General features: G+C 37.6%; 2 protein-coding genes across 10 annotated transcripts; one reads left to right on the top strand and one right to left on the bottom strand.

Annotated features, from left to right (window-relative positions):
* The first annotated feature begins 1,106 nt into the window (after positions 1-1,106).
* Positions 1,107-25,716, top strand: NCAPG (non-SMC condensin I complex subunit G). The gene is made up of 21 exons (XM_054633244.2): positions 1,107-1,302; positions 1,922-2,131; positions 2,994-3,222; positions 4,497-4,642; positions 5,536-5,620; positions 8,868-9,060; positions 10,556-10,705; positions 12,677-12,817; positions 13,827-13,950; positions 14,655-14,744; positions 14,899-15,078; positions 15,529-15,639; positions 16,180-16,299; positions 17,805-18,041; positions 18,369-18,550; positions 21,214-21,388; positions 21,829-21,990; positions 22,731-22,902; positions 23,931-24,017; positions 24,459-24,534; positions 25,368-25,716. The coding sequence occupies exons 1-21, from the start codon at positions 1,192-1,194 to the stop codon at positions 25,492-25,494; spliced, it is 3,108 nt and encodes a 1,035-aa protein (XP_054489219.2). The 5' UTR covers positions 1,107-1,191; the 3' UTR covers positions 25,495-25,716.
* Positions 25,717-29,187: 3,471 nt separating this feature from the next.
* LCORL (ligand dependent nuclear receptor corepressor like) lies at positions 29,188-108,106 on the bottom strand. Of its 9 annotated transcripts, XR_013182146.1 has the most exons (9): positions 107,870-108,106; positions 84,104-84,169; positions 77,947-78,026; positions 77,585-77,714; positions 68,379-68,633; positions 59,665-59,755; positions 45,665-50,541; positions 30,147-30,286; positions 29,581-29,722 (listed from the first exon to the last, which is right to left on the bottom strand). XR_013182146.1 is itself a non-coding variant. In XM_077177670.1 (8 exons), exons 1-8 carry the CDS (start codon positions 108,015-108,017, stop codon positions 29,682-29,684), a joined length of 5,688 nt encoding a protein of 1,895 aa, XP_077033785.1. In that variant the 5' UTR covers positions 108,018-108,106; the 3' UTR covers positions 29,188-29,681. The 9 variants fall into 9 exon arrangements, 8 of the variants coding, with proteins under 8 accessions (XP_077033785.1, XP_077033790.1, XP_077033791.1 ...); XM_077177670.1 differs by lacking the exon at positions 30,147-30,286 and having other exon boundaries at positions 29,188-29,722; XM_077177675.1 differs by lacking the exon at positions 45,665-50,541 and having other exon boundaries at positions 29,188-29,722; positions 107,870-108,099.
* Between the last annotated feature and the right edge of the window lie 13,790 nt (positions 108,107-121,896).

The following is a 121,896-nucleotide window of genomic DNA, read 5'->3' as shown; positions in this document are numbered from 1 at the left end:
TTCCTGTTTTTAATGAGATACTGAGATAATGAGGCTTATTCCTATTCTCAAGTTAAAGGATTTCTGGGAAAGCATTAGGTTCACAACAAGCGCTTGGAAACTTGGGGGAAATTTCCGCTAAAAAGGGATTCGGTGTGGAAGGAGCACAAATGGGTGTTGCCTCCGTATGTCCGCCTTCTCGGGCCCCTGGCAGAGGGTGCAGAAGAGCGGGAGTTTCAATGAGCTTCTATTATTTACACAGCGGCTGAGCTTTCTCAGGTTGCTGCCGCACATGCTTCACTTTACAGAACCCGTCTGTATTTACTTTCCCTGGTGCTCACGTCCAGAGAGGACTCTGGAGAGCGGCTCCGGACGGGTTTGTTGGGCGCATTTAAATCTTTTAGCGAACGGAATTCTGGAGGCCCTCAGCCGCAGCCGGGCTGGTACCAGGAATGGGCTTTGGAACAGCCGCAGGGCCACCGCAGCCCCGCATAGCCCCAACTCATTCCTCTCCCTCCCAGCCCGCCCTGAAGGGTTCGGAGCACAAATCCCATGAGGAGCAGCTGCGGGATTTGGGGATGTAAAACCTGGAGGAGGTTCAGGGGGACCTTATCACTCAACTACCTGAAAGGAGGCTATAGCCAGATGGGGTCGGCATCTGCTCACAGGCAACCCGATACAGGACCAGGGGAACATAGTCTTAAAATGCGCCACCTTAAGCCTGACATTTGGACGAATTTCTTCACAGAAAGGGTGATTAGACAGGGTGAGTCTTCACAGAAAGGTGAGCGGGCTGTCTAGGGAGATGGTAAAATCACCATCCCTGGAAGTGTTCAAGAAATGACTGGACGTGGCACTCAGTGCCATGGTCCAGTTGACACGGCAATTTTCGCTCACAGCTTGGACTGAAAGACCTCAGAACTCTTCCCAAACCCTATCCGTTCTGTGATCGTGTAGAAATGGCGACGCTCCGCGGGCGTTCCCGGCCAACGGCCGCCATTGGCCGCCCGCCATCGCCCGCCCCGGCCCGGCCCCCGGCCCGGCCCCCGCCCCGCCTCCAGCGCGCGGGCACGAGCGCGCGCCCGCCCGGCCTTCTCGCGAGATCGGGAGCTGCTCCCGCGCCCGTTTTGAAGCTGCGCGCGCGGACGCCGCGGCCGTTGTTGGCGCGCGCGCGGGGCTGCGAGGGGTCGGTCCCGCAGCCGCTCCTCGGCCATGGGAGCCAGAAAGAAGCTGCTGCAGGTCCAGGAAGCCTTTCAGCTGGCCCAGAAGCCTCACCAGAACCACGCGAAGCTCGTGGTGGCTCTGAAGAGCACTTATGCTCAGGTACGGCTGCCCTCGGGCGGCCCGGCGCGGGGGGAGCTGAGGGCCCCAGCGGCTGCTCCTCTGGTCCCCCGGGGGGCGGGGGCCGCCTCCGCAGTGCTCCCCTAAAACGAACACCAGTGTGCCTAAGGAGAGCCCGCGACTTAAAAACAAGCAAGCAAACAAAAAGAACCCCAGCCCTCCCCAAAAAACCCCACGCAAATGCCGCAAAAGCAGGCTGCTGGACTCTTCTGCCCAGTTGTCTCCTGCGAGCGCGGCGGTGAGAGCTGCCCGCGGGTGCTGGTGATGCCGCGGGAAGGTGGGAAGGTGTTCGGGTGCCCGAGGTGTGGGTGTGACACAGGATATAATGGACGGGGTGTTGATTGTTGTCCTGGAATCTGTCGGCCTGGTGGAACCCCCGATTGCAATGTACCTGCTGTGTAATTAGTTTATAGCAAAATACTCACTGAGGGGAGCACGACAGCGGGTGTGTCCCGACCGCTGGCTGTAGCCCTTTAAAAATTTAAATTCAATTGGAAGCTGTCAATTGTAAGCCCACTTACTTTATTTTTCTGTGGTACAGCTTTGAAAGATGAACCGGATAGTTATCTTTTGTTGTGGTTTGATTTTTTTTTTTTCCCAGTTGGATGATAAAGAAAGCTTTAATGAAAAATTCATTCACTTCCTCAAGTATGCTATGATAATCTACAGGCGGGAACCAGCAGTGGAGCGAGTGATCAATTTTGCAGCTAGATTTGTTACTTCATTCTATGAGACGGAGAAAGAAGATGGTAGTGAGGAGGGAGAAGAAGATAATTTACTTCTAAATTATGTGTTTAAATTTCTGCTTGAGGTACAGTTAACATTTATTCTTGAATGTCTAACGTTTCTAACATAGCAAATGGAAACTTTTTGCAGTGGGGAAAACTTGCTGCTACCTGACAAAACCTACAAATTGGAACTTAAAAAGTGAAAGCAAAACAAAGCTAGTGCTTGACACGTAACACCATCCTCATTCCCCCAACACAAAAAGATCCACCACATCACATGCAATAATCCAACAACTGGATTTCAAAATTTGGGCTTTTGAGAAAAATGAAAGTTCTCCTATATGACTGTCAGGTATATTTATAAGCATGAAATTGTGGGAGTGTGGTGGAAATTAACTTATACTCTTCCTTTGATAACAAAAATATGAAAAGATCTGTACAACTGTGGTTGGCATATGTACTATTCCTTTGTGCTTACTGCAAGTGTTACATAGAAAGATAAACAGTTCCAACAGCATATAGACACAAATAGAATTACATTTTCCTAAGCTATTGATTTTCCATGGTAAGATTATGGATCAGGCCTAAGATAACTAATCATAATTGCTAATGTCTTTTTCTCCTTCTAATGTTTTGTGGAGGCAGAGCAGTAAGCTGGCTGATGCACTGCAGGCTGCATGCAGTGGTCAGCGTGCTGCTTCCTTTGTGAAGGCACTGCTGATTTTCCAGAGTCACTGGTCCAGGCAATGGGCTGTAATTGCTTTTCAGTTCTGTGACTTTTTTGAGATTAAAAGTAAAATTAAATTGGAAAAGCTCTTGAAATGTAGAAGTGCATATTTCATTTATTCTGTAGAATATTAGGCAGTTAGATGTGCATATTAATAGCTTTATGATGGAAATGAAAAAAATGTGATTATAAAAATACCTTTTTTTTCTTTCCCTAAGTCTCACAATGCCAACAGCCATGCAGTGAGGTTTCGAACCTGTCAGCTTGTTAATAAGATTTTGGGAAATATGCCAGAGAATGCTGAGATTGATGATGACTTATTTGATAAAATTAATGGAGCTATGCTGATTAGACTTAAAGATAAATTTCCAAGTGTGAGAATTCAAGCTGTCTTGGCCCTGTCAAGACTTCAAGATCCTAAGGATGAAGCCTGCCCTGTTGTTAATAGTAAGTAGTATTGGTCTTTCACTTTTGTCTAATTTACATTACTTTAAAGTAGTTCAAAGCTTTTTTTTTTTTTTTGAGCATTGAATAAGTGGATATTTGAGGGTAATCTTGTAATAATACATAAACTGTGAAACTTTGCTAGAGGAGTTGGAAGATGCAAGATGTGTGTTCAAGGGGAAAGGACAGCTGTTAGGAGAGATCTGCTAGACAGTCACACTGGGCTCAGGCTGCTCTGGACTGAATGTAGAAGTAGGCTTGTGAAAATGTGTTGTATGCTAGAGTGGAGGTATAATACATGTTCAGTTCTAGCCCTCTAAGGACCCTATAGTACTGTTAATTGAATCAGTACAAAACTCTTAGAAGTGTAGAGATGATAGAGAAAAACTATTGTTGTCTCAAATTATGATCACTTTTCTAGAAGGGATCAGCATCTCTGCAAGGCAGGGATCTTGATGATGTTTGAGGGTTTCTTTGTGTATTGTATCATTCTTGCCTAAGTTTCCATTTCCTTTGCCTCGAGGTTGACAAAGTATACTTTTGTACCAGCAGAGCTGGTATTTAAATTGTGCCCTGATTAATCTTTACATATTGCCTTTTGTGAAGAATTACTTAATTGGGGGTTTCTGTTGTTAAGGGAGCTTCTTTTAAATTTTATTTTCTATGTGATGTTTATAGGTTACTTATTTAGGAGCACATAAATTTCATAGTAAATCATTGTCTCACAGAGCAAGATGAATTTGTGTACACTGTGATTAAACTAAATTTATAATTGCTTTGAATTTTGAGTAAGGTTCAAGAATATAATAAAAGAGCATGAGCAATGTGAGGGATTTGCTGTAAGAGTTTTGGTAGGCTTAATGGAGATTGCAGTTTTCCATTTATAGGAAAATTTGAGGATCTAGTTCAAAAGATAATGAAAAGGTACAACTAGTGAAAAGAGGTCTTACAGAGCCAATATTTGGAAATGTTTTATTTTTCTGCTAGTAAATGACAAAGTGGTTATTTATGGGTGAGATCTAGAGCAGCAATTTTTGGAGTTATTACCTGAAGATCTTACTTATGATTGCAAACATTATTTCTTTTGACATCATAGCTCAGCATGTAGCTACCTTAAAATCTTGGGGTTGAGACCCTGATCTGTTTCCTAAATTATCAGCTCTGCAGGGCAGGAGAGGGGGTTTGTAACAGCTGCTGATTTTTTTTTTTAAAGTATTTTCTGTTTTTCTATGTTTCAAACTCGTATGAAAGCGTCATTATGACTATTTTATTTTCAGTTTACAGCACACTGCTTGAAAATGACTCCAACTCAGATGTGAGACGTGCTGTGCTGTCATGTATCGCTCCCTCAGAAAGGACTTTGCCAATCATTGTAGGCCGCACCATGGATGTAAAGGAGGCTGTCAGAAAGCTGGCATATGAGGTAAATTGGGTCACTTACCATTAATTTCAAAGGCTGACTTAGGAAAAAGGCTTTCAATCTTTGATTATATTTCACTTACCACTAAGAACAGTTAAATAATTTATTTTCATTTACCAAAATTTTGAGAGGGGCGGATTTAATCCAAGTTTTCTAGTTAAAACTGCTGAACTTGACTGTAGAACTTTCCTGATGGAAATTACTTGTGTGGTAGAATTTGTCTGTTGAAGATCAGGTAGTAACAGTATAAATTATGTATGCAGTCAGTTGTTTTTTCTCTATGCATTCTGTTACTGAAGCAAATTTGTTTCTCTGTTATTGCATAGTGGATGTTAGGACCACAGGGGTAGTAAAAAATGGCATGGTTTTGGTTTTGCAAATTTGGGAAGTATCAACTGTTATTCATGTTTACATGCAGAGGTAAGAAAGCGTGCTAACGTGTCTGTTCCTTATGCAGGCATCTTACGGGAGATCTTGAAACAAAATGTTCCATTTTTTCACACAGAACTGTCTTCTGCCATTTTTATCTTAGGTTAGATTGGTCTTTTCAACTGAATCTCTGTGTTAGTGGCTTTTTAAGGAAAGTACTAAGTTCTGCAATTTATTGTAGGTATTCATTACTTGGGCACTTTAAAGAGAGAGGATAGTTTTCATGTCCAGGTGTTACATTCAAGCAGAGCTGATGAGCTTCTAAACTATGTGTTAATTTTATTGTTTATTTTACTTTACATTTTCTTCCATGCACAAGGATTGATAGTTAATTGTTGGTGCAGTACTGTTGGTATAGGTATTAGAGATTTCTTGGTTAAAACTCTAAGTGTAAAACCATAGGTAGATAATGGGATCGTTTGTTATCATATGTGGAAATGTGTTTTAATGTCTTAATATTTTTTAAGGTTTTGGCTGAAAAAGTTCACATGAGAGGTCTGACAATAGCACAGAGGGTTAAATTGTTGCAACAAGGACTTAATGACAGATCTGGTAAGAGACCATAAGTTTCTTAACATCTTAATACTAATGTTAAAGAGAGAATACTTTCTGATTTTAAAATGTTGGGGTGCTGTATGCAGAAGCTGTGATGGCAATAATAAGGAGCTCAAAGGGAGTAATGAGGTACCAGGAAGTGTTTAGACACATGAAATCTGCTTGCTGCTTTATTTTTCCAGGCTCCTTATAGTGAACAAACCAGAAAAGAATTGCACTTTCAAAAAACGTGAAAGACAATGAGCTTTAAAATAGGACCAAATGCTATTAAAATTAAAAAAAAAGTAAGTAAACACAGAATTAGATAAATGTAATTAATTTGGTCTATTCAGAAATGCTACGTTACAGATATTTTTGTGATTAATAAATGTATTAAAGAATTTAAATGTGAACATTAATATCAGTTTGAAAATATTTCCTATGTGCCTTCAGAGAGAAATCTTTTCAGCTGGTTAATTTTTTGTTTAACTAGCTTGAATTTTTTTTAATGAATCTTTGAGCCTTATGCATTTCACCATGGGGCAGCTTTATTCTTTTTAATGTCTTTTGTGCTGTATCACTCTATAGAAAGAGCCATTCAGAATGTACCCATAATTGTGTGTCATGGTGTTGCCAAAAGATGAACACATCACCTGCATCTGAGCAAGACAATTTTGGCCTGCCTACATAGAACACCCTTTTGGTTTTTTTGTTTTGCCCAAGAGCAGCAATTGTATGCATGAATTTCACAATAGAAGCTAGCAGTTTTACTGAGTGCTGATGTGTAATCTCCCTGCTTTGATTGGAAAGCCTGCACTAAGGTGAATTTTACTCTGAGAATTTCCCTTGCTGAATGATGTGCTGCTTGGGAATTGTGAGAATTATGATCTATGTGGATATTCACTTACAAAATAGGAGTGAAGTACTGGGGACTAGAGCTCTTTAAGGTGTGTCATGCATGCATGTGTTTTTATTGATCTGCTATAATTTTTGGCTAATTTTGGGGATCATATTCTGTTCTTGACAGGAAAGGAAGAGACAATCATCTGACTCCTTTTTTATGCTGTGTAGAACTACACTTAGAAAGACCACCTCCTTCTGTATAGGAAGTTTTAGTCACTTTGCCCCACCTATGCTGAATTGGTCTGTAGTAGCCTACAGAAGTTTGCCATGTTCTCTTTCTGAAGTCCAGCATTGAAAAACCCATGTTCTGAATTACTGTTTCTTATTGATACACTAGTTTTCTGTTTTATCTAACTAGTTGCTTCTTGTCTGCTGGCTGCCACCACTCCCCCAGTAATCCTTGGTTTTGAGAGATACTTCTTAGGATGAATGCATTTTTCTTAGTAATCTTTCCAAACTGGGGAGGAAACTACTTTCCCTGACTTTTCATGTGATCCTTCACTTGTCAGGAACAAGTAATTGTTGTATTCCTTTAAAGAAAAAGTACAGCCTTTCTGCATGACCTATTTTTTGGTGATATTGGTGAGTTCAACATAAAGAAGTGTCTTCTTTTATGATTCAGGACAGATACTTTCTTAGTGTCTGTCTCCACCTTAGGATGGTTTTACATCCCAGCTGTTGAGGACTTTTTCTTGACATCTAGAATCACAGGGTATGGAACATCTGCCAGGGTATTTAGTTTGACTGATATCATATGTTCCTGGCCAGGTGGGATAGGTTGTATTCCAAATTGGCTATTCTGTATTGCAAATCCTGTAAGTCTGAAGGATACATCAATCTTTCTTGTGAAGGATATATATATCTTTATTGAATTTGCTTATCTGGGTAACTCTTGAGGTAACAAGTGAGGAGTCTGCTCATTCAAAGTACATACATTGAAACTTTGGATGTTTTTCCATGTTGACTTATAGGGCTTATAATTAGATAAGGTGTAGAGTACATAATCCACATTGTGCTTAGTTATGCTTTTCAGGATGAGTTCAGCTCTCATTGTACTGTATTCTACTAGTTTATGCTTTTCACCTTCTTGGAGAGGTTTCTTATCCTTAGGACCATAATGTAGCTTTTTCAAGGCCTTTTTACCATTCTTTTTGAACTCCAAACTATATTTAACTGCTGCATTTATTATCATGAGTTACATATAAGAGGAAAGATGAATGTTGTCAGTGTGTGTGGATTTTGTTTCTCTTATACTGGATATTGTCTTCTGAAAGAGCAAAATTGTTTTGCTCCTTAGTTATTATGTTTTTATCTCCACCAGACTCTTAGCCTTTCAACTTCCCTGCTTAAGTCTGGGTGAGTGCTTTAAAGATGTATACATTCCTAATGTTCCCATAAATATTTTTTCATTGATTAAGTAGTACTCTCTTGATCCAGGAATTGTTTCTTGTGGCAGTGCTGAGTAGGGAGTTAAAGTATCATATGTGAACTTCATAATCCATTCACATAATTGAAATAGCATGAGAATTCTGTATGTCAGTTCTCAGGTAGTATCCTGCCTCCAAGACTCCTGAAACAGAGCAAGTATGTAACAATGCTTATTACCCAGAATGTTTGGGACTGGAGCATCTCTGTTACAAGGACAGGCTGAGGGACCTGGGCCTGTTCAGCCTCGGGAAAACTGGGAGGGGTCCTCACCCATGTCTGTCAGTGTCTGAAGGGAGGGTGGCAGGAGGATGGAGCCAGGCTCTGCTCAGTGCTGCCAAGCAACAGGACAAGAGACAAGGAGCAGAGACTGATGCACACAATGTTCTGCCTGAACACAAGGAAGAATTTCTGCACTGTGCAGGTGACCTTGCACTGGAACAGGTTGCCCAGAGAGGTTCTGGAGTCTCCCACACTGGAAGTATTCATGAAGTGTCTGGATGCAGCCCTGTGCCATGTGCTCTGGGATGGCCCTGCTTGTGCAGGGAAGTTGGACCAGATGATCCACTGTGGTCCCTCCCAGTCTTTCCTATTCTGTGATTCTAATTTTGAATATTTCTTCTACAGGAGTTTGTGGTTTGTAGGTTTTCTGGGTTGAGATGCTGTCTTTAAATGTAAAAGTTTTTTGGATAGAGGTTTTGTTTTTTTTTTTTAAATTCCTTGTGAGGGGAAAAATTACATTGCCTCAAAAAAAGGGTGTACCCCAGGTAGTTCTTGCTCAACAGGGCTTTTCTTTATTTAAGGTAATGTTAAGTTTAATTGTACAATAGCTTCATATGCAAAAAGACTTCTATAGGAACATGTTTTATGAAAGTATGTTTAAAATGTGATATTTTTTAAACTTTGTTTTAAACTGTTTGAATTCCTGTATTATTAGATGCTGTTAAGGAGGTAATGAAGAAGAAGCTACTTCAAGCCTGGTTACAATTCACTGAAGGGGATGTTTTAGAATTGCTTCATAGACTGGATGTAGAAAATTGCCCAGAAGTGGCCATCCCAGTACTAAATGCTATGTTTTCATTATCTCCACTTCATGACATCATTCAGAACTGTAAAAACCTTGATAGCAGGTATGCAGAGCGTTCTTCATTTCCAAAAGATGAGTGTTTTCTATGAGAATATAAAACTAAATTCCTTTTAACCTGTTAAGATACTGGCACATTTCCACTGTAAGAAAGTTATTTCACTATTATTGATGCTTTTTAAAGCCAGACAGGCCCACATCTATAGCTTTGGAGTGCAGTGCATGTACCATCCACTGATTTCGAAACATCTGTAGTGCTACTAACCAGAATGCAAGGCACTTCATGTGATACTGTGCATTTTCTCCCATAATAACAGACTAAGATTTTGCTATTGCTTATTAATCAGTGACAATCAGTCACTTAATTTCATCATCTGAGATTAGACTCCTACCACACTTCAAAATCATTTCGTTCTGATTGATCTGACCTTTGTCCTGAGCAAAATGAAGCTTCCATTCTGAAAAACTGGGCTGAGATTTTTTTAAGTACCAGATCTCTTAGACTAATGACATTTTGAAAAGTAAGTCAAATTAGTCAGTTTATAATGAAGCTTACATTAATTTAATTTATGGAAACCACTAGGATTGTTTTTGTATGAAGTTTCTGAGTACAGCTTGAATGATGGAGTATCAGAATGGTAAATGGCTAGATTTTTTGTCTGTGGTTTCTGTTTGTTAAATTTACTTTTAAATAAAGACCTGTCAGATTAATGAGAATCTGTCAAAAGATCAGTTTTCATCTGCATGTTGCCTTGGGTGTTTTTGGCTGTGTTTTTGTTTGTTTTGTATGTGAGCAATCTAAAACAAAACAAAAATTGTTGATAGTTTACAAGTAAAATGGGATTCAAGGGAGTAAAAAGTACCACTGCAGAGTCTTTTCTGTTTTGAAGTAGAATGAATGCAGAACTTAATGTTCTGCTTCAAAAACAAAGACTAATTTCCATGCTTGGCATGAAAAATACTATGGATCTAAAAAGGAGTGGGGATCTCATGATGGATGATCTGTGTATGATGGCAGATGGATGATGGGCTTACAGAGTTGCTGAGAAAAAGTTGTATTAGATTTTGCATTTGACATACTGTGATTGCTACTCTACTGTTGTCTCAAGATCTTGTATTAAGAATGGAAGAAAGAATTCAGAGAAGCTGAAAAAATATTTTAATGCTGTTTTGCATTTCTGTGGTTTAATGGTGTTCAGTTTTCCAGACTAGTGCAGTGATAACAATGTTTCATAAAGTACCTGGCTGGTTGCTCTAGGTGGTCTGAAGGGTTGGGCAGAACGTTTCTGCAAACTGAGCAGCCTTGAGTTAAAATACTGAGAAGGGCAATATAGTGAATGGCTTCTGGAGTTCTGTGTCCTCAAGAGAGAGGAAGTGATTTTTCTCCATCTCTAACTATTTCTGTGGGGAGTACCTTTGATGGAGTTTTATTTGCATTTTAGGAAATAATATTTATTTCTTATTTTCTAATACTTCTGTGTATTTATTATTTTAGACTCTTTGATTCATCTCTTCATATTGCTTTTTTTATTTTTGTTTAGAAAGCTGATTCCAGTGGAGGATTTAACAGCTGAGAATGTGTTATATTGGAGATGTCTTTGTGAATATCTAAAATCAAAAGGTGAAGAAGGTGAAGTTTTATTGGAACAGGTGTTGCCAGAACCAGCTATATACGCAGATTATTTATTGAGGTACATTGCATTTAAAAATAAATCTCTTACCACTAAAGTATATTTTTATTTTTAAATAAGAGAATATTTATTTTATTCAAGTGTTCAGGTGTTCTTCAAATCCAAAACTGTGCTTGCCAGGGATTTTAGCTTTTCTTTGCTTTTTTGAAAAGATTTTTGGGAGATTTTTTCAAGCTTGCAGAAATTGACACTTCTTCCAGTGTTGTCATTTGTGAAAATAAAGTAAAATTTTGCTGCTGTCCCTAAGAGAAGCATTTTTGAATTGAAACTTCCCTTCTCTTTTGCCTGCTTAGGCAGACATGCTTTCTAAAACTTATGTTTGAAGGCAGTGACAGAGCTGCCAAATGAGCAGTTACAGAACAGTTATTTAACCCACTGCAGGAGGGTGGAAATGAATGTTCAGGAATTTTGAACAGAATTTGCTTCTGAGCATGGATAATGCTGGGAAATCTTAACTGAGGTGCTGTACCTGTAAAACAGTGAACCTTCCTGAAATGATAATAAATCAGATATGCTGAAAAATGCATTGTATTGATGGATGTTCCCAGTTAAAAATATGCATATTCTTTTCTCACTGTACTGGGTGTAGCATACTGGTAGTGATTACAGAAGTCATTGCTACTTTTCAGTGTGGAATGTGTTAACATGTTTCATAAACATTTAATAAAAGAAGCATCTGTGCTTCCTTAGTTTGGAAATGTATATCCAGTCTGGTGGGTATAAATTTATTCATTCATTATTCATTTTACAGTCCATGAAACATTTATTTTCCAAAAAATCTGTTCTTTCAGAGAACATTTGTTTTGTTTTCATCCAATCTTACTCAAAGTGCCTTCAGTTACATTACTCTTCAGGGTGAGCCTAAAATTAATCAGGTTTACTAGTAATTGTTTATGGTATGAACTGTTAAAGCCCTCATTGTTGTTTCAGGTAAGATTTTCAGTTCTCAGTTTTCAGGGGTACAGTTGTGCAGTGCACTGTGAGGGTGTTGGTTAGGAGGAGCAGGAACTTGTCGGTCACTGGGACTTCAGGAAAAAGCAGGATTGTGTGCTGCTTTCCCATATGCACTGTTACCTGCTGCAGGTTATTATTAAGTGATCAGAAACAACTTTCATTTCAGATTTTAAATAGTAGTTATGTGTGAAGTTTTTTATCCTAAATTTGAAGAAATTGTATAAATTTGCTAAAATTAACAAGCTGTTACTGAAAAGTATCTACAAAGCTGAGGTAGAAAAAAGCGTATTTTTCACAGCTCATGTCAATATTTGAATTGTATTTTATGATATTGAATTTTGTACTTGATGTTTCACTTCAGATTTTCTGAACATGCATAACTCTCACTGATAGATGAAACTTTGATAAAAAAACAATTGAGTCTAGAAAAATAAAGAAATGGAACAAACTGATTACACTTTCCATGCTATATGGCTGAATGTATCTGATAACAGATTATTATTCTGTGATGACATATTTAATCAGATTAAGACATCACTGTACACTTCCATGATTTTCTTGTATTTTGTCTTGTAGGCAATATTACAATTCTGAACTTGTAAAAGATACATTGTACCTAAATATGCAGAAAATAGTAAGAAAAATGGTGTATCTATACATTTGTTCCTAAGATGTTACCTTTATGCATTTTTACAGAACTGAAATCACATTTCCTATTGTATTACATTCACAAAAGGGATTTCTTGAAATGAAGTGCATTATTTTGAAACTGTACATTATTTGGTATACATAACTTAACAAAAAATAATCTATGAAAAGAACACAATCATTAATTTTTAAGGTTTGTACCTAACCTAACCACTTGTTTTTACAGGACACAGAAGTGGTGGGATTTTTTATTGGGGTGGAGCAGGAGTGGATATTTGGATTTGTTTGGAGTGTATTTATTTATTTACTTATTTATTACTGTCCAACAGTGAACCTGAATGTAATTATATCTGTTGTGTTTGGATTCAGTTATCTTCAAAATATGCCAATTCTCAGTGAAGAACAAAAAGAAGACTTCAATTGTTTTGAAAACCTGATGACAAAAGAATTCATAGGCCAGCAACTGATTCTAATCATAGGCTGCATGGATACCATGGAAGAGGGAGGAAGGTAAACTCAAATATCAAATTTGTGTTACTGAGCTTAAGACACTCTTGCCTGAGGACAGGTATAGAACCTCTGCTTGGAAAAGAACCTGATCAAACAGATAAAATACAGTTCTAATGCTAGCTGGGGTAGAAAGCAGTCTCCTTAGTGGAATTGGTCCCAACATTGTGCCAAATACTGTCTGCTTACTTTTATGGAAATGTAAGTTCTAATTCTGATTCAGCATTGTTAGGGGAAACAAATTCAGTTCTTTTTGTAATATATCATTGAGATTATGAAATTACAGAACTGCTTATTTGGAGTATAGTATGTAAAAAATAAAGGGAGAAAAATGTATTGCTTCACCACAGATGACTTGTAGCAAGTAGCCTGTTTGTTTCTTGTGTTTTTAAGCTATAACTGCTAAGGCCTAAAAGGCTACAAATATCTTAGATGCCAGGCTAAATTGTGTTAACTGAGTCATTCTTATAATTTTAACAGCCTTTTGGTATGAATTAAGAAGAGCAAACGAATTTGAAAATTCATACCATCACAGGCATTTTGTGAAAACTTACAGTTGTGATAGTATAAACACAGCAGTAATTTCAAACTCTCACTGGAATGTGTCAATGTGTGCCAGACTGGCAGGATAGTTTAAGTTGTATTTTTCTTTCTTTCTCTTTTTTTCTTTCTTTTTTTTTTTTTTTTTAATGTTTTCAGTCAGATAATTTCCATGAAAGCATTCTGCAGTATTGATACTGTTTTTGCTGGTATGGCTTTTCTTTGGATGGTAGGGATATATTATTAAAAAATTCAGCATTTTCTAATCAAAAGAAAACAGGTAAAATCAGTAAAAGACAAACATTGCTAAGTAAGAAGATACATTTGGCAGTTAATGTAGCTATGGACAAAAGTTTCATACTGTATTATGAAATCTTCATCACAGTATCTCCAAGTTGGTAGGATAGTAACTTTTATGTCTTCCATTTTCTTGAATAAGCAATCATTGTTTGTTTTTTTTCCTCTAATCCAGAAAGCATCTGCTAGTTATTTTACAAAAGATTCTCATTTTACCTTCAACTTCAGCAGCACTTATACCTCTGCTTGTTGAAAGATTGCTCAGTATTGTTAAGGATGAGGACAGAAGGATTCAAATTGTAAGTAAATGTAAAAGCTTGTTTCTAGTCTGTCTTCCCCATAAATCAAACAGCCTTTATGAAGCATTGTAAAAGAAATATCAGTATTTAAATATTGTCTCCTTCTCTCTTGGGTTTTTTGGCTTGTTGGGGTGTTTTTTTGTTTTTGTTTTTTTTTTTTTGTTTTTTTTTTTTTTTTTTTGTGGTTTTTTTTTTTGTTTGTTTTGTTGTTGTTGTTGTTTGTTGTCATTTTGGTTTTAGGCATAGCTGTATTTTGTGGTTTTCTAGAGAGCTTTATGTTTAAAGATGTGACTGGTGTTGTAAATGCAGTCCTCCCATGAGGAATGTGTTACACTTCAGTAGCCTGTTCCAGAATATTTTATTGTATTAGATGCAAAGTGTTTTGACAAAAACATTCAAAGTGAGGATGATGTAGATTTCCAGGTTTCATGTTTCTCTTCCTTCCTGTTAACTCACATAGGTGCTTAAGGTCTTCTTGTTCCTTGCTTACCCAGCTGGATGGGAAAAAATGGGATTGAAATGTGCTCATGGTAACATAGTGTTTTCAAATTGAGGATTATTTACAGGGAACCAGCTGATAAGAGAAACTGCATAGATGTGGAATACTTTTTCAGAAAGATAATATTTTAAATTTGGAAAAGTGAAATGCTTAGTATATATCTGGACTGCAATTAATGGCACTAATATACTGTTTGTAACAATAGATTGCAGAAATTATATCAGAAGTTCGTGAGCCAATTGTTGCAATTGACCAGCCTATTGATGCTGCTGAAATAAGAAAGCGGGAGCTTAAGGTGAGCAGATTTGAGTTAATAATAAAAATATTTTTTTAAACTTAATCACCCAGAGTTTTACATAGTAGGTTAATATTGGCTAGTGTCAATAGGGTATCACTGGCTAATACTGCAGAGGTTACTATGTTAATTTTCTTTTTACTTTGTATTTCAGCTGGCTGAAATAAAAGTGAAACTTGTCGAAGCAAAACAAGCTTTGGAAGAATGCATTACTCTTCAGGATTTTAATAGAGCATCAGTATTAAAAGAGAAAATAACTGAGTTGGAACACACAAAAAATGATCTGATAAAAACAGCAGAGCAACCTGAAATTAAAGAAATGCGTGTGGAGAAGGTCTCTTCCTTTCCTGTATTCCTAAGTGCTGGTTATGTTTTAAAATTTATTCTTAATTTTAAAAGAAAGTGTAGCTTGGCCTTGTCTCAAATACATTTTAAAAATTGAAATCAAATATTTATGGTATTAGTATTCTTCTTCTGCAATTATAGAAGCCAATAGTATGCTCTAGCAAAAGATAAATTGTATAGAAGCTGATGGTATGCTCTAGAAAAAAAAAATTGCAGTCTTGTTCTTACTCTTTTTACTCTTAACTAACTGAAAATATAAAAAGGAATTAATTTTGATCATAGCTTATAGACAGATGATGACTAATATTCTTGCACAACACATGTGCAGTGGACAGGAAAAGTTTATTTGGGTAGGGTCAAATTGATTAGTGGCCCCATTCTTATCATAGCCAGAATTTGTATTAATAATGTTTTTCTCTTTTCCCTGACCAACCTGAAGAATGATCCTGAAACACTGTTGAAGTGTCTGATGATGTGCTACGAGGTTCTGAAGATCATGTCTCTTTCTAAAGGCATCGGTCCAACCATCAATGAAATCATTCAGTCTCTGGTACGTAGGAATGCAAAATAACTCGAACTCCTTAGTAAATGCAAAAATATTAAATGATGCCATTGCATTGTTCATACTGTATCTAGTCTGGTTTTTTGTGTGGATTTTTACAATTGTCTCCTCAGAACTATTTCAAGTACATCAAAGTGGCATCTGTATTTCTTAACTTGGAACTGTGTATTGTTTCTCTGCAAGACTGTTAATGTCTTTTATGAAGAAATGTTTAGGCTTGTTGTTGTGTGTTGGTTTTTTTGTTTCCCAGAGTGATCAACTCAGTTTTGTTTGAAAACAAGTATTTATTAAAAACAAATACAAAGCAGAACACTCATGTGACTTTTGCCATTATTTTGTTGCTGATTTCAAACAACGTATTCAATCTGCTTCTGTTTATATCTAGATAAACAGAGTACTTGATAGTTGCCATTTTCTAATACTATATCAAAATAAATTATTTCTAATTTCAGGGTAACATTTTAGTAGGCAGAGTTTTGTTTTCAGTTTATGTATTTTGTCTATAAAGTTTAATATTATTGTTTTCAGATACTTCCAGGTATAACTAATGTCCACCCAGCTGTGAGAAATATGGCAGTTCTGTGTTTGGGTTGCTGTACTCTTCAGAACAAAGAATTTGCCCAACAACAGCTTCCATTGCTGTTACAGGTAAAATGTCTGATAAGAAGTGAAATTATAGTCTTTGTGACTTAGTAAATAAATCTAGTCTTGTATCTCTAACAAGCTATCATACATAGTAATGTTCTTTGAGAACCAGTAATTCCTGATTTTCTGAAGATCTGGAGAGTGTGGTTTCCTGTAGATTTTTCTGATGTCTGATAAGATTCAGTTTATCTTGATAGTAGCATATTTTACCTTTGTAAGGTCACTTGTTGTCTTAAAATTTTCTAGGAATTCCTTATCTTTAAAGTCTCACTTTCTCTTCCAAATCTGGGTGAAATCTGTCATGTATTTGTTACTCAATACAGAAAAGAGAAGCTGTAGGATTCTTTAAGCTTTCATTGGGAAACCAAACTAATAATGTGTCTGATGGTTTTCACACTTCTGTTGCATACTTCCTGTGATACTGGGTGTCTGATTTAAATTCTGAGTAATTAATATGTTTATATTAAGGATTAAGGAAGAGTTGTTAACTAGAGGATAAAGCAATATTCAAACCAACAATAGCATGGCCAAACATCTGTGGATATGGAGCTTGTTGGATGCTGTAATATCCACAGTTCCCAACCTTGTGGTGATTGTTGTGATAGCAAGCTAATGATATCAAATATGACACTTGTTAACCCTGGTTTTTGATCCTGGATTTGAGGGAAGTGTGGGTGGTAACTGTGCTTTTCTAAGAGTGTGTTCAGGCAGACATTGGAGAAATGACAACAGGAGTTGAACTGATGTGCTTGGCTCGGACAAGATAGTAGAGTTGTCAGTCATAGTAGGAGAGCTTTGGGTTCCTAAAAAAGTAACATTTACTGTTGTTTTTAATTTGGCTTTGAGTATGTCGCATTAAAAAAAAAAGTTTGTTTGGAGAGGATTTCAGTTACTTCAGTAACTTAAATTTTTGAGTTAAGCAATCTTTCTGCAGATTGTAAATCCCACAATCTCTATGTGGGCTGCAATCAGAAGCAGGGTGTTGGACTAAACAGATGTAGAATCTCTCGGCTAACCCTTGAGGCATGGTTTGACTTGCATGGAATTTGAACTATAATACCTATAGTAACCTATGTAACTTTGACTTTTGTCACTCATTTGGTCCCTGTTGTCTTTTTACATTCCATGATTTTAATTAAGCTGTTCTTTTGTTTAGCTATATTTCTGTAATGCCTAACACTCTGCAGCTACCACAGGCAAATAGACTTTGTTTGTCCAGTGTCTGTTTATGGGTTGAACAATAAAATTACATCTCATACATGGATGTTCACTCCATGAGTGAAATTAATTTGATTTTATGTAGTGCAAATTGCATAGATGACTTAATAAATTATTTCTCAGATTGTATTACAAATTTAGGTTAATAATACAAAGTTGGAAAATTGGTTCAAGTATTATAAAAAGTTTCCCAAAATAACCAATCTTATTAAAGAAAAAATCTTATTATGCCTAATTTCAAGATTGATGGTCTACTGGAACATGATGTTTATTTTCCTTATTAAACCTAGGTTTTGCAAATAGACAACATAAAGATAAAGCTCAGTGCTTTAAAGGCAATCTTTGATCTACTAATACTGTTTGGAATTGAGCCTTTTAAAACCAGAAGAGGCAATGACTCTCAAAGTGAAAGTGCACACATTAGAACTGAAAATGGTGAGGATGAAAGTGAAGCAATAGAGGAGGAAGAGGAGACTGCCACAGTTCACAGCCTTCTGAAGCTTCTGTCTGGCTTCTTAGACAGCAAGGTAAGGAATGTTATAAAATTTGCCTTAGTTTTGTTTTAAAATTATTTTTGCAGATGGCTTATCATCCCATTAGGTTGCCTGGGAATATTATGTGATGTGAATTGAAATTAATGGTCTAATATTAAAATACCTGTCCTAGAAAATGACTACAAGTTTGTCACTGGTACAGGCTAAGATTACCCTTGAGCAGCTTTGCATTCTATTTGCAGTGGAAATAAGTGAATGTAGAGAAGTGATTGGTAAGACAGGGTATAGGCTATTGCAGTAAAGTATTAGTGAAAAACATGAAGGTTGGTGTATGGTGTATGTGATGAGCCCTTTGTTCAGTTTTCAGAGCTGAGGACAGAAGCTGCAGAAGGCATTGCCAAGCTGATGTTCTCTAGGAGGCTGAGCAGTGCCAAGCTCCTTTCTCGTCTCGTTCTGCTGTGGTACAATCCCGTGACTGAAGAGGATACTCGGCTCCGACACTGCCTGGGAGTTTTCTTCCCTTTATTTGCTTATGCAGATAGGTAATGATCTTTGTAATTTGTTTTATGACAATATAAATTCATTTAGCAGCTTTAGGAACCTTTTTTGGTCTTGCACTAGTAGAAATGGCACAAATGCAAATTAGATTTAGACATCTAATTCACTCTCCTATGCCTATTGCTTTTGAAAGTACATAATCTCAACCTGTGACCATTCTGAAGACTTTCCATTAATGGCTTTCCATGTGGCTTCCTTTTCTTTTTTCCTTTCCTAAGCCTACGATCAAAACTCTTCTCAAAGAGATTGAATAAAATTAATTTAAAAATATGTGCTTTACTTATTTATGGTGTTGAGCACTACAGGTAGGCTTTGATGTGTCACTAAAAAGTAGCTAGCAGGAATGCTTCAAAAGAAAAGCAGTTATCAAAGCAGCAGGCTGCTGGGTTGTGGTTTGGGGTTTGTTTTTGGTTTGTTTTTGAACCAAGGAATACTCCAATTTAAATTCACAGCATATTCAAATCTCCTGTTTTGGTGGTGGACAAAGGAGGTAGGGAGTTTATGTAAGGGAATAAGACCTTAAATAGCAATTCTCATCTCCTTTTACCTGCTGCTGAAGGCTTACTTTTCAGTAGCTGCTGGTGGTTTTATTAAGTTAGAACAAACTAAGTATTTATCTGCTTTTTTATAGTTAGGTTTTAATTTAGGTGTATTATGACACCTAAATTAAGTTACCTTACCTATTTTTCAAAACAAATTAAATTAAATTTTTGTGGCCTGTACATTGCCACATTAAGAGGAGTAATACAAGGGGGAGTTGTCTTGAAGAGGCAAAAAACCCCTAAGCAATGTGGTATTTGCTGTTGTCAGAAAAAAAAATGAAGAAAAAGACCCAATTTCTCATAGAATGGACGTTTCCCTACTCAAAATGCTTATGAAAGTAACAGAAAAATTGATTTAATATGTTTCCACTATCTCTGATAATGAGTAATGAATTTAACCTTTTAACATTGATAATCTTTTATTTGTGAATGTCATCTGATGCTGTGAATTTCATTCTCTTTTTTTGAGAGTTCAAGTGATTGCCCACCTGAGTAGTCCCATGTATTTCCACATCATTTATAAATGAAGCAATTTCTTGTGGCATCTCATAGATGATTGTGTTCTTGAAAAAATAACATGGTGTATGTGTTAAGCAAAAATCAGAAAAATCTGTGGAGAAAAATATCCTATGTGTTAGTCTGGCTCATTGATTAGAATCTCTGTTTAGTTAGGAAATCTTATTTCTTTTCTGTCTCAAAACATTGTCTGCATCCTGGATCACAAATGGTCCATTTTAAGTTGAGTTATTTACTTTCTTCTAATAATACAGATACTGGATTATTAGAAGTGAATTATTAAATACCAGGTGTAATTCAGAACTTGTCTGCAAAGTTGCCATTCAGTAAAGGAGAATTTGGGTAATAAATGAGATTTGGTGGAGGCTCATACCTAAATTTGATACTGATCTCTCACAGAATTTTAAAGTACCATTTTTTTTTTTCTGGGTGCTGCTCTGTTAATCTTTCCACCTGGTCACAGATATAATCAAGAGGCTTACTTTTTGAAATGAAATATTTGAACTCTGAGGAAGAGATTTTGATCCTGTTTAAATTATCTGTCATGTTGGAAGTGTGATGTGAGATGCTAGAATAGAGACAATTCTTATTCATGGAATGTATTTATAGTGTATTAAACTTGCAGGCAGCATAAGAGGAGAAGCTTCTGCCTTGTGCCTGGGTGTTTTTAGAGATGTTGGGGTTTTTTTCCATTTACAGGGAATAATCTGAATGATCCTTCAGTAATGCTTGAGCCAATATAAAGCATTAAAGCTGCTGAAAGGGGGAGTTCTTGCTTTGGTTCTTTTGTAGCCAATTGTAGTGCTCAAAAGGATTTTTTTTGTCAGCTGATTTTGCTCCGTAATCCAGCAGCAAATAATCTGCTTTTTAAAAAGTTACTTGCTTTCTTGGTTTTCTCCTGTAGTTATTTGGGTTCAAATAGGAAGTTAATAGAAATATCAGCAAAAGTAAAGGCTTCACTTCAACTGTACCTTGTACTTTTTGACATCTTACTGTTAAATTGTTTTGACAAGTCTTGTGGAACCACACTTCTAGACAACTTGCTGCACGACCAAGTGAAACATGATTTTTAGGCTTGCTTGGCAGGAGTTAGGAACTCTTCTGAGAAAAAAATCACAAGTATTTCTTCCAAAAATCCTGTTAACCACTGCATACTTTTTTGCCAAGTTTCCTTGCTTTCCTACACAATGAGAAGTACCCCCAAAGAAATATGCTAGCAGAAAGGAGGAATGAGCAAAAAACAAGATTAATCTATGAAAATGAATTAGAGAAATGTATTTATGGAAATTTTTTCTCTTGTCCTTCAAGATAGAACATGCCTGTATGTATCAGTTTCAGTAGTCAGGATGAATATTCAAATTCTTCAGAGGAAGGAAGCGTTACTTAAAACTCCTTTGAAATACCATGTGCTAAAATTTCAAATGGTACTGTGAAGCAGTTTTGATATCTTGATCTTGCTGGCTGTTGCTTCCAGGATTGGCTGCTCCCACTTTGCTTTGATTGATGTACAAGTCAGTGAACTTTCATCATGGAAGAGAAAACTTAATTTTGTCTTATTATGCTACTAATATTTGACTTCATTGAAACAGGTCCAACCAGGAGTGCTTTGAAGAAGCTTATCTTCCCACTCTGCAAACACTGTTAAATGCTCCTGCAACATCACCTTTGGCTGAAATAGATGTCAGTAATGTTTCTGAACTGTTCGTGGATCTGACCAGACCAAGTGGACTGAAATGTCAGTCCAAGAAGTCTCAGGACTATCAGGTACAATGTATTAAAGTGTTGGAAAGTAGCACTTGTGGCAGATTAAAAACTACTCCCCCTTAGTTTACTGCTACCTGTCAGGGCCTCTGTGGGATTCCCAGTGTCAGCAGTTGGATTAAATGAGTGCCTGTTCAGGTAATGAAGTCTTTTAGCTTGAAACTTTCTTCCCCTTTTCCTTCCCTTTTCTTCCCCTCCATCCCAAATTTCCTGTCCCTCTTAAAATTAAAAAATGTAAGTAGGAACTTGCACATGGCTAATTGTTTATGTTGTGGAAGGTATTTATAAAAATCAGTTGGTGAATGTACTGAAAATAGTGCATTTTAGGAAGATGTTTGCTGTGTAAAATTAGCCAACTGTTTAAATCAGATTGTTCTCACTGTTGTCTCTTGTAAAAATAGTTCCCAGCAAAATTTCTGATACCTGATTTCTTTCCTTTGCAGGAGTTAACAGTGCATGATACTTTAGCCATGAAAATTTGCAATGAAATCCTGGCAGACCCAACTGCACCAGATGTCCGTATTTATGCAAGAGCTTTAAATTTTCTAGAACTCAGTAGTTCTTCTACAGAGAATCTGCTGGTGCTGCTCGATGAGATTCAAGAGGTAGTACATAAAAAGCATGGTTCTTACTTTTTTAATCATTAGTAGTCTAATATTCTGATACCCCTAAAAATAGGCCTTTTGTTTACTTTGACCATACGACTGGAATTTATCTTCTAAACAGTTTTGAAAATTGATTTTTGAATAATTTATAATAATCTGAGCTGATATCACTGCATAAACCACAGACAGTATAAGCATCTTGAAACAGTGTGCCTGACTTGATACATTGCAGTACAGTAAGTTCTTTTGTTAACTGTGGTGTAGTTATTATTTTTAAGTTAAAATAAATTTCAGTATTAAGTCTTGCAGTTTTGCAACTTATCTTTAGTTAATTATTAATGGCTGAAATTTTACACCTAAACTTATGGTATAATGGGAAGATCATTAGGCAACATGAAAAGGATGCTTGATTTAAGATGAAGTAGGAAAGGATTACAACAGTTTTACTTTGGTGCTTTTATTATTATGGAAAAAATTGAAATTTGGAAGTGTGGCACATGAACACAATGGTATATAGAAATGTTGGTAAGAATGCTGAACCCACGATGGGCATATGGTATTTTAGTGTTAGTATTGATGGAGAAAGTTTATCTTCTTTTAGCTTGACTGGTCACTTTCATATCACACAATGTATCCTTTATGCAGTAATTTCACCTAATCCTATTAGTAAGCAAATTTTATAGATAAAAGAAATAGTTGTAAATTCAAGTAGCGTTTAACATGAAATGTCTGCTCTCCAGAAAGTGGAAGATAAACCTTGTCAAAGAGCTATTGAGAAGCTCCATATGAAACTAACCAAGGATCCCAATGTGGGCAAAAACCACTCTGGAAGAACTGAGGAAACAGGTCTGTCTGAAAGGACACAGGAAAGAGACATCACACAGTCTGAAAATACTGTTCACAATGAAGAAGGTAATTAAGGAGCGTGCAATTCAATGAATTGTTTAGATATTACAAAAATAAGAAGTAACGGGACTTGGGAGGCAATTCCAGCTACTCCCCATATCACTTGTGCTCCAGCCCCTTCCCCAGCTCCACTGCCCTTCTCCAGACTCACTCCAGCAGCTCAATGTCTGTCTTGCAGTGAGAGGCCCAGAACTGACCATGGGGTTTGAGGCCTCATCAGTGCTGAGTGCAGGGGAATGGTCACTGCCCTGGACCTGCTGCCCACAAAGTCTCTGGTGCCAGCCAGGATGCCACTGCTGGCTCATGCTCAGCTTACAGACATTCAGCTCTTGGAGCTGCTCCCTTATCAGTGTCCTCAAATGGAAAATCACTGTTCCCATGCTCATGAGCCTCTGATTCAGGGGACTGGGCAGCCTGAGCTCCATCAGTAATATTAAAGAATCCAGCAAATGCAGCACTGAATGGCTCTGCTTTTTTCTCTAGTCCTGCTAGTCAGGTGACTAACCATCAAGTGTTCATCCAGTGTTTTGTTTGGATTTTCTCCTTCCTTTACTGTACTTTCAAAAGTCCTTCTTTATTATCTCACAAAACACTGACCACATTCAGCTGTAATTGAACTTTGGCCTTTGGTGCCTTCTCCCCACGTGTATGAACACAGCTCTGTCATCTTCCTGGAAAGCCTGACCTGCTAACTTGCAGAGATCCTGCAGTTCCTTTTTCCTCTTGAGCTTCACAAAGAGGTCCCTGTTCACACAAGCTGATCCTCTGTCCTGCTTGCTCAGCTTCCAACACAGTGGAAGGAGCTAAATAGTCATCAAGAATAGTTTATGTATTATTGACCTTTGCTGGGGTGGAGTTACAGCTGAGTGACATTTTAAACTTCCTGTTAGCTTTATTAGCTAGTTTCTGGTTTAAAGAAAAAGTGAGGTTCAGTTGTGTGGCTTTTTAACGTAGCAGCCAAAATTTAAAATCCTGGTATTTAAGATAATCAAGTTTTAATTTATGAGTTCTGCATTTGTTACTCTGTTTAACAGAAAATAATGAAGATGCTCTTCATACTCCAGTTAATGAAGTTAAAGAAACTGCAAAATTAAGATCCACAAGAAGCAAAACTGGCAGAGGTACACTGGCTACAATATTAGTTGTTTTTAATAAAATAATTTCATACTAACTTTTTGTGAATGTATAGATGGGAAAGCCATTCATACTCTGTTGTAGATTCACAGTTGTATTTGTTAAAAGATTAAAGTTGTTTGTTCTTTGGAAATTTTTGTGCTGTTAGCCTCTCCCAATAACAGAGATTTCAGGAAAGAAAAAAGGACTGGCTACAGGCTTGCAGATAACCCAGCCACAGCCACTGACAGTAACATACAGGTGTTCCTGTGAGAAGGAGAAAATTGTGGGGTTTGGGTTGTTGGCTTTTTGTGACCATATTCTATCAGTGCAGACTGAATATTTCTATGTTAGATGCAATTTCAAAGACTGAAGAAAAGTAGATACAAAACTAGTTCAAGAAAATAAATGATATCAAGATATGAAAAAAGACTTTTGCTTATACTTAGGACAGCGGAAAGCGTCAGAAGTGAGGTCTGTGAGCAGAAGAAAAACTGGTGCAAGTGTAAAACGCGGTCTTGAAAGGTAAATCCTTCTCTCCCCACCATCAAAACTATGATGTCTGTTCTAGCAAGGAAATTTAATTCAAATGTTTTTCTTTCCCAGACATATATGTTTTGATATTCTCTGTTCCAAAAACACTGATAATATTATAAGGAAAAAAATTTCTTTGAACTGGTACCTTTGAAACAGTGGCAGGTTCTGCCAAAGGAGCTTTTAATATTTTTTGAACATACCTTTTGTGTGTTAACAGATATTCTAGCTGAAAAAATTCACATTTTTGGTTTACATTATTGCTCTTCTTCCAGTTAAGTTTTTTCTGCCTTTTTAAATCTGTTCTGTGGAAGTATAAATGTTTTAAATTTAAATTCTTTTTCCCCCTCACAGTTTTGTTTGTTATCCAACATGTAGTTGACAAGCATCTAGAAATGACTGAGAAGTGAATATAGACAATGGATTTCTTCCCTTATGATTTTGCAGGATATAAGCATTAAAACAACATCATCTTTGTACTTTTCAGCTGTGTTCAAATCTTTCTTAAGCAAGTAATCCATTTACTGTGGACTTTATTGTGACCAGGGTCAGTCTCTCCCATTTGCCTATTTAATGTGTTTGCTTTGATTCCATCTAATTTTGGAGGAATTTGATTCCATCTGATTTTGCAACTCCTTATCACGTGGTTATCTTTACTGATACTGCTGTATCACTTGAAAATACCAATATATTCTCAAAAAATAAGAAGTGTTTAATTGGTAAGAAGGATTTTTGCTCTTTAAGACCATGTTTCAAGTTTGTTCCTATAAAAGCTCTTCAGTTTTAGTCTTTTTTACCTAACTCTTAAACAATCTGTGTTTCAGTTGTGATCAAATTCCAGAACCAGTCCCAGTGTCAAGTTCGAGGCCTCAGAGACGAGCAAAAACTTTGGCACTGGAGAAAACCCGAATGAATCTTTCCAGACTGTTAAATGAGGAAACAGATGAGTGAAGACAGGAGAAGAAAGTGCCTTTGTCAACACTGGTAGTTAACATCAGACTTGAAAATAAGATTTTTTTCTTGCTAGTCATATTTGTTCCTTTTATATGAATCATTTATAATTCTACATTTCTATATTATTTTTTTAAATAGATGCTTGTATTTCTTGTAATTCCTGATATAAAGTCCCTCATTCATGTAATAAAAATAGATTAAAATATTACCTGGACACAACTTGGATGTTTTTTCTTTTTCTTTATAGAGAAGAATGCATCTTACCTGAAAATAGAAATTGCTGCTGGTGCTAAATATTCCATAATTAAAGCTGTTTTGATAGTTAACAGTAGCAGTGGTTGCTTGTGATGGCAGCAATTTTGAATGTACCCACTTTTACAGCATCCACTTTCTTCATTTTTATAAGGTTTCATAACAGTAAAACCTGGTCAGCAGATACTTACTTACTATTCATGTTAATGTAAAAGAGTTGATCTTAATTGGGAATTCTGCTTTCTGCAGGTGTGTGTCCACTTAATTAAACAATTAAACAATGTCAAAGTGGTAGAACTGAGTAACTGATTTTACAAACCATACTGAAATCTACTGATGCTGACTTTGTTATATAGAATCAGGGACGTGCTTTTCTAAAAGCATAAAAATACTTTTGGTACAAAATAAGATCTGGTAAGGAAAGGAGTATTTAAATAGGGAAGGGGCAAAAAATGAAATCTTCTAAGGTCAGTGTTGTGTCTTTTTTTCAGCAGTATCCAGTTGTTAGCTCTTTGTAGCTCTGAAGTTCAGAAGGTGGGAATGGCCAGGAGCTGCAGAGGACAGCAGATGAGGCCGTGACCACTCCGCAGTCACCGTGGCTGAGCAGGGTCACTGGCAGCAGCAGCCGTGTCTGTGTCACAGTGGGGTCATTGCAGAGCAGTGGCAGCAGCTCACTCTACTGCTCCACATGCACGTCTCAGCTATTGATGCCAAATGCACACTTTAGGGAACTTGCATTTTAAACTGGTAAATATGATATAAATGATCTTTGGTAATTCTTAGGAACGACTTAGGGACACAAGTGAAATTTAGTATTCCTAAAGTGTAATGCCCAAACTATTCTGCTGTTTCCAAGCTTGCATATAGGAAACAGAGGGATTGGAAACTTGTCAAACTGCAAACTGCCATGACACACTTTTCTGCTGGTATTTGCTCTATTTAGAAGCTTCTGTAACTATGATGAATTAATTTTGTAATTTTAAACACAATCTTGACGTCTTGATCTCCGTCCTTTGGTAACTCTTTAAATCCCCAAATTGTGTTGTAGTATGAGTTTGTGTACGTGCAGCCACTTCAGATCAGAGATGCTTTCTGTCCCCTTGAATGCTGCCTGAACATAGTTGAAATGGGCAAAGTGTATAGTTGATTTTCTAAGTTACAAGAGCTTCCTTGGGGCTTTAGTTGTTGGGTTTTTTTTAAATTCAAGTTCTCTCTCATCCGTCCTCTCGAGTGGTTTGTTCTTTAAGCACTACTACACTGAGCAACTGGTGCTAGTCCACTCTTACTTTTTCTTAAAATGAATTTTGAGATAAAGCAGGAGCAAAGAAAAATCCATAAAAGCTTCTGGGCATACCTTCCTGAATAAGACTTTAGTTTTGCCTTCTTGCTGTTCTGTTGTGCCTTGCCACATATACAGGTTCTGTCTCTGGCATCTCTTGGGAATGCTGGACTGAAAAGATGAGGTTTCCCTCAAGTCACCTCCCAGTCTGTGGATGCCTCTGCTGTGGATGTGGCTTCACTGGGGTGTGTTAGTAGAAAATAGACTTTGTCTAACTAGAGGCCTGTGGGGCTGGAGTTCCCAGTGGGAGAGGCCAAGGAAGCTGGGCCTGTTGAACCTGTGAATGTTGGGAGGATCCCCAGTTGCCTGCAAGGAGTCCAGTAAAAAGATAAAATTGGGCTTTTTGTTGCATATGATGAGAGGATAAAAAAACTGGGCATAAACTGAAACTCAGACCAGAAGAGAAGGTGAAAAAGGCAGTGAAACAAGTTAAAAACTGCTGGAACAGGTTGCCTGTGCAGGTTCTGTCCTGGGAGTTATTAAGACAGGACGAGGTGTGAACTCCTCACAGCTGGCTGCCTTTGAGCAGGGTGTACAATTATGGACCTTCCTGATGTCCTTTTATGCCAGACTTACCCTGTGATCCTTTCAAGCCAGAACCTTGAGCAGTAACTGGCACTGCATTTCCAGCCCCTCTGGGTACATTGCCTGCCCAATTCCCTGTAAAGGGAAGGGTTTTCTGTGTAATACAAAATTTGATGTGTTCTTGAAAATTACCTATTAGGAGGGGTGGCTGCATCATTGCAGGATGGGACAATCAGATGTGTGCTGTCTCAAAGTTCACTATCACTGATGATCAAAGTTTCAGTGTATACAGCTGACTTCCTGAGAAAGGCCACATGGTAGCAAGAATACATCCAAAGGTGACAAGGAGCCAAGCTTGGAATTGTCATCCTTCCAATGAAAAACCTCTTTTCTTGGTATGCATTATTCCTTCTAGCTAAAATAATGCTGTTTTTTACTTTAATTCTATGTCATAAAAGTACCTAACTTCCCAGCTTCGTAACTAAGGAATAAAATTTTATTCCTTGAATTTTGTTCTTAAAATATTTTATTTAAAAACAGCCTCTTTTTTGCTCTGGACCAACTGTGTGTCCTTCCTCTTTGCTGGCTAAACACAGCAGTGTGTGCAGTGTCAAACATGAACTGGACCTAGACTTGACTGCCTATTAAATAACAGTAAAATAGCAGTGGTCACTCATCAAACTTAGATCCCATGTTATTCTCACACTAGTTTTTGTTTCTTTAATCCAATGTTGTGATTCTTGTTTGCTTGTATATTCAGTCTCGTCAGCCTATGCACTAAAGCAGCTTCTCTTGAGAACAGGCCTGTGGCCAGCTGCTCTCCAGGCTGAAGGACAGCAGGGGCTGGTGAGCTTGGGTTATGCCTGAAAACTCAAAGGAATAATAATAATTAATGATAATGATTTGTTAACAAAAACCAGGCTTCTGCTTGGAGCTGAGGGAGATATGATCACAGCAGCGAGGTGCTGGTATTGACTGGCTCTTTGGAATCAGAACATCCGTGTGCTGTCTCCTCGCCCGGGCACACGGACACAGGTCCAGCTGCTCCACTGCTTGTAAGACTCCTGTGTCCTGCCTGCCTCCTGACCGACCCTGGTGCTTTGGGGGGCTCCACTGCAGTCAACTTCAGTTCCTCTCCCCTGCAAAGTTGAATTCTCCTTTTGGCTTTGTTGCCCCACAGAGTCCACGTGCATGTAACAGTTGAGATACATAAAGACCTTCTAAACAGCTCGAAACATGATGAATGTTTATTTTTTTAAATCACATTCTTTTAATCATGTCCAATGTTTCAGTGACTCAATACCCTCTTGGGTCTTGTGCCACCAGAATTCATAACAATCTCTTTATTTCAGTTACTGGATTGCACCTGCAAACCAACAAACCCCTGTAAAGAGGAAATGCAGCTTCATTTTTGTAAGGTGAATCCTTAAAACCTTTGTTTTATAAAATACAGTGTCTTCCAAGGAAATTTCCTTCTGGAAAATTAGTTCTTGTCAAGTAAAGGACAGACAACTCATCATGAACTAAGAAACCTCTACTCTAGCTACTGAATGTATGACTCCAGAAAAGAGAAGTATATTATATGGTTTTATTCTAACACTTTTTTTATAGCTGTATCAATAATAAAGTTTTGATGAACAAAGTACATGAACCTTGCTAAGATCATTTAAGCATGGAATGTCTACAATGTAGTCAGCTACAACCATTTACTACTTCTTTGAGTAGAGATAAAATTTCGATTTTACATTGAATTTCCAAAGTACAAGGAAAAAATGAAATAGGAAGAGCATTTACATCCATTTTAATTGGTGGCAGGCATAAATTCATAAAAACAAATGGGGAAGAAAGACCATTTAGCAGAAACCTCAAAAAGTGCAGTTACAGATTTGTTGAATGACAATCTTTCACGAGATTCTCCAGCAGGCTTGGTCTTTCTTTTAGACATTAGGGTCATTGAACACTGTCACACAGAAGTTCTCAAGGTAAGTGAAGATGAAAGCATACTGCAGAAACAAACTGGTGCTTCCATACATTTCATCCGTTGGTGAAGGAGATCTCCTCAGGTCATTTACCTTTGTACTGCTTTGCTTCGAGGTAGTCGGTCTCCACCTGTTACAGATTTGTTTGAATTATTACCATAAACCTTCACATGGTGACCTATGCCACAAATTACATAATATATTAACTTTCGTGCACAAAAATAAAATTGGGAAACCATAGTTAAATTTAAAGAACATAGAAAAATCACAATACTGTTAAAGGGGAACATCCGATTCTGATATAAATTTGAACTGCAAGAATTTCATGATGGTCAGATGTAAAACTTCATATTTAGAAAAGAAAAGTACATCAAACTGAATAATGCTAATAGTATATAAAGCCAAATCACACAAGATCATTTCAAGATCAATGTAATAAATGCTTATTATTTAGCAGAAAAGAAAAATCAGGAACAATGTACAAAATAATAGTGCAAGAACAGCTGCAATCTATTTGTTCTCATCAGTTTTGAGATTTTGGTTAAAAACTTTACAGCTGGCGAGAGATGCTGCTGAAAAACTCAGATTCCACTCAGTGGGCTGATTAAGGCACATCTTTATGGACTTCAAATGTTCATTTTCTGTGTTCATGTCTATTGAATTCTGCGGCTCCGAGACTTTCACTTGTAGCGTGCTGTGAGAAAAGAAGTGGGGGTAGGAGAGGGAAAAAAAATGAGAAAAATTTTAGTACACTTTCCTCTTGCCCTGCAAACAAGCTGATAAGAGGCAAGATGAGGTGCTGGCAGATCCTGTATTCTGCTGGATTTTTGTTGTTGTTTTAGTGCAAGATGTTCCAGAAACACCGAGATTAGAACCTGACTGTGCTGTGCTGTGCAGCAGATTGGGCTGGGCTGTGTGGGGATGCCTGAGCCCTGTCCATTGGCAGTGTCAGTGCCAGGGCAGTCTCCTGCTCGTGCTGCTCCTTTGCAGGAGGTGCAGGAACAGCTGCTCTTGCTTCAATCAGCTCCAGCTGACTGCTGTAAAGCCACAGAGCAGGAACTGGGCAAGAGTTTGGGGCTTGTTTTTATTGCTGGCTGCTAATTTACTGCAGCCATGGAAGGACTCACATATAGATGGCATTTTGTTTTAAATTTAGGGGAAGAAGTAACACAGGAAGGGAAAGAAAGCCAGTCCTTTGGGGGGGTCACTAAGCAGACTAGGACAGATGTGTGGATTGAATTATCAAACAGTTTGGGTTGGAAGACACCTTTAAAAGTCATCTACTCCAACCCCCCTGCAATGACAGGGACATCTTCAACTAGATCAGGTTGCTCAGAGCCCCATCCAGCCTGATCCTGAATGTTTCCAGGGATAGACAGCCAACATCTGTTTGGACAACCTGTTTCAGTGTTTCAGCATCCTCATCATCAAAAAATATCTTCCTTAATATAAAAAGCACTCAGAAGTGATTTAAGATATAAAACACACTCAGAAAACAATTTCAGTCCTCATGTCAAACCTCTTCCTCCCTTTTATTTTAGTCTACCTCCTGCAGTGATTTGTCCCCCGTGTGTGATACAGGGTTCCTCAGCATCCTTTTCAAAGTTTTTGAGAACTTCTAGAATGACAAAGTTGAAAATATTTCCGAGGTACTAAAAATAATGTTCTAAGTACTGTAATTAAGGGTAGGAGGTAATCACCATGCTAAAACCTATCTGAACTATCTGAACCTATCTTGGATAGTTTCCTATCCAAGGGGTATTTAAGCAGCAGAAACAGCTGTTACTTGCATTTCAGGAAAAGAGGTTCATTACAGAACTCATTCTGAAGGATGGAATGTGCTGCAGTGTAGTGCTCACATGCACAGAGTAGCTGAGGCCAGTCAGTCAGTGTAGGACTACAGCCTAAAACACTGGCTTGTGTTACTGAAATACCAATGACTGACTTGGATTAAAACATTTCCTATGTCACAGCAAAAGGGAAAGACCTTAGGCAACAGCTAGAATGAGAATTCACTGTTGTTTGTCACAGGTATCAGAAAGAGTTTTAATTCTTTCACATTTTAATATCTGCACCCCTCAAGGCTGTGTGCCTTGCTGACATGGCAGTGAAACAGAAATTTCACATTTCCTAACACTCGTTCCCAACCCTCCAAACTGGTGCACTGCCCCCATGCTCTGCATGTCCTGGTGTCATTATTCAGCCTCTATCTTTTGTCTTGTTTTGCCTTGCACCCTTTTCCTCTGGTTGCTCTGATCTTTCCTTCCTGCAGGAAAAGGAGTGCAGGTGTAGATGATGGACAGGACTTCAGTCAGCAAGGTTACTTTCTTGAGTTTACAACCTCTTCAGACTTGGATCTTTGCCCTCAGGAAGTCATAGGCTTTTCTTATGACATGGGATTAAGTGCATGTGGAAGATGGTGTTAAGGCTTCAGTTAGCAGCTTTCTTTACCCCTACTGATTTTGTGCTTTTCAGGCAGGGCCATGTAGCAAAACACAACTTCCCAACAGCTAAATGAAGGATAGGGCAGGAATGTTTTGGTTTGGTTTTTTTAAGAGTTGGGGTGGTTTGGGTTTTGTTTTTTTTTTGGTGGTGCAGGTACCTGCAAAGTACTTTAAACCCCAGCATTTCTACTGTCTTTCAAGCAGTAGACACATAAACTGTGTTGAAAGCTGGGCAAGTGCCAGACAGAAAAAGCCAAAGGTTTTTTGTTGGTTTGACCTGGCACATTCCTTCAGCAGATCAACTGGGAATTGCACCAAGCTGCCAAGGGCCATTCTCCAAACTACACTGCTGGTGGTAACAGTGAATCCTAGATTTGGTGCAACTGTGGCCATTGTTCCTTCTCATCTGCTTGGACTACAAATGAAAATGCTGAGTGCTATTATAGTACCAAACAGCCCTTTCCAAGGACTCTGCTCTGTCAGAAACTGTCCTACTCTTCATATTTTAGGTTTGTACAGGTTTCTGTACAAAGTGCAAAACTTTGCTTTTTAAATAAATGCATAAAAACAGGAATAGAAAAATGTTAATTTTTTCCCCCCAGTTCCTCAGTGTGGGTAACATCAACACAAAAAGTGAAAGTATTTTAGAAAATTTTACCTTAATAAAAATTAAGTGGAAAATATTATGGTTAGAGATCTGCTTTAATATATTTGTTAACCAATAAGAACCTAATCTTTCATCTTGCTTTTCATTCCTTTACCTGTAGTGATTTCTTTTCCAGCTGTTGATGTAACAAGGTAAAAAATGGTGTATTTAAATATTTTTAAATCAGAGAATGTAATTAAAGGGATAAAGTCAAACAGAAGCAGTTGAATTTTTCCAGCCAAATCCATCAATAGATTCTACTCTACATTTTATTCCCCTCTACTTGCACAAGCTCCACAGTGCATAAAGCATTCCTAGTAAGATGTTACACACAGCCTGATGGTCCCAGAAGCCATGGAGCCTACTTCAGGAGAGCCTGGAAGAGTATCCCCACTTTACAGCCCCTGGAGCTCTGCACTACCAACACTCACACCAGCAAGAAGGTGGAGTTTCCTTTAATTCCCTAAACAACAGGCATATACTGACCTTACAGAATGGTCTCTAAAAAGGTTCAAATTCCCAATTAGTATGCCATGTGTTTACCATGCCTGCAATTATCATCTATTTTGGTTTTATTCACCTAGGACTGACTCAGTTAATCAGTTTCCGTGCATGTGATTTGTGGAAGTCAGCTACAGGTGTTTCTGTGACATGGAACATCATAAACTCCAGCCATGGCATAGCCAATAGCTCTGTTTTCACTGGGGAATTTGAAGACAGGACAACAGTGCTGAAATCCCAGTGAAAAAGGTGAAAACCAGCTTCATTTTTTTCACAATTTGTACAACAAATTAGTGAGATGTCTTGAAAACTCACAATTTTTTTCTTCATCTTAAATTATACTACCCTTTCCTAGCCCTTTTCTCTAAATAGTCTTGAAGTGCTGGTAACATATTTACTGCTTAATTGAAAAGATTTTATATTTCACCATGTATAATACCTGATCCATATAATTCTTGTCTCTTCTTAGAAAGTTAACAGAAAAAAAAAAGGCACATGGAAATGTGACTATACTTTTTGATCTGAAACAAGAGCAATCTGAAAAATGCCTTGGGGAGGCAAATTCAGCAGCCCCTCAGCAGGTGCTCTGCCATGGCTCAGTGCAAGGGACCTTCCCCAGAGCCATGTGAAGCCCAGGGGTGGCACTGAGGCCATGGCACAGCACACTGTGCACGGTGGCAGGACCAGGACACGCTGCTGGCTCCTGGGAACGGCCTCCCCTGCTCCAGGCTGCCTTTGGCAGCTGCCAAACCAATGGGGCTGGGACAGTCAGCGAGGGCTTCAGGATGGTTTTGTGTGTGCTGGCACTCCCAGCTCCCCCACCACCATCACTGAATTTACCATCCTTGAACAGTGCTGCAGAAAGGATGGATTGCCTGTGTTGTTCTAACAAATCACCCCTGTGTCACTCTGACTCAGATCAGATCAGAGTAACATCGATGGACTCTTAGGTGCCCTCTGGTCTCCTTGGCTAAGCAGAGAACCCTGTGTGTAGTTAAATTTCCAGGCCTGCTGGGGCCTAAAGGGATCATCTCTCCCCACAAAAATTTCCTCCTATCATTAAATAAAAAGGAATAAATAGAAAGGTTTGAATTCAACCTTCTACTAAAGTAAGCAGTGAGAGGCCTCCCCATGCTCCTAAGGGCTAAAGAAAAACTTGTTCTTTTCCACACTTCCTGTTAAAACTGCCTCAATACAACTTTTTTTTTTTTTTTTCATTCAAATTTCTTTCTTTAGTTTTACCCAAACCATCATTATACTGTTATAAATACTGATTTTTAATGGCAGGATGGGAGAGCAACACCAGAAAATTTGAGGCTGCCAAGTACAAAAGGAAAATAATATTCTTTCAACTGCTTATTTTCTCTGCAGTTTGGAGCCACATTCTTCTGGAAAAACAGGATATTTGACACCTGTTGTTGTTGTATGAAAATGATAAAAACATATCTGGCTAGCTCAACTCCATATATTTGCTGAGTTAATCTGTCACAACATGTTGAAAAAAAGTAGGAAAAAGAAAAAGTAGGAATGGGTAAAAATATCTCTTATCTGTTAGGTCAGTCCTCAGCATTTCCCATCAGAGATTGCCATCAATGCTGTGTGTTCGTGTGCTGTAAAACAGCTATGAAAGCATCACTGCAGGGCTGTGTTTCTCTAAGTCTTTTGCAACACCTACAGATAAAAACATCTCCTTCCCCACTATTTGGGAGCAAGGTCAAAGTGGCTCTTACCCTCCTGTCAGACAGAAATTCTGCAAAGTGCACTTGTTAAACACTGCCAGCAGAGATTGCAGACTGGCAGCTTGGAAAGCATAAGAGCATCTGTGACATACAGCACTGACTCGGGGCTTTTACAGAAAGGTTTCAAAAACACTGAGTAGAAACAGTAAAACTTCAGCAGAACTTAAAAAAAATGTTCTCTGTACAAACCCTGCTCAAACAATTTCTCAAAAAAGGAACCAGTGGAATACACTAGATTAAAATCTACACTGACTAGAGTAGCCTCAGTATGACTTCCAGCAGAGACTGATTTGGTAATATAATATATATTGAAAAGACAGTAAACCAAGCATGCACAGGCTGACTGACTGTGTCTAAAATTTAAACTCATTTTTTCCACAATGCCAAAACCCAGCAACAAAGCAATCTACAAAGAAAATTTTAATGTCTCATTTCCATTTACCAACTGGACTCTCATTGTAATATGAAATAACATATTTCAGATGAGAGGATGGAATCTCATTTGGGAATCAGAGAGAGAAAAAAATGCCCTGGAAATCAATCAAAGCAAGATGGGGAGATAAGCAATATTCAGGGAGTCTTAAAAGTCAGATATAAGGGCTGAGTGCTAAGACAAACAAAACAGCACAGAATGCCAAGACAGGAGTTGAATTGAATGAAGATAAGAAAACAGGGTGAGAAGTCAGAACCAGCCATAATCCCAGACTGAAATTATGGTGGAAAGTTTATTTTGCTCTTCAGACTAACTCAGAGTTGTTTTCTTGGTTTGAGAAAAAAAAAAAAAAAGGAAAATGAGTGAAACACATACAAAATATATGTGAAAGACAGCAAGAAGAGGCAATTTGAATTGGAGAGGAAGGAGGACTTTGAGAGGAAGTAGGAATTTGAGAGCATTCTTGGCCTGTCAGTGAAAGAGCATCACTAGCTTTTTTCTGAATCTCTATATTGAGATACCAACACACTGTTCAAGCTTCAACTTGCACAGAGACAAAATTGTACAGCAGCACTGATCATTGGTACTTCATCTTCAAAGACCACAGCATAACAGTAGCACTGAACAGCAGGTGGTTACATTTTCAGGTAAAAATTTGGAAAGTGGAATGGATGGCAACAGTTTGAGAGTGCAGGTTATAATGTGAGTGAGAGTGAGAAATAACACAACTTGCTCCCCAAAACCAGTCAGCCTCAGAAATCTACACCCAACAGATCAGTGATGATAGTACATAACCTGTGAAAGAGAAAAAAAATAATCCTACGATCTCAAATTGTTCATAGCATACTGTCTTAAAAGATCTTGGTAAAAAAAGCAGCTAAGATTCTAACAGTTGAAAGGCAGCATCATTAATGTGATGATGAACATAATGAATTCTTATGTTCTAGGCACCACCCCAAAACAAGCCTCTCTCTGATCATCAGTTCCCTGAAAGAAATCTAATTTCTAGTTATGACTAGAAGTTAGCAGCATACAAATAAATAAAACCCCTAAGCACCTGTTGTGCAGATGAGCACTGTTGTATTTGACTTACAAACATACTAGAACAGAAGAAAAGCTTTTGCTATTTTTTTCCAGCTAATCATAATTAAGAAAGGTTTGGAAGGAGGCTGTTCAGCGTGTGCTGCTGGTTCAGGCTGCTCTGAGGAAGCACAATGCCTCCATCTCAGTGCTGGGATGAATGCAGCTGTGCAAGTCCTGCCACTTGAGCTCAAATCTTTAATCCATAACAGTTTTTTTACATTATAAAGGCAGTTATGTTATAGAGAGAGATCATCTCAGAAATATGATGAGACAGTCCCTGGGTGGTTTAAAACTCACCAGACTTCTGAATTCAGGAAGGTCAAACAGTAATTTGCAAATAAGTAATTTCCTTTTCTGAGATTTCTACTACTTAAATGTAATTTAAAACCAGCTGTAAGTAGTAAACTGATAAATAGGAAATGTCAGCAACAAATATGATACACAAGAGAATTTATTCAAGCACACATCACAAGAACTTTAAACTAGAAAGACAGGTAACAACAACAACAACCAAATTTTAAGAATTGATAAAGTAAAGCTCTTAAATTTTTATTTGCATTGTAAATAAATTTCTTAAATTTTAAATTTCTTAAATTTCTTGAATTTTAAAAATAAAATTATTATCATTGAATGCTTTGAAAATTATGCTAAGTCCCCCAGTAAAACCACTGAAGCCTACCTTTAAGTAGCTTTTTCCCCCCTAAAATTTACCCTGCATTCAAAATGAAAGACTTTACACATAGGCAAAAGAGCACAATTCAACTGAGAATAAGAATTTATTTTTAAAGAAAAATATTTTAAGTCATTTTTACAGCTTCTAGACAAGATTTTTTCAGCTAGGTTTCCATTTCATGTGCAGGGAAAAAAATCCATTGTTTGGACCAAGATTTCAATAGTTTGAAACAATACAGCTCTGAGGGCAGGCCTGGGTCAGTAAAATATCGAGTATAATCTCTGAGTATATGTGAAATTCACACCTTAGGTAATAGGAACCTGTGACAAGATCCATCTGAAAAGACTGACTTCCCTGAACATCTTAATTTTCATGTATGCATGCAGTTTAATATGAAATGTGAAAGCCTCATTATTCTAATTCCTAGCAGAATCATAATTTAGAAATATTCTACGCTGAGCTACAAAATGAAAACAAAGAATAAGACCTGCTTGGAAAAATCTGCTTGTGGTCACATTACTCACTGATGGCTTGACAGCTGATATAAAACATCCCAAACCAAGCAGAAACTCAGACTTACGCTTTAAAAAGTATTTTAAGTCCTAAGTTAATTTTAAGGCCATTTCTACTGGTATACATGAAGTAAGAAAAGTAGGTCTAAAGTTGATCCTAACTGAAGAAAGAGCTGCAATCAAGTTAAGAGACCTGCCCCACTTACAGATAAACCATGATAAAAGACAGAAGCAGATTGCTCTTATGGATGCCCAGAAGTGACAGAAAGGAGCAAGTGGCAGTGAGTGGAGGATGGAGAGTAGGGGAGTGCACAGCCACTGAAAGAAAGTGTGAAACTCCTGCCTAAATTTAATTTCTAGTAATGAATCAATACAGCTGAAAGCAGATATAAGTCAGGTGAGTTTCTGCTATTGAAAAGACAAATCAAATAGTAAAACCTAGACAGACTGAAACCAAAGAATAGAATACAGAAAAGGGCACATTGCCTTCATAAATCATGAAGTTCTCACTAAAGGTTTACATCCTCTTGACACAGCAAGAGATACCATTATCTGTACTCCAAAGAAATTGAAGAATAATCTAAACAGCCTTTACTGATGTCTGGAACATGAGAGGAATCAGCATTAAAAAAATGGTCCCCTTTCAGTTATGAAAAAATGCAAAGAAACAAAAATTGCTTGGCCTGTCCCACAAGAACTGAATGTGCAATTTGCCATGAATATGGCAGTAGAAACTGTAATTTGTCTAGAGTTATAAAGCATCCAGAGCTGTTGGCCCAAAAGCATGGAGATAGGAAGATGAAGTCTGTTTAATTATCTTTATCTTGGAAAAGACGTATCTCTACACTGTAGGAAAAAAATTAATTACCTGGTCTTCAATATGAAAAAAAATGGATTAAAAATCTGGTATGGCTTTTTACAAAAGAATTTCTGTACCTGGGTTTGAAAAAATCTGTGACAAAAGCTGACTGACATTTTGCTCATGGTATTAAAAATCTCTTGGCAGGTGTATGGAGCAGACAGAATGGACCAGCCAAAGTACACAATGAGAAACATGCAGTAAAAAATCAAAACAGGAATAAAACTGGGCTGCACTCATCTTCTGCAGAATATCCTTTGGCACTCACAAACACACAGCTTGGCAAAAAAGGAAAGCTGATGCATGATCTGAGAATCAGTTTGGTACTAAAGGAGAGCATGAAGGCAGGATGCAGAGAAATGTGGAATAACCAGAGTGCAGTGGCCTGGCTGGTCTGAACTGTGGCTCAGACAGGGGTCTGAATGAACAAGAGGAGCAACAGCAAAGCTGTGAAATGAACAACAGCTCAGCAGGAGCCTGGTCTGCACCAGTGCAGGACAGGCACTGCTGGCACAAAGGCACAGGCAGCTGTCCTGGAGCACAGAGGAAGCACAAGCCAATGCTGTACAGCAACACCACAAGTAAGAGTCATGAGATACAGAAAGGAGCAGCTCAGCCAACACAGGAACAGACAGCCAATGGCAAAGGTGCAATTTTCTCTACAGGACCAGAGCTGATGTGCAATGATTTGACATCCCAATTGGGCTCATCACCCTCCTTGAAAAAGTGTGCACATCTTTCTACAAAAAAGTACAAAACTGCAGGGAAAACAAAGATAATCCCATTTATTAAGTGAGTAATTAACAAAAAAAGTTAATGAAAAATCACACACCAAGAATGAAATATAAAGGGAGCATTTAGATGAGAAAACAAGTCAGGCTGCTGAAAGCTGGCAATCCAACAATGGGAAAAAAGAAATAACAGATGAAGGAGATATGGTTTTCAAGATGATACCTCATGCATTGAAAGGAGACAATGGAGAAAGATGTGTCTCAAGAACAGCATTATTTTATAAAGTTCAGCATTATTTTTTAAAGTTACACTGCAACCAATCAAAACATTGAGTCCTAACCTGGTTAGGACTGTGGAGTATGTATTAATTATTACTCAGTTATAATAATTTCAATCTTTTATTTAACTAGCAGTGAAATAAGATTTACTTTGCTAGCTTTTTATAAAGCTCTATTAAAAAAAACCCTTGTGAGCAACAAAGGAAAAAATTCTAAAAAACTTCCCAATTGGCATCTCAATTGAGGTTCTACTTGCAGTTTTTCAAAGTGATTTTCTCTTAAAATCATACCTTAGAAAGGTTCACAGGTAGCACATATCCCTATAGAAATATATTCAGGTACTGGTCTATATATCCAGCATTTCTACATAATTGTATTTGGTAAAACCCATAATTCTGATTTACAAATGTTTTCCTCTGATTTCTTTCAAAATACCTAATAATAAAAATCTTTAAATAACTAGGAAGTAAACATGGCTAATGAGGACTCCATAAACTTTCTTTATCCAGATCACACACCCAGAAGCACCATCACATTTGAGATGACACTGAGCACAGGAAGCAGGACACTGCCCCGAGTGCCACCAAGGGCAAACCCACCAGGCTGAGATGCTGTAGTGGGGTGTGCATGGCAATACTGGCAAAATGCTGATCTTAAAATATTAGAATTCTTGTACACAGCAATTTCCTTTCAGATACATCCATCTAATTAGTTGTTGATCATTGTAAAAATATCTGTCTTAATTAGAACCTGAAGGTTGTCAACAGCTTTCAGAAACACACAGCATTCTCAGTGACACCCAAGATTCAAGGACATTTTACAGAGCCTTTGTTTACCATGTTGAGCACAGGAAACATTGGAGAGAAAAAGGCTTTTGATAAGAAAATACTGTCCTAAAAATATGGAAAAATTACTATTTCTATTAAATTAATATCCACTTACCAAATAACAAAAACATTTCTATTAGTCTCAACAATATCTTTAAGGCACAACTATACAATTATAGCAAAATTAAAGGACACCACAAGCAAAAGGATGAACAGTGAATAAATGTGGCATTATATTTGGCTTAAAAGTCTGAAAAAGATTTCAAACCATCAAGGGTCTGACTAAAACTATCCTTTGAGGAGTGAAAGATGAAATAGGAAAGGAAAATCTACCTGAGAATACATGCAAACAACAACCCAGTCATGTCACACAGTTTTAAATTTCCTCCCTCGACCAGAATCTGCACTTTTTGAATGCAATTAACTGAAGATTCCGTGTAAGACACTTTCCAAAGATGTGGTGAAAACAGAAAAGCAGCACTAGCTTTAGCATACCAACAATAGAGAAGTGCAAACTAAGGCACAGTACACAGGCCTCCTTGAACTATTTTCAACACCAAAATGTGGAATTGTCTCAGCAAAATTAATCTGCTCTGGTCATGGTCAGACTACATGAATACTTAATTTACAGGTTACCTCTTCACAGGCTCTGTTAATTGACTTCCCTCCTTTTCTATCTAACAGCAACAGAAGCTCTGCTTTAAGGCCATGAACTCTCAAAGGAAGAGAGGATTCAAAAAAGGATATGTACTTGTCAGTTTTTCAAAAGCACCGTGCAGGCCTTGGAAAACTGCTATTTTCTCTTCTAGTAGAAGGCTTTCAAAGGAAGACAGAAGATTGTCTATATTTATTTAGTATTACCAGTTCCCTAAAGAAAGCTGAAAAATCTAGACATTTCCTCAGGACCAAGGACAAATAGGAAAATATGACTATGAGTTTCTCAGTTTTTGAAGAGGTAAAATTAAAAAGACAGCTAAAAAAATACTGAATAAAATGATGAAAAAAAGCACTTCAGCTTAGGTATAAAACTGGGTATATAAATCCTACACAAAGGCTTAATGATCATGGCACTAAGCTACAGAAAACTACATATCCTAGCAGGTAAAGAAATTTGAAGACCCCAGAGCCAACTTCTTTAAAAAAGTCCATTATTCAAAGAAACAAGAGTAAAAATTCTTATCCCAGAACCCTCAAAAGAAGATGAGTAACAGCATACTCTAAGGCAATATGCAAATAACCACAGTTTAAAACTGAACAGCACCCAAAACCTACACACCCCACATTAGATAATTTGATGTGAGAAAAAGAAAAGGAAAGAAGAATATGTAATTTGGCAAGTAGAATCCCAGAGTGTAAAACAAAATGGAGCATTAGACTGTGGCATGGGAGCTGCTGCTGTTCCATCACGAGGAATGAGGCAGAGACCATTAAGTTCATTAAATGAGTAAGGATTTACTACACATGTATAGTCATCTATATATCAAATGTACCTTTCTGCTTTTACACTTCTGCATTAAAAATGGCCCACTTACTGTGAACAGTCATTCATTTAATCTTCTAATATTTCTGTTAATGCTCTTACTTTGGTTTATGCCTACAAGTGAAAAGGTAACTTCTTGTCTGACAACTACAGGTATGAAAATTTCTATCTGCTTACTCTGCATCACAGGTGGAATTTATTTTAGAGACAAGTAACCCTCTGATGAAAAGCCTTTGTGAAAAGAGCCTTCTTAAAATCAACAGATGTAATGACTGTTACTCTATATCTCCTCTGCACTTTTCCTAACCCAATATTTTATATTTGTCACTCATTATGGATGTGGTCTTTCATGAAAGCTGAACAACCTGCTGAAACAAATCTTGTCTGTCACTAGATCATTCACAGCAGAAGGAAAGTGATCCCCATTTGTAGCTTTATTATTATCCCCATTTGTAGCTTTATTATTATCCCCATTTGTACCTTTATTATTACTGGATTGCACTACCATGACACAAATAAGCAACAATACTGGAATATCAAAGCCATTCTAACACAGATGTGTAAAAAAGAATTTACAAAATTTTCCCTTCCATTTTTTTTTGCAAATTATAGTAATGGAAGTTAAGTTTAAGAAAATGTTTGTCTGTAATATTAATACAGATGTTATTTTATGTGCACAATGAAGACACCAATTAGACTTGCAACACCAAAGTTTTCATAGTTATGATTCTTCAGTCTTGCAGCAAACTTTGAAATGACCACAAAAATTAGCAAATTCTCTTTTCAAGAACTGCACAAACTTGATTTCATTAAGGTAGAATATAAAATCTACATTCAAACATAATAAAAAATTAAAATTGAAAAGTCATGTTCTCTGCTGACAAATCCAATAGATCTGTTCTAAAACTCCAGCCCACTTGAAGAAAAGTGAAAATATAAGGGGAAAATTAAAAAGTTCATGTCAGATGAAAATATCCTAACTTTAGGTGAAAGAAATCAATTTTTAAAATGCAAACTGCACCCTGATATGAAGGCCAAGAGCATAGGTCTGTGATGTCAGCTCTGCCTGCTACCATAGAAGATTCACAGTCTCTTTTCCATCTGTATGAAGTTCACACCCTTTGAAACAGATTTTTAAAATATTTAGTACATTCTAAGATTGCAAAATGGAGTATTTTACATATCCCAGTTTTATTGTTGGATTAATAGGGTTTTTTTGTATTTTAGCTTGGCTTTCTTGACACCTTTTGCCCAAGTCCAAGCATGTTAATGTGAGCTTCAATGTTACAAGTGAAGTACTCTTGTGAAAAGAAAACAAGTGCTTTCCTAAAAACGTGCTTATGTAATTTTCTTTGCACAATGGAGAATAATAGCATTTCAGTGTTGCTAAAGAAATTAAAATTGCCAGAAGATGGATTTAGAGTAAAAGGGAACTGCCCCTCAATACATCAAATGCATTGTGGAAGCAACAGTTCAGAAGTATAAACAAACATCAAATGGACCCATGCATCTACCAGCCACCTTATCTTGAATACAACAGGCAATGAGCAAAAGCAATTAACTCTTTTCTGTTGCTGCAATGGGTGCCTGGCTAGTTCTGGTTGTTGGACACTACCTTGAGCTATAAGAATTCAATTGTTTATTCCTGCTTGCACATGCTAATAAAAAAACCAAGAGTACATAAAAAGTTTGGTAACAACATTCTGCCCACCTGCCACAAAGGTTCACAATAAAACAGCATCACATCTCTCTCTTTAAGAACATTTGGTAAGACCCCAAGTTTAAGAAAAACTTCAAATACTGACCATAAATGTGTCTATAGCAACATTTCAAGCATGACAACAGAACAATGATATAGTTTATGATACCACATAAACAAAAATACAATCCAAAGAACACATGAACGAAGCATGATGTTTTCATGTGCATTTAACTCCCAGATGCAGGAATTATGTTTGAAGTCACATGCATGCACAGCTAGAAATCATGTTGCTTCTTTTTAGGGAGTAGCTATGTTAGACTAAAAATATTTGTATGATTTCCTTGGCTGGTGCAGAGAGTACACAATGTTGAGTCAACACAGCAAAACAAGACATCCTTCCAATATCAGACAATCCTCTGATAGTGCAATAGTACCCCTAAGAAAGGTCTGGGGTTACAAGTGTGGAGACAATTCTAGAATTATCATTCTTTGTCTTTTAACATTTCCTTTATCAATTAATTTCCTATCATAGTTTTTCTGAAGACAATGACTGATATGAGAAACCATGAGTAAAAGGGAAAACAACAAAAACTGTAAATGAAGTAATGTAAAATATCAAAATAGTTATCAGATTTCCTGAAAATCCAAAACTAAAGGAAGAAAGTTATCAGGTAGATAAAATTGAGTCCCAATTAAAACTAACATGAGACCGGATCACAGTAATAGGTCTTGCATTACCATAGAAACAAAACATTTACAGATAAATATAATTGGAATGTAACATTTTCTCAATGAGTTACAAGTATGAGAGAGCTCTTTCTTCATTTGCAATATAGAAATGGGTATATTCTATCCTTTCCTTTCCTAGTTTGTTATTTTTTCTTTTTTTAACAGCAATTTTGTGTCAAAGTTTGAACTTCTTAAAAACAAGTTATTTATGTTGAGCTTGGCTGCAGATCAATGCATCAAAATACAAAAGAGCAGTCCATAGATAAAAAAATGCTGTACTTTGGAAAAAGCAGGGTTATACTGAATGAGCTTAATATGAAGAATTCTATATATCACTTGAAGTACAAAAGAAATAAAGCATACACGAGCCATTATATTGTTTATATTACAACTTAAATTAACCTTTCCATTTATTATCAGAGATCCTTTTCTAAAAGACAGAATACAAAAGAGGACCTAAAGTTTTGACCTGATATTTTGAATAAGGTTTTTATAATTGGCCAATATCAGATTAGCTAATACAATATTGTTTCTACAAAGGCAGTAACTTAAATCACATTGCAGGAGTTGTGTTTTGCTTGGTGAGGATTTCACACCTTAGCAATTTTGTTGAAATTAGTTAAGACTTCTGTTTAAGGATATCTCTTCACCCAACAGAAGAAATAATTAGAAACAAATATGCCCTCTTTCTAAGTAATATAACGGCCTTTTTGAGATCACAGTTGTATTACAATGTATTTATAAATACCTATCTTGAAAAAAATGATTTAATTTCACACTAGCCTAAAAAATTCCAAGCCAAAGTATTTAGCAGAGTAACTGTGTATCATTCTTGTACATATAAAATGCAAAAATAATTTTGCATTTTAAATTGTTGTGTAAGGATTCAATGAGTCAGCAGATTAGAGTCTGCAGATTTCACTTGGCATGGAAAGGATACTAAAATGGGTCTCTGACAAAATAATTTTCAGAAGTACAAAATACTATCTTTTACTGTAAAATTACAAAACTATGATTGATTTGTAACAGTAATCATCCAATGAGATTTTTTTAAAAGCAGCTATATGCTAATGCACTGAATTTATGCTTTATTTTATAGCTTACTCCTCCTCACTATGAGAAACTACACAACGGAATGAAATTCTGTTCCTCTTGAAGTCAATAGCCAGCTGTGACTGACTACAGAATGTCAGAACTTCTTGTCTGTCTAAACTATATTGGTTAGCTTATCAGAGCTGAAAGAATGGTGCAAAACGTTATAAACATTTAAAATTGCACTTTCTGAATTATTCTGATGTTATGCAATGTTTGATTTCATGACTTGTCTGAAATTAAAATGAGTAAAATGCAATAAACAAAAAAGTGCTTAGTTGTTTGACTTCTCCAATTCTTTAGGATTTCAATTTTAAGATGAAGTGGGGAACAAGAACTTACCTACTTGGTACTTTGGGTAATAAGGTGCCATTTGTCCACTACTGCATGATTGTCTCTTATGCCTTTTTCTTAAATTTGTATCAGTGGTCTCCCATTGTGGACTTTTCCTTTTGTTTATTCTATCAAGACCTTCAGAACTACCAGCAGGACTATCGTCCTGGTTTACACCACTACTTAATTTTCTGCTGTGAAACTGGCCATCCAGCTTTTCAATCACTTTAGAAGAATTAGATCCTTTAGATGTTTCCATTTCATTTTCTTGTTTCTTTAATGCATTTTGTTTAGTAGAATGGGACCTTAAAAGAGGATGTCTTTTTTCTTCCATAAAGGCCTGAGTGCTTTTACTGTCGACAGCTTCAGGAGAATAAATGACATTATTTAACTTAAATGAATTGTGCTGCTCAATATGGTTGATTTTTCTCAGAAATATCCTACAGTCTTTAAAGGTTTTGGCTTTCCAAGTATTTTGAAACAGTTTATCTTGGCTTTGTTCTTTTCTAACATTTTGCTGGCAATGAATTGTTCCATTTGCCTCTGAATGTGACTTAAGGATATTTGCTAAACCAGGATGTGGGTTAAAGTCAGACGATCCCATCATCTGTTCAACAAATGCATCTCTGGTTTCATTTTCAGTTGGCAAGAGGCTATTCTGAGACTCTACCAAAGTCTGAGTGGACTGGATTTCTACTGTATTTTTCTCCTGCAGCTTGGGTGTTTCATCATTGGTTTCCCCACTCGTACTCTTAAACAATTGGCTTTGGCAAAATAACTGCAGATTTTTCTTTTTTGATTTCCAGCCTCCAGGAGCCTGATTATAGAGCTTTTTTGTTTGTCCCCACCTATCACGCTGCAACTTCTTAAATTCATTTCTTTTTAATCTGGCTAAAGTGAAATTACTTTTCATGCTTAAGACTGGAGACCTCACCATGTTATGTAACATTTGCAACTTCCCTGCTGGTTTTGAAGGGGAGGATAGTGCAAACTTTTTAAAGTGCTTTCTGAAAGGGCAAGTGCTAGGATCAGATTGTTTCGTTTCCATCTTTATCTCTTTAGTACTAACTACCTCTAAGGGATTGCGAGCATTTGCCTTTCTCACAAGAGAGAGAGACTGTGTTTCTGTAGTTTGCATAAACCAGGTGCAGAGTTCATTCATATTACACTTTTTCTGGAACAGCATTTTTATAGGTGATGTTTCAAGTCCTACAAGGCAGGAGTCTAAAGGGTCTGACATTTCAGTACTACAGTCTCGTTCAATGGGATCCCTTTTTTCACATACACATTTGTCAAACTCACTTCCCCCCACTCTCAACCAGGTATTAGTCATCTGTTCAAATCTATTGTTTAGTTCTTCCAACAAGGTGTCACTTGAAGTGGAAGTAGGCCACCACCTGAGAGAAGGATTTGACGAAAAAATGGGATCTGATGATACCTCATTAATGGGCCCGAATCCACCATCCTTAAGATCCTTTTTAGCATTTCCTGGATTTCTCTGTTCTGAGGTATCTCTGGATTCTGTGCACTGATTGGATTGTGTAAGTTTTTCCTTTCGCTCTTTAGCTTTTTTCAAATGGAGTTTGTAAGATTTATGTACTAAGGCACTTCTACAAGTAAATGGACTAGAAGATGCTAATGAATGCAAAAAATGCAGTGAAGGTTTTCTGTCTCTAGCAGAGTGTCTCGATGGAATTTCATGTTTTCTTGACACTGTTGCAGTAACATTGTGTGACCCATCCTCTCTAGAATCTTTCTGCATGTTCTTTACTTGACCCATATTATTGCACAGTTGATTTTTTCTTTCCTGTGGTATGTTTTTTTCTAACACATTCTGCTGTTGTAAAGGAGGCAAACCATTGCTGATGCTCACTTTTCTTTCCTGAGGTGAAAGTCTGCTGACAGTCACTGATATGCCGGAAATTTTCACTTTTGCTGGCCTGCCAGGTTTTCGAACAGTGGTTAATGGTTTCTTAATCTGCTGTATAACATTGCTGCAAGGATGTGCTGATGCCAGATTACCCTTGATAGGCCTGACATAGTCAAAACCAGAGACCTCCTTTTCAGCAGAAGGATTCTGGAAGGCTTTTACTGTTTCAGTCAAAGCATTTCCAGTTTCTGCATTGTGCCTTGCTTTGCTGGGATCATTGGCAAAATTAGAATCAATATGTTGTGTGGGCAGAATGCTGATAAGATTTAGATTACCTTCAGAAACGTGTCTCTTAGTTCTTCTTGACCTTCCAAAAACAACTGTCACAGTAATATTTTTGTTGCTGCTAACTTCTTCCATTGCTGCTGCATCAGACTTGATGTTTTTACCACCACAGCTAACTTCAGGTCTAGGTTTTGTGCTTCCACTCATGTCTACTTTTGGTTTAGGAGGCCGTCCAATGGGTCTCTTAACCTGCTTAACTACCTGAGGACCTATTTTCTTTGGTCTACCAGGTTTTCTTTTGAAAACTAATTCACTGCTACTGCTTGATTTCTCCACAACTTCATCATTTTTTTTTGAGTCATTTATGTTGATTTGACCAACTGGACAAGAGCTTGTAGCAGCTTCCACATAAATGCAGGTTGACCTCTCCTTAGTATCATTTTCACTGCAATCACAACCCTTGACACAGACTGCATGAGAAAGGTCACCGGTGGCCTGTTTATCTAACAAAGCGTTTGTGTGCCCCTGAAACAAACAAAGATCTGTGCTTTCCTTAGAAGATGCAGCTGCAGATGTTAACGTGTATTTGACTCCTTCATGACTGTTAACTTCTGAGACAAACATAAGCTTAATAGGACTAGAGTAGTTTAAGGGAGATGGGATCTCCCTGGCTTCAGAAGTGATATGCAAGTCCCCATTACTGGAAGCTGAACTGCTTGAATTAAAGGTCAGAGATTTCAAAAGGCTGTCATTAATTTCTTGATCTATAACAGTTTCTTGCGTGTTTGATGCAACACAAATTGCTTTGATTTTACTGCTGCTTGGCACATGTGAATGTGGAAGGAAGGTTTGTCCTGTGCATCCCATTTCGCTCAGAGTGAAAGGTAAGCCCCTTCTAGTAGCAGGGTTCATAACCTGTTCATAAGCATTATCTTTTAATTTTTGGCTTATTTTGTAACTATCCAACAATGAGTTACTAGTCTTTCTGGATAAGCTTATTGTATCTTCTAAACGCTCCACAACAACTTGCAGATTTGTGTCTCTCACAATTTTGCTTATATTTATGTCACTGCATCTTTCAGCATGAAGATTTTTACTTATTCTCATTTTTTCCAAACTTTTCAACGACTTTTTTGTACTGGATGACTTTCTAAACATGATATTGTTTGTTACATACACAGAGTACCACCCAGGAGGCACAATGTTACGTTTAGTTCTACCCAAGATTTCATTACTCTCATCCTTCAGAGGAATCGGACCAGTCTCTTTCAAGGTTGCACAATCTCCTTGTGTATTTGGGAGTTTTGCCTGGCTGGCTGCAATAGCACTGTTTTCCGAAAGAACTAAAAAGCTGGAGCTGGTCTGAAAATTAGTAAGAGGTAGATTGAAAGACTCTGTTTGGTGTACTGGAAAGCACATTGGTTTGGTTTGGCAGTTCACACATGGATTGCTTCCAAGATGTTGCAAAGTCTCATCTTCTATTACAGTAAAAGTATGTCTTTTATTTGGATGCATTTTATCAATTTTTTTTGTAGATTTCTTTGCATTTCTCTCAGAAATTGACTTTTTTCGTACAAGAGTTTCATCAAGGCTTGCAAGCTCCCTCTTGATTTGCAAGGTCTGTCGTCGAATGACTGGTGAGTCAGGAGAATTATACGTTGCAAATAAAGTTTCCTGACGCTTGCGAAATCTTGTCTGAATAATTTTATTTTCCACTTGTTTATCATGCTGGCGAAGTAATTCCATAAAGCTGTAATCACTTGCCTTAGCATTATGCAAAAGAGAAGTTATGAAGTCCCCTAATTTGACATCATTTTCTGGTGCCCTGTCACTGCTAGAGAGTTTTACAAGATTTGTGGCTAGATCTGTAGTGTCTATTGATTTCAACTTCTCATTAATGCGGTCCATTAAATCTTGAAAAATGGCAGAATGTTCACCTTTCTCAGAGTTCATACAACCATCACTGCTTTCCTGGTCTGCTGATCCCAGTGCTCCATCTGAATAATCAATCTCTCTTCCTTTGCATGTTTTACCCTCATACTCAAACTCTCCCTTGCTTCCTTCAGCTGGCAAGAGGGATGGAGGCTGGTTGATGGATATTTCAAGCTTGTTGTTGTCTAAAGTTGGAAAGTCCATAACCATTCCTTCTGACAATTCAAATTCTTTACTGTGTACAGGCGATAGTGGAGGTGGCGATGGACTGCGGGATCTGTTTGAAGTTTTAATGCTGCTTAAGAGGTCACAGTCCTTAGCTGAATATGTACATGCTGCTGCTTTCACAGAATGCCTGTTATAATTTTGCAACTGGTCAGCACAATACTTAGGAGAACTACATGTTTTGTTCACCATTGTCTTAATACATCCAATTGCTACAGCTTGGCAAGACAAAGAATGGAAATCTTTAATACAAACAGACAGAGGTGGTAAACAAGTGTTTGGCCTTTGATTTTGTAAACAGCACCTTTTTGTAAGCATGTGTCCATTGCAACTGCAAAATGGAACGTGAACATCCTCTTCAGTAAGGGAACTGGGAGTTTCAGAGTGGACCAAATGTGTTTGCTTGCAACTGCAAACTATAGGAACATTTTCATCCTGTAATAGGAATTTTAACATAGCCAAAGTCTGTTGCCAGTGATATGAACAAAAAGACTCCAAAACTTTGTTTAAAGTTGATTTTCCTTTTTCCAAATTAGCTGTTTCCTCTGAATTTGCATCAGCTGTTGAGCTTGAACTGAAAATGAAAACAAATCAAAACAAAATATAAATTACAGTAAAACACCACATCTAATGTTTGTTATAATGGTTAAACTCAAGCCTAAAAACCTGACGTTTACAAAACAGTTCTGGTCTATTTGCAGTATTCAATCATACCTGCAAGTGTCACTAGCAATGATGTGCATCTTATCAGTGACAGCACTAAACTACCATTAAGAAAAATAATCATGAAAAAATTAAAGGCAAAAAAAAAAATTTGCAATACAGCTTCTTGAACCTAACTACAATTACAACAATGTTAACTTTCTGGTATTTCAAACTATCTTAACTATTAATGAAAGAAAACCTCACCAAGAACTTGGCAAGCTTGGTATTACTCTCGTTTCACTAACTGGGGCACAGAGGAGGTAAATGAGTAAGGTTCAAGGTTGTGGCAAAGGAAAGAATGGATCCATCTCTCCTGAATCTCAGCCTTTGATATTTAAATACTCAAGTGTACTGAGTGCTCTTCAGGATATACTTCAAGGTATTTCTAAAGACATTTTAATTTCTATATTTAAAGAACACTTAACAAGCTAACAGAAAATGGAAAAAATAGCCTAGTGCTCTTTGCAGGTAAAATTTTCCCTTTCAGTTTTAAAAAAAATTGCAGTGGTGCATCACAAGCTCTTCATTACAATATATTAAACACACACGTGTGTGCACACACACAGATTCCTTAAACAGAAAAAGAGATTATCACCACTGGAATAAGTAATTTTCAAGATAAAAGCTAATATCCTTTAAATATCCTTAAAACAGGGTAGGCCTATATTGAAGGACTGCTGAGCAGTTCTTCTCAAATGCATTAACTAAAAAAAAAACTTAAAAAATACTACTTTAACTATTAATCAATTTCTTATAAATTATTAAAACTAATGTCACTACTTACCTAATCAATCATTTATACTGAAAAGCTGAAAATTTTCCATGGTAGAAATTAATACAGGTATTTCTTCAATTAAATACAAAATCCTTATGCTGGATAGCAACTATCAAGAGATAGTTAACACCTAATTCAAATGTTTTACTGAAACCAATTGCATGAGCAAAAAATGTTGGAAGAATTCTGTTTTAGAAAAGTATGTATAGTTTAAACATATCACCAAACTCTGAACATGACACTAACTTTTTTCCCTGTTATTATCCCTTGTAATTTTTTTGTATTTAAGCCTGTACTTCATAAAAATTTCATTCTGATTTTTTTACAACTGTACTGATCAATGAACAAACATGTTTAAAATTTAATGTGTTATATTTAAATATAGTTACCTATTCATTAATTAAGTCCTACCCAAAATTATAAGCATCAATAATAACTTCTAGCTTCAAGTTTCTTACTGGATGCAAACTTGTATTTTTATTGTTCTAGACATATTTTAAAGTTTAGAGCTTAAAACCAGCCAACTGTGCATAATAATTCTTCATGTTTTTTTCCTTCTCCTGTAATATTCAGTATGCAATGGTATACATTCAAAATCAGGCATCTAGATACTAACTCATAAAGGTGTAAGATAATTGTGATGGTATTAGTTGAAGTTGAGATAATATTTAATCTGAAATGATTAGGTCTTAAAAGGAAAAAAACCAAAACCTCTTTGCACTTGCAATCTAAAACAAAACCCACTCTTTTTGAAATGCCACTACACTGAGAAAAGTCTGTTACTCCAACAAATTCAGGAGTCACAAGGTATCAAACTCACTACACTTGTAAAAAAAAAACTCATTCTAATAGTACCATTAAGGATAAAAGGTAATTGCCCTCCCCACCACCATGATTTTAATTAATGTTTTGAAAGGCCAGATTAAAAAAAAAAACAAAAAACAACATGCCACTAGGCCTCCATCTTCCATATTCTGTTTGTAAACCAGAGTAAATTTGTTAAGTACTAATTTGCTAAAAAGACAGCTACAGCAGACTCTTTTTTAGACTGAATTTTTAAACTAGTACCTTTCTATCGGTCTAGACTTGCAAGGTGTGTCTACAGCTTCACTGGAGAGCTTGAACTATAGAGGACCTGTATCCATAACTGCTATTTAAAGTCTGTTCACTGGTGGAAGAAACTTCTGGAGCCTTACAATCTTCTCAAAGGGAGTGACCAAATCATCCACAGGCCTCAAAACTTTTGAATTTGCTATGTGAAGATCAATTTGTTGTATAAAGCAATATTCTGACTATCACAGACATTCTTCTAAAACAATTTCTTTCCTGATTACCCACCCTTGTGTGACATCTATAATCTGCTTTCCTTTAACGTGAGTTAGTTTCTAAAGCTGACAGATAACAGACAACTTTCATCTATTCTATTGTGATCGATCTTCTGAGTTCCTACAGACACATGGAGCCCTTACTCAGCCACCACTTGGGAGCAGAGCTTATTACACAAACAAATTCAAGCATTAAAGCAACACATTTTCCTTGAAGTATCTCCCTGTACAGATGTAAATATATTCAAACATACTGATTTTTAGTAGCTTTTCAATACAACTATTATAATTATTCTTCGTTTTTCTGTAATACCTTCCTATGTCTCTTTAAATTTGTGTTGTCACACTGTAGTTTAGCCTATCCTCAGGATAAAAGGCTTAAGCAATAATTTCATAGAAGGAAGACCTATCACTTTGACAAACTGCACACTTCCTCCAAACCACACACAGAAAGATGGCAGGAGAGAGTGGGCAGGAAACTGAGGGGTTGAGAGGTGAGAGGATCAATATGCTGCTACTCTGGCACCTTCAGGACCAAGGTTAAGCATGGAATGATGTTTCCCTTCTGGCAGATAGGGGCACTTAATAACATGGAGTGGGGATTGACTAGAGTCCAAAAATGGCACAAAGGCAACAATGTGATAAGGTTAATTCCCAGACTTTCAGTGTATTAATTTACATATAAAGAAGTAAAACTTGGCCTCCTCCACAACTAAAAACTATCAGGGAAGAGCTCTATGAGAGGACTCCCAAAAGAGAACCTTCCCTTGTTGTCTCAGCCAGAGAGAAGATAGAGCACTCTAGCAAGATCTGTACAGACCAGGAACAGCAACAAAACTGGAACAGAACATAGTTTCAAGTACTCATACAAACAGAATGGAACTACTATAGAAATACAAATCTGTCTTACAAAAATGGGTGTTTTCTAACTTTATTAAGTAAATAAGTATCTCAAAAAAACTATACTATTTGTAATTTTTAGCTGCTAACTAAGGGGGGTGTTAGAAAAATAATTTTCTGATTTTGTTCTCATTAGTAATTAATCAATTCAGAGAAAAGAAAACATCCTTCCTTAAAGCTACTTTCTGATAAAATTCTCATAGCAAATTAGTCATTATGAGCTTAATTTGTACAGTTCTTGGTCTTATGCCACTGCTAATCAACTTGTGCCTCAAGAATAAGTCAAATAAGTCAGTGTACAGGTTTTTGTTTCTTTCTTTTTTTTTTACTGAATGAGCAAATCAATCACACATCAGTGTTGTAAATTTATGTGCAAAAGCATTGAAGTGCTTTACTACAAATTACAACGTAGAAACACGTTAACTAAACAATTAAATTCATACAATCAGATTTAGGAATATAACAACACAAAGAAGAAACAGAATTACAGTACATTTACAACACAAGACAAATACATGGAATTCATTAGAAAATATTGTAATAAATAATTCATGAATTATAGTGCAATTGATTTATGCATAAATATAACTAATTGCCTAAAAATCAGTTGTTAACAAAAATCTGTCAAAAATCAAGGCAGCCACAGAGTTTTACTAAATTACTGCGACAATGGAAATACTGCAATTAAAAAACAAATACAAGTATTTGTACTGTAAACAACTAAAAAAATCAGTCTCACTAAAGTTAATATACAATTTAATATAAAATTGTCATTAGCTACCAGAAATGGTTTAAACAACTTTACTGAGCAGTAGTTCTAAAAACAGAGGCACTGTTTTTTAATATAAAATACTTGAGAAACATTCAAATAAGTAGAAAGCATGTAGGGCTTGCTTTCGCCTTCATTTAAAATTCTGCTGAAACAGGAATTTTCAGAAATTGTCAATTACTAAGTAGTGACTGGTAACTGAATTTATAAAACAGTTCAAAATGTATAATTTAAATGACATTAATGAAATACATAGGGGTTGGGGGAGGAGAATTTACACATTTCCCTGCCTTTCCTTAGTTGTGTAATTAAAATGTTAGCCTAATAATTAGAAACAAATAATTCTGTTCTTTAAACACTTACAGGTTGAGTATCATCTATAAACTATCAAAAAATATTTTAATTACTATTTCTGACCAAAAAATAAATACAAGTACTAAAATGTTGAAAATTAATTATAATATTACATACAAAACTACTGAGTACTGTTAAGTCAATAGTAAAATGATCCCTGATTTTATGAATCCTGTTAAATTTTTGGTCAGGTCATCTTTTAAATGATATAAAAAGAGTACTGTCACTTGCCTTCAATATAAAGTTCTGACTCAAATTTCTAACAATGTCTGAGGAGTAGAAAACATCAGTATGGTACAAATATTAGGCAATGCATTGAAGCCCCAGATTTTTGCAAGTAAAACTGTATAAAGACAGATGTTGAAACTTTTAATGCAGTTTTTTCAGCTGCATTTTTCACTGGGGATTTATTCACAAATTAATCCTTCTGGCCCTCACAAAATATGGCTTAATTCTTTTAAAATGAAAGATGACCCTGACATCTGCTGTTCTGCAAACTCCTTACCAGGTACAGTTCTGCTTAAAATCATAGAATCACAGATTAAGCTGAGTTGGAAGGGACCCACCAGGATCACTGAGTCCAACTCCTGACCCTGCACAGGACACCCCAAGAATCATCATGTGCCTGAGAGATTCATTCTGTAATATGCAAGTAAACCTTAATGACTGAAGAAGATTCAGTATAGATCTGAGAGACCAAGGAACTGAGATACTGGTTGTGCAGTTTCAAAGGATTATTCTGTTTTAAAGTGGATGTTGCCATTTTTTAGTAGTGTTAATAGATGTGGGCTGGATTTTGCTACCAGTATTGCAGTATGCTCTCCACTGAATTTAATGGCAAGTCTATCTATGAATGAAATTACCTGATGTGGCCCATATGTATCTAATGTCCCATTTTATTTCTACAATTAACCCATACACATGGAAATTTAAGTGGGGAAAAAAACATGTGCATGTGCACCATGTGTATAAAAGTTGGAGAGTCTTTTTTTATGCCAAATTAGATACATAGAGAAAAAAATTACATGTTGATAGGAAAAGGGCATTGATGTTCAGTAGTGAATGTATGAAGCAAGCCCCCACTCATACGTAGACATATAATTTTCATATTACATAAAAAAATTAAGTGTGATAAAAAGTCCAATGTGAATACTTTGAAATTCATGTAAAAACTGCAATATGAAGGTAATTGGTCTCCCTTAAATTCTATTAAAAGTTACGTATTTAAAAGGAACTGTCTAACTTCTAACTACCAAATTTATAAAGAATTTATATTATTGAAAGTTCAAAACAGCTTCACTGTTTCATATTTGTATTTCTATCAAGACCCTGAACTGCAAATTTGGTTATTAGCAAGATGATAATGTAACTTGGTATTCATTTTGATAAACTGAAAATGTTTTGAAATGTCACAGCAGCAAATACATTACAGTTACAGTGAGGTTTTTCAATAGGAGTGTGACACAATCCTTAAATAAATTTTAAGTAGTCATAACATCAACTAACCAGCACGTTTAAACAAAAAAACAAACAAACCCAAACCATTCTCAAGCTCATTCTGTGCACAGTATGAACATGCTCTAAGTTGCATTCCAACTTTCTTTTTAAACCTTACAAGTTACCTTAATTGTCAAACTAAAAATGAAAATTATGTTAAAGTTTAAATTATTTTATGCTCTTAGTATTCCATCTTATTTCATATTTAATAATTCTATAACTACAGTAATTTCTCAGATTTCATAAGTGTACACTTTGTAAACACCAATTTCTTTCTAAACCAACAACAAAATTTTCTTAAAATGATAAAAAAATGCAGTTTATGCCTGCTAAACACACATTTTTGTAATGAAATGTTTTTCTTACTTGTATTGGATATTTAAATAACGAACTTTTTTTCTTTCACAGAATGTACTATATCCTACTAATACTTCACAAATTCACTTCCTTGTGAGGAACTATCTTTTTTTTTTAAATCTCTTGCTGTGTATAATCTGAGTTACTTACAATTTATTGCAAGTATTCTGTGAACTATAAAAGTCTGCTAACCCTTGGTTGTGTATTTCCATAATAAGATGGATAATTGAATGGGTAAAGTGGTTCTCCACCAATTAAAAATTATGCTTCACATGACAAATACTTGTTTTCCCAAAACATCTTTATGCTAGTGACTACTAAATAAAACCTGAATCTTTTCACCTATTTATACATGGATTATATTAAATACACACTATCAGAATTAAGTGAGCAACTCTATAATTCTGTCCACAGTGAAAACCCTGAATAAAATTATTTTTCAAAAGGCATGTATGTGGTTTTTGAACTGTATAATTTCATGTCTTCTGTCAGAGTGAGCATATGTATTTCTCACATAGTGTGTGTATACAGACATACATACACACACACAAAACAATTTGCTAACAATTATTCTACACAGGCTTGCTACTATTTTTGCAGCTGCCAGTCCCTGAATCTGTCATATTAAATAAGCCAGTATCTGGTAAACGGAGTTTCTTCTTCGGTGGAGTCTTCAATGTTCCAGATCTTTCTTTTACTTTATATTCTAAAGTGCTGTGAGGTACCCCATAAATTCCTTGTGCTTTGGAAACACTCATTTTCCCACTCATTACCATTGCAATTGCTTCTTCCATTATTTCATGGTCATACTGCCGATAGCGGCCACGTTTTTTCCTTGGTTGCTTATTATCTTTACGATCCAAACTATCTTCTGTATTTTCTGAGGTTCCATCTACTGTCCCATTCTTAGCATTAAGACACAAAGGAGAGAGGTCCCCATGCAGAAAGTAGGAGTCAACACTTGAGTGAGTTACAGGTCCAGAACATTCAATTTTGTTCTGTTTAGGGAGGATATTTTTCAATTTTTGAAGAGCTGATCCTTCTAAGACTGAGGAAGTTTTAGAAACGTGGTACATAACATCCAGAAGACCAGCAGTATCAGACTGTGGTTTGGACACAGAACTTATTCTTAGCTGAGGAATTTTTAATTGTACAGTGGGACTTGAAGTTTCATATTGTAGATTTTCACTTTTTTCTTTAAACTGAGTGACCATTCTCTGTAGAGTTAACTGGTGGAGGTAACTGGAAGCTGTTGGGAATTTTAATTCTGAGGTTTCAAGTAGACTGAGTTTACTTTTTTCTGTGCGCTCTGCTTGAGCTCTTGCCCACAAGGCTACTTTTTGTAGGACTGCACAAGTTTCTTTACTGTCTTTAAATGAATAACTATCATTGAAATCTCGAGTTTTATTTTTAAAAGGTGCAGGCTTTCCTGCTGGTAAGGCTTCTAAGTGGAGAAGTAAAGTTTTTTGAGGTATGCCATAAAGTATGCCTGCTTTATTTATGTCCAGTGCTCCAGACTGAATGTCTTTCAAAGCTTTTGAGAGCAAACCATCTGCAAACTCAGCACTTCTTTCCACATAGTCCTCTCTGTTTCTGTGTAGTCTCCTGGATGGATGGAATGAAACGATGGTAAACTGATGTATGAGAGACTCTCACACAGCTATGGAAGGGAAGGGTCCACTCCTTTATTATACTCCTTGCTTCGGTAACATCACTGCTTCTGATACTTTTTAGCCTTTGAGATGTGGTAGTTAAATGATTATCCTAGCAAAATGTTACAGTTCTGGTAGGACAGTGTGTCAAAAATCATACCGTGGCTTCTACAGCAGCCCTTCCAAGAACTTTATATCCTAGCTCAGTATTTGGTAATAGTCTCATGTGCTTGCTATATCCCCTTGTTCACATGCTTGCAGAGCAACACTGTTATAATTTTAATTATACAATTAACGTTCTGTTAAATACCCAAATCCTAAAGGAGTTTTTGTTAGTAGAAACGTGACGTTACCGCTAAACAAGTAATAAAAGAGTCAACCCCCTTATAGAAAATTTGCAGCAATAAGTACATAACTACACACAAACATCCCAGACTTACACAAAACTAGGCTTTCTACAACAAGAGGATAAAGTGCTGTAGTTAACAATCAAGTCCATTTTTCGCAAAATAAGACAATTTTAGAAACTTCTACTCACTATTTACAGCTCACTAATTACAAAGCCATCCATTTTCAAACTTTTTCATATCAGCAAATTAATAAAATGCACTTTTACATCATTCAACAAATGCTGCTACTGTAGTCCTATTTGCAATAAGTTATTTTTAAGACGTACAGGTGACAAAAAGGGTCCTGCTATGGCTAGTGGATGGGAGGATGCCAAGATCATAAAATCCAACAAAACAAAGCAATTCACTACTTTTGTGGTAGCATTCAGCAGATGCAATAACGTTTTCCTTGCTGAATAAAGAAATTTAACCATTTGCCACCACACACCATAGTCAGAACCATGATGCAAATACAAGTATGATGATTAAGAGCTCTCTCTCACACGCTTGCTCTCTCTCTCTATTAAGGAATATTATAGGTAGTAGTCATTTAACTTGTTCATGTTAGTTGAAGAAGATTTTGCATCTAATTATTAACAAGGTCATTTTTGTCCAGAATTGAAATTCCCTAAATAAATTCTAAAATAATTATTTGCATTTTCTTCTACTAGTCTCTTACTTCTACTGTGTTATGTAATCAATTTTCATGTAATTTTTAGTAACATGAACTAAAGTTTGGTGATTGTTCTGATAACTTTTCTTTAAACAGAAAAAAAAGGAAAAAAGACAAATGAAACATATGATATATACATAGACACACACTTATGAGTGACAAAAATTCTTTTGAAAGCAAAATAGGAACCACATGTGTGTGCCAGTATATACAGGTATGTTATGAACATAAAACCTGGCCAAAGAAGAGAAACCTGGATTGTCTTTTTGATAAGCCAAAGAGAGTCCTAAATATTGCTTACCCAGACACTGAGTTTTCAGAACACAAGGGATCATATTTTGGTTCTTCCAACCTTGCGCTTTTCTTTGTAGAGAGATCTAGCACTCCATCCCCTGCAAAGAACGAGCAGTGATGATAACAGTGGCTTTAATGAAGATCTCAGAGATTTTGTCAGAAAATGTATTTTCACCTATGGCACAATTTTCAAGCAGCTACTTTATCTTGTAAATTTATGACATCTTATTCCATTAACAGTATCAGCCATCAGTAAATGATTTTGTGTATTTGATTTGTCACCAAGCTTTATAAATTTGAGAAAAAATAAAAAGTAAACCCGTTCAGAAATAATAAAATTTAAAAGAACCTGTATTAACCAAACATGACTGCTTTCCTGAAAATCACGTGTCTTTATTGCACATTTTACTTTCAAGGCAACCAAAACAATGCACTTGATATTACAAGTATTATTCATATTTACTCACTGTAAACAAACACACAATTCTGATGCTGAAGTTCAACTTAACGTAAATCCTAGGATTACAGGATTCAAGCTAATAAGGATCTCAGGAGGCCCCCAGACCAACCTCCTGCTCCAAGCAGTGTAAGCAATGACACCAGACCAGGTTACTGGATGAGCAGGTACCAGTAACTGGGTAACTTCCCAGTATCCAGTAACTTCCCCCTGACTGGGAAAAGAGCTTGAGCTCAATACAGAGTTCTAACACTTTAACCATACATACTCCTCCTGCTACCTCCACATATATGCAATAATATTAGAAATAAGAAAAACCTAAAGTGGGGTGGGAGTTTGCTCTGTCAAGTCACTGGTAAATGTTAAAATTCAAGATTTATACTTGGCTGTTAAAGTCTATGAAGTACTGAAATAGAAGAACTTACTTTTTAAAAATCAGTACTTAAAAACATTAACAGTTAAAATATTCCTTTTAATTAAAAAAAATCAATGACATTTAAATTATAGTTAAATCCCCTAAATATATATTTAATTTCATACCTTTCTTCCTTGGCTCTCTGTTTCAAACTTGGGCTGTTTTGTGTGCCTGAGCTCTGCGAATTCAATTTTGAGTTTCAACATGTAGCTCAACATTCAACTCTATAATCAGCTTTATACTACCCCTTATAGCATTTGCAGTGTCATTTCCATGTTTCAGTACCTATTATTTCAGTACTTATTTCTATTATTTCAGTATCTATTATTTCTAAAACATCAATCAACTACACTTACTTTCCCACAGCCTCAGATGCAGACAATGGTTGAAGCATCCAAATGCCAACAGTCAAAAAAGAAGTCAAGAAAATGGTTTGGGTAGCTCTCCTTTATACCAATAATGCAAAGAAATAAGAGTTCCGTATACTAATCAAATCCAGATTTTTGTTTTTGGACTGCTTTTTGACTGTTCTTCCACAGCTCTTTTGTACTATTTGAAGGAGGTCAAAGAGAGAAAAGGTAACATCATAACTCAGCAATAGGGCATGAATATATGTAAGTATGCCCCTTGTCAAGGGTGCTTCTTTTCACCTGAATACATTCCTTTCAAAATTTTAAAGTCAGAGAAAGGACTAATGCTAATCAACCTCCCTGATGCACTGATATTGCAGAAGAAAAAGCCAATTAAGAACACTACAAAAAAATTCTACATGGACATTTTGGCCTACCCAGGAATACCCAGGCTCAACCCAAAGTCCCTGAGTCCTGTGGAACAGATTTCATCTGTTGTGCTCTGTCAGTCACACAAAGTAAATCTCCCTTTCTTAAGTGCTTGTGTGCTCTCCCTTTCTCCATCTTCAGTTGACACTCATGGGCATCACAAAAAAATTTAGAAGACATCACTGGGAAAAAAACTACTCCAAAGTTGACAACCTATCAAGCAATAGAAAGCTAATTGTCTCTCCACCAATTTACCAAAAAACCCCCAAAAAACAAAAACCTAGGCAAAGTTAGCAGCTAGCAAGATTTTTAGTAAAAGAAAGAGCCTCAACAAATCAAAAAATCCAAAGGCTCTTGTAAGATTCCATAATAAAAATAACTTTTGTTCCCAATTTTTCAGAACTGGCTTTGACACCACCAGGCTAGCAATCAGTTGAAAAATTACTAAAAGAACACAGTAGTGAAAATTCAGCTTCCTGAATAAAAAAATTAGATATATTTTCAGCCTCTAAAGGATGTGCAGAACTGATGGAATTTAAGGTTCAAGACATTTGGTTCTTCCAACACAGCAAATTCAAATTCATTAAGTACATGACACCTCCCTGAAGACAATGCTTTATGGGAAGATGATACCCAGTAAAGAGAATCATAGAAGAAATTTGATACACATGCAAAATACCAGATAGAGTCACTGGACCACAGATTTTTTTTTTTTTAGTAATTTCATTTGAACTTTTTAAAAAAGCAAACCAACCAATCAAAAAAAAAAAAACCAAACCAAAAAACACTAAAAAACCCCCACCAAAACCAACAATAAACAACCCTCACAAAAGCCCACCTCAAACTGCTAGGAAAACGAGAGCATTTGCTGTAAAGCTCTAAGACACAGTGAAATCCTACCTAATGAAATGAATGCATATACACAGTCAAGATGTTCACTTTGGTACAAAAAGTTTGCAAAGAGGCATCCTACGGGTGGATTGTGAATCTTGGAAGCTTGTTACTTGCAAGATAGGGATAGTCGTCTCTAAACTGAGCCAGAACTTTCTATTATCTCTTACAAATCCATCAAAACAGGTATTACAGCAAGAATTCTGGACAGGAACTGAATTGTATCAGGTACAGAAAAACCACTCTGTAAGGTGGTTTTAATAAAAGCTATGAAATTACTTCCACTCTTTAGGTGAAGCCATGACTACTAAGAAGCGATTCTTCATTAAAAAAAGTATAAAACATTGGATAATATAGAAAAATGCATTAGATGTTTTTCAGGTTTGCTACTCATGGTCTTCTAATGCAGCTATTTCTATGCAAATTGAATAATTCTTATCCTCAAAGGAATGGCTCAACCTCCAGCCTTTGATTCTCAGCACAAGATCATCAGGTGCACCAATACCAAGATGAAACTAAGTGTAATCAAAGTTCATTTTCAAAATAATCAGGACCACAATCACTTGAAACTCCTCCACACTAGTGATATTAGGGAAGCAGGGAGGGGAAGGGGAAGCAACAGAAACCAGGTCAGCCTTGAGTTCCTACAACTGGTATTTGATTTCTCAACTGATTTTTTTTCTGGGTTTCAGGAAATCTTTAAGCAGCTATTATGAACTGTCTTATTAGATCAGATAATCCACACTACTCAGTCCTCAGCCTCCAAGGCAGGGGAGCACTCCACTCCTACTCTGGAAGAGCACATCAGCCTGGCTACTACCTGCAGCTCTTTGCTCTCCTAGCAGCTGCTGTCGTTGGCTTAGGGATCTCAGAGATTTATCCCTGCCTACTCTAGCTTTAGTTTCTAGCCTTGTTTCTGTTAACTGTGAAATCTAAGGCCCTTTGTGAACCCAGTGACCCATGACCTCCTGTCACAGCAGTTCCGATGTTTAAGAACAGTTGAGCAAAACCTGCCCATTACCTGTCTCTTCCTCTAAGAATTTTCAGAGAGTCCTACCTAGTTTTAATACAGTGAGTAAATAACTCTCCCTTTGCTTTATCCATCCACAGGACAAGTGGTTTTGTAGCAACAAGACAACAGTCTTGTTTTCAGTACTTTTCCTGATGGTGCCTTGCCTTTTGCTGGCTACTTTCTGTGCTTCTGAACACAGTTTTCAGCAAACTGTCAACAGGAACAACCAAAGCCTTTTATTAATTCTTAACTACCACTTTGAGTAGCCCTTTTTGACTTGAAGTGCTATTTAGTAACATAAAAGAATGCCAGATGAAAAGTATATGGCCATACCTAGGGTGATCAGGGCCCAGTCCTGGCAGTATCTGTGAGGACAAGCCAGGGGCTGCCCTGTGCTCGACACAGATGGCTGGGTCCCAGACCTGCTGCAGGACACAGCTGAGTCCAGCAGCCACTTGGGCAGAAACTCTGGAGAACTATATTTAGGAAAGGGGGAAAAGTGCCAGATGGACACAAAAAAATGGGAACAAAAAGAATGAGAAAATATCAGAGCTAAGTCCAGCGGCAGAGAAAAAACATTAGGTACAGACTGTGGACAGCCCACATCCAATCCCCTTGCACTACAGGGCTGGAGTGAAGCTGAGCCTGGGAAAGGAGGGAGAAAAGGCAGTGTTTCAATGACTTCTTGTTTCTACTGCCTGAATTAATAATGAAAAATTTATATTAATAAGCAATAATTTGAATTATTTTTCCTAAGCAAAGTCTGTTTAGCCCATGATGGCAAGTGGTAGAAAGCAATGACCATGTCCTTATCTCAACCCATAAGCTCTCCTTTCTGCCCTTCCCATTTTCTCCCCTGTGCCATTGTGAGAGAAGAACAAATACATATAGTAAAACCAGGGTATTAAGAAAAAGAAGTTTATTTTCAGTAAAGTTTTGAATTCTTACAATACACTGCCAACTATCTTTTGATGTCTTCCAGTCTATGATGGCTCAATGAAACAAGGGAATTATGAACATTTTCTTGCATGTTTTGGCTATGTTTACACATTATCAGCATGTGGTTTTGGATATCTTGGTTCCAGAAAATCCAGAAACAAGAATAAGCTTGTGCAGCTTAACCTGCAGATTATATATTAGTACTGCTTCTACTTCTGACTCTTAAAGTCACTTTGCTTAGAAGCTTGAGAACTATCAACCCTCCTGTATCCACCAAGTGAAAGAAGCCTCTGCATCAAACTTTGCTGCTGCTAGGAACATTCCTGAAAGAGCTCAGCCCCATGACTGCACAAGGAATTAAGTTGCTGCAGGATATTCCAACACTGTTTCTTACTCACTCATTTCATTCTGTAAGGCTGCTGCTTCTTCACTGGCTTAGTTTAGAGGAAAAGCAATATTGCAGAAGCACACAGCAACACCTCACTTTTGTTAGATGCAGTGCATGGAAAACAGATTTTGTTTCACTTCCCAGAGCACTCATTATCAAGGCCTGGACAGTTTTAAGAGTTACATGGACTAGAAAACGGAGCAAGATACAGGTATTTTTGGAGACAGCTGCTGCTAATTAATTGAATGAAATGATTGCCTCACTACCAGTAAGATACACAGGAATGAAAGCACCCTGCTTAATTACCACACTTCCACCGGCAGAGCAAAGTAGAGGATGCTCTGGGACTCCATTACCAGTCAGGGGTCAGCTGGACATACCTGGATGCCAGTGCTTAAACTCATACTCAGTACCAAATGCTGCAGTTCCAGAGGTGCAATGGGTTCACCTTGTCAGTAGTTAGACCCCAACTCAGCCCCTCTACCACTCCCCATCCTCAGTGGGGGGCAGGACGAAATAAGATGAAGATCATCAAGATAAATACAGGGAAAACACTTGGCAATTACCATTACAGGCAAAACAGACTTGGGGAAAATGAATTTATTGCAATTTAAAATAGATTTGGATAATGAGAAAAAGATAAAAATTAAAGCACTTCCCCACTCCTTCCTCTTCCCAGGCTCTCAACTTCATTCCCAATCTCTCTATTTTCCCCCATCCCCAGATGGCATAAGCAAGATTGAAAATGAGGGCTAAAGTCAGTGCAATTCTTCTTTACAGCTCCTTCTCAACAGGCCACAGACCCTTCAGGAAACACCCAGATGCTCCAATGTGGGGTCTTCCACAGGCTACAACATGATGAGTATTTGCTCCACAGGCTGCAATGGAGCACATGTTCCACCATGGTCCTTTCCATGTGCTCCATGGAAATATCTACTCTGGTGCCTGGAGCACCTCCCTTCCCCTTTCCCTCACCTCACTGCTCCCAGTGCTGTTTCTGACCCCTCCCTCTGCCTGTCCAGCATTTTTGCACTTTCTTAACCATGCTTTCCCAGCAGCACCATGAGCCCAGCTCCTGTGCCTCCCTTCAGCTTGGTGTGGGTCCGTGGCAGAGCTGCCTGAGCCTTGCACAGGGAATCCACAGAGGCTTCTCACAGATGCCACCCTACAGCCCTCCCCAGCTACAAAACTCCTGCCATGTAAGCCCAAAATATCAGGGCTATCAGGTCTGGAAGTGTCAGACCTAAGGATTTTTTGGCTTCAGAGATGGCCTCCAGAGGAAAGTAGGAAGCTTTCTTTAGTGGAGAACTTCAGTGGCAGAATCTGATTTCAGTTCTGAGCTAGCACTTAGCTTGGATCTGCTCACTGCTTCTAGTAATCTGGAAATTAAAGTTTACTTCTGCCTCTCAAGCCCAAGAATCACTCTCATAGTAAAGGAGTAAGATTGTCTATTTAGCTATTTAGATCATTCATTTCAAAGATAACTATTGTAAATACAAAGCACCTGCCTAGGCAGAAAGTGAACCTAAAGAATTTATACTTGGATTATTATCTGCTTAACAGGATTTGAATTAAAGATTTCAACTCTGAAGATCCATCAAAGCAATCTGAACTTCCTCCTGCTACTGCCACTTCATTTGGAAATTTTAACAGGAATTACAAATAGCAAATACTAAAGAGAGTTGCATGACATTTAAAAACATTACTAAGAATGGAACCATGGTACAGCTTTTAGAAGTCTCCAGACCAAAGAAGAATACTATGTTAGTGAATTTACATTTCAAAAAATAATTCAATTAAAAAACCTTCATAATTCCCTACCATAAGCACATGACACTTTATTATAACCAAGCTGTCTTCAGGAAAAGCGTAGAACTGAGAGATGGGTGCAATAATATACAGTCCTTGACAAAAGCTAATTGAAATAACTTTTTCATTAATCTTTGCACTTAGAACACAATGCAAATAAAAAGAGCAGGTTGACATTTTAAATCTTGAACTTATTTGCTTGTGTTGCCATCACTACAATAAAAAGCTAAAATAGCTCAAAATTAACATATTCATGGAAAACAGCACAATACAACTTCCCTGGTAGGTAATATGTCCAAGCCACCTTTCTCCAACTACAGTCTTATTCCACTATTATTTCTCATTTCAGCATCTCTGAATTTCATCTCTGAACAGCAAGATGTTACCTTTAACATCTAAAAAGCACTCCAGAAATCATGGCAGTCTAAGTCCTGAGACTCTGCAGTGTCTTACATAGTTCAATGTAACTTGTACACTGTGTGTACTGAGCAACTATTTTAGATTTAGATGTTTCACCCAAGGTGCACAATTCTAAACTTGCTATTTAGCCTTACTACAAGAAAAAATCCAATGACATAAAAAGATTATTTAAATAACTCCATTTCTCTGTATTTTAGATTTTTCTTACAGAAAAGATCAATGGATTTTAAGATAAGGGTGGCAGCATAATTTTTTTCCTGTCGCTGCCCTGCCCACCTCCTGCCTTCCCTTTCATTCCTCAAAGATTTATTTGGGCTCAGCAATGACCAGAACCTGCCTTTGGGGACTTTGCTCTTTCATGAACATTTAAGACTAGTTATAAATAATCAGCTGCTGAAGTAAGCAACATGCTATAGTCCTGATATCAGGAAAGTATTTTTTATTGCTCTTGCAAAAGAAATGCGCTTCAACTTGGCCAATGATAAACCTCTAAAATCTGTAATTCATCTGTAGAAAAATTACATCCAACCACAATAGGTATTTTCTCAGGATTTAAACCACTAAGTATTTACTAAACCCTGGCATGAACTGGTTTCCACTGACCATACAGAATAAAAGCAAGAATTCCAGTATTTCCTAATTTTTTTCTGTCAAAGAGAAAGGATGCTTGAAATTTAACCTAGACTAGGTATATTTATCATGAGGAATCCATCAGAGCTTCCTGCCCCCAAGGATCTCCAATTAAAGACTGAATCATTAGGTACATACATACCAAATCTGCTAATGTATATTAAAATAAACAAACAAACAAAAAACCCAAACAAACTTAGTTCTGGCTCCTTTCAACTTTGTTAGTATGGTACCATACTTTTTTAGTATGGTACATACAGGTCAACTTTTCCCTTTGGTCTGCAATATTACAGGATTAACACAGACCCTGATATCTGTAAAAGACAAAAGCTGCTTTTGCCACTGCTTTCAGTTGCACATGACAGTCACAACCCTTCCTGAAAACTGCTGCTAATCCAAATCTAGTTCAAAGTCCAAAACACTCTTGTGATTATCCTGTTATCAGTTTTGGATAGCAATATTCCTTGAGGCAAAGAAATTATTTCCTTTTTGTAAATGATAGTGAGACAGTCTATTTTTCTAGCTTTACTCTCAGTCAAGAAAGCTGCACTGTAATGATTAAGGTATGAAGTAAGGAAATTTTCTCCCAGATCAATCTTCTCTTCCCATCATTCTAACCAGCCTGTATTTAAAGAATCAAAGGTTCAAGAGCTGACAGAGACTGAATGACATTTGCCCCATGAAATCCCAGGATCTTTTTCTCTTTTCTCAGGCTTCTTGACAGCTATTTCTTCAACAAAATTTTGAACCACTGTTACCTGTGACAGCACAGGAGAGAGGACTTAGATTCAGTATTCCAAAGCTGAAAAATTCCAATGCCACTTCTTTAACACAGGCACCCAGAAATCAGAACACTTATCTGCTAACGCACAATATGAAAAATGTTCCTGTTTGACATGGACATTTATTTTTCAAGGGAATAAAACACCATAAAATAAATAAATGACAGCAAAACACAGATTATCAGATATAGAAATTTACCTTGCTGAGTATTCTGTTCTTGAGTTCGATTCACAGTGAGGTCTAGAGGGCTATCCTGTTCTTCCTGAAGGGAGTTTTCCGTTTGGTTCATTTGGATACTTTTACACATCAGACTTGGTTCAAATGATGAACCATTCCTGTTCTCTTGAATTTTGCTACTTTTTGAAATGTACTCAATCGCAAACTGACGGATCATTTTTTTCATTAATTCCTGAGCAACTAGGGGAATGTTAGGATCACAGTTCTGAGGAAGATCTAGAAATAAAAAACACAGGCATCAGATATATTAGGAACCAAAATTATCTACCTTTCTTATAATAAATACTTCATATAAGCACACAAATGTGTTAAATGAGTACATGTGTAACGAACATATTAATTCAGATCTCTATCAAGTTTTTTTAATGAGCATTCCTAACTGGAAGTCACTTGAAAGAACATTTAGCATAGATCATTAATTTTTACCTTGCTCCTCTGTCATAGCATGCAAGTAAGAAGAGCATGTGGGGTTGCATTATTTAGGGGACTCAGAATCTGTACTGTTGGCAAATAAGTTGAATTTTCATTTACAGACTGTTCATCTTCAGTTTTGAAAATAAAGTATTTTGAATACAAACCATGGAAGTAAAATAAAATATGGATTAATACAGAAAGAAGTTACTTTCAAAGAACAACAATAACAAAAATCATTTTCAAGCGTAGTTGTAAAGATTAGTCCTCTTCATAACATAGAACAGTTGGACTTTTGAGGAACTGGTCTTAAAAAGAAAAAAAGCAAAAAGATTGTGTTCCACTCTTGAGATTATAATCCCCATTGTAGGTTCAGGATTGAAATGTCAGAACTGATATGATGCTACTTGAAATGTCCCAAACAACTTGTAGTAATACAAGCAATTGAATACAAACATAAAGTTTTAAGCTTTTATTGTAAAATCTTATAGGATTTTCAGGACATTTTCCAAGTGCTAGCAGTAAAACACTAGGAAGAAAAGCTTTATTTCCCATTCTAAACTAACTATATCCTACTTTTGCTTGTGTATGCAACATTTCAATGGAAAAAAGTATCTCATTTTAGAAACAAAACAAAAAAAAGGATCAAATGTGATATATATTACTTTATTTTAATGCTACCTATCAGCTAGAAAAAAGTTAAACCTCTTACTAAAAAGCACAGCTGAAACCATAACTATGAATCACCAAAAGAATCCTAATAGAAGCAACAGAAAAATGTAAGTGTAACTTAGCATAAATAATGTAATTAAGAAAATTAAAGTAAGCTGTGCTACTGCACTGATGACTGCAAGACACCATTTCACAGGACAACTGACCATACTCAGAGATCTGTGTTTTCCCTTAAACTGGCAGCAGCAGTACTTACTTTACTACCTCACTCTTCCTTCTTCCCTTCAACTCTACACGTCTCTCCACACAAATATCCTTTTCAATATATTAACCACTGCCCATCCTTGAGTTCATAGGTAATGAGTGAAACAGTTTTCAACCAAGAAGGGAGAAGGATTTAAAGCAAGTGTGAAAGCAATGAACAAGAATTAGCTTTTAGGTGAGCCCTGACTGCCTGGAGGAAATACCAAAGGACATGGTTCCGTAGTTACTGGGATAATAAAGTTAATCTGAAACAAATAAAATAGATGATAAACTGAAGGGTTTTTTCATGGAAGTGAAGAAACTGAAAGGGCTGGGTTGTGTAGATGTTTGCATGCAAAGGGTACATGGGGTACATGTCCTAATAGGAAGTTTGGAGGATCACACAGTATATTTGCTCAAGTATTTTATGCCAATGAAGCTTTATCCATCAACTATCAAGAGAGTGACTGCCAGCACTGATCAAGGAATGCTGCTCAGGTTTAGGATGAATGCATGGAAGACTTTTTGCTTGTTTGTTTCAGGTTTATTTAAAACATATTTCATTTTGAGAATTCATTTTCACCAACAGAGCATTGCAAGGAATTACAAACCTGCACCTATGAGATCTGCTGTCTATAGCACACAAGAGGGCAGCTGACTCACTGCTCAGATGCTTCCTGTCAAGATCTTTTGGCCACCCTCTCCATAGTGCTTGATGAGGTACAGTGAAGCTCCAGCATTTTTAAGACATCTTGGCTTCAAGAGAACTTACCCAAGGCATGACAAACCAAATCTGCTTATGGTTAAAGCTCTAGCTTCCAACAATCTTTCAACCAGATCTCTACCAAAATACCTAAAATTGACAGGTGCTTCTTGAAGAGAGATATGAGGTAAAATTCTAAATGATGGAGGATACCTACAAAGATCTTTCCCCACCATGTAACCTCCAGGCAAAGCAATATAAACAGAGCATACCTATTCCTGATTCCTAAATAATGAACTCAATAAATGTTCAACTGGAGTTTACCATCCTAGAGACACACTTAGAAGTAAAGAAAAAAAATTCAACAACAGACACTGGAACAGTAAGACAATAGATGTACAGTACTGATGCACATGCAAAATACAAGAAAAGAATACAGAAAGTTAAGAGATGAAATTAAATAACTGAATTATCTAGGAACAAAATTGTTTGCATGACAGGGAAACGGTAGTTCCAGACAATGAAATCTACTGATCAACAGCTTAAGCTTGAAAACACAAAAATTTGACTGCCTATAATCAGAAACTCACAGAAAATGAATTATACAAAATATTATCAAGACTGAGTAGGGTCTGGAATGACCCTACTTATACAGAGCAATTAGTTTGTTGCATGCACACAAGAAAAACTTCTTTGATAACTTCTGGGTAACAGGTGATCATCAGTGCAAATGGGAGAATTATTTTACATCCTGGTGTAATCTGTACCTTTAAGGAACAAAAGACCAGAGAGTACAGGGGACTACCATCAGCAGGAAAACACAACAGCCTGGAACAGATTTCTCCTTATTAATCATCATCCTCTGCATCAATTATTACAAAACTGCAAGTCAAAACTAATTCAGAGCTGTCAAGTTTTTACTGCCTTTCTATTCCACTTTAGACTCTTTGCACCAGTAACAGTCAAGCATGTATTGCTTTCAGACGCTTGCAGGAGGAGTCAGCTTTTCCCTTAGAAGCAAAGTCATCTTTCACCTAGTCAGAATAATAATGGATTTATTTTTTTGTTCTTATAATATTTTCTTTAGAATTAGTTTAATTTTTTTAATGATTTCCAAAAACTCCCTATGAAGAATAAATACAGCAGAATTTCTTATATATTCAACTGCTGCAGCTATTGGTAGTTCACAGATTTTAATTTATTTTACTCTAAAAAAGTAACATGATGAGGGGGTGGTGTGTGTCTAAGAGCATATACTCTGAAAGGTGTGCTCCTGGGTTGGGGTTGCATTTGAAGTCCTCTTGCTGCTAAATGCATATTCAATCAAAAGGGTTTGAAAAGACTCAGGTAGACTAATCAGCCAAAAATGCAAACAGTGCTGCTATCACATTGACTGTTCTGTAATGCAAATCATGAACTTGTAAATCTTGGTGGAAATATCTTGGGAAGTCTCTAGAAAAACTGCTAATTCAAAGTAGTCATCTTTGAGGTCAAAGTGAGTACCTCTGGATTTTACCTAGTTAGGTGAGGAATACTTCCATGGATGGGAGACTCTACAACCTCTGGGTGGCATGTTCTACTGCTTGCCTGTCCTCATTTTTCCTTACATTAAAAGGAACCTTTTATTTCAACTTGTTTACAGTCTGTCATTATCCTGCTATGCACCATTGTAAAGACTTTGACCCTGTCTTAAAATTAGAATATCCTGAGTTGAAAGGGACCCACAAGGATCATCAAAGTCCAGCTCCTGGCCCTACACAGGACACCTCCAAGAGTCATACCATGTGCCTGAGATTATTGTCCAAATGCTTCTTGAACTCTGTCAGGCTTGGTGCTGTGACCATTTCCCTGGGGAGCCTGTTCCAGCGCCCAACCACCCTCTGGTAAAGAATGTTTTCCTAATATCCAGCTGAACTTTCTCTGGCACAGCTTTGGGACTGAGGTTGACCTCAGGTCTTGTCACTGGTCACCAGGGAGAAGAGATCAGTTCCTGCCCTTCCACTTCCCCTCAAGAGAAAGTTGCAACTGCAATGAGGTCTCCCCTCAGTCTCCTCCGGGCTGAAAAAGGCAAGTGACTTTCAGCCACTCCCTGCATGGCTTCCCCTTAAAACCCTTCACCATCTCTGTTGCCCTCCTTTGGACACTCTCTAATGTTTGATGTCTTTCTTACACTGTGGCACCCAAAACTGTCCCCAGCACTCGAGGTGAGGCTACCCCAGCTCAGAGCAGAGCAGGACAATCCCCTCCCTTGCCCAGCTGGCCATGCTGTGCCTGATGCCCCCAGGACAGGGCTGCCCCTCCTGGCTGCCAGGGCACTGCTGGCTCATGTTCAACTTTCCATCAACCAGAACTCCCAAGTCCCTTTCTGCAGTACTGCTCTCCAGCATCTCATTGGCCAGTCTGTTCCACCCAACATGGGAAAGTACTTCACCCATCCTGTGATTCATACCGGTAATTTTCCATTACACATGAGAAATTTGTAATTAGACATATAAAATTTTAAAACACAATGAAACATATTTTGGGCAAGAAAGGTGTTCAAACTCTGAACTTATTATCACTACCAAATATTTCTTAATTGTTATCAGCAGATGGCACCAGATATATACTTGGTATGACCTGAACAGGTTTTTTTTTGAAGATGTTTTATTAGGAGTGGTGACTATAGAAAAAACTTGCAAAGTTTTAAATTTGCACGCCTACATCTTTTTAAATCCCTGTTTTTCACAGTCGTTATAAAATACAAGGCAGCTGTATTTAGTCCATGTATAATGTATAACTTGAACCCAGTAGAACAGTCTCTAAAGGTCTGCAGACCTGATGCTATTAGGATAAAAGAAGACTGAATTTGTGTGATGTAATCTGATATTTTCTGCTTTTGATTGTCAAGGTAACAGTCTGAAAACAAGAGAAAAGAGTAATAATGTAATTATGACTAATTGCAATGATTTATTTTAATTCAAAGGTGACATTTAGGATTAATAATTCCTCAGTTTATGTGCTGCACGAGCTTGTAACTATTCAAACCTGTACTGTTAACTATTCTGCACATTAACATTATGTGTGATCACTAGACTGCAATGTCTATGGTGACAGACTTGACTGTCAGGACAATGAACAAAGAGTTAAAGGTTCCCAAAATAGTGTTCCATTTATCAAAAACCAGTATTTTTTCACTAAAAACTCAACCTTCTAACTTAATTTGTCTTCTGACACAATGCCAAAAGGCAGTCAAAAGCAGCAGGGAATTACAACCCCCCTTGTACCTGCAATCCCGTTGTGTGAGGAGAAGGACTAAGAACCCATGATTGCTTCTCTGTGTGCCTCATAAATTCACTCCATAAATTCACTCTTTTCACAAAAAGGCCACATTTTATTTTAACAACCCCACCTCAACAGCCACCAAACTGTCCCAGTGACATTCTTAGTTCTGCTTGCAAAATTGTTCAGGTTACAACAGGAATACAATTACTTATTTTGAGGCATGTATCATGATTAGTTCAGCTAACTTGACCAACGAACAAACAGAAGGAGTAAGTTAACTCTTCTGTTCTCATAAACATTCCACCTTTTTTCTTCCTCTACTCAGGTTGCAATGTTCACTATTCTATATCCAGTCATATTTCTATTAATCCTTGTAAATGTAGTAGAAATGATCAAGAAATTAGTGAAGAGAATAACACTGGCAGGCAGGTTAACACAAAAAGTATCCCCTTAAGAAAGAGTGAAAACCCCATGAAACATTCTTTCCTGATGAAGTTTAAGAGGGACAGCAAAGCTGTCACAGAAGTTTATTGCACAAACTGTGTCAGTGTCAGTCATTACAGAAAACCATCCAGATTTTGAAAGGACAAATTAGATTTTTCAAGATTAATAATCAAAAGAAACTGCAGGTTTTGGATGAAGTAGTGTGTGCAACTCAAAGCTACACCTCAGAAAGTAACACTTTTTTTTTTAGTCTGAAATAATGTGTGCATGATTACATTGTCATAGGTTTGCTAAATGAAATGTACTATGTCCAAGATGCATAATCAGCTTGTGACAGCTGCACAACCGATAGAAAACTACTAAAAGAACAGAAGAACTCAAATTCAGGTATATGGTATAACAAAGACATATTTGTGAAAGGAAATATTTTAGTATATAACAAGGATATCAAGAAATAGTAAAGAGCTTTGAAAAGCTTACAGGAAAATTACTTTGGGATGGGAAACGTGGCATTGAAGATACTTGACACAGCAGCCCACAGAATCTGAAAAGATTCAAGTAATCTCGAACATTCTCTCTATAATTTTGTGCCTAAATTCCTGAACTTCTACATGGGCTTCTCATGTCTCAGTCACCTCTTGGTGGATCATCTATGCTGAAGATAGAACCTGATTCACAACTCTTTTTCTTTGGTTTTGTTTAAAGAGGTCACATTAATATTGCATAGAAAAATGTGCTTCTAAGAACACACAATGTGTATTACTAGAAATACAGAAAATTAATAGTCCATGAACAAAATGTCTGATCAAGCTTTTAAACAACTGTGATTCTGTGATATAACAATGATCATATGTCACACTCTATAATACTCATAGAAAAAAAAGACCTATATGTATTTTTAAAGCATTCTATGTTTTTCCCTTAACAAAAACAGAACAGCTGAACTTCAGCATTATGGAAGTGGAAAAGCACCAATCTAAGTCTACTCTGCTTACGCTACCAAAAGGGTAAAGAGAGATGTCATACGTGGGAAGAAAGCATTTGGGTTTCAGACACATTGTTTAATGGCAACTATCAGCATTTGATAACAAAGAGGACTTTGGATTTGTGAACATGTCTGCTGAGCACAGGACTTTCCTACAGACAACTGAGTACAAAACTGGTCTCTCACTAATGCATAGTGAAGTTGGGTTCCTAATGGGAAGACCTTAGTTGTTTACAGCATTTCAAGAGTTTACCCATTTTGGCAGGAGTTCATCATCTTTTGTCCTAGATTCTATAGACAAATAGGCATGTTTTGAGATCTTCTGAACAAGCTTCCTGATACAAAAAACCCCAGAACAACAAACCCAAACCCACAACCAAATCCCCTCAAACTAGTCAGCAAATTAAAAAAGCCATATATAAATTTCTTCAAAATAAAAGATTAATGGGACCAAGAAATGAACTCTCTAATTTGCTCAATGGTCTTAGAAGTTGTTCATAGAGGGCTAAAATAGCTACAATAGCAAGAGAGTAGATCATCTTGAGGAGTTTGCAATCCAAACAAGTGTTACTCCATTCTAAAGACAGCCAGCCAAGAATTCTACAATTTTCTAACAACAAAAGAACATCTGGTTTGGGACCAGGTATAAGAACTATTCCTTAGCTAACCATTCCTTAGCTAAACACGTACTGGAATTTTTTTTTATTCCTTTCTTCATAAGTTGATACTTGAACTCAAAAACCTACAAAAATTCAGAAAGCAGACTTGGTTGGGATTTTCTTAGTAAAACTCTTCATCTTCCTCCTAAAATCCAAACCAGTTACTTGAATACCTCATAAATTGGTTTCACATGCCCTTTACTAATTTTTTCCTTTTCACTTCCTGTAATTTGAACAACTTTAAAGACTTTGCTAAAACCTGAACTGAAGCAATATTCTTAGTAAATTCTTACCCAAGAATACAGAAGTACTTCAGAGAATCACAAAAACAACTGGAAGTTTCATTTTTCAATAGACAAAACCTCTTTAACCTAGCATTACTGATCTGACAGATCAAACCGAAAGAAAATGCTAAAAGCCAAATGCTCTTTGTGAGAAACTTCACTTAGAAGTCATTCACTCCACTAAGGTGAGGTCATGCCAAGTTTCACTTCTCCCATGATAGAAGTTCCTCTCAAGGAGTATCAAAAGAGATCATCTGCAGCAGGAGCATAAAGCAGGCAAACACTGAATAACATTGTACACATCAAGACCAAGAAGAGATCTGACAACATAGAAATTTGAAGGAATTAAAATATCTGCCTAGGGAGATGCCACACAATTGGGCCTGTGATGAAAATATAATAAGACTTTAAGAAGTAATGAGGTGCCAACTTCATTGGACATTTTATTTCAAATGGAAAATAGCTGGTTTGAAAGAAAGCCAAGAGTCCAAAGGATGCACTCAAAATGCTGTTGCACTCCATTTCAGTTCTTTAAAATGCAAAGAAGCAAAACATAGACTGAGTAGACAAGTCTGTACAGAAAAAGATTCTACATACCCCAGGTTCAAGGGCATAATAATCTCTTCTGCTACAGCAAATTAAAAGGGAGAAAACTAACTTTGCTTTTTTCTCCCACTTACGAAGAAGAGACAGTGTCTGACTCTAACTCTGTCAAAAGCAAGAGAGAGCTGTCACCCTAGCCATACTCAGCTATTCTGACACACACATACTAAACCCAAGAAAAATCTATGAATATTGTAGTTACTGCATTCACAGTAACTTCATTTACATTTCTTCATTCACAAGAACTTAAGGAAGAAAATGAGTACTTCTGCTTCTGTGGACAGTGAGTAAACCAACTAACATTCATGAAGTAAGCTGATCTGTCATTCGCTCATGTATTGCTCTAACTTGATAGAGCAAAGAATAAGAACAGTCACAGAATTAATGACCTACAAAATACTGCATTTTAAGAAGAAGTTTTAACCTCCAATTTGGATGTATTTGAAGCTTTCATGCAAGAATATCCCAAATTCCATTTTGCAATCTGCAAAGCACTTTCTCTTGCCTAAAATCTGTTTCCCACTGAAAACCAGAAGGAACAGAAAATGTTTAAATGCTTCGAATTCCAGAGAATGACACCTGAGGTTGGCATAAAAACAAAGTAGCAGCTCATGGTAAAAAGAAAAATCCAATACAATTTATGAACAGGGATTCAAAAGAATGACACGTAATGCAAGAGGATGAAGAGGAACAGTAAGTAGGAAGGGTAGTACTTCATTTGGTGATTCACATAAGAAAAAGATTGCGGGAAACCAAAGGAATAAAAAAGAGAAACAGCAGAAACATCTATTTCAGTAGATAAATAAAAAATTACTTAGGAAACAAAATTAACCCTGAATAATTTAATTCTTCTAGATTTTTTGTCCTATTTCATAATACAAAAGACATGCTTTTATTACCTTTCTTTCGAAAGAGTGCATTTAGATAGTTTTCTGCTTGGCATTCAATCTTATCAGTGTTGGACTGGCCCTGAGATGACAGTTCCTCTGTAGGCGTTGACTGTGAAGAACCGAAAACTGATGCACGATCCTAGAAAACATATCAAGGTCATAACATCTTTCAGAAGTTAGTCTGCTGGTAGTAAAAAATACTATGAAATTACTGAGTTATTGAATGGAATAGAACCACTAAAATCAAACTACCTTGAGTCAAAATGCGGGATTAACTTATTTGCAAAATTCAATTCTCTCACTCTTACTATCATACCAAAAAAATTAGTGTTGGGGAGTAGAGTAATGTTTAATATAATGCTCATACTTACACTGGCTGTTTCTTTATGTAAATTACAAAAGGAACATTTCTCATCCATAGACCAGTCAGTTAGCTCTTCTGGCTCACAGTCTTAAAGGAAGAAAAGAAAGCTAGATGTTTTAAACAAGCAAAAATGGATTTTGAGAACAACACACACTTCCTAAAATTCTCTTAAATAAATTCCATTACTAATATTACTAATAAATTCCATTACTATACTAAATTGGTACAGTGCATTCAGTCATATTCAATACTTCAGATATTTTCAAATTCTTGTCTGGTTTTTACAGCTCAACTTAAAAATAGCAGAGAGTGCTTTCCTTAGAAGAAAAGGTAAACTTGTGTCATTCAGTTTTATATCTGTCATAATTACTGGAGGCATCTGAATACTGCAAAGAAAGCTTTGAATTGTAGGCATCATTCTTTTTAACTGAAGTGTGCAAAAGTCTCACTTGAACACCTGTTTCCTGAACATGGGGAGCAAGATGTCAAGATGATGTCTTTTACCTTTACACCAGACTTCCTTACACTGCAGGCAGTACTTTTCATACAGTATCCTAGCTATGAGCAGCCTTTATTACAGCTGCAGTGTTTTGGAAAGTGAATCCAAATATGATTAACTACAACACCAAGGCCTTGTCCATCCTGTTCATGTGCTTACAACCCAAACAACTTTTTAACTCCCATTATTAGTTACCAGGTATGTTTCCTCCTTTTCTCCATACCACCAAATTACAGTCAGTTCTGTTTAGGGAGGTTCTTGAGATTATCTGCTTTCAATAGCACATGACAGTAGCCTGATCTTGGCTGGCTGCCAATCTCCCAATCCACTGATGCTCTCAATTCACTGCCCCTCTTCAATAGGGCAGGGATGAGGAAGTAACATGGTAGGGGACAAAATTGGGGGATAAACTTGAGGGTCAAGATGAAGACAGGGAGCTCACTTACCAATTACTGTAACAGGGAAGTCAGACTCAACTTGGAGAGAATCAATTTCATTTATAGCCAATAAAAACAGATTTGCATAATGAGAAAGGGAAAACACTAAACCACCTTACCACCCCTTCTTCCCAGGCTTCAGCTTCACTCCTTCATTCCTGATTCTTCTACCTCCTCCCCCACCCCAAAGAGTGCAAGGAGGATGGGAAACAGGCTGCTCTCAGTTCCTAACAGTTCCTCTCTGCCACTTCCTTCTCTTTTTTTTCCTGCTTCCAGCTTGGGGTGTCTCCCATGGGCTACAGGCCTTCACAAACTGCTCCAGTGTTCTTCCCACTACTGCAGCTCTTCTAGAACTGCTCTAGTGCATGTCTTTTCCACAGGGGACAGTCCTTCAGGAAAAGACCATTTCACAGACCCCCAGCTCCTGCCAGAAAACCTGCTCCTGCATGGGCTCCTCTCTAGAGCTGCAGTTCCTGCCAGAGGCCTGCTCCAACATGGCATCTCCACAGGCTGTAGCTTCCTTCAGGGCATCTCCACCTGCTCCAGTGGCTCCTTCAAGGGCTGCACTGTGGATATCTGTTCCAGCATGGTCCTCCATGGGCTGCAGGCTCTACATGCTTCACCCATGGTCTTCTCCAAGGGCTGCAGGGGAATCTCTGCTCCAGTGACTGGAGCACCTCTCCCCTCTCTTCCTTCTCTGACCTTGCTGTCTGCAGGGTTGTCTCCCACTGCCCACTGTCCTCCACCCTCTTCCCACAACTGCTGAGCTCTTACTTCTTCTCAAAGATATTATTAAAAAGGCAAAATAAGAATAAAATTACTTTGAAAAATAAAGGTTCTTCAGTTGAGCACAAACATAATGTAAGTAACTCATTATTACTTAAATCTAGTTTGCTCAGCTCTAAAATACTGATTTAGAACAGAATTCTGTATTATTGTATTATATGCTTTCAAGGATGCAAAAGAGCAATTTTTACAAGTTGGACTGATGTTTAAAAACAGACATGGTATTTTTCTTGGCTGGACAGTAACAAGAGATAATGAGTCATTTTTGCTGAATTAATCTACCTGTCCCAGCCCATTAGAGCTATTCCTTTAGGAGGTCCACAGCATAAAAACAACACTATTCCCTCACAACAAGTTCATTGTTTTTCTTGCAACCATGAAAACTTTATTTATGAACCTTGAGATTCTACACCTAACTCTAGGACAGGCTTATACTTTCAGAGAAGTTCTTCTGCCTTGGAATCCTGAATTTCCACTGGTAAAAGTCAAACCAGAGAGCAATCCTTGTGTATTGCCAAAAAAGCAAACCTTGAGAAACATCAGCTCTACATAACACTAAACCCTTTATTTAAAGCAGTGTAAATCATGTACAAGACTTATTAAGTCTGCCAGTGAGCGAAGCAAAAGTGATATCAGATATATACAAGATATATCAAATGCCAGACAGTCTCAGGTCACCCCCACAGGAAACATCCTGATATCAGTATTAAGTTTTTAACTACAGATAGGCAGACATACTCTCAGAAAAATCAGAGGCACAGACAGCACTTTAAGCTGAATAAACTTTCCTCCAGCTGCATTGAATTTAGGATGAGGATCATCTTCCCTCCCCATTTTATCTTGCTTGGGGTCAGATGATAAAAGACTTGCAGACAACCTATAATGCTTGCTAGCTCATGAGAAAAGTTGCTAAGACTGTGCAAACAGCCTTTTAATATTAATCACAGTATAGATCATTACTTGAAACCAAAACCCTTTAGCACAAAGGTGTAAAATTATTTTCATTTATTAAGAATAAATTGGTGAACTTTGACAAAAATTTTTTTTTTCATTTCTTAAGAGGCTCACATCTTTGTTTCCCCAAACCATTTTTCCCAAAACGGTAATGCCAAATTAAGTAAATTAATTCAGACATCTGTAGTACTGAACAGATTCCATGTTTATATTTTAAAATACAAAATAATTGTCTAGTAAATCTAAATACAAAATAAAATTTAAAAATTCATCAAAATAAAACTTAAAAATTCATCTCTTACTTACCAGTATTTTCTGATTATAATAATGACCCAAAAGATTTTCCAGCTATTTGAGACAATTTTGAACATATCATTGCCTTTCTTTTTATACAGCACTACTGCTTCCTAATAAGTACATTAAAACAGCTGAAGTATTTATCAAATCCTTCATATTTTTAATTTCATAAAATCTCCAATTCTATTAGATTTGTGTTTCTAATAAAATTTTTCACTACTAGAAATACTCCAAAAGATAAAATCTTTCATCCTGTATAAAGACGATTTTGTCCTGGCAGAGAAAGAGCATTGAGAGCTGCTTTTTTCCAACAAGACAAAGCTTTTCCTCAGTGGTTAAGAGAATAGAACCCCAGCACATAATCCCCCCAAAAGAAAGTACACACATACCACCTGATTAGAGGAGCAGCTTTTTAACAGTTTAGCTAGCTATGCATAAGTAGAATGTAAAGAATAACAATTTATAGGTGAATTTACTTAGCTGAAAATGGGTATGAGGAAAGGATTAGAAAGCCCTAGAGATTCAATGACATAAAGCCTCAGTTCAGAGCTTGACCCGAAGTCAGATGCCAAGATACAGAACTTGACCCCTCTGCAACCAGAAATTGCAGAATCCAAGGAGTCAGGAAGACAAACTGGTGCTGCATAATGGTGACAAGAACCACTTTAGCAGTTACAAAGTAAATCCTACATATAAAAGAATTTCAAGACACAAAAAAATGTTTAAACAGTATTTTCTTGGAAAAGTGTAATAGTCTAGTAAAACTGAAGTGTACCTTTTAGCATTTAGATTTGCCATTGCAATTTATTATTCACTCAAGTAACTTAAGATAATACAATATTTTAATCTATAAATCAAATACTATTTCAAGAAAGAATTAAGGAGGAAATAGATCAATCATCTTACATTTATGCACATTATACATCTTTTTCATGCCACAATAGATAAAACCAAAATATAAGAGAATAAAATGCTATTGTATCTAAGCAGCATACATTTCAGCCAATTCTCACATATTTCTGCACAAGAAAGCTACATAATTTCTTGAGGTATGTTTGAGGAAACACACTCTTGCTGCTAATGAGCCATAATATTGCATGTTGACAGTATTAGTTTAGTGGTTATGATGAGGAAAATAAACAGCCTAAAAGATGCAGTAATTCAGGCACACTGCTTAGCGTGTGAGAACCTGAGTTCTAATTCTACCAGCCATATTTTTTAACTAAGGCAAATTATTTACTTTGTATCTTGGTTTCATTACCTGTGAAATGAAATGCAACACTTAGGACAGTGGAAAAATTTGTACAAATTTTACTTGAGAGTTCTGTATTAATCTTTAAAACAAAATTCAGACTTCAAATCAGAAATATTATACTAAAGATAGAGCTGACCTCTACTGTACCAGTATAAACCATTTCACATGGCATTACTGAAGTTACACATACTATGTCTATAAAAATGAACCAAAAATAAGAGTAAGCTAAGATGGGCCTTCCAACCTACCAGCAGTTCTGGAGCACTTGGCTCCAGAACTAAAATCAATTTTACAGATGCCTCAGACATGGAAATAGGCTTTAATTGTTGAAGTACTCTTGCATATTACTGACAAAAATTTTCAGAAATTAAAAAAACAACTGAGATGTTGCATTTTAGATAAACACAAATTTAGTTTTCAAGACAAAGTCACAAGGGCATCAAATAGCAAAGATTTACAAGCAATGGAAATATCAGATTTTAAATAGTAAGAAATCTTCAACAGCATGAGGCAAATAAGTTCAAACTTTACCCCTAAGACAGCTCAAATACATGCACACATGAACTCTAAAGGAGCAATATAAACTTTACAGTGTATTGTATCATGCCCTGTAACTGTAGCTTAGACTTTGGCCACTACCAAAGTCTGCCTTCTTACCCCCAAAAAAAAGTAAAAAAAAAAAGCAAACCCTTTCATGCAAAAAACAAAGCATTAACTACTAATCAGTGTAAAGCCCAATACATACAAATATTGGAATTACAACTAAAAAAACAAAAACAAAAGAGATACTGCACACTTATAACAATATCCTGTTTCCTTTTCAAATGTGCTTATCACAGCAGTTGAAAATACTAGTCATGTAAACAAGCTTTAATCTAACTGTACATGTTTCTTAAGTGTTTTTATATCTTATTAGTGGCATGCCTAGCTTGAGAAAGGAAAAAATAATATTCTAAAAGCATCAGCAAAGTAGTATTCCAAGTTCCCCCCCTTCCCCACAAAAATACTGTGTTATGCATATGATACAGGCCAAGGAACTTGCACATTATGAAGGGGACAAAACCATAACCAAGTTAAAGCTCTAAGCAGTACATGCCAGTCTGCCTCAAGTGCTAGCACTAAGTGACATGCTTTACAAATTACACTATCAGACAATGAATTATGAAGAAATGAGATGGAACATTTTTACAGTTTCATAACAGAAGTAACATTTCTTTAAGTCATAAAATGAACTTGCCAGAACAATTCTTTCAATACTTTAAAGCAAATTTTTGCTCTATAGTCCCCATGTTGTGAAAGATAAATCATTCCATACTTAACTAAGGACTTATGTGTTATTGACAGCTATTCCAGCAAAACCAAACCCATTTTGACTAATGCTGGGTTGATTTTACAAGGCTGATGGAAAAGGTGTTTATATACATATATGCTTGAACATACTATGACTTTATATACATATGCATAAAGTACTATAAAAACTAAAAGTTTGGAGTACATATAATAAAGATGTAAAAAAATATGATTATATAAAAAGCATAAACTTTCTTGGCCACTACAAGACCAAACTAGCATCCATTAGTTTCCTTTTACCAATTAATGTCAATGGGAAGCTGAGCAGCTTGTCTGCCCTTTCTAATGGATATTCAGAAACAAAGAAGAAGATGCAATATTCCAGAAGAGTAAGTCTTTTTCATGAGAGCTTTGCAGAAAAGCTTAGCTAATGCAAATTCCCCTGTATGGGAACAAAACCTATGTATCACTCTCCCTAGTGTTTTGCTTAGGCACAGTATTGACAAGAAAATTAATAAATGAACATTGGAAAGAAAAGCACTGGAAGATTTCCTTTTTCAAATTCAAGATATATGCTTGAAACTACTTTTAGCTAGAAGAAAAAACAGTAAGTTAAAGTCATTGCACTAAAAGCTGGCTCATTTACCTTCAAATAAACTGAGGTCTCTTCGTAGCCTTGGTCCATAAAGCCCTTCTAAAATACTTTCAAAACCTGGAGATAAAAGAAACATTTAAAACAGTAAATCAAAAGTTTCTTAAAGAAAGCAAATTCTAGAAAACTGGCAACAAGTATCCTCAAATTATAAGAGCAATTCCAAAAATTGTTACATTTATCAAACAAATATTTACTCCTTCCACTATAGTACTACTCAATAGCATTAGAAGATAAAAATAAGACAAGGCAACTGCCATCTGCCCACAATCAGCCTATTAAGCCATGCCCCAACAACCTCATTAGACTTAAAATAACTACCATAGAATCCTAAAGGTGGTAGGATTAGCCTCATAGCTCTAAGCAACTGAAGGAGTTTCTCTCTTAGCCTGAGAATCAGAGTCATGTACAGAGAGAGGAAAAAATGAAAAGAAAAAAAATTGAAAACTTTACAGATCAGAAACTTCTCATGATCTTCTGAAACTACATAATCTGAGCAGGCTAATATTACAACAAATAGAAAAAAAGCAAGCTTCTTTTGCTTCTGATATCATGACATTGTTCTCTAGTCCTCTGTATCTGCACAAAAATGTTTTAAAATGGAGGATTAGAAAAATCCAATTATTTTACAGATTTACCAGCTAGGATGTTTAGGTATTTGGTAAAAATTAAATACTGCAGTAAGGGTGATGAGACACAGAGCAAATCAGATGATTGATAAATAAATAATGTTTAAAACCCCAAACCCACAAAAAAGTGCATGACAACTGATGAAATATGGTGACAATTTAGAGCATCAATAAAAAAGAAGTTTTGTTCAATGCTGAAACAGTTTCCAAATGCCCCCCTTTCTCCTTCCAAATAATAAGCTTATTTGAAAATAAGAGGATAATTCAAAGCAGCATTTGAAGGTTCTCATTCTTTACACTAAAGGCCTGCCTGTAGCTATTTTGCTAGACCAGAACTTTGCAAGACTATTTTATCATCACACTACATAAAAGATACCAAAATCTTCAGGAAACAACTTCTATCAACAAAGAACATTCAGAATCGCAAAATTTGTTCATCATGTGATGTCTTTTAAGACAACACAACATCCTGTTCCCTCCCCAAAAGTTATATTTACTTTTTGGTTTGGATTGTATGTACACTAGTATAAAGAAGAATAAATATGTACCATATTTGAAGCAGACAAGGGAAGCTATCTTAACACTTAGGAGCTGTACAGTTTGACAAGTCAGATTTTGTTAAAATTTCCATTGCAAAGTAACTTTAATATATGGACTATACTGTGAATCAATTGTAACCTCTACAAATCTGATATTTGAGCTATAAATGGATTTATATATTGAACTATATGGATTTCATTTTCCACTTTTCTTTGTACTAAATATAGTACCACAAGACAACACAAATTAAATGACAAAACCACTGTCCTCTCACAAATACATATACACACATCTTTTAAACAGCCTACAAGAACTAGAAAGCAAAAAGCCCAAAGCCCAAGCACACACTAAAATTTACCTTAAAGCATCATCCAGCAACTCTTACATTCAATGTAATATAAATTCACATCATATCAGCACTGCATAAATTCCCTGTTCTTCTGGCTTCAAAGGGTTATGGACAAAAAAGGCAAGAGAGATGAAGCCTTAAGTTAAGATAGCAATCCTCCAAACACAAGAGAGTGGAAATACAAACCACACCATGTGTATTGCCATTCATGTTACACACTGTAAGCCATTTTAGGTCAGCAGCTAGTTACATTCTGCCAAGTTACTGTTCCTGGGTAAAGAAATGAATGAAGCAGCACTTGGAGACAACCCTGCCTATTTCAAAAGGGCAAACAGCAACTCCTATTTTTCAGGACTTCATCAGTCAAACAACAGGAAGCTTGTTTACCATCCCAGTCAGCACCCAAAACCTCTTGGTCTTTGGATACTACCACCCTTCCTACCCTATGCAGGGTGGTACTTGTTTCTGCTTTTACTTTTGTCCTTACCTGCCTGCCCTACTACCTGCTCCTGCCTATGGAAAACCACGAGCGCAGAAACCCAGCTCTGTAAACAGCAGTTTGTCAAAGAAAAATGCAACCTTCAAACAGGCTTCCATACAGCTTGTATTTAAGATGGCAATTAGCACACTGTGGGAGTTGTTGGGTTTTTTTATTTTCTTACTCTGAGGAAAAGATAAACCAGACTGCTTCTTTGCTAATTCACCCAACTTAACTCCATCCTACCCATCCAAAGGGCTCTTCTTTTCCTGAAATATTACAGAACTTCTCCAAGGAACCACAACAGACTTACCCTGCCCAATCATTTGTTTCTTCACCTCTGGACACTGGATGACTTCATTTAAAAGAACACTTACTTGTACAACCTAAGAAGATCAAGAGAATATTTTTCCAGACCTTAGGCTAAAATTTTCCCAGAAAGCACCTGTGTTACTTCCATGCTCCAGGAAGTACTATTGCCTTTCAGCAGAATTGATACAATTTTAGTTTAACCTAAACAAGAAGATGTATCTTTATCTCAATTTTAGTTTAACCTAAACAAGAAGATGTATCACCTTTTCCTAAAATGTAACCATCTGGACACAAGCAGTTCAATAAATCTTTGTTTTTCTTCTTGAGTCAGTATGCTTATGCAAACAGTAGTAGCAGCTTTGGAACCCTCCAGAACCTGAAGAGCCCACAGAAACTGGTCTGAAATACACTTTGCTTATATTTTTTATGATTCACTAATGGAAACAAATTGCTTCAAAAAAGTTTTACAGAATTTGCTGTCTCATGGTGTTTGATCGCCTATTTGATTCCAAACCTGGTCTTTCAAAACTGTTACTTGAGATCTGACACTTTCTAGCTCCAAACTGAAAAGCAACACTTGGCTCTAGTAACTTGCAATACCCCGAACCATCAAACTCCCTCTAATAAATTTACTGTATCTTCATGTAGAAAGAATCAGCTTTCTTTATTGTCTGACACCTTTTAAAATCCAAGATAGGTTCCTCCAACAGTCTTCATAAGCAGAAATTTGTGATAGAGTGAGTCTCTTAACCCAGTTACAAGCTTCCACAGTTTGTACTTCTGAATAAAGCTGTGAACAGGGGTTTTTCCCCTGTATTAACTCTCCTGCCCACCTTTCCCCCACCACGGATGCTGCTTTCCTCACTGGGGGCTGGGATGGGGCAGGGACTCCCATGAGGAGGGAGGCTGAAGCTGTGACCTCCAGCAACAGGAAGGGGGCTCTCTTTTTGCACCAGTACCTATTTGGGTACTGAAAAGGCAAACAGCCCAGGAACAAGCTCTATCAGGTCTGGCATATGGATCACAGCAAAGGCCACCAGAAGGAAGCAATAGGTGACAGTAACTGCAGGCTCCCATGAGGCTTCTGCCCAGCAGCTAGACTGGCTGTCACAGAATTCAGCTCTGGCCTCTGGTCCAAACCCAGAATGTTACAGAGAAACTCTTATGGCTTATCTGGCTGTTGAAAATATCATCTCTTACCCATCTACCTGGCCACCATGATACTGCCAGAAGTGATCTTCAGCAGACCAGAGCTAACCATGGGAGCACAGGGGCAATGCTGAACAACACCAGGTGTCAATGGAATAAATAACAGAGCCCAGGTGTTGATCCAAGGTGAAGGCTTTTCTAGGGTAAACAAACATCCTCTGGGATCAACAGGTGTCTACATGGCTGCAGGCAGGACTTCAGCTCTTATGACATTAGGATCCTTTAAGAAACAGAGTGCTGGAGAAAGACATGATCTATTTGATAATACAAATCAACACTGCCAACAGGCTTTGCCACAGCCTGCAGCTGTGGAAGCAATGGATAGTCTGTGCTGCACTAAGCCTAGAGCAAATCACGAGGTGAAGATTTACAGAAATTTTAAAGCAAAGTCGGTCTAAGTTAATTTTGGACAGATATAGTAATTGAACAGTTATACAATACAAATTGAGGTGGGACAGGTTAGCCATACATTGGCTATTGTTATTCCAAAAGCTATTTATCTCCATAATTTCTGAGAGAAAACTTTAGTTACTTTAGCCTTAGAGTTGAATTCAACAGCCATCTCCTCCTTTCCTCCCCACAGCTTCAAAGTGAATGGAGACTGCAAGCATGTTTTCAAAAAAATTGAATGACTCAGAGTATGTGTTAGAAAAATAGCCAAAAAAAGAATAAATATCATGTAATAAATGGAAGCTAACATTTGACTACCACTTTGAAATTAACCATTTGGTGGGTCTGAAGATAGGAGTAGTATTTACTCTACACTTGGGAAGGGGAACAGAATATATGCACACGTTCTATTAAAAAGTTTTTGATAGGTTTGGTGCACTCCACATCACACAAATTTCTTGATTCCCCTAACCTTGTATATGGCCATATTAACTCCTAAATTTGTATGTTCTTTTCAAATGAAAGTCCATTTCATAAAAGCAGATATATTTCCTTTCCCCTTTGTCTCTTTGTTTCTTTACTAGTTTTACTTCTTTACTTTCTTTTTTCTCTTCCCCTTTTCATGTTTCTGTTTAAGAAGTAAAATTAGGGTTTTAGCTACAAGGCTTTTTTTTAAGCCTGTATTTGGGACATCTTACTAAAATGTAACCATTTTTAGTTAAAATTTTAACAAAGCATTTTTATTTGTTCTTTTACTCAGGACTAGAACACAATAATACTAAATCTCAAGAGGTGCCAACCAAAACTTGTACAAACTATAATAGTGACACTAATGACCTCAGAGTAGGCTACCTAAAAAAACCTTTTGCTTGTACTTGCTCTCCCCTCCTCTGATCTGCTGCAGCTTTTCCAGTTTAGGAAAGTATAAGCCTTTTATCAGTTCATCTGCTTAAAGATAAAAGTGCAAATACTTCTAAACAAATTCACTTCTGGTTTGATATTTTTCTAAGTCATAAAGACTGTTTTATTCATATCTCTGGATGCATACAAGAAACAGTAGATTAATGCTCCTTACAGAGATAGAAAAAATTTACATGAAAGAGGGAGATGCTTATCAAGATTGCTCATCTGATTCATAGTTACTGCTGTACTTTTCATCTGATGTGAAAGGCTGCCCCTTAGATGAGATCCTATTGTCCTCTCTATGTTGCTCTATGTGTTAAGGAATTTGGAAGATTTTGGGTGCATGGAAAATTAAGTTCTGCTTCCTCCCTTCTTTTCCAGCATATCATCAGCTAGGCACAGGGTGAGCCTGCTGCACACTGCTTTGAAGGACAGGGCATGCATGGGTGTTTTTACTCCAATGAAATGAGACTTTCAGCTCTAAGCACTATGGCCTCTGGAGGCCCTGTAGGAAAAAAAAAACCTTGAGGCTCTGTAAAACACAATTTTGTTAACCCACTCAAGAAAGTCAGCAGCAGTGTATGTTGAAATCTTCACAACTTGTGTGCCTAAAAGTTTACTTGCATCACCCTTCACTTTGTGGCTTACTACACCAAGAATCACATCTGAATTATGGTAGCTCAAGTTGTTTTACTGAAGTCCAAAACACTTGTTAGTTAACTTCTCACATAAAATTAGGCCTCACCCCTGTTAAGTAAAAAACATCAGTGAGGAAGATTCATGTATCCTCCTTATTTACTGAATTTAATATTCTCAGCAGAGAAAACAAAAGTTGAAGAAAAAAAATTGCACATTTTAGGCAGTGTGGAGTTTAGCCCATTAATGCTGCTTTTAAAATCAAAACTCATGTGAAAGTAGGTTCAGAACTGCTGATTTCAATTCTTAAAAGGTTGCAGAATTTAATAAATGGTCTTTAAAATGTAATTAGGAAAATCCAAAGAATAAGATTACATTTAATGAGATTGAGCACTGTACTGCCACACACAGCATTACAATTAAACTACCTTTTATATTTTGGTGTGGGAACAGCTACTGTTACTTTACCCAGTTGTTAAAGGGACCTGATAACTCATGAGTTCAGTTTCTGTTTCTGCATTTGCCTCTAGACACTTATCTAGTTGACATATGAATTCTAATCCCATTCTGAAGTCATACAACCTATATTTTGAGCTGGTATTTCTTGATCTGTGAGGACTATTACATAATTTGTATGAGGAATCTCAGAATCTAAAATCACATTGGAAAGAAATTATGGACAAGTAAGGACTGAAAGACAGATCCTGCACACTGGTTTGTGTCCCAACCAACAAGCCAATCTCCTCTATTACCTGTCCCCCCACCCCACACACTTTAATTTCAGTAGCAGTAGCTTCATGCCAAGGTATAACACACAAACACAAAGTTCTGAGCAAAAACTCACCGACATGACTGACATTACCATGAGAAAAATAAATTTGATTTCCCCCTCTATCCTTGGAACTTTGCCCTGTTTCATGCACCTGAAAAGTGATTCCTTTTGAAAACAGTATGTAATTCAAAATACTACATCTACATAAAAAACTTCACTTGTTCTTCTCCCCATTCTGTATATTTTCATGACTGCATTATTTAGCTTGGCCCAGTACAGGAGTATATATGGGGGAAGTTTTGTGGTTTGCCTTACAAAGACAGCTACCTTGGATTAAAACAAATCATACCACAGACAGAATTCAGCTTGATTGGTTTTGTCAAATATTAGAACTGCCTCTAATTTTTTCTTTTTAAATGTACCCAAGGCAGACAAAGCACCAGTTGCAACTTCCCTGAAAGAAAATCTTTCACTTTTCGAATTCTCTCTCAATAGTGCTTCAATATTTCAATAAAATATTATTTATCATTAATATAGGTGCAAGAGTAGGAAGCAGTATTTTGTTTTGGCTTACTTAAAAAAGTCATCTGCCTTTCTTACAAGTTATCCCTTTCATTGGAAAGGGGTTTGGAGCTCATGTTCACTCATCTTTTAGCTTCTAATCATGTTACCTTACAGCCTCCTGAAGTACACATTATATTTTCCAGGTGCAGGTTGCACTCTGGTGCCCACCATTATTTGCCACTACAGAAGGGAATGGGTTTATCTGAAAAATGGTTATCTGCTCCAAACTCTTGCACCTTTTTTGTCTCCAACTGACAGGAAAATAAAATTAATTACCTCAGAAACTCAAATCCTTCAAGAGTATGTGTCTATTACTCAGCCATCACCAAGCTCCTTGGATATATCAGACCACTCTCAATTATGTAGAAAATACTTTATGAGCTTTCTGTAGCTCGAATTCAAAATTTTGAAAAAAACCCCAAAATAATTACATCAATTTTTAAATTATATCTAGTTATCTTCATCCCACCATTAGGATATAAGCAGAAATTCCCTTACAACTTGTTAAAGGAGAATACTCTGTAGAGAAGAGAGTTATTTTAATATTTTATAGATGTGGAGCAGTGTGTTTAACAGAGAAATTTAAATTAAGCATTAACATCTGTGTCTGCTTCTTTTGCCTCTCCCTTCCTTCCACAGATCAGCAGCTGTCATTTTTGCCCACTGTTCCCCCCTAATCACAGAAGGATTAATAATTTTAGTATTGCTTATATATTGACATAAATCTCAAAGTCACATGGTTTTTATTGTTGATTGTGGCTTGTTTTAGTTTGGTTCTACTTAATATATTAGTTTTTAAATCTACTACTATAACAATCTGGAAAGGATTGACTATTGTATGAAACAACTGAAGCACTGCAATAAAAAAAAGGAAAAAAACCCAAAAATACAAACACACAAACCGGTAATCAAACACTCAATCATCTTTTTGCCATTTATACAAATGGCAAGAAAAAACAAAAAAAAAATAACTTACTAGACAGAATATTCAAGACAGAAAGCATGACAACAAAAGCAAAAATTATTATACCTCTATTCAAACATTTTATTTTTCCTGTTTGTAATGTCACTACAGAATATCTAGTTTTAAAATACATTCTTTGATAAAGTGCTGGCCAGATTATCAGGTAAAATGCAACCCATTTTTCTTGCAGAAAAATTCTTGATACTTAATTTAGGACATATTTTGCATAGGAATGGAGCAGGACGGGGGCTTCTGTTGAATATGTTATCTAGCTTGAATCCATTTCTTGCTTACAGCACTAAAAAAGTTCTCCTATAATACAAAGTCCTAACATTTAACTTAAAACACTCATTTTCTTTACCATATTGATTCAGTTCCCTGAGCAAACAGGAACCAACATACCAGAGATTCCAAAATGAAAGGGAGGAAATCCTCTATTTAGACTCCAATACAAATTCCAAACCATAGCTAAAATGATGCTTTTCCTTCTCTGCAGATCTTGACTCTAAGAACTAATGCAGCTGAGGACACTGCTGCTGCCAGCAAGACAGGGTGACCAAAACTTGAAATGAGACTACAGAACCACATCAGTTCTAACTGCTTACTTTTCACTTAGGATAAAAATCCTTGCTTTCAACTCTCTATACTGTACTTTATTGTGGGGATGGAGACAGTGATGAAATATAATTTCAGAAAAATACTACATACATCAAAAGAACTTGCTGTAACATGAAGCAGTTACAAGCATTAAGTTGAATACAAAGAAGGAGACTGACATTGGCCATACCTCAGAAGCAGAACAAAAAGAGGAAATGTCCTGCCTCCCCCCAATTGTTCACAATTTTAAAGAAAAGGGTGGCAGCCAACAGGGGTGGGAGGGGGAAGTTTTTGTAGGTTAAATAAAGACTGCAATTAGCATCAACTTAGAGTTCAGATATTTATAAATCACAGCAAGAAAAATGAGGTTCAATAAAAAGAGAAGCAGTTTCATTCTCCCAAGTAATCTTCTATGCCAATGTGTCCTTGCAGACTTGTAAATAGGAGAGCCCAACATGACACCTTTTACTATACCTTCAGACATTGCCAAGGTTAAAAGTAGATTTAATTTCTAATGTAGCAGCCAGATATTCTGAGACACTTGTGTTATTTATAATTTAAAAGGCATAAGAAAGACACTTCAGAAGTGACTATGCTGCTCTGTGGATGGGGAGAGAGAAAAATGCCTCCAAATGACAGTTTCTAAAACTTCATTTCTATTCTCTCTAAAAACTCTTTGAACAGTAATCTAATTCCAGCTGCTGCACTGGGACATTTAAATATAGAATTGGTGTGAATATTGGTGTTCAGCCTGAAGCTTATCCTGCCTTTCTTTTTCCAAGACCCTACATCAGAGCTAGCTAGATACCAACTGTTACCCAGAACAGTGCTGGCAATAATTTGACCAGGTCATCACTTGTATCCTTAGAGAAGAAAATTCAGAGGGAGGAAGAGACTGTAAAAGATTACATCCAGCTTGGAAAAATGCTCACGACTTCCTCATTTGGTATCAATTTAAGTGTTTTACAACATGAGGAGAACAATGCCCAAGAGTAAGACATAGAACCAACTGTCACTTTCAGAAAACCATGCGCCTAAAGCATGTGTCTGTTTCTTAATAATCATTTTAAGATTTACAAGAGGACTATAAAGTTTGGCTATTTTACCTAACAAGTTTAGAACTGTTGGACAAACTCTCTTCTTTTCCTTGAAGGCCTAGTCAGATGTTCACTAAACCACAGAAAAAAGTCAAGTCCACAGTGAGTCTGTAACAATGAATAGGTCACAATGTTGTTTTACTACTATGCAGTACCACACATCCAACCAGCATCTGGGAGAAAGTCTAGGAGTCAACTAACAAATAAACAGGTCTTGCACACTTCCTGGATTGTAGGAATCAAAGAACATTGGGCTTTCCACTAAGAAAAGCTATTAGAAAAAAACAGTTATCAGAAAACCCCAGTACACTGAGCCAGAAAAAAAAAATCCAACCAACCCCCCACCCCCCAAAAACAAACAAACAAACAACAACAACAACAACAACCAAAAAAAAAAAAAAAATTAGAACATTCCTAGCCTGATAGGCCTTTGACAAACTGAAGCTTAGGATTCTGTGTTACACCATGTCTCTACTGCAAGCTAATGAAGTTACAAGCCTTCAGAGCATTCCAGGAAACTGCTGCCTGACACTAAGTTTTACAAGGAAGAGGAATTTCAGAAGAGATTCAGTTTCAAGGGAATTTTCAGGTTTCTTTTCAATTATAATTTCTGTGTCACTCAAACAACCTATTTCCCACAAATAGCTTTGAAATTATGAACTGGAAAAAAGTCATTCATCTCTCCCAACAAATTAATGTTCCCCCTATTCAGAAACTATTTGTTAGTGAGAAACTATTTCCCAGTTTCTATTATTTAGAAAGTTTGAAATTGACTGAAATCCTGCAATTAGATTGCACTGAAATCAATTGACACTTTTCTAACCTGCTGAAGCTCCAGAAGGAACAGCTCTTGTATCAAGCTACCAAACTATAACACCGTGAGTGAACTATCAACTCTGTAAATGTGTCAAATTCCTCAAAATATATATTTTCAAATATATCATTAACTCAAATGCTGAAACCAGATCATTAAAAAACATTCTAGTAATCCTAGAAGTACCACAATGTTAGCATGACATGAGTGAAACCTACCTTTTAAATAATGGTTAATTTCTTAAATTTGTCTTAAGTTCACTTTCCTTCATTTTATAATACTTAGGCCATGTAGTTTCACCTTTAATTTACAGCCTAGTTTTACAAATACCTTGTTTAAAAAAATAAACCAGCAATCCCCCCAAGCCCCTCTGATAGCCATCATTTTTAAATCCAGGCAGAATCTGGCTTTGCAAATTAAGACAAAATTTAGAGCCAGCAACATGTTAACAAGAAACTGACTTCTATCTATTGAAACACTTCACTTCAAATAAAAATTTTCAACTATGCTTACTTTCTCTAAAAATATGTTCTGGTGCTCAAGGCTTAAACTGCAAGTGCCTCAGATGCTCCTGTAAGATTGAAAGAACTTAACTAAAACTGTGATTTCAAACCAGTTCTTAAACATGCTCAGTGAATAGAAGATGTCATTGCTCAAGGCACGTAGGCCGTGTGTTCCAGCTTACAGTTCATGGACAGCCAACCTGGAATCTGCATCATTCAAGTCAATATCTGCTGAACTTGCAGAATACACTGAAATGAATAGACAAAAGTTTTCAGTTGTTTAACTTTTGATTAAGAAAGCTGAATCATTTTATTTCTCCATGGAGATCAGAAAAGCAGAAATACAGAAATAAAGACTTTAAACACAAATTCTAGCTTCACATTGGGCATTTTCATCACATAAAAGTTGTCACGTGTAAGAAGAGAACAGGAAAAAGTTTCTAGGATTTGCTTTTAGTATTCAACACAATTCAAAAGCTTAAACAGGTGTGATTGGGGTTTGGTTTTTTTTGGTTCTTATTTTTTGGTCTGGCTTTTTTTTTCTTTAAGTAATTAGGATGCATCTGTAAAAACTTTTTATAAACTTCCTCCCAATCACTAAATGGCACAAGATAAAGGAGAAAATGGTAAGCTTGAAAGTGTGGGACTTGAACCCATCTGCACTGGAACAGAATTCATACAGCACTGAAATTCAACCATATACTAGATATGAGAATTTACTGGGAGGTTTTTGAAATGGTTTTGTATTAAATTTCTGATTAGACTCTATAAAATTAACATTATTAACAACTTCCCAACCTGAGTTGGGGAGCAGGGAGAACATCACAAAGGAAAACCAGATACATTTTCAAGTACCTAGTGGCAAGATTCTGAATACTTGAATCAGGCTGGGAGCAGACAAGAGCTCTTACACAAGGCAGATGAGTTTAAACAGTAGCTATCCTGTCTTAGAAACACTCTGCTCCTTCTCTATTCCAGCACTGTCTTTTCCTTAGCAAAAGCAAATCTTCATTATTTCCACAGACAGTAATTCTTACTACTAAATTTGTTAGTCTGCTTTAAAAACAAAGAGATACCTCTTCACTGTGCACTATGGAAAAAAAGGAAAAAAGTGGATGTCCCTATTTTAGTCCTTAAAAAAACAACTCAGCACAAATTCTGCACTAAGATCAAGCAGCTGAAAAAAAAAAAAAGATTCAAAATCAGTTGCTTTGGGGTTCACTTCTTTTTCTCCATAAGAATCATAAATTATAAGGTAAATAGAAAAGGCAGAATCTTTAGCAGAGTCATTATTCCACTCACAGTTTAGTGAGTTGCTTTGACCCAAGACAGCCATAACCCATTGCTTCTTCCCACAAGTCACAAGCAAGACAAAACAAGAAACTTCAGTACTCTGAGCTGATCTGTAAGGAGAGCATTTTTCCCTCCTAATGAAACAATTTGGAAAGACAACTGCAACCAGTTAGGGAAGCCAAGTGAACTGCAAGGTCAAGAATACATTAATAGGATTTCTTAAATGAAAGGTGTGATCATAGTCTGCATTTCCAGCAAGAGGGAAACTTCTGCAGGAAACAGATCAATCTCAGTACCAGCATTCAGGAAAACTTAGTATAAAGTTACTTATCTGGTACCAAATTTCTTAAATCAGTCTCATAGGTCAAGATCACTCATAGCACTCACACAAGGAGCAAAAAAGCATTTATTACTTATCAGAAAGGTTGAGAATGAAAGAGGAGAAAATGCCTGATTGCCACTTGAGATGCTGAATGCATAAAGCTGTGGAGTATCCAGTTTGCAACTACCCTGAATGCCACTTAACCAGGTCAGTTAAAGGCAGGTGGAGAAGTGCAGCACAAGACAGAGCAAAGGAGAGTTAACAGCTCTTCAAACACACCATCCCAATCACTACCAAGTAACTGCTCTCACAAACAACAGTAGAAGAGGCTGTTTTGGCTCTTTGTGATGCTGGTGGCTGAATGAGGCAGACAAGGTGAATGACTCGATTCCTCAGTCTGAAAAGATGTCAGGATCTCCTCAGACAACAGGAAGGAGTGGGAAATTACTTCAAGTTACATCAAGTAGCACCTGTCAAACTACTACTGTACGTGACAGCCTGTTGTAAAGGCCTTATAAAGACAGGTGTGGCTCAGCAAAACTCCTTCCTGAACCACTGGACAAGTATTCTTTAAGTCACCAATTAAGAGACATATGCAGCAAGTAATATCACAGACTTCAATAACCTAAATTCATTGTGCAAGTTTCCTCAGGTCATACTAGAGTGTGTTTCCCTTACAGCTTTTTGTCCTGCAGTGTAACTGCAGAAAGCAGTGATCACTTAAATAAGAAATCCATGATACATTGAATTTTCAGTTCACTCTTTGAAGGTTTGTGGGACAAGGAGCTCTCGCCAGAGGTGACAACAGTAATTTAGACATGACTGATCTACAGACGAACACTTGCTCAAAAACACTTGCTATTTTAAGACTTCCTAAGCAGTTTAGCTCTAATATTAATTCCCCAGTGAAACTCTGATGTTTTGTGGAGAAGCTCTAGCTCTAAGAAAAAGCTCTGTTCTGTGCAAGTGACATAGTGAGGTACGAAGGACCCAGGGCCCATCTACCATTGCTTCTGAGGGCTGTGCACAAAGCTGATCTAGGGTCAGTACTGATGTGCAGCTTTTCACATCAGTGCTAAGCTCAGAGCCCTCTGGACAACTCCAATGTTTCTTATTAAGATAAGAACTGACACCACAAGTTCCAAAGGGACCATTTTCTTATTAAATCCTATTTCACTAGGGCAGAACCCATATTCTGGAGTCAGTAGACTTCAGAAAGGATGCAGATGAGAAATAAAGGTACTTTCCAATATATCCTAATCAGTCTGATGGTCTTGTTGAAGAAATTCTTTCTGAGAAGGTATAACATCTGGCATTTCAAAAGAGAGGCCAATATGAGTTTAAGGGAAAGTTTGTTGGTGGTGCTTAAAAAGCAGTAAGGAATTAATGCAAACTGCAGTAAGGCACCTAAGAAAAACAAGAAAGGCCAAAAATCAAGAGCCACCTCCCATTTCTGAGGTCCTTAGAGAGCTGTGAGGGCTTGGTGACATGGAACAGGAGTGCATGTTTCTGGACATCACTAGAGCAGACTGGTATTAAGTGCTTATGGCATATACATCAGTTAGAGTTAGGACAGATGTGTTGTCATGGTTTAACCAATTTCAACATCAACTGGCATCTCAACACAAAACTTTGTCACACCTGCAAGGCATTGTGCATGTAAAATAGCACAGAACTGACAAAAATGGGGAAGACAAAAACAAGTAATGCTGAAGGAGATGGTCTAGCCTCACGAAGACAATTTCCTTTAGAGTAAGTTTTACCTTGCTAAATACATTTAATCAACAATTAAAAGAAGCAAGTACATCAGAAGTTCTGACTCATTGCATCAGCAGAGAGTATGATGCAGGCCTCAAAGATAAACAAATGACATTTCATTTCACATCTAATTAAATGACATGCAGGAACGTACCTGCAATGAAGCAAAGAACCCAACAGGATCTGAACAGTTGAAATTTCTCTGACCAAAGGATCTCACTTCCTAATAGATCACAGGACAACTATAACTGAATAAGATTTAGGCATCAACAGAAAGAGGTGTGGCAGGTCCTCAATCAGGACAGCTTTGAAACTTTCTAAATATCACAGGAAGATCTCTGAGCTCAAAAGCCACAACAGAGAGGAACAGATAACAGGTGGCAAAATTCCCAAGTAAGTAGGGATCACAGAACAGGCTTGGAAGGGACCTTAAAGCTCCTCCAGTTCCAGCTCCCTGCTGCGGGGAGGGACAGAAGTGGGTTTCAAAATGGCAGAAGTGAGTATATAAAGCTCATTTCCCCAACAGCCATTGTACTGTATCACTTTCAAGTTTGTTTTAGTCAAGTACTATGCATGAAAGTTGAAGGATGGAAAGGACAGAAATGGTCCAGGAAGAATTAGAAAATTGAAGGAGCATGAACCAGAATCACAGGTAACTCCACAATCACTGCATTATTTAGCTGATAGCACAGTAAACTTTTGAAACAGCTTGTCACTGCTAGCACTCAAGCCCATACACAGAACAGTCTAAGGCACCAGTAAAACTCAGATTCTATTTTTCTTCCCCCCATCAATGGCTTACACCAGAATGACCTAGATCTGAACTAAGGTCATAAAACAGTAGCCATTTGATAATCCTCCCCCATTTTCAGATTAGGGGGCTTAATAGCCACCCTTAAGTGAAGTCAGATCTTGACATTTAGCTGGGCCTTGCTGTGGCACACTCTGTTCTGTGAGCCAGCTGTAATCATAAGGAGAGCTCCTTTAAAGCAGTCTTCTACACTCTACATTATATATGGCAGCAATACTATTTCATCATCAATCAAAAGATGTACAGCAGTTTTACAGCAGTAGCATTTTAACCTGGTGTAGTGCTTTTCAAATTGAAAATAAAACTTTTAAATAAGATACACAAAGCTTTTTGACAATAGTTATGAAAAGGAGGAGCACATTCAACCCTAGATCAATTACAATTCCCTCTGACCTATTACTGGACCATCAGACTAGAAATGCACTAAAGCTAGTTTATAAAGCTAAATATTCCATAAAATTCCATGAAAGTGGAATTATGACAGTGAGAACTATTACTCACATGTACAACTAACTAGCCTTTAATTAAGATGATTTGAAGAAGCTGGGAACCATGGAAGGAGGAAGATAAATACTTAAAATCTGAAAATTTAGCATTTTTAAAATAAATTAGCAACATTTTACAATAAAACACACTGAAAACCAGTAATTTTTCCTCCTGAACAGCGCTTTGAACATGAGTAATCAATCCCCAGGTGCCACAAAAGCTAGGATGTCTCATAATTGGATATCAGGACTCTAGTAAGTTATAGAGAAAGTGAAAGCAAGGGACAGACTTAATGAGGTCAAAAATTCAGTGAGCTTTCATTTACCAACAAACTTAAAAAAACCAATTAAAACAGGAAAAAAAAATTACATCTAGTGACATTTACCCAACTCACACTCCTGCAATACAACACTTGCTGCTATGGAGATACAAGCCTGGATGGATGTTGAGAACCAAACACAAGAGCAGTAACTGAGATGCTAGAAGAATTTTGCCAAGAATAAGATGTTTATCTAAGAAGGAGTTAATCCAGCTTCTCAAGATACTACACAGGAACCTGGACTGTGCCAGAAGTGGATAACAAAAAAAATGCCTGACAGTGGCTCTTTGATCTGCAGAGTGACATGCTGCTGACCACACCCCATAAAAAGGAATTCAGCCTCCACAGCTCAGTGCATTTCTGCAGATTCAGAGGTCTCTGCTCTTTGCAATGCATCTTCTGTGTCCTCACATGCTCAAACAGATGAGCCACTACCATCCATCTTCCCTGCTCTTCCCTCACACTTCTGCCTGGCTTCTTTATGCCTGTAGTAAATGGAAGGATGAAGTGGTAGATTAGCAGTGGAAAAAGAAGAGATGTATCACATAACTTTATATCCCCAAACAAGGTTGTGTTTGATTTTGTTTGGTTTTGTGCTCTGTGGATTTTTTTTCCTAATGCATGATAGCCAAATGTAGAATGTCATTTTACTTTTCAGAAGTTTGATACTATACATGTGAACCATAGTAATTCAGTTCTGTTCCAACCTCTATTAATGTTCCAACTTATCTTATCAAAGTTCCCACCAAGCACATTGAAGAGAGCAAAGTTCAAGAATAACATAAAAGACAGTAGTTCTAACTGGGACAAAGAATTAAGTTAGTAAAGTCTATAAAGCTCTGCCTGACCTCTACATAAACACACTGAACTCTAAAGGTTAGAACAACAACTTACTTTGAAGCCCTGATACTTGAGTCATAGTCAAGAAAAAGGGATCCATTGTAACCATCTACTCAAAACACCCATATAATGTAGCTGAAAAATAAAACAGGCAAGGGTGGAAAAGGGAAAGAGGCACTAATTTTTCCTGGTTTAGCTGTAGGCAGCACAAGCCCCAGCTATTTGAGAACAGCTGGAATACAGCTCCTCAACAGCATACCCCAATCTGGTAACTGATCAGCACAACACATGCCTGTTATTACTTTCCTCACATAGCAAGGCAGTTCAGGAGACCCAACTAACAGAAAACCAACCCAGAGCAACAGCAACAACAAAATTTACAGTAGGCCTCCCACGCTAACTTAAAACAGAAGGGCAGTTCACTGTTACACCAGACAAGTTCTACTACAAAGAGAGAACAAGTGGAAAGATCCTACTGTTAGTGGTACTGTATTCTCCCTCATCAACAGTCTTGTTGGTTGGGAACAGTCTCCAGCCAACTTACACTCTTCAAACAACCAAAAATATTGATAAAATAAGCAGTTGCTAAAAATCAGAAGCCTTGTTCTCCCCATTAAAGCTACTTACACTTAACTCAGGGGAAAAAAACAGGTACACTGTAAACCTGATTGGAAAACTGATCCAAGTTAAACTAGATCTGACCTTTTCTTTTCTCTTCTTCCTCCTGCCACGTTTCTCCTCCTGTTTTCTAGGTTAGTGTTAAGCTAGATTAGTTTTACAGTCTAGTTTGTTGAACTGTTTAATAAATGAATGGTCATACCAGTCAACATAAATCATGAAGGTAGGTACAGTGAGTTCAGAAAGAAAAACAACAATACTGTGTCATGCATCAACAAAAAAATCCCCTGAAAGTTACCAACCTCAAGCATTAGAGTGCACAGTTACTAAATGCCAAATCAAGGGAACAACTGAGAGGGAGCTGCAGTGACTTTATTTGCACTCCATGGTTTTGGTTTACACATGTTCCAGCTTAGGAAATTCTCAGTGCCTATAAAGTAGAAAATCAGAGTTTCAATTTCTCAGCTCCCTATCAGCACATATAAAGTAAACAGCTACCATATAAGAACATACAATAAGAAAGTTCAAGCTATGCCTAGAAACACTGACAAAGATTACAGTAGTTCCTGGAACACTTAAGAATTGAACTGCTTCCACATACCAGTATCTAGACATAGGGAGCACCAAAAACAATCACAGGTTTTATCAACACTACTGCAGATATGTGTATCTGCTTGCATGCCCAGCAACACATTTCTGTTCCATGTGCAAAGAATTCAAATCAAGCACTGCATGCATGCCATACAATCCATGGATTAGTCTATGTAGCAGGAACAGTTTCATCTTTCATAAAAATTATGCTCCACAGATCCTTCCAATGGCAGTTCTCAAGGGATCAGTGAACTAGTACTGCATCTACAGCTAAATACACAGAACTCCTTCCCAGTGTCTTTTCAACTAAATCTCTGGGTATCATTAATCTAACTTTTCTTGTACTGTTTTCACCACATAGACATTTCTCTCAAGAGTCAATCATAAGATAACCCTTCAAAAACATATGACAGCAATGGGCTATTACTTCTTTCTAAGAGAAAAGCTGATGAGTTGAAATGGATTGTGACAAGATCCAGAAAAGAAGCCGATTTAACACTGCATATTTGAAACAAAGGTAGTCCAACACAAAACAAACCCCATGTGTTTTCTCTTATTTCAGTCTAAAGACAGTTAATTCAATACATACGCTGCAGCAACTTCCAATGACCTATATATTTACACTGACCATTTTTTCCTCTTTTGCTAACCTGTTTTGTTCAGGGGAAATTGAGATGGTACATTCAGGACTGTGTTCCATTCCTGTCAGCTAAACCAATCCAGTGGCTCCTTTCTGTAACTACCCATTCTGCTTCTGTTGCAAAGGCCCATCCCTATCTTTGTGTTAGCAGCAGGAGCTATCAATATTTTTTTTTTTCTTTTGCAAACCCCCCAACTCTGCAACAGCCAGTTGACCAGATACTGGGTTCAAACAGGTCAGACAGGGGTCCAGTGAGTGCTGATGCAAGCATCCAAGAGGCATGAACATGTAGTCAGAATTGCAATTACTCCATTCTAGTAACAGTTCCATGGGAACTGTTGACAATGCAAAATGGCATTTTATTGCATTCTTAAGCTGTGGTTCACAATGAGTGTTCAATGCTAGTGCCCACTTACACACCTGACTCTGTAATGCTAGTTTGAGCTATTCCCTTAGATGATACCATCTTCCCTCACTGCATCAAAAACTGCCTGTGAACCTGTGCTGTGATTGAGATCTAGATTTAATTCCTGCTCTACTTCCAACATTTGCAGTAACAGTGAGATTACTTCCTTGATCTGCTTCATGCTGGAATCACACCAAGGGTTTCACATCACAGCTTAGAGCACAACAGATCCACAGGAACACCTTACACCAGTAATACTGCCCATCACATTGGGTGATGGCACTATGGCCATAGCAGGCTTGTTGGCTGGAGTGCCAAGGAAGCAAAAGAGTTCAAAGCAGGTATCATACTGAAGTCACTCTTGCATGCCATCTGTTCGTGGCCTGACAGCTGACAGAGCACTGAGCCACCATAACTATCATCAGCAGATACACAAGAACATTACAGATGCATAGTAAAGTAGCTGGTTCTCCCACTACTACAATGGCAACCATAGAAAATCACCTAAAACCATGACAGTATTACAAATAAAAAGTGACACTATCCTGCTGCAAAGTGCTTACACCCACATGGAAAGTGAGAACACTGCTGCATATTGTGGGAATAAAGATATGAGGCATTTAATGCAGGAGCGTTGCAAGTGTGGGGATACCAGCAACTGAAGCAGATATAAATCTTTTGTTTGGGGAGAATTCCTCTCCTTGGAAAGTACACTTTTGAGACAGCTTGTTCAAAAATAGTAAGCTGGAGCAGAAGTTCAAATACTAAAACAAAATACAAATTGAAAGTCAAGTTCTATCAAAACAGAATTAGATGCAATAATGTATCCTAGTTTTGAAGGAAAAAAGGCTGGAAAAATTTAACAAGAGTAAAGGAGTATTTGTATGCTACATATCACAGGCATACAAAAATGGATTTTCACTTTGATCAAATTTCAGTTTTCATAAGAAAGCAATACCAAGGCTATTTCCTGTCAAATGTGTGCCCTTGAGCTGCAGCAGAGGAACAGTAAAACTTCTGCCCTTCCCCCAAACAGCAATGTATTTTTTTTTAGAAAAAGTAGCAATAATAATTTAATTTTTCACTGAAAATAAAAGTTATACTTAGACACTGTTGTATTTTTACAACACACTGCAGGGTCCTAGCAAGATTCCAACATCCATGGTTGGAATTACCTGGCACTTTCCATTAAAAAGCCCCATATTACTGCTCCAAACCTCAGCCACAGGCTACTGTGATAACACAGCAAAAAGCCCGACCCTGTGCTTGAACCCTTCTTGCATCCCAGCCATTACCTGGTCTCCCCTCTGTGCCTAATCATGAAAGTAATGGGAACTCAAACTACTTGCCAACACTCAACCTACGAAGTTCAAGTGCAGTTGGGCAGTGGGATCAATTACTGCTTGGAAAAACCTGCATAAATCCTGTTTTTTAAGGCTAATCACAAAGCTAGACAGGTCCATACTGTCAAAGCCTCCCAATCCAATGGAACAGACTTAATCAATTCACATGACAAAGTTCTAATCAAAGAGCACCAGAGAGCACTTTTTAATCCTTGTGATATTCACCTCTATAAAATACCTTGCAATTTAAACCACCACAGAACTCAGGTACTTCAATCCTGAGCTTTCTGGCACTTTTCTATAAATACACCATTTACAATTAGGGTATTTTGTGTTAGTTATGCCACAAAGACTGTACCTAAGTCCAAACATACCAGTGAGCGCTGTTGACAAGAATAAGCAGTACTTGTCAGCACATAGTATACAGCTGTAAGGACACTACAGAATTGAGATCTCCAGGTGCTTTTTAAGAACATCTAGTTTTGAACTCTGATTGAGTCATGCAAGAGTTAGGAACACCCAATAAGCACAAGTCTAAGCATCTTAGGAATGTCAGTGCTCAACATAACACACACAAAGATTTCCAGCTGAACAGACATTTTGTACTGAACACCTATTTCAAATTTCCATTAATATATTGCAGTCATTTACCATGTGGATTCTTTTGTACCTTCAAGTACGTTTAGATACCAAACAAACAAATTTTCAGTAATGTCAGTGAAATCTTATCACTGATTTGCTTTTCAAATTCTTTAAGTGTTCGAACATTGTGACATGAGACTTTAAATCATATTCTGCAGGTCACAAATAAACACATCAGGCTGGCAAACCCCAAGCTTCTACATATATGCATGGGCTTCAGAGCTAAATCTGCTACATCTCCCAGGCTTTGACCAATGAACAATTCAGCAACTGAGCCCTTCAAGCAGAAGTCCCTAACCATCACTAGCCCTCCACTGAATATTATTTCACTCTCACTGTTGTAAATAAGAACAGTGCTCGCTGTGAGCCTCAGCCACTGCCTTGGAGTTATCTCCAGCTCAGTTTACCACTTCCATAAAGAAAGTAGATGAGGAATCCTTGACAGATAAATGATTTCAGTGTTCAATTAATTATACTACAGAAATGCCAATATCAAATTTAGTATCAATACAGTAAATGACACAAGACATCAAAATAAAGTTGTTCATCCAAAAAGTTCAAGAACTGGGGGACCACTGCCTTACCATATTGTTTTTCTCATTTTACTATAAACATACAATTCTTGAGAAGAGTGCCAAATCCAAATTCACCACTCCCTCCTCCACCATGCTGCCATTTCAGCCATCAAGACCTTCCAGGTAACACTAACTTTGTTAGACTCTTCAAATCCTTAGGAATACTTTGGCAAGTGAGAACAATGAACCATTTTTACTTTAGAAGTTATTTTTAGCTATTGTAGGAGGTTATTTTACAGAATTTAATGCAACGGAATTTCAAAGGAGTAAAGGGGAACAAAAACCCCACACAAAAAACCCCCAGCCCAAACCTGTTAAACGTACTCTACCTCCATTATCCTGACTACTCACTTTCTTGCCACTTTGTTTACACTCTCTCTCTGATAAGGGCTGCTCAACAGGCCTGCCAGGTAACAGTTCTTAACTGAGATAGCTCTTGACTAACTATTAAACCATAACCTATGTCCTTTCTCCTTAGCACTTGCTACTAATCTTAGGGCTCCCTTCTTTTAACTGAATTTCTCATCATGAACATACAAAGAAATCATACCCTTAACTTTTATTCCAAATAAGACAAAGCTGAATGTGAAGCACAACCGTAGTGCAATCAGTGTAAAATGTAAGTAATTATATGACAGTTCTGCACTTTGCAATTCTCAGTGAAAGGCCAACTCAAAAGGCAACTCTGAAGAAGTTCCCTAAACCCAGGAGATCTGCCCAGTAGAGGACTCAACTTCTTGTATTTCTTTACACTTCTCAGTGCGGGTTGTGCTGTGCAACTGTTTCTCAAACACATCTGACAGCATACAATTACCACCAGAAGACTCCTTCAGTCATCCACTGTGTCAAGCAGGCTTCTAGATTTCAGTTTAAATTTTTCAGTGAAATGCCATTAAATAACAGCCAGCCACAGAAAGCGCCACTTGTGAGAGATATCCATCCTCAGATTTAACACCTTATCACAGCATCTATGCAAATCTGGCCCTCCTGTATATTCTAATTATACTGCATTCTTTCTATTAGAAGCGTTATATAGTGTAGTAGTGTTTAGAAAACACTGTACTATAACTTGGAGGAATAAAAAGACACTGCAAGCATACAGAGACACGTTCACATATATACAGGTGTTATAACAGGTGTTTATAAGTGCTCTTGGGGCAACACAGCAAGATGAAGAAGCTTGCGTGCAACAGGCAATTATCGGGTTACTGAAAAACGTAAAAAATCCACGGATAGTGGATTAGTACTAATTGCCTGTAAATACAGGTATGCCAGCTCGTTAGGTATTCACTGCTTACTCTGCTCTTGTCTCAAGCGCCCGCAGAAACACTGAATGAAGTGCTGCTCACCCTCCCAGCCACACTAGATGTGTTTCCCCGCTCAGCCATCGGGGAGGATCGGCAGCGACTCTAACGCTCTACTTGAAGATCAAGGATTCTATTTCCCCAAGAAGGGAAACGACTGTTGAAACAATACAAACAGGCAGTTCCCGGCCTCAGCGTTCACACCCCACCTCCACAAACAAATAAACAAAAAAAAAAAACCCCAAGCGAAGCGCCCGCCGCCCCGAGGCGGCACACGTGCCGAATGCCAGCGCTTACAGGGACAGGGGCCGGGAGGGGAGGCTGCCTTTGCCCGGGCGGAGCGCAGCGGGAGCAGCGCCGGTCCCGGGGCTCCTCCGGGCGGGAACGCCGCCGGTGCCCGCGCGCCCCAGCCAGCCGGACACGCGCGCGGGAGTCACGTGACCCAGGAAACCTCCCGGCACGAGAGCCACCGGGGCAGCCCCGGGGGCGGGAGGGGGGAGAGCTGCCGTCGCCATGACAACTTCCAGGGGGAGGGAAAACTTCAAATCCCAACCGTCAGTGCAGGAGCGGCTCCCTCTTAAAGGCGCACGCACACACAGACACACACACAGAGGCGGGCTCCCTTCCCCCCTCCGCCCCCCAGGCACTGGCGATGGAGGAGAGGAGGGGGGCAGCCACCGGCGCTCACCGCGCGATCGACGAGGAGCTGAGACAAAAGGACCCGAGCCGAGAAAGGCTCTCGGTCGGCGATGACGGGAGGGAGCCAGCGGCCCCAGGCAAAGCCGTAGCACCCACCCTCTGCTGCCCGGAGGCGGCTTAGGACCTTCGCTCTCCCTTACAGACCCCGTCCCCGCTCCCACCCTCCAAGAAAGCCGCTGGAGCTGCTCCTCCATCCCCGCTCCCCCCCCCCTCCGCCCACTCGACAGATCTGGGCTCGGAGAGCCTCGCCCGCCCCGCTGCCCGTTCCCCTCACAGACCCCGCTCGCCGCCCCGTCCCCCGCCCCTCGGTGCCCCCCGCTGCAGCCGGGACACGCCGCCGCCGCCCCCTCTCTTACCCACACAGTGCATGAGCCGGTGCCGCCAGGAGTCGAGTTCTCGGCGGACTCCCCTTCGCTCCGCCGTGCAGCGGGGGCTCCGGCACTGGGAGGCGGCGGCAGGAGGAGCGGGAGCCGCGGCGGCCATTCCTTCTGTTCCCTTTTCCATCTGCCTCTGACCTCACGCCCGCTCATTTACATACGAGCGCGCGCTCCCCCGGCTCCTCTCCCTCCCCCCCACCCCCCTTTGCCTCGTCGAGCGCGCGCCCGCGCACCCCCTTCTCCCCCTCAGCATCCGGCGCGGGGAGCGCGCGCGCCGCCTGGCGGGGTGACTGACGCGCGTCCCCGCTCCCCACGGTTCCCCCGCCCCGCCGCCCTCCCTGCCCGAGGCCCGGTTCTCCCCCACAGACCGCGGGCCGGGCCGAGAATCGGGTCGAGAACCGAAAACCCTTCCCTGCCCGCCACTGTCCCGCTGCCCATCGATTTCCCCCGGCCTACAGCTCCCGCAGGGCAGCGCGCCACCTGCTCTGGCCCGGCCAGGGCAGGCGGCAGCAAGGCACGTCGGGAGCTGTAGTTCGTGAGGGAGGGGAGCGGCACCGCCCCCGAGGTTTCTCCCCGGGTGGGCAGCACAGCCGGCCCTGCCAGCGGCCCCATAGCTCCGCGCCTCACAGTGCCGGGCTCAGAACACCTCTGAAACCGGGGCGGTTCTCGCTTTCATCCCACGGTCTGTCCTGGGCGCTGCTTGGAGCGGGGCTCCTGGCTCAGGTGCCTGTTCCAGCCCCTCGCCCACACCTGCCCCGAGGCTGCCGCCAGCTCGCCCCCGCCCCGGCCTTGCCAGCACCGCACGGACGCGGCTGTCACACAGCGCTGTGCCTTACGAGCCAGCTCGCCAGATTCACTCCGTAAGGAGATTTTCAAAGTTCTCTGAACTGCTGCCCGGTTCAGCAGTCTGTTTTCAACGGCTTTGCTTTCAGTCCAGTTTTTATGGGGGTGTTAGTGTCATGTAGAGCTGGACAGGGAGTTTTGCTGGGGACTGGCGTCACACAGCGTTATCTCCCGCCACGCCTTTGGAGACTAGCGTGAAAACTAGGAACCAAATCAGTTCAATGTCTGGAGCACGCCTGAGAAGGCTTACTATCAACCTACAAACTGAAGTCAGATTAAGGTAACTGCAAGGAAGTTAACACACAAACGTCAGATTAGATTACTTGGAGCACTTGACAGCCCCTTGGACCGGCGGTTGTGCTGCTCTGTGCAGTCACCCCCGTGTTGTGCCTCCAGCACAAGCACACATCCCTCCGCACCAGTCTAATGTGACAATCGCTACCCATGTCTTGCAAGAGAGCAATTAGCAGTCCTTAATTCCCTAGACAGAAGAATCAAGATCCGCAGTTTTCTCAGATCCTGGTTCGGTCTTTGAGTGCCTCCTCCTCCCCCATGTTCTCCTTCTCATACCAGGCTTTGTAAGCAGTATCACTTCAGCAAGAAGTTACATTTTCTGTGCCTACTTGGAGGTTGTAATAGAAAACAGGATTTAATAAGGTCATAGAAAAGACAAGGCAGCATTTCTTCTCCCCTTACTCCCCTATATGGGTTGAAGGTGCAAGGCTGGAAGGAACCAAATCATCCTATCTATACCAAATTTTCTTTTTGTTCTCAAGTATGAGCAGAGTTAACAGCAGCAATACTGTGTCAAAACCGCAGAAGAGCTTCAAGTTTGAACAATAAGAAGAAATTATTCCCCACTCATTCATCCCTCTCCAGATCTGTGTAGACTGTAAGAAGCAGGGCTATGTAGGAGTGGAGCCCTGACCACTTTTTAGTGAAGCATATCAGGAGAATGACAAGACTGGAAGTGCAGGCAACCTGTTGCTTCCTCTAACTTTTCATCATGGCAGCCTGCAATAAATAAGCAGCAACTTATGAGTTTCCTTCTTCACCTCAGATGTGCTGGATCTCATACTGGCCTTCCAAACAGCAGCAAAAGTTTTCAGTCTTACCTCAAAGAAATGGCAAAACCCAAGGTAACTCAGAGAAGACAAAACCCACACAAAGTAAAATGTAACCTTATTTGGATAACACAAAAGTTTCAAACTAATAGAATCCTTCCTGTATTTTTTTTTTTTTTTTGCCATAAGACTGGTTAAAAACAAATCTTTCATTAATTGGCTTCTATTGCAAACCTGATGGATATTTCCTTCTGAACTTCAGAAAGATGTTCTTTTTTTATGGGTGAAGGACACATTCAGGAGTTGCTTGTAGAGATCCCTGAAGTTCTGTTCTGCTTCTGCTGGGACAAACAAAACTTTGGGAACAGATGGCAGATCACATAATCTTTTTGTAAAGAAATTTCATAAAAATAAACTTTGTCACTTCTGTAAAGCAGGTTATTGAGCTTAGGGAATTCAACACGGAAGAATTTTAAATGAATGGTGTTTAACTGAATCCCTGAGCCTACGTGATGTGAATCAGTTTCATAGGGACACAAATGTCCCACATCTGAAGAGTTTTATTCTGAGGTTTCTATGATTAAATAATGAATATGGAAGGAATTACACCCCCCTCTCATTTTGTGAAATTAACATTATTTTTCTTGCAGTTTCAAGGTTTCTCCTGCTTGAGAGACTTTTCCAGGCATGAAAGGAAAAAGTAACAAAACTGAAAACCTTGGTAGGCAGGTTTCAGAGAGGAGAAGAAAAGGACAAATAAAGCATTTCCAACTGAAATTTTGCAGTTAACTAGGTTTTGAACTCTTACTCCTTCTGAAAATACTGCCTAGAAATCAGATATGCTACAGAGACCAGCTTTGGACCACTCCCTCCCTTGGAGATGTTTAATTTTTCCAAACAAAACTGAACCAGGTAAGCCAAGGATCCTGCTTCATCAAACCTTCAGGGATGTTTTTTTTACATTAGGAGTACTGGTTTTTCTTCTCTATGAAAATTAGTTTCCAGCCAAGAGATTACTTCTTATGTGGATTTGTACTTGATTTTATAGAAATATTTCCAGTTTTCTGAACAAGGCTTGGATTAAAACTCTAAGGTTGATTGAGGGCAGAAGCTGAAGCAGTGAGGGGTAGTTTCAATTTAGTTAATTTTAGCTGCCTGTCCTAGCTAATTTTTATGGGATCAGAGTGCCAGTTACTTAGAAATGACTCTGGAGACAAAATCCAGTACAATTTTTTTGAAGATACAAGAATTACTACTGCTGTTCTTCCTGTTTCATCTCATATTAATTTGGGGGTAAAGAGAAATTAAAACACTCAGAGATGCTTACAGTTTGATACCACAACCCCATCAAAATCTGACATTTTGAATTAATTTTTGAACATATTGGGGAGATTTAACTATCTTTCAAAATTGTTCATCACCAAAAAGTCTTTATAATTAGTCCCCAAAGGTGAAATTTACTCCTGTACAGACAACTTTGCATGGCTCTTTGTCACATAAGTGCTGCTTTATGGAAACTGGGGGCAATGATGGAGTGTAATTAAAAGAACCTAACTTGAACAGTCAAAACCTTGTAGCAAGCCTTCTGCAGATGCAATCAGTGGTGAGCTCCTCTCTCACATGAATGCAATTAGTAAACCTTGAAATTGTCAGTGTCTTGGTAAAACAGAAGGGGTTAAATGATGAATTGTGTGATAGCTTTATGAATGAATATTGCAGATAATCATTGATACTTGAAAGATATACCACAACAGAAAAAAGAAGGGTGGAAATAATGACACTAGAGGATATTTCACCATAAACACTGACATGATCATTCTTTTTCCTTCAGCAGAGGCAGCTCTACCAGCAGCTGTAGAGCAGTAGAGCAAAAATGCTGTGAGAGAGGGACCAGCACATTATTTATCACTTCCATGTCTGTGGTAGCAAGCAGCACAGCCCAGATAAAAAGATTGTCCCTAAGCTAGTAGTTTAGACTTGATTTTCACAACAACCTCAACCAATGTGAAGATACACAAAAATATGTTCATAATCCAGATGTTGCTGATTTTTGGGTTAGGGGCCCTGTGAGTCTTGAAAGTTAAACTCCAAATATTTCTTTGCATTGTCATCAGTTCTAAATGAAAATGAAAGGAAAGGAAGGGAAAATTAAATAACAAACTCTAATAGGAACAATTGGAAAAGCTTCCATTTCACACACAAGTGGAAGAATGAGCTTTTTAACAGAGCTGAAGAGTCAGGCAGCTTCAGGTCTCCTCTTTGATTTTTGGATCACCAGGAAGAAGTATGATTTGTAAGCATTCCAGGTTTACATCTTTTATATCTCTATGCTCATATAAAATTCAAAATAGTTTACAAATGGTGATGGGTGGATAGACTATAATTTAATATCAAATATCTTAAATATGAAGAAAGAAATTATCTGTTTACACCTGAAAATTCAGGGTATGTAGAATGTTGTGAGCTGGAAGGGATCCGTGTGGATCATTGAGTCCAGCTCCTGGCCCTGCACAGGAAAACCCCCCAAATCACATCACATATTGGGTATATCTCAGGATATATATTTAGTGTTCAAAGACTGTGTATTTCAGTAAAATATACAATTAACAATACTGCTGTCTCCTTATTATAGGGTCTGTTTTTGTGATTCTCATTGACATTAGCTGATTCCAGTGCTTGTATTTCTGTTGCTGTTATTGACCTAATTCTAAATACATGAAACATGAATATTTCAGGCAGATGACCATTAAAAAAAAATCTTTGTCCTTTGGATAGGAAGGTAAAAAATGGGAATATGATTATTTTGGTCTAGCAGTAGTGCTCTTAAATCCGTGAGAATCTAACTAGGTGTACTGGTTTAGGGCAACCAAAAAACAAAGTTTGCATCTGAGTGGATGTGCTCTTATCACATCATCTAATTAGCTCAGTGAAAAGCAGGCAGGCTTTCAAGAACACCAATATTCTTCATGTCCTGTTTACTTATATCAACTATTTTAGTTAAATAGAGATGTCACTTCCATATATCAAACTTGTCTTTTTTGTAGCAAGCAAACATTATAATGAAACTCTACAGTAAATGTTTATAAAATAGATGCACTTGGTTTTATGTGGGTAACTAAAACATGAATAGAGCTCTCCATTATATACCATTTTAGAATATACAGTGAAGTTTTCATAGGTTATTTTCAGGTCTTTGTTTATTGTTATTGTTTAGAGACTTAAGGATCTGGTGGTACAGGAGCCATGGTCTCATCACATATATGTTCTGCTACACAAGAGAATGCATTTATGGAGGCTGCATTGTATTTAGACAAACTCTTAGAACTAGAAAAACAATCACACAACTTTTATGGTGAGCTGAGCACACTTGATCTTAGTAAAATCATGTTACTTTATAGAATTGTTCCTTAAAGTGGTCAGCAAGGTCAAAAATAAGGGACTTTAAACAACTCAGGCTTGTAAGGTGAAATAAAATATTAACATGCAACTATATGAAAGACTCCATGATGTTATATTATACAAAACAAGTAGAAGAGAAGCTTTTGTTTGGTACTATTTTAAAACATTTATTATTCTCAGAGTGTTCTTATGAGAATGATATATCTTGTTTCAGTACTAGTCTGGCAGCAAAAGGTGTGTTAGTGAAAGCAGTCAGCTTGAAATGCCAGAAAATAACAAATTACTGTAGATTGGGCTGCTGTTTTAATGTGTCATTATTTGGCTATTAAAATGAAATTTGGAGGGAAGGTAAAATCCGATATATACTCCTAAGTGATGTCTCCACAGCACCATCTATCAAATATGGCTGGTTTTCCGTCCATTTAAACCGTTATCCTATGTTCCACACAGCCCAGTAATGTCACTCACTCTCTCTAAAGTTTCCCATGTGGCCAAGTAATTTAAGTATGCCATCACCAGAGCAACTCTGCAGCTGAAAATATACTGCTATTAAATCCAGAGAGAATAGATCACTAATTGCAGCTTAATATTAGAGATGGACATGAAATACTGAGCCAGCCATCAGAGAATGCCCTGGTAATCCAAACTTGTGTTATAATTGAAAAGACAAAGGACTGTTTATGTCTTCATGAATGACTTTTACAATTATAGTAGCTAAGAACTTAGCAGCTGTCTTACTTAGCTAAAGCTAAGTAAGACAAGGACTGCTACTTCTGTTGCAGACTACAGCTCAATTATTATTTAAGCTAAGAAAGAAGTTTTTTCCCCAAAACCTACCGTTCTTTGTATGGAATGTCCCACTGGGTAGGTTTCCCTGTATGAAAGTTGAACCAACAGAGCATGTGACAAATACAGAATATGTGGAGCATCACAGGAGGTGGTTCCTTCCCCCGAAGGATTGCAAGAGCAACACCCAGTTCTCAAGCTGCCTGCTCCATGAGAGCCATTGCCCAGGAAGCAGAGCATAGGGTATCACCTCCTAGGTCTCTACCATCTCCCCAGGAGTGTGAGTCAGTGATGAGGAAGGTGTATGCATGTTTTTGATCTTATTGCAGAAATTCATGTTTTGGAGTCCTTTGCACCTCTTTCCAGCTCAGTTTCCAGAACAGGCTGCAATTTTATAACCAACCTAACCAGCATCCACCCTGAGTGGTAGTCACTTGGGTAAGGCAGTTTATTTCCTGTATTATCACTTGCAAAATTATCACCTCTTGAAGTAGAACTATTAATGGATTGATTTAGAACAACTATTTTGATTACATCTTTAGGCTTCATCCTATCAATTTTATGTATAGCCTTTCTTTTAGCTGAATTGCGTGTGGTTTAAGCTATATTCTGAATCCCTCACTGATCTCCCCTTTCCCTCTTTTCCTACCAATTCTCTATCTTCATTTTCAGGCTAAACTCATTGAATTGAAAAAAAAAGTAGAAGAAAAAGAAAAGAAGGAATACTGTGTATGAAATTGACTCTCCTTTTAGCAAAACAGGGAGAGTAACATGACTTCTCAAATCCAAAATAAGGTGAAAAAAAAAGTTAATACTGTAATGCAACTCTTTCAGTAGCTAGATCAGTCTTGTGGGGTTTAGTTTGCTGTGACCTTAGATTTCTTCACATAACTGCATTCTTGAAATATTTGGATTTTTATCTGCTGGTTCTCAATAAGTATCTTTTCATGTGGTTATAATCAATCTCAGTAGTGCTGCAGAAGTACTGAAAACAACATTTCTATTTTGTAAAGGCAGTTAATTCAACATAATCAAGATGTTCTTTTATTTTCCCTTTTTCATGCTGAGATTTTAAAATCAAACATGGAATTTTTTTTCATTCATGTTATTTCTCAATCAGTTTTTTTTATTATTATTTTCTTCCATTTACCATTTTCACATTAATTTTAAAGACTGTTTTTGTATTAGGCTAATTCAAACAAAGTAACAGAACAAGTATAGATTCATATTAAGTATTCCTTTTTAGGACTACATTAAGTAATCCCCTCAGCTAATAAAAAAATGAAGTCATGGTAGGCTGAATATGACAAACTGAACAGCTCCTCATTGGATTCCTGCTGAGAAAAGTAGACAGCAGAGATGATCTACTGCAGATCATCATGAGAAAAAGTGTGATATTTCTGTTGTTCTCTCCCATAATTTGATCATCCTAGAAAAAGCCTTTTCATTTCAAGTATTCATGGATTGAGATGCAAAGAGAAGTAATCCTTTCCTTCTCTGTCTTAGGCAAGGCGACTTCCTCATAAAACCCAAACATTTTGAGGGTTTCTTCCTTTTCCTCCTCTGGTTTAAAATGTGTTTAATTCCCCACCATTTGCCATGAAGGATGTTTTCCCAGCTAGATATCTATATTCCCTGGCAATTCCTCCCCACAGTGCAGAGCAAGCTGGCTGAGAAGCTGGTGTGCAGTGCTTCAAAGCAATGCTGAGATCCCTCTCCTTCAAGTTTGGGCCCAGTGCCACAGCAATTCAGATCAATTCCTTCTCCATCCCTTCTCTCTAGTCTATTACATTCCATTTTGCATTTTTTTTTCTTGCCTGTCTGCTTAGGGTTGAATCAAGGTATGTTTTCAACCTTTTCTGCACTGAAATGTTTACAGCTTCTTTCAAAGGAAAGCCAAGAGGCCCCTGTCTTCTGATCCTAGAGTCCTGGGCTTAAAGAAACAACAGAATTTGTAATGCTAGTGTTAGACCTCACAATGTTTTGTTCTTTAAGGTAGAAACTCTGTCTTAACTGTAGAGCTTTACTGTTAAAAATTAAAATTGCCCACTTAAATATTAAACAAATATTTTTACGAGCCAAGGCTGTACCATCACTTCATCAGATTTGGCTGATGAGGTTTCCTAGTGAGTACTTTTCATACCCCTGTAATAAGCCCTTTCTATTTAGATTATTTCTCATATTCTTAGCCTTTTATGCATTCTCACAATCAACTTTTTCTCAACATTCATCAGTCAGGTGTTGCTGCCTTAATATAGATTCTAGTGAGATACTTCATCAGACTGGAGAGTCAAAGGAACTGCTCAGAATGTCTTAAGCCAACAGCATTTGTTGCTGATAATTTAAGCGGGCTCTAGTCTTTCATTATTGTATCTACAGGTCTGTGAAACTGGAAGAGATTTAACAGAAAACTAATTGTAGAAATTGCAAAAGCTTTTAAAATCCAAAGCAATTTTGAATTCTGTGCCCAGTGAAAGGGTAACAGTAACAAGTTTCCTACCTCTGTGCAGTTACAAAATGTTTCTTAAATTTAACCAAACATGCCAATTCTCATCTTGCTGTTTCTTATCTCTGCAGAACTAAATACAATCACAGCATTCTGAGGTTTTTTTTCCTAGGACATTCCTGGTTATTTTCAGCTTCACAAAGCATTTGGTTAGAACAGCCATACTTTCTCTTGTTAAAGGTATCTAAGAGGACTGTGATTAATGTTTAAAGAGCTCCATGTGTACCCAATTATGAAACCAATTAATTTAGTCAAAGACTAGCTTAACTGCCATCTGTGTCCTGATTGTTTCTTAAATTTGAGTACTTCTGATCAAAGTTGTCATAAACAGTCTTACACAGCATGTGACAAATCAATGTTGTCCAAGGATATCTAGATAGGAAGAGAGTTCATCATTGTGTTCAATATTATACAACTTGAATCACCATTCTTTTCAGCATATATTATTTGGGAGACATTTGTTTCACTAGAACTGAAACCTTGGAGCTTGCTAATAAAATAATGCTGCTGTTACTTATGTAATAGGTAATACAAGAACCATATCTAGGATAAGATGATAAGTATACACACAATAGAGGACAAAAGCCAAGGGGAAGGCATGAAAAAAAGCAAGCTGGAGAAACAAATGAAGCAGAAACTTGTACTCAGATTGGCCCTCATGATAAGACCTTGCATGGATATACAGCTGTCACCGAACAGGCCGTGCACCTATTCAGCTATTTGATTTTGCTTTTCTCTTTTGCACTTCACAGTGACCCTTCATACAGTATATGTTGTTCAGCTGTTCTATCCAACATGGCAATTGGCTATACCATCCACAGCTGGTATTTACTCTGGGAAGTACATCTGTGCTCTGACCAGAGCAGAGAAAATGAGGAAGTAGGTTTATCAAAAGATAGAAACTTTAACAGTGGTGGAAATTGTTGGGAAACTGGGAAAATGGTCACCCTTTTGATCATCAGGAAAGATATTTCCTCTTAGTTACAGAGGTAATCAGCCAAGCAATAACATGCTGTGGAGCAGAGAAATGCATGTAAACCAAATCCTTCAGAAGCACTATGCTTCCTTAAAATGTCAGTTTGTAACTGACAACATAGAAAACAACAAAAACACCTTAAAGGTGAAGAAACAGTTCAATTCCATGCAGAATCCAGATCACTTGCAGCAGATATTTCTTTCAGAAGCAAAACAACATATACACACACACACATAAATATCCCTATGTACACATACAAAACCCAGTAGCAATTCCTTGTCATGCAAGCAAAGCTCAGGATGAAAACGGAAGTAAAAAAGGATAGGAATGTTGAAAAAGGAAAAAAAGGAATGTTGAAACATATTCTTACATATTTTTCTCCTTCACATTCCTTCTTATAAATATGAAAAAAGTTAGACATGGATGAGTGGGGCCTTACCAGTGCAGCAAAATTTTGCAAAGAAAGGGTCATTATGACAGTTTTTCCTACTGCCTACTGAGAAGAAATAGAGCTTCTTTGTAAAAGCAATAGGCAAAAGTAGCTAGAGAAAGAGGTTGTAAAGGAATCCTCTTGGAACAAGGTGTACAAACCTCTAAGGTCCATAAGCTTCTTTAAGTTTCATTTTAGAGAGCTTTCTTTTAATTTTGGTATAGCTTGCTTAAGAAATGATGACTTGTAAATCTTCTTTCCTCCAAATATTAAGTGATCTGGTCCTCTTGCATCTTTCACTGAGGAGGAGTGAGGATCCTGGAGTTTATGGAAAGGCTGTTTGGAGATCTGCTGACTTGTCTCTAATGCTCCTATCTCCAGCACATACTGTGGGCTTTTAGGTAATATTGGCAGATTTATTATTAAAAAAACAACAACAACAACAAGCAACAAAACAATGAAGCAAATCCAAAACAGAATAACTCCCCCCCCCCCGTAATATGCCAACTTCAAAACAATCAGAGCAAAGGAAAATATATTCAAAAATTACCCAGTACAAGAGCTGAGAAATGCAAAACACAAGCTCACCACTCCCTAAATTAGGGCTTGTGGTGGTTTCACCCCAGCCAGCAACCAATGATAAAAACATCTCTACATTATCAATCCTATGTTCAGAACAAATCCAAAACCTAACTCCATACCAGCCATTGGAAAAAAAAATATCCCAGATGAAACCAACACAGCTATAATCAATATCTGTTTCCTTTTCTTTCCTTTCTTCTAAAAGAGATGCATTTCAGATTAGAAAATGGAACACAAAGGCTATTTTTATCTAACCTGATTACCCAAGCTGAGAGCTAGAACCAGGCCTATTATGATAGTCAATGGAACTTTTTGTACACAGCTTACTCTATGGTATTCTTTGTTAATAAATCAATGACTGGATACAGAGAGAACAGCTCTGGATGTTGCACTCTGCTCAGGTGAAGTCCATAGGCAGAAGAGGGAAATTCCCCTGGGAGCAGTTAACCATATTCACTTGGGAGAAAGTGTTGGTGTGAAATAATAGGATTATTGTAATAAAGTGATTTCTTTACTACTTGATGTGGAAAACTCTTGCCTTTTTAGGAGGGTGAGAAAGCATCTGAGGAAGAGAGCACAGTGAATTTCTACAAGAAACAAATTTGTAAAAGAGTTAGGGTTAAGTTCCAGTAACATTAGTACTCAAATATTTAAGTCATAGAGGAAACAGAATTTTTCTTTGTTGAGGCATTTGTACAGACTGTATTTAGTTTGGGGAATTTCTGAGTAAGAAAAATTAACTTTAAGGAAGATTTTAGCCTCTAGGGGCTTAGCAGGTAGGGGACAGATTAGTTCTCAGACTATTTTTTTAATATGTCTCAATATTTCTGAATTTACACTTGTTACAGATATAGTTTGTTCTTCTTTTTAGGGGTTATAGATCCGTCATATTTTTGGGTGACTTTAAGAAAAGGAGAAACTGAGCTAATGGCTGAATTTGGGTGGGGTTTTTGTATAACTTAAGCCTTGATCCTGCCGGAATATTTATGTGAACAAGTGCTTGCTCTCTTCCAATAATTCCATTGTAACTTACTTGACTGCAAGTAAAAAAAAAAAAAAAATCTTTGTGTTCTTATTTCATTACTCAGCTCTATATCTGCAAAATAATTGTCCTTTTTTTGTCACCCTTTAACCATTTTGGTCACTTTTTCCAAGGCAAGTGTTTAGTAAAGCTTTGTTTAAACTATGCAAGACTGAGGCTATGTATGGTATCTTTTTTTTCTGCAGAGAAGTGTTATAGCAAACTTGCAATATCCCTTTGCATAGGGATAGCTCTCTCCCCTGAAATGAAATGCAGTGAGTACTTAACAACATGAACAACAATTTTTAGAGAGCAAAGATCAAACTATGGATTAATAGGTGCCCTTGCTGATGCTGTAACTGTTGTAACTACATCTGTCTCAGTTCTGGTGTGAACAAACTACATTTATGGAAATCTGGGAGTTTTTCAGAACAGCTAATGATGTTATTTCCACTTCTTATGATATTTTGGAGAATGTTTAGTAAACACAAAGGTGTGGAAGTGTTTTTGTATGAATTCAGTGAGCATAGAATATTCCATCCATGCTGAATGATCAGTTTCAGAAATAAATATCCCGTTGTTTATAGTGAGTACTAGGATTATACTAATTCTAGCTCATGTTTTCTTATTTATTATGATTTTAAAATATGCTTTAATAATATCAACTGTATGTATTTGCAGTTCTTTGAAAATCAACATTTTAATTAAACTGCACTGAAATTATGTCCTTGTAAATATTTACTCAGAAAGCTTCTCACTGGGATGAGGGACAGGAAACATTTACACTGCACAATTATGGCTGGAATTACTGCAAAACCTAACAACCGTATCTGTTTAGCAATAGAGGTAAGAAATGGTACAAATTGTTATAATATGAAGGAAAACAAAAAGCAAAAGGGAAACAAAATGTTTTTGTATAAATAGGCTATTGCTAAGAAACATCAATCTCAAATTACAAAAATCAAACAGATTTCTAAATTAAGTTCCAACTGGTGTGATAGCACTGAAAAAAGCTAACAAAATTAGCAGGAGTAGAATTTACTCAGCTTCATTTCACTTCCTTTAACATGAATAGCTTCTTTCCCTGTTTCTGTGTGGAATTATAAAATGGAGTCTACGTTAAGATATAGTTATCAGTTATACCAATGTATGGCTCTAATTCAGGAAAGCACTTAAGCAGGTGATTAACTTCAAGCTTCCACTTACCCACTTTCCTAATTATGAACTTAAGTGCATACCAAAAGTTCTTTCCTGCCCTGGTTTCGTGCTAGGCCTGCTGACCGCAGAGAGCGCAGCGCTATCTGAGCCAGTCTGAAGGGCCCGTGCTCAGGGGCTGGAAATGGTCTGTGAGCACAGCTGCCTGGCACTGGGGTGAGTTCACTGACTGCCTTCCAGTGCTCAAGCTGCCTTGGGTTATGCAATTTGTAGTACATATGCTTCCTTCTCTTTGTTTCCTCTATTTTCCCTATATACTGCTATTCCTTTTGGAGGGAGAGTACTACTAGACCTCAAAATCAGGGGAATTGTACAGTAGCTCAAATAAAGGGCTTAAGAACCTAAAGTATGATGCCAAAAGACCTTTGTTAGTAGCTGTTTCATTCTAGACACACTTGACTTCCTTTGCTTCTTTTCCTTTTATTGTGTATATGTATCCAGATACCTGGTTTTATGCATGTCCTGCTTGGAGTTTTCCTATCTTCTGCCTTTGTCTGGCAGCAATCTGGGAACCATTTCTCCACCAAATCCTCTAAGCAGCTTCATCTGAGAGGTATTCTCAGACCATACCTAATACTTACTAAAGGATTAGGCCCTTCAGAAAATGCAGTTGTAATGTTTTCTAAATCACTTTCTGTAATGGCAGCTACAACAACCTGCAGACTGTTATTGAGTATTCCTGTCTTTAATAGAAATGTCTCAATCAATAAGTTAAAGTTGGACTCTGCCTTTCCAATTCAATTTATGACAAATTCCTTTCTGCATGATGTCACAGTGTCAGGAGTATGGAGAGAGGGCACATTCTCCTCCAAATCACCCAGAGGTTCATGGTTGCAGATACTTCTTGAGGGAGGGAGGTTTAAATCCCTGCAGCTGGAACAAAGAGTGGAGTCTGGATCACCTTGTTGAGTTTATTTAAGAGGTGAAGATGCATTGTCAAGAAGGATTTGTCAGAGATAACCTGGAAGCTTAAGTCTCAAGGCTGGCTTATCATAGGTATTTTGGGAAACCCATGGAGTTAGAAGGTGAACCATTGGCAATGGAGCACTTGGTGTTCCATGAAATTATTATATACCTCATAAGAAGAGAGAGACTTCCTGCCATCTGTTTCATTCACCATAGTTTTTATAATTTCTCTTAAAAATCTTGGGTATAAATGGTTTGTATTTTTAAACATCAAAACT

Source organism: Agelaius phoeniceus, chromosome 4 (assembly GCF_051311805.1).
Source record: "Agelaius phoeniceus isolate bAgePho1 chromosome 4, bAgePho1.hap1, whole genome shotgun sequence".
Taxonomy (NCBI): Eukaryota; Metazoa; Chordata; class Aves; order Passeriformes; family Icteridae; genus Agelaius; species Agelaius phoeniceus.
This window is presented reverse-complemented; position numbering and strand designations above follow the sequence as displayed.

Coding starts and splice junctions, on each gene's coding strand:
- NCAPG (XM_054633244.2), top strand. CDS start 1,192: ATGGGAGCCAGAAAGAAGCTGCTGCAGGTCCAGGAAGCCTTTCAGCTG. Junction 12,818..13,826: donor ACCATGGAAGAGGGAGGAAG/GTAAACTCAAAT, acceptor CCTCTAATCCAG/AAAGCATCTGCTAGTTATTT. Junction 15,640..16,179: donor ATGAAATCATTCAGTCTCTG/GTACGTAGGAAT, acceptor TATTGTTTTCAG/ATACTTCCAGGTATAACTAA.
- LCORL (XM_077177670.1), bottom strand. CDS start 108,017: ATGGAAAAGGGAACAGAAGGAATGGCCGCCGCGGCTCCCGCTCCTCCT. Junction 68,634..77,584: donor TGCACTCTTTCGAAAGAAAG/GTAATAAAAGCA, acceptor TTTTATTTCTAG/ATCTTCCTCAGAACTGTGAT. Junction 50,542..59,664: donor TCTGAAAACTCAGTGTCTGG/GTAAGCAATATT, acceptor TTTCATTTTCAG/TTCAAGCTCAACAGCTGATG.